At 40.3% G+C, this 117,439-nt stretch overlaps 4 protein-coding genes across 7 annotated transcripts; 1 reads left to right on the forward strand and 3 right to left on the reverse strand.

Annotated features, from left to right (window-relative positions):
- Positions 1-7,533: 7,533 nt before the first annotated feature.
- SNAP29 (synaptosome associated protein 29) lies at positions 7,534-10,923 on the reverse strand. Of its 2 annotated transcripts, none has more exons than XM_053470812.1 (6): positions 10,641-10,923; positions 10,150-10,422; positions 9,373-9,566; positions 8,815-8,900; positions 8,471-8,563; positions 7,534-8,015 (listed from the first exon to the last, which is right to left on the reverse strand). In XM_053470812.1, exons 2-6 carry the CDS (start codon positions 10,387-10,389, stop codon positions 7,855-7,857), a joined length of 774 nt encoding a protein of 257 aa, XP_053326787.1. In that variant the 5' UTR covers positions 10,390-10,422; positions 10,641-10,923; the 3' UTR covers positions 7,534-7,854. The 2 variants fall into 2 exon arrangements, with proteins under 2 accessions (XP_053326787.1, XP_053326795.1); XM_053470820.1 differs by lacking the exon at positions 10,641-10,923 and adding an exon at positions 10,575-10,630.
- A 53-nt stretch (positions 10,924-10,976) lies between these two features.
- On the forward strand, positions 10,977-57,341 carry PI4KA (phosphatidylinositol 4-kinase alpha). The gene is made up of 56 exons (XM_053470868.1): positions 10,977-11,101; positions 17,902-18,018; positions 18,284-18,377; positions 18,706-18,794; positions 19,337-19,409; positions 19,555-19,814; positions 20,227-20,293; positions 20,700-20,848; positions 21,511-21,576; positions 22,064-22,160; positions 22,530-22,721; positions 22,843-22,943; positions 23,220-23,349; positions 23,473-23,602; positions 24,038-24,133; positions 24,418-24,601; positions 25,093-25,196; positions 25,315-25,483; positions 29,723-29,773; positions 37,026-37,134; positions 39,012-39,148; positions 39,671-39,804; positions 40,000-40,082; positions 40,551-40,621; positions 40,932-41,056; positions 41,357-41,438; positions 41,530-41,613; positions 41,792-41,881; positions 42,177-42,296; positions 43,121-43,141; positions 44,034-44,126; positions 44,463-44,619; positions 44,719-44,846; positions 45,319-45,477; positions 45,778-45,929; positions 46,043-46,150; positions 46,550-46,677; positions 46,791-46,946; positions 47,261-47,340; positions 47,987-48,180; positions 48,749-48,839; positions 49,006-49,173; positions 49,346-49,399; positions 49,619-49,739; positions 50,651-50,780; positions 50,973-51,043; positions 51,631-51,703; positions 52,124-52,194; positions 52,587-52,693; positions 52,827-52,931; positions 53,755-53,880; positions 53,965-54,085; positions 54,551-54,710; positions 55,471-55,560; positions 55,643-55,726; positions 56,619-57,341. The coding sequence occupies exons 1-56, from the start codon at positions 10,997-10,999 to the stop codon at positions 56,668-56,670; spliced, it is 6,309 nt and encodes a 2,102-aa protein (XP_053326843.1). The 5' UTR covers positions 10,977-10,996; the 3' UTR covers positions 56,671-57,341.
- SERPIND1 (serpin family D member 1) lies at positions 31,283-35,943 on the reverse strand. Its single transcript, XM_053470856.1, has 5 exons — positions 35,868-35,943; positions 34,280-35,172; positions 33,148-33,421; positions 32,519-32,660; positions 31,283-32,060 (listed from the first exon to the last, which is right to left on the reverse strand). Exons 2-5 carry the CDS (start codon positions 35,127-35,129, stop codon positions 31,869-31,871), a joined length of 1,458 nt encoding a protein of 485 aa, XP_053326831.1. The 5' UTR covers positions 35,130-35,172; positions 35,868-35,943; the 3' UTR covers positions 31,283-31,868.
- HIC2 (HIC ZBTB transcriptional repressor 2) lies at positions 56,615-101,831 on the reverse strand. Of its 3 annotated transcripts, none has more exons than XR_008355037.1 (2): positions 101,717-101,822; positions 56,615-56,770 (listed from the first exon to the last, which is right to left on the reverse strand). XR_008355037.1 is itself a non-coding variant. In XM_053470832.1 (2 exons), the coding sequence occupies exon 2, from the start codon at positions 78,072-78,074 to the stop codon at positions 76,443-76,445; it is 1,632 nt and encodes a 543-aa protein (XP_053326807.1). In that variant the 5' UTR covers positions 78,075-78,102; positions 101,717-101,831; the 3' UTR covers positions 74,310-76,442. The 3 variants fall into 3 exon arrangements, 2 of the variants coding, with proteins under 2 accessions (XP_053326807.1, XP_053326816.1); XM_053470832.1 differs by lacking the exon at positions 56,615-56,770 and adding an exon at positions 74,310-78,102 and having other exon boundaries at positions 101,717-101,831; XM_053470841.1 differs by lacking the exons at positions 56,615-56,770; positions 101,717-101,822 and adding exons at positions 74,310-78,102; positions 79,908-80,150.
- Positions 101,832-117,439: the final 15,608 nt, after the last annotated feature.

A 117,439-nucleotide genomic window follows, 5' to 3' on the forward strand; every position in this document is an offset into this window, starting at 1 on the left:
GCCTACTTCTGTGTCATGTGCCAATTAAGTGTTTCCAGGAAACAAATACGAATGATGATAATTCTCACTTTTATATATAATAAAACAATATTTGTCATTTAGAATCAAACAGAAAGTGATATGGTGCGCGTAAAATCTTTTATAAAAACAAATATGCCTGGAGGAATCTCATACTACAAATCGAAACACGTTGCGTGGAAGAAGTTGTGACTTTTTATTATAGTCTTTTGGAGAGATCTGGGGTCTGGGATCTATTTAACCCTTAACCTGCTGGAGAGACCTGAGATCTATTATTTCAAGCTTAATAAGAGTGTTTCTGCACTCTATCTGAAATACTATACTACAATATATAACCAGGTAAAGTTGAATATTTGTATATTTTATTATTTTATTTTTAAGTGCGTTATATCACTTTCTGTTTGATTCCATGGTGAAATACATATGCAATTGAGGGAAGCACATATATATATATTTTTGTGATCTAGAACCAGGTTGGCATTAATAATATGGAAATTGTTTCATATTGCATATGTGGAACTGTGATTTATGACTTAATATTATTAGGTGTACAACTGTAAGTTGCCAACATCTGGGATGGTTTGATACAGTCCTTATGAGTAGAGTTACCACAAATGGAATCAAAAGCTAGCTGGTATTTGTTTTTGACAATGGTCCTCCACTTCATTCCACAATAAGAGTATTATTGCACCTCTAAACTTTCCCTATTTAGGAGCAACTACCCCTCTTGAGACCCAAGTCCCCCTGTCATTCTTATTCCCCTGATGCTCCTCTTTTATAGGGGCCCAGGATGTTTGCAGGGTAAGAGTGTATCACAGTGTTCTACAGTGCAAACATTTGACTAAAATACATTCTCTTCCTTGCAAATACCTTACATAAATACCTTTTAATTGGTCACAGACACATAAAAAAGTCTTGGTAAAGCCATGCCCCGAGCCGTGTCGAGGATTTAAGTGCCAGGGCTACTTCATCATCCCCACTCCAGCCCTGGGGTTGCCTCTCTGAGTCGCAATTCCTTTTGTCCCTCTTTCTTCCCTTTTCCTGGACCTCAAAATGTTTAGTGAGTACAGCTCGTTGTTCTACAATCCTAAAAATCCCATTAATGTATATAGAACACACATGATAGATGTTTATTACTACATTATATTTTATTTAGATAGTGCCAACAGAGTCTGTGTGTAGGCCACCAAAGAACAACCATCAAGAATGCACTCCAGGGTATACATTTAATATAAATACATTCTATAAATATTCAATCCCACCTCCCTCAGATCAAATTAACCCATCCTATCTACCCTTCAGGTCCAGCGCCTCTTGTATATAGATATCTAATTCTGAATCCCCAACTTTACCAACATGATAAGTATACATTTGTACAACTGAGTTGTTGTATTGCTACATAATGACAAACCCCACAACCGAACCATATGCAGTATTTTCAATATTCATGATAACATCTTGGTGAGCTGGATGATGTGCAAATTTACATATGGTGGTTATGTATAAATGCAATGAGCATGTTGCTGCTATTCACGTTATGAAGAAAGAAGGGCATCAGGCAAGCTAAAGACTACATTCAACAGAAGAACACAGACCAGACATCTCTCAGCACGTAGGAGGGTAGAATGATTTTGTGTCTCTGTTTGAATCATCTGTTTCTCATTTTCTCTGCACAATGCTAATAGACTTAACCTCGAAATGAATTAACATTTATTTGTATAATACAAGGTATGTAACCCTTGTATAAAGAGAAGCCTTTGTTGACTCATCCGTGCCTTCATCATACACAGGGCATTAGTAGCTGGTTGTAAGGAATGTGTGTGTAATATTTGCCTCATAAATAGTAACTTTATCATTTATTTCCTGATTTGGGAATTTCCTGGAATCCTCTCAGATTAAAGGGACAGTTTAATTTGGCTTTCGTGCCAGTGATTGGTTACTGGAAGCAGCCAATCAGTGGGAGGAGAGTGCTCCAATTAAACTTTATGGGAGCTTTTGCCATGCATGTGCACAAGGGTCTAAGAGCTGGGGTGTGAAGGAAGAGGCAAAAGGGGGATTCTACAGAATCTCCCATGCATTTTCAAAAGGGACACCATGCAAATCTAAAAGGTCCATATAGCTATCATAGGCATTAAAGTTCAAATGATGGCTAGAGTGACCGTTTAAGCATGCCGCTTAATTGCGTTAACATTTATGAGGCAAATGTTGTCAAACGTCCTTACTCGAGCCATGTAAAAACAGCAAAGTGCACCAGGAAAGGCAAACAATGGAATTACCACATACATATTACGCTGACAAAACAGGAACCAAGAAACACCCATACAAAACTCTTTGTAAGCTTTCCTGTACTCCTGCTTCAAGCAACAAAAACCTCCCTAGCACACATTGATAGGTACCATACGGACAATATGATTATGCCACATAAAGGGAAAAATAGGGGGGCTCATTCAGTATATTTTACCTCAGCTACATCGGAATGTCAAGTGTAGTTAGATGCATGGCTAGGGGGCATAGCTTTAAAGCTTTAAAGATCTTTAATGTGACTTTGTGGCCTATTGATATCTGTTTTTGCTCCCGTGTAAGATGCATGAACAAATATAAAGTACTAGAAAAATAATCTAATCACATTTATGTTTCTCACATCTGCTCTTAATCTCTATTTTTCTTCCCTCCTTTTTTCTCTGCCAGTCAACATTCCATAAACCCCAATAATATTTTCCACTTATCCTGACACTCCTCTTGCCCTCCTTTCAACATTGCCCTCTTGCTCATTCTATGTGTAATGATCAGCCATACACAATACTTTCACTTCTAGTTCCCTGCACCTTCTTGTTCGGAAACCTGTCCATCTTCATCTAACATTGCTTCCCTTTAACTCAAACTCCCAGACTTGTTGACAGAAAGGGTGGTCGTGTAAGCATCCTACTTTCGCCAACTTAAACTTTTCAATTTACTAATCCCGCCTGCTCACTCTGTTTTAACTCATTTGAGGTTCATGCTATTCGGCTATTAAATCTTATGTCATTAAGCATCACTGTTATATAACATTCCCCTAGAACTGCTAATACATTCCTTAATCACTTCTCAGCATGGTTTCCCCACTTCTTCTCCTCTGTCATCTCTTTTCTCATCCTTGGTGACTTCAGCATCCCAGTAGACAGACACCCTTTTGAGCTTCTATTACATCCTCCTTTGATCGCAAACAGCATACTAACTCCTCTACTCACAATGATGTACACATCCTAGACATAATTTTTTGTTGTGTGTGGTCAATCTCTAACTTCTCTAAAACTCCATATCAGTTTATTTGATTTTTTGAATAAAAAATAATTTGGGTGGGGATACAGAAGCCAAAAAGCATAAAGTCTGATGCAGCAGACCGTCAGCATGTAATAGACCACATCCAATACATCCACATCACCCAGTAAGTATTTAGGTATTTCAGAAAAACAATTATCAAAAGCAGATATAATATATATATAAAGCTGATATTATCTGAGTATTAGGATCTAGGTATAGGGTAAAGGGGGGTATAGGGGATAGTGTAGAAGGGTATGAAGGACTCTTGGTCCCAGATGAAGCTACCTTAAAATGAGCTGGCTCCATTTACTTAGGGGTCAGTATAGACTGAGTTTGAGGGTCAGCATTAAACTGAAGCCAGTAAAACCAGGTTCTATGGTACTTCTCCATCTGGCCCTCTGATTTCCTCCAGTTCCCGAGTGGTCTCCACCCTCAGCAACTATTTGTGAAAAGATGGAGGTGATATGCCTCCCCAGTGACGGGGGAACATTGCCTTAGTTCATCAAATAATAATAATGATAATTAATTTCTTGTACTGTGATTATGGCAGGGAGGAAATTTGTGAAGCGTGACGTGGATTTTAACCCAAAAGGGCATTATAGGTGGGCAGTTCCACTAAATGTCGAGAGTGGAACCTCCAACAGATGTTTGGAAGGTCTGGAAAGATCTTGTGGCGCCAAGAATGTGTATGATACAAGTTGGCGAGCAACAACTCCTACAAGACAACTTATGTGTGGTACAAATTTCCCACATCGACACCAAGAAGAGCAATAGGGAAAGCGGGCAGATGTCAGGAGTAGAGACAAACAGGGTGAACCAAGAAGCAAGAAAGAGGACAAATACCGGGTAACCTAAAGAAGAGGAGGGTAGAAATCGAAAAATACACAAGAACCAACGCTCTGGAACACTGGAGTACTGTGAAAGAAGCCTGGGTGTTTTTTATAGTGCTGCAGGTCTTCACTCATCCCCTCTACATAAGAGGAGGACACCTTAGCATGGGAGGTAAGGGCCATAGGGGCCTGACCCCTTCCTTACTTAGTGGTGGATCAAGTCTTCTTCCTTTTTTAATATTCGAGGTGTGATTGAGTCTTGAACCATACTTGGATGTGTTTGTTTGTCCGTGCCTGCCCTGCCGTAGCTCTAGGTCTCAGGGAACAATTTCCCTTTAAATATTTTTCTAATTTGAGGGAAATTCAGTGCCCTGTACCTGTATGTGTCTACCTGCCAGCGTCTACCCAGTTTACTACTACTGAAGCTGCTGGTTTATCACCTTCCAAGTGATCAATTCATCAAACTGGGATAAGTTCAGTCCCATAGCATGCTGCTGTATGTGACTATCCATTGGTGTAGTGTTGCTGTTGTTGGTGGTCCTGCAACAGAAAATCAAAGCCTTTGAATTTTGTCCAAACCGAATGGTCTGGAAATGAAATTCATTGTCTGACAACTAACGCATCACAAATGAAAGTAGAATTCATTTTATTTGCTGTGGACAAGTCTACTATGTAGTGTGCACTCCCTATAAAAAATAATTGATCACTGTTAGTTCCTTTTTTCACAAAAAATTTACATTACATATTTTGATGTTTGCGGTTTGTTGTCTATGGATGTTGTTTAATCATCACTAATTTGCATGTCAATAGCAAACGAGGCAAATGAATTGCTTTCGAACACTGCAAATCAGGGAGACGGTTATACGTTGTCTTTCACATTTAGTACTGAATGTTTTATACACTGTGTTCAATGCAAGCGGCCGCAGCTGCATCTTCATTTTGAGCAGGCCCAGGAAGGAAATGTTGGGGGAGGAGAGCTGATGGTGCCTGGGGTCTACAGCAGCTTCCTCTTGTCCTGGGCTTTCCATCATTCACTGAAGGTTTGTGTTTGAATGAAGGAATTCTGTTGTGCGTTCACTGGAATGTCTCACATTTCCTTTCAGGATAAGACCCTTAGGAGAAGCAGCAGTGGCTGTGTTTGAAGTGCAGCAGGATACAGGCCAGCTATTAGAGAGATTCTGGGATCCAGCAGTCACAGCTGCATTCCATTTGCAGTGAAAACAGCTGTTGCATTCCCTGCATTGAAAAGATCCATGCGATTCATTAAAAAAAAAGAAAACCAAAATAAATGTTTGATGTTTTAATGTGGAGTGGTTATTAACTAGTACATTTTACAAATGTAACCCAAAATTTATTACTGCATTATAGGGCAGATGTTTCAAAGCCATACATGTATTAGAAATCAAAAAACCTATGCAAAACCAGAAACCCTGGGAAAGAAATGGGATCATTAGATGCCGAACAGAACAATGCCTAAACCATGCGGTTAACAACACAAAGTCAACTGCTTCTGTACCGCAGCATTCTCAGATGGAAAGGTAACAGTCAGAGTATAAAGGGTTTATACACCTGTCCATCCCATTCCAAAACCATGGGCCTTAATTTAGAGCAGATGATGATGAGAAGTCCAGACTCCCAATCCATCTCAGAAGCGTTTGATGGAATTAAGATCAGGGCTCTGTGCAGGCCACTCGAGTTCCTCCACACCAAACGTGTGAAACCATCCCTTTATGAACTTTGCTTTGTTGAGCAGGAAAGGGCCTTGGCCAAACCGGGTCCAAGTTGGAAGCATACAATTGTCTATAACGTCTGCGTATGCTGTAGCATTAACATTACCCTTCACCAGAATTAACGAGCCTAGCCCAAACCCTATTGCCAATGTTTGCCTATGTGCTTGATTTTTTATGTTTGTTAGCAACATGTGCTGATGAAACGCTGAAACTTAATAATTAGGGGGGTATCCAGAAACCTTTGGTCATATCGTGTATTTCTGAAAAGTAGATGACCCAGGGTATTTCACTAGTGACTTGTCATGCAGTCACGTGCCCACCAATTTCTGCAAAAATCAGTTTTTATACTAATTCTTCACAAAATGTTGTTCCCAAACTTGCTCAGCTGTCCTGATTATGGACATGATGCATAGATTTTGATGGTATATTTTTCAATTGACAGGGCACAAACGCCCATTTTGAAATGTTTTGTTTCTTTGGATCTATGTCACATCTCGAATAGTTTAGCAGCCCAGGAATTAAAAAAACCCCCCACAAACGTACATATTTCTGGAAAGCAGACAACACAGGATATTCCCTTAGGAGCGCTGGGAAATTGAAACTCAACCATTTTGCAAATAATCTTTGCCAAAATTGTTTTAATGATTTTCTGCACCTTTGACTTCTTTGACAGGGTGTGCTGCTTGAAAATAAGCCTTGCCTTGAATCATCACAGATTCACTAATGCAGATAGTTTGGGGTATATGTTTCACAGAAACCTGCCAGGTTGTGGCCCAATGGGAGCATGTTGGAACCTTTTTACAGTAGTAGCCACTTTACTTGTATACCTAAACATGAAAAAACAGGAGAAATGTGTTGTCCTTAGAAATGATTTCAATCCATTGCTGCATGCCCAACAATCTAAAAACACCAATCTTTTTCTTATATGCCAGGGCCCTGGGGTCTTATAATAATCGTTTTCTTATTATTTATTTTATTTAATTTCTCATGCTCCTCCCAACACAACTGCTATGTGCGCTGAAATATCACATACATTACATTATCTTTTTATATAGCACAGACTATTCATAGCCTTATAACTGTCGGTCACATAGTTAAACAGTCAGAAAGCCAGGGCACTGTTATTGAAAAATAAAAAGATGATTATGCTAAATGTTGATGATAGCTTGCATTAAATTTTAATGGTTTTTGTAGAAAGAAAAAAAAAAGAAACATAACTTCTGTGGATACAATGGGTTAATATAGATGAAATAATATAAAAACCTAGAACAAGACATGGGACATATAGTATGTCATGCCTTTTAGGAAACAATGAGAAGAAAATTAACAATTTTGTTCAGTGTAATAAGTTCTGAGATGTATTGTTGCAACACTTTTTAAACCTCTTCAATAAACTCTTTTCAGGCAACCTGCACTGTATCGATAACACATTAATATTAACATTTTAAGAATGACCTTCAATTAACAAAACTTATTAGAAAGAAAAATCTAGAACTAAAAAAAAAAAAAACCTATTCACAGCTTGATTCGTAATTGGTCACATTCTACACATATTCAAAATAAAATCAATATTTTAAGAACATCGGGGGATAGCTTGTCAATTGAACGATTAAGAAAAATAAAAGAGTAATATGTGGTCATTGCAGAAAAGGCCATTGCACATGTATCAAGGAATTTATTTGTTCAACAGCTTGACCTTAAATCTATGTAAAATGTTTGCACACGTTTAAATCACTTTAAAACAGTACACATTAAGAGCATTTCTTAATTAAGGATAACACTGTGACATATTCATTTTTTTTAGCAAGGCAGCCTGTGAGGTTCAACCATCTACATTACTTCCTCGAAAGGATTGTTTTGAGTCCAAAGAATAAAAGAGGGTGAATTGATGATCTTGGCCTGTGTATAAACCTAAAGGAAATAAGACTAGATTTGGAGTGTATGGATCAATAGATATAGTGGTTTCAGATCGACTTTCACAGTTCTTTCCTTATCCGCTCGTCTGTGGTCTTGATGTTCAAGTCTAGATTTTCCACCTTTCCAGAAAGCCGTCCAATCACCTCATCCTGCTCATCAATCTCAGTCTGAAGCCCAAGGGCAAGGTTCTTAAGGCGACCTAAACCTAGCGACATATCATCTACAAGAGAACAAACATGAATACACAAATTATAAAAAAGTGTTTTCCAAAACTAAATGTACATTGTGGTGATACCCATTATATGTTACACAAGTCTTTGGTGTGCGCCAATCATTACACAGAACAGAATGGCACTTTTATCTATAATACTAAAAAAAAAAGGCAATACAAACAATATGATATAGATAGCAGGTTGGGGGATAAACTTGTATTAGAGCGCAGAAACTAAAATTCAGCAAAATAGGCTTCCACTAAAGCTTTTGCAGGTGAGAGCACAGGGAAAATAAAACGGATGGGTCGATGAACCAATGAACTCTAGGGCAGGGCAGTGTGGAGACTTAAAAAAAATATTGTTTTTGCACAGCCCATGGGTGAGCATGTTTACCTATAACTTGGTAAAGTGACAAAGGTTATGTATGTGTGCTGCTTCCCTCCAGTGAGTGAACAGTACTCACCTAAATTATTATCGATTTTTTGATGGTAATTTTTGAGAGCCTGGTTCTTGTGTTGGTATCCAGAGCTGGATGCACTCGGATTAGTACCGAGCTCTGTAATATAAACATAATACTGAAAATGACAATTTAACTTAAGCCAAGCGTGAAAAAGGAAACCATAAAAAAAAATACATTTCACAAAAACAATACTTGGTAATGTCATGAACAACGGCATGACAACTGAAACACGGAAACATATAACTTGACACCAAACGCGTCTTAATGGTCATAGGAAATAGTCTCCTTTAGACGTCCACACAGTATCTAATTTGACATCAGCCTGATGTGCACTTTTTTGAACTAACCTGCTGCTTCCCTCCTGAGTCGGTTGGGGTGAGTGGCTTGATATTTGTCTTCCTGTTCTTTGCTCATGGTCATGGCCTCTTGTAGCCTGAATGTTAAACGTAACAAGTTGAAAAAGAATATAACAGAAGACAAATGCGAAGTCATCACAAATGTGCAGCACTCAAACCATTTCTGCATTAACACAACACAACACACAAAACATCACAAATGGGAGCAAATGTGAAATTACGTATAATCGGGTGCGGCTGCCCCATGGGTTGCTCTGATTTAAATATTGGGCTAGTTGGATAGGATTGAACATGTTGTCCACCGGACTTAATGTTGTCAGCCCTCCCCTGCACAAAGTTATATAGGACTGCACTTATGGATAGATTACACATCACATTTATAATCAAACTATAGGGTTACTGAACAACAGCATGGTTTATTGTTATAAAGCCTGGCTTGGGGATTGAAAATACTAAATAGTGTATTCTTCTATTGAATGTGCCTATGCAGAAGTACTACGACAAAATTAAAGTAATGTACATTTATGACAAATGTCAGCATTTGTTTACTTGTTGCTAGCGCTGTAATCAGCAGCTCCGTTCTGCACAGGGACTTCTACAGGTTTAGCTCTGAAGTAGTTTGTGAAGCCACTGAACATGCTCTTAATGCTATTAATGTGTCTCTGGCTGGTCTTCATATCCTGTTCCATCTTATCCACCATCTTTTCTGTGCGTTTCAATGCTTCTCCCTGACGAATCAGCTCCTAAGGAGAAAACACATACTTTTATGAGGACTTGTTGAGAAGTAATAATAGTACAACTGAAAATACCCCCCCACACACACACAAACCCACCCAAACAGATTATTTAGTACACATTCTGGATATTTGTCCTTAACCAAAAGACCCATTAATACAAATGTAAAAAAAAAACTTCTATAGCATAAAAACCTTTTTTGGGTGTAAGCAACAGTCATTATGTGCAAATTTGCTCGAAATGCACATTCTCTGTCAATATAAAACTTTGTTTCTCCGGAATAAATTGTTCAAAGCCGTTTTTTGTGTATTTCAGGTGCTGTTTAATAGAAAATGCACTCGATCTAGGACTAGGGGATTAGGAATCCAGACTAAAGCATTAGCAAAAAGAAAATATATTTTTGTTTTTACAACTCATAATACACTCATATCAAAAAAACACTCTAAAGAAAGAGGGACTTTTGAGGACAAAGGGATTTGGACCCCAAAAAGGGACTGTCTCTCCTAATCGGGGATAGTTGGTAGGAACGCATCACCAGAAACTTCGGGGATAAAGACACATCCATCTCTAGTTCCCGTAAAAATGTCTCACCTGAGCGGTATCCACCCCAACCTGTTCGGACTCATAGAGGAGGGATAAAGACCTGTTGCTGCTGTCCACTGTTGACTGTGCCCTCCTCATGACTTCATGTTGCAAAGACATCTGTCTGTCAGCCTCCTCTCTCTTCCTCCTCTGTGCTGGGTCTTCATAGGGGTCTCCGCTATTGTTCCAATTGACGGTCTTGAAGTCATCGTCCTCATCTTCATCAAAAGGGTTGTAGCTTTTGGACATGGTGGAAATGAGATTTGTCCCAACTGGTTTAAACTACGACATGAAAATCAAACAGCTTGTTAGCTATTAACACCAATTCACTGTCATTTTACCTCAGATTACTACTGTGACAGGAAATCAAGTCTAAGGATGAAACGGATACATTATAAGAACTGAAAAACACATCATATTAACAGCGTTATTACCGCTAGAATAGCCCCAGATATAGCCGCAATGACACTGAAAATAACGAATTTTAGCAAATAACTCACTGCTCTATTGAAGAGAATCCACCGGTCACCTGACTGGGTATGACCACTACATCCGCCCCTCCTGCGACGTCATACGTCTTACTTCCGCCCGAATTATTGTCAGTTTAAACATAACCTAAATAAAGCAGGAAAATGTGTCACTTTAACTTCTATTATTCTATTTGTCCTCAAAACGTAGCTTGGCGCGATCCCCGCATCTAATTCTGCCAGCTTCGAACGCCCTAATTCTGAACGTAATTCCAGTTCCCAAGGCAACAGTGTCGGCTTCCACGTTTGGTCAACGTCACTTCTTCCGGAGGTCACGTGGCCGTTCACATCTGGGTCTGCTGACGTCATTTGACGGGTCCGGGTGAAACATGGCGTCCAAGGGGGGCGGCTGTAGCTCCCGGGGTTTCTATTTTAACACCGTGCTGTCGTTAGCCCGCTCCCTGGCCGTGCAGAGACCAGCGGCGCTGGAGAAGGTGAGCTGACGGGTTGTCAGGGGTCATTGTAAGCTTATTCAGGTATCTGCAGAACAAGTTAGCAATGCGTTCTCCGATTTACCATTCAGTGGCGATGTTTACCTGTCACTGCAGATGTGTTATTGGGCCTCAGTGCCGTGTTGGTCTTACAGACGAAGTCATTGCGTGTTTATAAAGAGAATTAGCTTGTGGTCATGGGAGTAGGTGGCTGTCTCTAGGGCTTGTCAATGGCAGGTAATGGCTGTCAACTTTGAGTGCTTTATGGTCAGTGACTAGTAACTAATGTTTGTGTTCGGTGAGTGCAGCGATGGTGATCAGAGGGAGTTATTGGCAGCTACTGAAAGCTGTCATCACAAGTCCATTCAGTTCAGTAGAGTTAACTTTTTGGAGGCTGTATAGAAAGCATAGTTGTGATGCAAATGTGGAGCAATCACCATAGCAACCAATAGGCTTCACTATACACCTGATCTGCTATTTATCTGTTACCCCCAACACATTTTAGGCTGTCTTTATTAATGTTTGGGTGTGATGCAAGATGATTTTTGTTTTTAGCTCCAATGCTGTTCACTCAAATATTTCTATATCCTAACCGCGAAGTAACGGCGACATAATAAAAACGGTATTAACGCCAATTATTCACTTGTGACTAAACCGTGCTATCTCTTACACGTGGAGAATAATTCAAAAAAGCCCACTTTTGTTTACATTAGAGGAGCAATGTTTACAAGTTACTGAGCATTATGAGAGCTGTATTCCACAACAGCTGCAGAGACTCTTATAAGCATGATGGGAGTCGTAGTCGTAGATGGGAGCTAAAACCTGTTGTTCCAAGTCAGCTGTGTCAATGACATGCAGTGCTAAACATACAAATTAAGAGAATAAATATATATAAATAAGTCATATATACTTTTGTGCTGGGCTGCTTAGTGGTATGTACTTTTACTGGTGACCGTAAAGGCCAAAAATCTTCAAATACCCTTAAAAGGTTCACTCCAAGTTGAGCAAATCATTCTTTACTCTTAAATGACCTGCTTATAGGCTTGTTCTAAAAAAAATAAAGGACACATGGACCGTTTCATGAAACACATACAGTTGTATAAGCTACAGAAATCACTATTACTTAGCATAACTTGGTTTATGATGTAATAGGGCTTGACCTTTGTCATTCTAGTCTAATCGCCAAAGGAATGCATGCAATTTACAAACTCTGTACTACATTCTGCTTTGTCCATCACATAACTAACACTAGCACTACCTGCCATTTAGCGCTAATCTTCCATGTAATAGAATCTTAGGGCCATGTTTGACTAATGTGTTTAATGCACGATGGCCTCATTGACAAGTTTGCGCTGGCCACATAAACTTTTCAAGTGCCGGCCGGCCTGAAGTGCCGCATTGCGGTATGTGGGACATAGTGTTGAATAATTGGTTCTTGCTCTCGCCTTTTACATCCCACTCACTGCCGGAGTGCACGTTACTAGTGAAAGGTATATGTGTCATGAAAGGATGGTAATAAAACATTGTTTTTGTGGAAAGTGCTTATAAGCGGTTAATTACCGAGGTTTGCTTGTATGTGAATGATTGTTTGTCTAGCTTTCCTGTATTGCAAGTGGGTTTCTGCTGTTCCTCAGCACTTTCCATTGCAAAACGGGCAGACCTCTCATTTCCTTAGTGTCTTCTACTTTTAGTTAGTGTTGGCTAATATTAACCCTTAACTCCTGCCTGTGTTTTCTTAATGTGATTTCAGTATCTCGGTCTTCTCTCTGTTTCTTGATTTTGCCACATTGTTTTCCACCATTCCATATATTGACAGTCTTGCCCACTCATCAGTCTCTTGGTCAAGTCTCTGTCCTTAAGGTTTTTTTTTTTTTTAACCACTTCAATATATCGGTTCTTTGTTTCGCCATCAGCTTCTCTGGATTAATTTCCTCCAACTCACATTTATTTCTTATAATAATTCCTATAGTCTAAAATACTTGACGTCGCTACTTGCGAACGGCCTTGTAAATTGCAAAGGTCTTCTCTTTCTCCTCATATTTTTTATTGTGACCCCTAACTTTGCCTCTCCTATTTACCCTGTAGGGGGTCATTTTCTCGTACTTCTGAGCTCTCACCCTTTGATCCCTGGTGTACTTCATTTTGGATTGGTGTATAGCGTGTAGTACCTTTGGGGATGTTCCTAAGCAAATGTAATTCAATCTGAGCACTCTTTTGTTTATTAAGCAAATCTGAGTATTTCCCTACCTTTGCTGGGGCTTTATGTATGCAAACCAAATGTCAAATCTTGAGGATCTGTGACACTCAGTAATAAAAAAGGTAAGATTTCAGACCGCTCTAGAAGGGTAAATATTTTCAAGATTTTGTAAATTGTGATTTCTTTTTTTAAACTATTTAGACAACTGTTTCTAAAGCCAGGAAAGCATCCATTCGCAAAGATGAATATATAGGATAAACTGCTATAACATTTTAGTAGCCACAGCTCCTGAGGTAAACATCCTCGTATCTTATTCCTAGAATGCAAACAGCAACAAGATCCTTTTGCGGAGTCGTTAAAGTAAATCTAATAAAGTGTCATAGCGCTCATGCTTGTAATCGGTGTTTATTTACATTGTGAAATCCATGATAACTTTGTATACACGATGTGGCGTAGGTATATATTCTGCGTTCCTTCAGTCTACAAAATGGAAATACTGCTTTATATTGTTACTCTTAAAAAGAGAGACTCGCTGATGAATACTGTAGATAGGCTAACAAATTAAGGTAAACAGTCCTATTCCTGCTTATCTATACGGCTTTTATACCTGTGTGGGGCAGGTCATGGTTTTTCTTACATATCACATAATATAAAAATCTGGTGGCCATTGGCAGGATCTACTGGGATTTTCACGCACAATCATCTCTAGGGTTTACAGAGAATGGTCTGAAAAAGAGATGCTATAGTCGAAAGGAGGGTCCTCGCTCATTGACCTATCGTGTCCTCCTGCAAAGTATGGAGGTAGTGGTGGTGGGAACATGAGGAGTTCGTCACCCACGGTTACACCAACTGGCTGATTTCTGGAGGCTTCTGGGTCCTCGGAGTCACCGGCCAGATGTTTTTTCTCAAACAGACAGCCATGTAGAAACACAAGCTGATGAGTGCCGTTATCTGCAGTACGCAAGCTCCACAGACTTTAGGGGTTTTGTCTGTGTTGGATACTGGCTTGCAGGCTGGTAGCACAAGTCCTGGGATACTAAGTAGTACCCCGCAAGCCACTTGGATCCCAAGTATTACGAACTACGCAAACTGACGGCTTTTCCTGCAGATGAAGCGTCTATCTGGATCCGACGGGTCTCCTGCCAATTCCCTCCTTCTTCTCTCTAGTATGGCAGTAAACTCTGCCATCACTAAACATACCAGCCCTATCCCAGCAAGTACCGGGCCGATCACCTTGTAGGTCTTACAGCTGTCAGACTGGCGTGGCTGGAACCCATAGGCAGAAAGTACAGATCTGCCGCACAAGAGCGCCCAGCCAAGTACATACAGCGTGAATGTCATTTTGCTTCTTGTGTGAGGGCTAGGAGTGCCAAAGCAAGTGCACTCCATGATGGCTGAAATGTGTACCTGTCAGGTGTCAGTCAAAAGTGGTCAGGTGATGAGACTCGCACCTATGTGCAGGGTATTGCATGCACACAAATGAAAGCCTTTTAATCTCTGCCTATTTTGTCTTTTCAAATCCAATTGAAAGCGCAATTTCACTCCCTGTAGTGGACAGGTAAATGTTATGCTCAGTACTGCTACTGTTCATAATCTGAACACAGCAGTATTTGACATCACAGTCAGGGCAGGCTTTACCACAGTGCAAGGGCCATATGGGTGTTCTGCCCTGGTTCCGAATATCCTCAGAGCCAATATACAGCTGCCTCTTTCACAAATTACAGTGTTTTATTCCACATGACTCAACCCCCTCTCCTTACACAAAGTGGTTTGTTCCAAAGAGACTTTCTGCAGTATCAAGAAGTAAGGGCTTCTTTGACATTGCTCATGCTTCACAGAAATACTTGTAGCTTGTTAATAGATGACAATGTTAAAGATGCTTGGACATGAGAAGAAGTTCACACTTAATAAAAGACAATTAACCCCTTAAGGACCAGACTGTTTATTTTTTTTTTCGGTACCCTTTTTGACCAAGGATGTTTTGACACTTTGGAGGTGCTCGTGTTAATCTGTAATTTTCTCCCCTCCCATTTAGTGTACCCACACATTTTTTTTTGATCTTGTCATCTAATTTCCTAAAAGGAAAAAAAAGAGTAAAAAGCACTTTTTCGGACTTATTGGAAAAATATTTTACTCATCTACAAAATCTAATGAAAAAACCTGCTAAATAGATTCTATAGTTTGTCTAGTTTAGAAATACCAAATTTTTCTATGTTTGTTTTTTTGCAAGTAATATGGTAAGTACAAGTACCATATTGCTATGTTGAAACCATTTTTTCCCCAGATCTGGCCATTCTGCCCCCATGTGCTATTTTGGACATATTTGAAGCTGGCTAATTTTTAAAAAATATTTTTTTAAAAAAAACACTAGATGCTGCTATTTGAACCTTTTCCATTCGTGAGATTCTGCCGCCAGCCATTGTCGTGTTTTTTTTTTTCTTCACGCAAGTTGTACTTCAGGTATGGATGTACAGCTCCCGGTATACGTCGCTGTAAAACAACAACCCATTATGTGTTCGGCAACATCTCCTGAGTACAGTTAATACTGCCCATGCATGGGTTTGTCAGGTTGTTTTTAGAGTTAAAGGCCACATTTGGGAAGAGCAAATTTTTAAACTTGCAACTTTGACATCTGGTCCTTCTGCCAATCAATCATAAGTAGAAAATCCTCTTTATTATCTAAAATATAAATAAAACCAAAGGCGCAGTATCCACAATCTCATAAAGTGCAAAAACATTTTGTCCCATAGTGGAATTAAAATGTCATTGCAGCAGAATACAGAATCCCACATGAGCTGAGCAAACAGGCCAAGTATCAAGCTTCGACTACCCGTTATACATCAGATAAGAACTTTTCAGAGTGGCATATCTGGGGGGCAGAGTGGGATATTGGGGGCACAGTGGCATATAGGTGGTATAAGGCATATTTGGAGTGCACAGTGGCATATCTGGGGGGCCTTCTGCTATATCTGGGGGGCAGAGTGGCATATCTGGGGGTATAAGGCATTTCAGAGGGCACAGTGGCATATAATCAACTCATTTGGCCTCCAGTATCATCTATATGCAGATGATACCCAAACCTACCAGTCTTCTCCTGATCTCTCTCCATCTCTCGTGTCCCGTTTTACCAATTGCTTGTCTGCTATTTCCTCATGGATGTCACAACGCTGCCTGAAACATAATCTTTCTAAAACTGAACTCATTATCTTCCCTCCCTCCATCGCCACTCCACTACCTGAATTCTCTATCACCATTAACAACACAACTATCTCTCCTACTAACCAGGCCCGATGCCTCAAACCTCTCCTTCATCCCTCACATTCAGTCCCTCGCCAGATCCTGCCACTTGCACCAAAAAAACATCTTTCGTATCCGCCTATTCCTCACCCAAGAATCCACAAAAACTCTGGTTCGTTCACTTATCATTTCCCGTCTTGACTACTGCAACACTCTTCTGATTGGCATTCCACTGTCTGTCCTAAATGCTGCTGCTAGGCTTATCTTCCTTGCACGTCGCTCCCCTTCTGCTTCCCCACTCTGTGAAACCCTCCACTGGCTCCCAATTACCTTTAGAATTACATTTAAAATCCTGGTACTAACATATAAGGCCCTTCATAACAATGCTACTCCATACATTTCTGCCCTCATAAGCAAACACTCGATCCCTACGTTCTTCCCATGGGCTAAGGCTCTCCTCACTTATCACCTCTTCCTTTTCCCGTCTACAAGATTTCACTCGAGCTGCCCCATATCTCTGGAATCTACTTCCAACAAACCTTTGGCATTCACCCTCCCAACATTCAAGAAACATTTCAAAACCTACTTCTTCAGAGAAGCCGCACCATCTTAGCTGCTAGAACTTCCCTGTCATTGATACAACCACCACACTACCTCTCACCCTTTCTCTATGCCTTATGTTTGTCACCCCATTCCCTCTAGATTGTAAGCTTGCGAGCAGGGCTCTCTCCACCGACTGTATCGGTTTATCTTAATCTGTCAATTCTTGTCTTGTCATACCCCTTGTATATATGTATTGTATTAAGCGCTGCGTAAACTGTTGGCGCTGTATAAATAAAAGATAATAATATCAGGGGGGTATAAGGCATATCCGGGGTATAAGGCATATCAGAGGACACTATGGCATATAGGGGATATAAGGCTTATCTGGGGGTGCAGAGGGGTATATGGCATATGGGTTGGCAGAGGGGTAATTCTGTGGGTATAAGGCATATCTGGGGAGGGTGGAGTGGCATATCAGGTGGTATAAGGCATATCAGGGGGCACAGGGGTATATCAGGGCGGTATAAGGCATATAGGGGTTATAAGGCATATCTAGGGGTATAAGGAATATCTGGGAGGCAATGTGGCAAGCCTGGGCTCAGATGTGCATAACTGGGGGGCAGGTTGGGAAATAAAAACATGAAATGCATTTTTCTCAGTTTTTTTATTCTCCTATTTGTTTTTAACATCCAGTAATTTTAAATAAACAAAAAATGTACATTTGTTTTGTATTTCACAATTGATTAATCGAAAATAATCATTAGTTGCAGCCCTAGACAAGTCTGTTTTGTATTCATCTTAAATGCCGCATTCTCCCTATATGTAGGTGCAGAAACTACTGTGTATGTGCCCTGTGGATTTCCATGGAGTATTCCAGCTGGATGAGCGGCGCAGAGATGCACTCATTGCTTTGGGTATATTTCTGGTGGAGTCAGATCTTCAGGTATACAGCAAGCACAGGTTTAATATAATTTAATAAACACTTGACAACAATTAGTGATCCAATGTTTGCATAATGGGTTATGCAGTGTGAGACATCGCACATATATCCCCTTTTCTTCCATGCATTCAGTATTGACACAAAGAACGTCTTTCGCGTTTGACTGAAAAAAAAAACAACTTTTTTTTCCAGTAGGAAAAGGCATTTCTAGTTATTTCTCCCATCTGGTTTTGGAATTAAACATCTTGATTTATATCCTGATTTTTAGCACAAAGACACTGTGGTTCCCTATCTCCTGAAGCTGGTAAAGGGACTTCCCAAAGTTCTGTGGATAGAAGAAAGCAATGCACGGAAGGGCAAAGGTAGAACTTTCTTCTTCATTGTCATATGCAGGCCCTCTATGCAGAAAATAGGATCGAATTATTGATGACCTTCAATAAAACCCTGTCCTTAATCAAACAGTACACCAATATACCACATTTATTAATAGTACCTATAAAATGCTATATCTTCACCGAGTCTTACTGCTAGTCCTTTCCCTGTTCTCAGGATCACACATTACATTGTACGGTGATCTGCAAGATACATTATTATCACTTGCTTTCAGTCACATAAAACTAGGATCCAGATCTTAAAGAGATTTCATTTTTATGTGCCATAAATAGCCATAAATATATTTTTTGGCAACAGGGACGCTTCCAGTGGCAGAGATCTTCAGCTTCTGTCTTGTGACTTTACTCTCAGATGTTGCTCACAGGGATCTGTCATTCAGGAGTCAGGTAAATGGGTTTTCTTGAATTGACATTTGCCTTTGCAAAATTTTGCATCATTTTGTTAAATGTCTACATCCAATCACTGATTGCAACTCAATTCCTAATATTTTGGCTGAGAAAGGAAAATGACTTTTTGGTGTTTAAGCCACATTGTGGTGGATACTGCAATCAGGAAAAATAAAAGCACATACATTGAACGTCAGATAATCCACCTAGTGTGGGATTCATGGCTAGTACAACAAGGCTCTGGTCTCCAACCATTTATGGAATTAAATGCACCTCATGTCTCCCCTCTTTCCTTACCCTTCTCCTATCGCAGTTCCACAGCAGGGCTACTTGATCGATAACATTTGATTTTGATGAAATGTAGAAATATTTAAGTGGTCTTAATTTAATAAAATCATCATGTATAACATACATCATTTCAGTAGAGAACGTTTTACGTTGGTGCTTTACTGGTAGTTGTCCAGCTCCCGCTGGTTTTCTGTAATTTGTCGTGAAAATATACGTCTGGTACATAAAGCTTGAATATGTTTTTTGTTTTGTAGATCTTAGAGACTGTTCTGGATGTCATGCAATGTTTACTGGGAATGTGCCAGTCACCACAATCCCATGATAAAGGTAAACTAGTTGAATACATGTTTTTGTTCAGGATAATCACTGTCAATATTTAAATATATATATTTTTTTACCTTTACTTGGGCAAGAATGGCAATCCTACATGTAGCAACACAGTTTAGTAAATCTGCCTTGTGTTGTATTGTAGAATACCTCTGTAAGTACGCAGTGCCATGTCTAATTGGCATTTCCCGGGCATTCGGACGTTACAGCAACACCGAAGAATCTCTTTTGTCCAAGCTGTTCCCGAAAGTCTCTCCCAAGTCTTTGAAAGCTCCAGATGAACTGGAAGGGGTTCGCAGACGTTCCTTCAATGATTTCCGATCCATCCTACCAAATTCCCTGCTGAATGTGTGTCAAGGTGACTCGCTGAAAAGAAAGACCAGCAGTGTGTCCAGTGGATCCCAGGTACACACACCTGTACTTTACCACCCCATGTAATGCTGTTTACAAGTTGAAATAAGCAATATATGTTTTATAACCCTCACCTTCATCATGGGAACAGCAAACAAGTTATTGATTACAGGCAAACTTTGTAAGGAGGGTTGAGGAGAAGAGGGAAACCTACAGGGGGAGAAAATTGATTAACAGTGGCAGGGCCAGCAATATCTAGACACTAACCTCAACTTCACTGCAGTGAACTTTTAACTAATTTTCTCCAAAATAATTACGCTGATTGAAAACCAAAATCCATAGATGATTATGGTAAAAAAATGAACAAAAAAGGCTGGTCCAGACCAAGTAACCTACTGTGCTGTTGCTGTATATATGTTTTGTGCGTCTTGTCACTGAGTCCTCACATGAACCTTGTGTTTTGCAGGTTAGCCCGGACCGTATTGTCCCACCCCCTGGTTCTCCTGCGGGATCCAACATCCAGTATTTTGAAGGTACTGTGGCTATGTGACTGTATAATTTAATTTTCATCACATTAATCCAGACCTAGGGAACATGTAAAATATGAGCCGGAGATACTTCTCCATGGGTAGTCCTTTCACAGACCCGGGGATATCTTTTGTAGCTTTGTTCATGGATATAAAGAATATGTTTTTGTTTATAACATTTGCTTTCCCAGGAACTAAAAAGAACTAATCACCTCTCTCTTTCCTGAATTGTTTACACTGTAGGACTGTTTAAAAAAAAAAAATGTTTGATACTTTTTTGTTGGTCTACTGACTTTTATTTTCTATTTCCCGATTAGTTTAAAATCACAAAAAAAATATTGAAGATGTTCTATTGAGCCATTTTCGTGCAACTTTCCAACATTCTTTTATATTGTCTCTTCTTCTCAACCAGGCTCCTACCTACCCGATGGGAGTGCAGTGGATCCTGACTATTATCTCACCACCATCAGCTCCAGCTTCTCAGTCTCTCCTCTGTTCACTGGCATTAGCATCAAGGAGTTGGATATCCCGCAGGACGTACTGCGTCAGCTGCTTTGCATGGTACAGTAGATACTTTAAGACTTTCTTTGTGATTTCTATAAGATGTTATGTTGTCCTTGGCATTGGAGCCCTTTTGCTTCTAGACTTGCAGGTCAATATTTGCAGAGAGCTAACACATGATGGCCAACCACGCTCATTTGCTAGTCAAAGGGAATCCACGCAAACATTTCCAAGAGAGGATAATAATGTTTTGCAGTTTCACAGGAAGTATAATTTTATGGGTAGTATTGGATTATAACTTGAAGCGGTACAGATGTTATAGTAAGGTTAGAAATTTTGGATTTTAATGGCGTATATTGGCATTTGGCAGTTGTGTGGAATGTGCATGAATGATTAGAAGCTGAATTTTGTGGTGCTAAAACATTTAATCCTACATCGTAACCTATGCATTATGAGCAATGCACTCTGCGTGTTTCTCCTGCAAGAATGGTTGGGTGGGTTGACGTATGATAATTAATTTAAATAATTAAATTAATGAATTATTTGGATGAAATTCAAGAAAATATAACCAAAGGTAATAGAGAACAATATGCTCCAGTCCAATTCATGCATATGGAGAAACTGCAAATGTTGTTGGTGTTTCACACAAATGAAATACTTGTACTAAAATTACGTGACTAGATCATCAAATATTGTATGAAAGGTTATGTGCTTTTTTTCAGGTGAAGCAGATTGTGGCAGATCCATTTCTGAATTCACTGGATGCCCTGATCACTGAAGTCATAGAGGTATTTTGTTCTTATTTCTTAGATAGAATCACTCCATTTGTCTTGTGCTTTGACATCGTCTGCTATAAAAGGAAAACTGGACAATGTCAATTGTCAATGACTGTTCTGCCTTCTTTGGATCTGGCATGTAAAGTCGGCATAAAATAGATATCCTTTTAGTAGAGTTACTCTGGATTCAAGCGTTCATATTGAATGTTGAGCAGCCACATGAAGTAGTTTATTTAGCTCCTACCTTTTACAGTTGTTGTACACGCAATATGGATTTAGCTTTTTAAAAGTGGAAGACGTTTTCTGAAAGTAAGTAATTTTACCAGTCTGTCCATGTTGAGCCACACCACCAAAATGCATTATGTTATTAGATTTCCTTCAGGGATATATACATCCTTAAGAACATCCTGGTAAAGTGGTAGTTAGCCTATAATTGATTAATGTATTCTCGTTATCTTGCAGCCTGAAAATAAATAATTTCTTTTATGCATGTTTTAAGGCAAATCCCAGTGCAGACCTTTACTACAAGACCTTTAGTGATCCACTTTATGTGGCAATGTTCAAAATGCTCAGAGACACGCTGTATCACATGAAAGGTAAGTAACTTATTCTTCTTGAGTTAATCAAATCTTGTCCAGTGAAAGCAGTGATTGTATAAACAGAATGCAATAAAATTAGGCTTCTCGATCCCAAACATGCTTTATGGGCGACGTTTTTCTCCTCTGTGTGCCATGAACTTGTTCCTTAATCACTTGCTTGAAATGTGTAGTCAATTGCAGCCATGTACCTTCTGTTCCTTGAACCTTTATTTTAATTTCAAGATTGTTCGGTTTCTATGTTCCACACGTTGTGTTCTTCCTTCTTTTGCAGTTCTTTTTTTTCCTCTCTTTGTCTTACTCCACACATCGTTCATACCTGTCAGAGTGAAGCGTTACCACAGTTTTAACAATGGCTCATCTGTTTAGACCTCCAGACATCATTTGTGAAGGAAATCCATGACTTTGTGCTCGAACAGTTCAACAGCAGCCAGTCTGAGCTGCAGAAAATACTGCACGATGTGGACAGATTACACAATGAGCTCAGCCCTTTAAAGCTAAGGTGTCAAGCAAATGCAGCCTGCGTGGACCTTATGGTATGGGCAGTTAAAGATGAACAAGGTACGTTATTTTAGTTGTTTCTTGCTCAGGCTTTGGGCGATAATATGCTTCACTTGCATTGTTTGCAAAATAGTTAGTCTGATGAGATTGAAACCTTGTTATATTTATTTTTTAAACAAAGGTGCAGAGAACTTGTGCATCAAACTGTCAGAGAAACTGCAGTCCAAGACCTCCAGCAAAGTCATCATAGCTCATATGCCCCTTCTGATATGCTGCTTGCAGGTGCCTTGTTGTTTTACTTGGGTTTGTTTAAATAATGTAGTAGAAAATATTGTTAATTTTGTATTTGTGATATACTATTGCACCCACGAACAGAGGATGGCAAACATGCATCCAGTGTTATAACTGACCATCGGTACTTATTCCATATTTTGCATATTCATGCAACAGCGACGTTTTTGAAAACAATTTAAAATGTGTGTAATAAGATTAAGTATGTATATATATATGTATATATAATAATAATAATTTGTATTACTTTTTTTTGTGTGCCCTCAGGGACTGGGGCGGCTGTGTGAACGATTTCCGGTGGTGGTACACTCAGTGACACCATCTCTTCGGGATTTTCTTGTGATTCCATCTCCAGTGCTGGTGAAACTTTATAAATACCACAGCCAGTACCAGACAGGTACACCGTCCAGACAACCCAGTTTCATTATGTGTTTTCAAATAGGGTACCATGGAAGTAAGTTGTGGCTGACTCCTCCTTTGTAATTATTTTGTAACATTGAATGTTTTCTCCTATTACCAGGTGCCAACGACATCAAGATCAGTGTAACCAACGAGCACTCCGAATCCACCATGAATGTCATATCTGGCAGGAAGAGTCAGACCTCCATGTATGAGCAGCTTCGGGACATTGCCATAGAAAACATCTGCAGGTATCATCTGTGACATATTCAATTTTAGTGCTGTCTTAGGCTTGACACAGGGCAGTGCTCCCAACCCAGTCTTCACAGCTGTCCTTACAGCTGAATGCCAGGACATAACATCATGTGCCATTATACAATATGTATAATGGGATTTAGCTACTGTAGCCTAAGCTAGAAGTAATCTAACATGCACTGTAATAGTTCCATTAAATGTTGTCCTGTTACTGCTTCATTTGAAACCTAAGGTTTTAGACTTCTGTATATATGTTTAGAAACTCAGACACACAAGGCTTAAACGGCTCATGTTTGGTGTTTTTAAATGTTTTTTCCTACGTAACCAAACAGCCAGACAGTCCTATTACAACGACCATGTGACTCAATCGTCTTAACGTCTATTAAGGCCATTAGATTACGTGTGTTGATACAATTTGCTTCTTGTTGCAGATGTTTAAAAGCTGGCCTGACAATAGATCCAGTTATCGTGGAAGCCTTCCTTGCCAGCTTGTCCAACCGCCTGTACATATCACAGGAAAATGAAAAGTATGCCATCGTTTTCTGCATCAGTTGCACTTTTAGCAGTGGGATGGGAAACTACAATTCTTCAAGATGAGTAGCTATCGTTAGCTATTTTAACTACCCTCTAACGTTCTTAAGTATATTGAGTTGTGGTAACTTAACCTATATATATATATATATATATATATATATATATATATATATATATATTATGAAGCATTTGTATTCATTAAGAGGTACTGGTAGCATGGTCATACTCCCCACCCCCCAAATAGGACTTATGTTTGATGTGAACCTTTTCTTTTAAGGGATGCCCACTTGATCCCCGACCACACAATTCGTGCCCTGGGGCACATTGCTGTGGCTTTGAGGGATACACCCAAGGTGATGGAGCCAATCCTTCAGATTCTGCAGCAGAAGTTCTGCCAGCCCCCATCTCAGCTGGATGTCCTCATTATAGACCAGCTTGGATGCATGGTCATCACTGGCAATGTAAGAAATGGGGTTGCTATTGAGTTCTAGACTGAAACACAGAAATCACTGTAAGCATTGACCGCGTAGGTTCGAAATTTGCATATTCTGAGATTGTAGTAGTGCCTTATCAGTAACATAACCAATTATCAATATTTGACACTGGAAATTATCCCAGTAATGTATGCACCTTCTTCAAGACAGGATAGTAACATGAGGCCAATTATTTTGCATCACTCCAAAAGCCAAACTGTTGGTTGGTATTATCAGTGCAGTATTAATAATGATTTTGTAGCTGTACTGATATTCCATTACGTTTATTTATATAGCCCTAGCAGGTTCCGTAGCTCTGTTACTATCAATGAAATAATTTTAAGTCACACACAATAACAATAAGTCACACACAAAACTCCAACTTCGTATTACTGTAATTCATTGTTCTTCTAGTAGTTAGAGAAGTAAGCTTTGTCCACCTCTCTGCCAGTCAGTAATTAGTAATGTATCGTTCCTAGCAATACATCTACCAGGAGGTGTGGAACCTGTTTCAGCAGATCAGCGTGAAGGCCAGCTCTGTGGTATACTCTGCTACCAAGGATTATAAGGATCATGGATACAGGTAAGGCCAAGCTGCTGCTTCATTACTGTTTTCAAACCATCCACAGTATCATCTATTGGGGCTTGTCGATTCTGAGTCGGTGTCCAGTGCTTCAACATATCATTACCTATCACAACAGGCACTGTTCCCTGGCCGTCATAAACGCCCTGGCCAACATTGCTGCCAACATCCAGGGAGAACAGCTGGTGGACGAGCTGCTGATGAACTTGCTGGAGCTGTTTGTGCAGCTGGGGTTGGAGGGGAAGAGAGCCAGTGAGAGAGCCAGTGAAAAGGGCCCAGCACTGAAGGTGAGCAGCATGTGCATGTCCGGGAATCCTTACTATTGGGACACTAATGCAATTTTGTTAAAAGCTGCTCTGTGGCACTGCCTACGAGTTAGCGCTGCATTAGTGCGAAACGTGTTTGTCGTTTGCTGTTCTCTTGAGGTGTTAGCTATAGACTCCAGCAATAAACCTTTTACCTTTGGGTTTAACTTTTTAGCTGTGGACTGCTATTTGTCATGCCTACATTCTTATTTTTTGTTGTAGTTTGTTGAAAACTGTAGCATTAAACACCCCTGTGCATGAACATCCATAAATATTTTTCAATGTCGGGCATATTCAAGGTTATATAAAAGATGGTGGGTAGGATATTGAGAATTAGCCTTTCTAATTAAAATTAAACCCAGTGCTTTGTTTTGGTTTGGTTCGAACTACGTCCGCTTACCCAGTAGCTGAATTCTGAAAAACAATTATTTATACCTCTTCCTCACTTTTCACTAATCTCAAAATTCCTTTGATCAATGTTATACGTATGGCAGATTATTAATTTATATAGCACCAACGCTGTACAATAGACATAAGTAGTGGGCCTTTAACATTTTCTACTTACACTAACAAAAACTAAGGAAGGACCTGCCCAAATTAATTTACAATCAATTTCCACACAGTTACAGATTTTAACTGTGACATATAAGTATAAGTGATAAATACAATTTGGACTGTTTATGTTCATATCGGGGAAGTGTAAGGGTTTAACTTTGAGCCCCCAGGTTTCAACCTAATTCATGGGGTGAATGATGTCTTAACTGAGCGTCTCAGTTGGTGCTTTTCTCGTTAGTATATCGCAGCTGAGATCCTTGCTTGAATACTGGAGACTTAGCTCAGAATATCTTTAGCTCCAGACAAGTCATGGTTTTCATTAGTACCATTATTAAAACCATTTTGGTTGCCACCATAAGTGAGTCACTACAATAGATGGGCTATTACAGGGTTAATCTTTGAAGAGTTTCAGGGTCAGAGAGTTTAGAATTGTCTAGTTATGTGTAATGATATAGCTGGTAAATACAGTTCAGTTAACATATATGCCTGCACATCGATGTCTGTCCTGTACGATGACAAAAAATCAGGAATAATTTGTATTTTCATTTTATTTTTTCACCAGCAACAAGCAGAAGTGCAATAAAACTGCTGTTGCTACCAGGGGAAGTAGGATGCAATATTTAGAATATAAGTCTTCTGGCTTGAAGATCTTCAAACTTTAATATGTAGCGTGCAATACAGAGCATAGATAGGATCCCATAAGAAAATGGAGGTCTTTACCTTGCAGAGCCTACAAGAAGTTTCCGAGACACATGGGCCTGACAAAGTTACTACTTTCAGAGTAAATACACTCATTGGCTTCAATGTCCATCCCCAAAGGTGTTCTGGAGATAATATGCAAGTCTCCTTACCCCAATCCTTCCAAAAACATTGCTTCTCACCACATGCTTGGCGCATCTCCTCCAGACAAATAGGTTAATATTGGTTGTAACTTCCCCAGATCTCCAGATTTAATTTCCATTAATTTGTCCAATTTACAAACGTAAACCCATGGAAAAATTCCATAATCTTAATCACCAAATATAATTCAAAACCCAGCAATATCTAACCCTAATTGCAAATACAGAATCTAACACTAAAATTCATTACCAAATGTAATCCTAAATGCAACAGTAATATAGAACCAGGCTACAAGATACAGCCCAAACAATTACAACCATAACTTTATCTAAAACTTTGTGGAGCTTACATTGACTATTAGAGAATAGCCTTGCAAGTAAATTAACACCTTTGCGCCCCTTAGGATGTGGCAGTATGTAAATTTATGGGGAGCCTAGTGATGTCACCATGATATCATTGGCATTCAAAATGTATAAGAGATATCCCAAAAAGGATCTCAATCCATACTGCACTGGAATAGTGCCAAAAAAGAATGAAAATAGTAAAAGAAAAAAAAGTGCCCAAAAATACTTTAACTGTATGACTACAAGTAAAAAAAGGAGTCTGGGCAGACAGCACAGCCACTTCGAGCCCGCCCCCAAGCCTGAGATCACTCCTACGGAGTGATCCTGTAGGCTGAAAACGCGGTTGCAGGAAAACCATCAATCGTGTTTTCAGCTGCCACAGGCAGCTTCAGGGAAGGGGGCATTTAGGGGTTAATTCCCGTTTTGTAAGGGGCTCTGCTGCTGGTCGTCTGCCCAGGCAGACCAGCAACAGCAAAAACGACCCCCCAAAAGCCCTTTGATTACTCCTGTAGGCATGGAAGCCTACAGCAGTCATCAAAGAGACTCCCCCTGCAATGGCTGGTCTATAGACTAGCAATTGCGTCCCAGCTGCCAGATGCAGCTTCAGGGACAGGGGAGAGGGTTCTTCGGTCTCCACATGAGTGTGGAGACCAGCCCCAACCCTCCCCTGCTGCCTGATCGCTCCATGAGAGCGACAGTGCAGCGTTAACCCCTTCAATGCCACAAATGTGTATGACACATTCGTGGCATTGCAGGGGTTAACATTTGTCCCCAAAAGCTTGTGGGGACTAAATATCAGTCAATGCTGTGCTCCAATGAAACATCAGCATTGAAAGAGTTAAAAAAAAAAAAAAAAAAATAATAATAAAAAAAAAAAACCAGCACTGACCTGGAAGTCCAGGGTGCTTCCAGGTCAAATGCTGTGAGTTTAGTAAGTGGGCTGATGATGATCAGATCACTCCTGACCAACTGTTAGTTTAAAAAAAATCCTGGCTCCTAACTTTTTTAGCTGGCGCCTAGTTTCACAACAAATTTGTCAAGCCCTGATTTAGGGTGATATGTAAAGTATGCATGTGACCCTCTTGGACATACAAAAATATGTATGTGGGATATGACTGTAATCAGGGCATGTTGACGAGCATAAATTGGGTCATTGTTCAGCTGTGCCACCTACTGTGTATGAGAAATTCTAGATTTGTCACTAATAATTATGTTTTTTGTATATATTTAAAAGAGATCATACTTGTCCTGAAGAAAATGTGTAATTTGTGTGGATATACCATGTTACAAGTCCCTAAGCTGAAATTAGTTACGATAGATATTTGGCCTGGCTCAGTGGATAAACCTTTTAAGAAGTCAACGATACCGACTCAACATAAGAGTTGTATAGGTTTGCCTGTGACAGGTTTTAATGGATGCTGCATTCAATAGATTATGGCTTTTTGGGCCCTAGTGTGACCGCATAGTAGTGTTAGATATGTGAAATGGTTAACAGATCCCTACATTCGTGTTATTTTTTAAATTTGTTCGACTGTTTTTTTACTTTTAATGTGGCAACTTTGTCAAGGTTTCCACCTACAATTCAGTGAAACAGACCAAAGTCCTGTGGTTGTAGAATGCCTCAACTCTTCACTGGATCATGATGTACATTGGCCAAGGTCCTGTTTGTCTATCTGTTGTACTTAGCACCGACAGGGCTTTGCCCTGCTAAAAACAGATACTATGTGAACTGTGACAATTCTCCTGCCCAGTAGCCATTGAAAATAAATAAAATGGAAGTTAATTATTATTTGTTAAACTTGTAATAAACTCAAAGAGGGACAACTATATACTTATAAGGGCCATAAGCAACATTACTTTGAGGGCATCTACCAACTTTCCTAATCTTACAATACATGTTCACATCTTTTTGTTTAAAATGGACAACCCCTGCTTGTTGTATACACACAGTGTGTGCTGACACTTTTGCAGCATATGTCCAAGGTTTGATTTACCTGCATTAGTAGTAAAAAAGGTACATGGGAGACCGTATCAGGTACTTATCCAATGTGCCACTCCGGGTCCCCTGTCCACTTGTAGGGACATCTAGGTCAACTGAATGGTCTCTTAAAACTTTTACTTTCATTAATGTGTGTGGTGTCTTATTCTGTTCTCTGCCTTACACAGTTTGCGTTCTATCTTTGTTAATGGACCAGGCATTTATTATACTTTTCCATTTTCCATTGGAAATCTACTCGATGAAAGCACTGCTGATCTTGCTGGTGGAGAAATAACTGGAGTCTAAAGCAGGCATTGTGAGGCTGGCAGTCTATCCACAATTTGTAGGATTCAATTTGGGTGGATTAGCATAAAGTGTAAACCTTGTTATTATCTGAACTTGCAGCTGGCATACGGAGGAGATGTTTTCATGTGAAGTGTTCTAATAATGGAATGTTGATGTTGTCCTCCTACCTAACCTTTTGATATAATGACTTTTTGCCAGGCCTCCAGCAGTGCGGGGAACTTGGGAGTCCTGATTCCTGTAATTGCCGTGGTGAGTATCGATAAATCCTATGTTTGTGTGTCAGTGTCGTGTGGGCTGCGTTGACCGCTTTACTTTCATTTACTTGTATTTTTTTTTCCTTGCTGATTCTTGACTAGATCATGGTATTTTGCCGTTGCAAACACATATTCTAGTGCCCCCCTAATAGGGACACCCACCCATGGGGTTAATCATGATGCTGCTCTAGTCACATTTTATTAGTGTGTTTTAATGCCATGGCTTGTTCTGTATGGATTACAAAGTTTGTCATGTTACTGCCCACCCACGTATCATGCAATCACATGTGCAAAGGATGCGTTCTGTTGAGAGAGGGCCCAAAGGTTTGAACACTGATGGGACTACCCTATCACTATGGAGTGTATGGCACCCCTCAAGTGTTTACTCTTTACAGCAATAGCTATACCTGGTGCTGTATTTGTTTATTATTTTGACTACATGCCCCACAGATATCGAATATCGATCTGTGGCCTTTTAAAATGTCTGATGACATTTACCATGTAACAGTGTAACAATTAGTGTTCTAAAGTATCGACTGTTTCACCTTAGTAGAATTGTTTCTTGCATTGCAGTAATGACTTTAATATTCATCCTACTATAGCTACCAGGGGCTTCCTTAGTGGTGGTTTATAAATAATTGGGGAACAATAATGCCACCGCTCCACATAATTTTGAATAAAAGAAACAAAAAAAAAAGATATAAATTAATAAAAATCCATTATTAAGTAATATATAAGTGACCTTTTGTGTACATTTACTGGATTTAGAATACAAATGTTGATGTATTTTTTCTCTTTTATGCTTCTCATATTAATGCTATAAGAAAGTTATGAAAATGTGAATATGGAATCTGCACCCGAGTAACTTTTAGAACAGATCCAAGCTGTAGTGCCTACACATTATCTTCTGCAGAAGTTAATAGTTATATTATTACTGAACAAGTGCAAATATTTATCAACCTTGTGTAAACCAGAGGCTCATGTGCTGCCAAACTTCCTCACTTTTCTTTTAGACTTGTCAGCCCTTGAATCCTCCATTTTATACCCTGCCAATGATTTAAAAGCATTTGACTTCAATGGAATCTAAGATTTGTGGCAAAGGGTGGCATCATTTTCTGTCTTAAAGTCCCCCCACCATTACAAAAGCTATTACCAATCAACTTCCTCCAGAGGGGGACATTAAGTTAATTGGCTGCTCTCTCGGTTTTAAAATTAATAATTAATATTATTATTATCTTTATATAGAGCCAACAATTTACGCAGGAACATATATATGTTCTTCTTCCTAATCTATAAATATTACGTTTCTTATTGTAGTGTACTGAACTGCAAGATGTCAGAAAGTGACAGATCCACTTTAAGTTGCATCATACCTCATAAAGTGTTTTAAGTGGGGAACAAAATCCAACATGCCATGTATGTAGACTTTTATTGTAAAACAGACATATTGCAACATACTACATATTACAGAAAGATTTATTAAAATATTTTCCAGCCAGCTACAGTAGGTTGATAAATGTATTTTGTTCCTGAGTAATAAAAATCTGAATGTTTGTTCTTTTGATGTGGAAGATTGAATTGGTGTTTGGAATGGGCTATATAATTAGGACCTTTCATTACAGGTTGATGGGGGTTTATTTACCAAACTGTGAGTTGCAATGATTGAAAGATTTAATCTCACAGACAGATCTATGCATTATGGATAGCCAGCCTCAGTAAGTTTTCCGTATGCAGGAAGTACATACTAATAAGATTTGCTGAGTTTTTTTCCTCCCCGCCATAAATGAGCAATGTGTAGGGTCAACTCATCACTGATGAAGGAGAAAGTTGGCAGGCCTGGCTTTTCATAACACATAGTTAATATGTTTCATCTTGCCGTAGCTCTTCTACAACACCCTACTTAGTACATAAACCCCATATACTGCATTTCTTCCGTGTTGGCGGTGGTCCCTGGCTGTTTACCGGTGGGTTTTTTCTCAGAACAATATTAACAGATTCATGTTGCATCATACCTGGTATGCACATTACCATAATGTGTTTGGATTAAAAATGCTAAACAAGTTATCACTTTCCAATTGGAATTGGATAATTTACAGCTTTGTGGGGTTGGCAACTCTTCCCATAAAAATCAGGCAGTTGGTGCGATGCTCGTAGATGAGGAAGAGGAAGGGCCGGTCTGCTACAAAACGCGTCTGTGTTGATAGAGGCATGAAGTACGCGGTGGTGACTGCTGCAGCTTCGGTTCCTTCTTCATTCACTGTGATTGTGCTTTGGTGCTGAAACTGCAAAGGGCAATATAATCAGACATTTTATTCTTTACCAAAACCGCACTGTTTGGATAAACTTTAAATACAGTGAGGAGAAGGTCCACTTTGACAATGCCTAAAAAATAATAAGATTTAGGATCGATGCCAGGAATTAACTTTAATAGATGACTTATGGATGATTTTGTTTGTTATATTTAAAGGTGGTCCCTGAGTCATGGGTAGTATGAATTGGTTTCTAAAACCGATATTTCATCCACAGGCTTTCTTTGACCCTTTGGTTGCTAAGACATGCAGTATCTTGCATATAGTTCTGCCAATCAGAATTTTAAATGGATATTACAGTGCTTATATTCATTTGGAATAAGAGAATCTTCCATTTACTCTAAGAAGGCCTTTAGCTCCTCTTGGAGGCTCTCCATAGCATTCCTGTAACTCATTTGTGTGGTTACATAAAATAGGGAGAGTTTACTGACCAGTCCAATGTTCATTTTCTCATCCGAAATCCCAGAGAAGTCTCCATTAGTGAACAGGTCCTTGACTCCCATGGTACTGAGGACATCCTTCAAGTCGTAGTTTTTGTACAGTTTAAACCGAGGTAGAAAAACCTCTCTTGTTCTGAAACAGAAATGCTAAATTAAATATTTCATCCAAAGGACAAGAATATCCCTGGAAATCACAGGGCCAGGTTGTTTTATAGCATCCTCAATATATGTTCTCTGAGGTCTTGAAAGCATATGTAACTCAATTTATTTGGTGATTATGCTGGCCCAATAAAAGGAGATTTCCTAGAACTCAAATGCTTAAGCTTAGCCGGCATGATTAATATAACCAGGAAAGACTGTTGTCTGCCCCCTATCAAAGCAGACATATGTTATCAGTCTTAAAGTATGTTATTGTGCTTGTTTAATAACAGATAAATAAACCAAGTGGCTTCTGTGCTGCAGATAAATGCTTAGGTTGTGATCCACTTCCCCCTGTCAATATTCAAATAAAGATCTTATTATATTTTCTGATTTCATAATAGGATCCAGGTTTGCAGCGTTTTTCTCTAAAATGTGCCTTCTGCCCCATAACTTTTTTTAACATTGTGTAATGTATGCACCTGTTTGTCATGATCTGCTGCCATCTTTCCACGACCAGTGGGGTGAGCTTCTTTTCCAGACTATTCATGCCGGAGAGTTTGTGTGGCAACACAATGAGCATGCTGATATTCCCCACGTACGGCAGCTGCAGGACATCACAGTCCAGCTCATGATCAGCTGCAACCAAAAAGTTTCCCTTGGTTTTCATCATGGGTACCTTCACCACTGACTTCTCATTCAGACGGAAAGCCGCGTTGTGTGTAAACTCCAGAGGAAACTTGTTCTCCCATGTTCCTAATATAGGGAGGAACGTTTTTAGAAATTAGAACCCAAATAAGCATATTGAGGAGCGAGGAAGAAGAACATTTCTAATGTTCTGTTTGAAATGTTCCCGAGTGTTAGTAACCAATGTTAGCCTCTTATTGGGGTGTTTTTTTTTATTTGGCCTTACTGGTACATTGTCTTAACTGACGGTCAGGCATTTTAGACTATAGGTTTCTCTCTTCTGAAACTCTAATGCATGCAAGTTATTTGTAAGTGCTATATGTGTATAGTTTGCTTACATTTTTTACATTTTACATTTTTTCTCACACTGATTTTACAAAGCAGTGCTTAGTAAGATAGATGTGTGATTAACTTGGAACATGGAAGTCTGACCTGATTTGTCTATTAATATTGAAAATTTGTGGTGATATTAACACTGCTCACTGTATATCAACTACAGCACCACATTGAGCTATATAAAGCAAACATAATACATAGTATAGATGTTGCCATTTATCTCCCTTGTAATGTCATCATGCAGTCTTATGAGCATATCAGTTAATGGCCATTATTGAAATTTGTTTTTCATTGAGGTACACATTTCCTAGCACAAGTAAGGCTTTTATTTTCTAATGTTTTACACATATAATGTAAAAAGTGTTTAGGTCTTTCTAAAGGGGAATTTTATTTTGACTTCAGCACCACAATTTTGACTCATTAACCCAGACCTGATGTCTGTTGTTTCTTTTTGGTTGATTTTAGTTCTGAACCTCTGTTTCACTGTGTCATATTGATTTGATCAGGCTTTTCACAATATCTAAAACAAGAGCTATTTGCACATTGCTTAAGATGATTGCACTGTGTTCTGGAGAAGCAAAACATATTTACCTTTAAAGTAGAGACAGTTAACGAGGAGCATCAGAAGAGATGGATCAACATTAGCCAGGGCCTCCTTCACTAGGCCTTTGGTTAACTTATAGATACGCTGGTTGGCCTGAGTAAGAAAAGCTTTGTCCCCAAAATCGGCACTCTGAACCTCCGCAAAATAAAAGTTTTTCAAGTGGTTCTTGAAGGCTTCTTGAATAGAGAAATCCTTCTTGATGTAGACGTCATTGACAGACCTCAATGTATAGCCAAAGTTTCTGCGGAATAGTCTGTGAGTCAGTTTACGGAAGACATTATGGAGGGTGGAAAGTTCGTACTTGGAACTAGCGTTGATGAAGTCTTTGAAGCCTAGAGTGGACAGAATTTGGTCTAGAGTCTCTTCTCTTGTACCCAGTGATATCGTGGCCATGGCAGTAGAAATTCCTGCTGGTGAGAGGAGAATGTTTTCGGATGCATTTGTGTTGTCCTTAAGGGTTCGGTAAAGGTTGAAGCCAAAATTGGCGTTGATTATATTGAGCCTTTGAACCCTTGTTTTCCCATGGAATAGCCTATAAAGGTTTCCTTTGTCTGTTTCTGTATCTTTTATTTCAGGAGCAGCATCAATGATGTCGATATCATATTCGCCTTCCAAAATTTTATCAAAGTCCAGATAGTCTTCATCCTCTTCTCCCTCAGGAATTAGATCATTAGTGACAGTGTCTTCTTGCAGATTTAAAGTATTTTCTGTTGCCTCACTTCTCTCCGTAGGATCTGCTCTGCTGGGGCCGTTATTGAAATGTTTGTGCAAGTCTTTGACACCACACAGTACTGATGAAGTCAGGAGTAAAAGTGTAGCAAGCTGTAGAAGTTTCATTGTAGAAAAGCGGTGAAAGTTGCCTTCAGCCGTTTGTAGTTTTCTAAAAACATATTGAATAATGTTTGTTTTGAACAGATTATAGGTTTACCATTTTAATATTACTTTATATTGGCTAACATGATGGGACAGCCCCAGGAAGCTTCTCTTGCAAAGAGCTTGGCTGGTCCTGCAAAATTCATTGTTTTGTCAGTAAGTATTCACGAACGTCTCTATACAGATTGAACTATGTTCTATGCAAGGCCAGCTCAGCTCTTCTTAAAGGAGAAACTTGGACTTGAGTGGCCCTTCTCCTTAAATTCACATAAACGTATTGCGACACTGAACAAACCCCAATGGCTTTCCGACAAATACATCACAGTGAGTGTATGTCCGACAATTTAAATATGTAGCATATAATATCTTCTACTAAACAAAGATTGAGGTAGAAAACATATATGCTACATATTTAAATAATTATCTTATGACGTGTATGATTTATCAGAGATGTCACTTGTATTGATTAAAAATTGGAGACAAAAGGTTTTTAAGATCCCCCCCACAGAGAACTTGATTCCATGACTAGAACAATGATATAGTATCAACCACCTGTACAAAACTGAAAATATTGCCTCACAAATGTCAGATGCCTGTCACAGAAAGAGATCAATGTTAAGTATGTAAAAGGGTTGCCATACACGGGAAATAATAAAACTAATTCCATGATTTGGTCAATTTTACGATGAGCTGTGTCCTTACCTGAGAGCTTCCAGTTACTGACCACTCTCCAGAGAGCAGTTCCAGGACTAATAAACAACCTTTGCCATGGGTCTCTGAATGTACCTCCTAGTGTAAACACAATCTAGATCAAACAGGGACAGAAATGCACGGTCAGCCAAATGCCCTCGTGTGCATAGAGGCCCCTAGTCCCTTCCCGTTTTCCCGAATTTCAGGATGACAAACTGCAGAAGGATTTAGTCAGCTTCATATCTATTCATGTCGTTGTGTGGTAGACTCGGAGCACTCAGAATCTGCATTTTTACAGTGTTATGGAATAAGTATGCCATAGAGCTATTTAGAAAATCCCCTCAAATAACATTGGCACTGCAGTAAAAATGTTGGGCTCTGAATGTAGTGATCAGGTTAGCCACCTGAGTATTTTTTGTGTGTGTAGGGGGGCATATAATGGCCTCTAGACTGTAAGCTCATTTGAGCAGGGCCCTCCTCACCTGTTGTCTCTGTTGGCATGTTACATACTACTTGTTATGTTCTGTCTACCCATTGTACAGCGCTACGGAATTTGATGGCGCTATATAAAACAATAAATAATAATAATAATTGTGTGCTATATATGGAGCACAGAATTCTATTTGAGAAGCAAGGACACACATAATAGTTAATGACTTTATAATGTAATGAATCTTTAAAGTGGCTTGTGTTGCTCTCAATATGCATACATACTACATACATTAGCCTCCCAGGGGAGAGTATCGAAACTTCCTGGGGTGCTAAGTGTAATAGGAGTAGATATGAGCCTGATAAATCAAAAGGTAACTCATCTGTTTCTGGTTTTCTGTGTTCTAAAATGCATGTTAAAAAGTGTAATTAATGGCTAATCATCTGGCTTTAATTAAATATCCTGAGTATCAGGGGCTAACATGTACCCTAGGAGAAAAGTATATATCTTGCTCCATATGGTCTGTGCAGAAATTCTAAAGAAGCATTTCTTAATTGAGACGAACCAAACAATTATGGGGCGCAGATACATATAAGGGAAAAAAAACAAAACCAATAGTGTAGAGTGTAAAACCAATAGTATGTGTGAATTAAATGTTGCACTCACAACTTAATTGAGATACTAATTCTCCACATAATTTGGTCTGTGTGAAAATTATATGCTTTATGCTCCATCTCTAGCTTACTCGGAGATTACCACCTATCAAGGAGGCAAAACCAAGGCTTCAGAAACTCTTCAGGGACTTCTGGCTGTATTCTGTTCTGATGGGATTTGCTGTGGAAGGATCAGGTAAAAGGCAGTGATGTTGTATACACATTGTACAGTGCTTTCTGCAGGGATCTCACTTTATCACAGTGCTCTTGTCCTTTGCAGGGGTCTATTCGCATCTCTACCAACCTGTGTCTGCTGCTCTCGCTGTGTATCACTGTGTGCCTGTACTCTGCAGTGTTCCTCTTGTAGAACCATCTCCCTGTACTATGCAAGGTTCCTCTTGTATCATTATTTCCGTACCCTTTAGGTTTCCTTTTATGTCACTATCTTTGGGCTTCTTTTGTATCAGTATCTCCTTGTACCCTGTAGATTTCATTTTGTGTGACTATCTGTGTGCTCTCTCCTTCTGTAACTTTAGAATTCCCCCCATGCCACCGTCACTTTGTAGTTCTTCTTGTGTGACAATTTGTTGAGCATAGGCTTCCTTTTTGTGTTGCCATCAATTTTCTCCTCTATTACTGTCTCTTAAGTCCTCTCAAGGTTCTTCTTGTATAAATACGCCTGTATGTTTTTTGTATCTCTTACTCTCTGCCATTGATACTTCACATACATTCTGTTCATGCTCTTTGAGGTTCAATCACAGTCCCTCTGCATTCATTGAATTGTAGTTACTAAACTGGGAGCTGTCAACCTTCCTGCAAGCTCTCAAGATCCTATTATCATTTTTTTTTTGTAGCTGTAGACACTAGGATTCCTTTTGTATCAACATCTGTCTGTCTTTGTTTATGTGACGGCTCTAGAGGTCCTTTTGTATAACTTCTGTTGTAACAGTTTCTTGCCTACCCTCATATGTGGCTTTCCCTTTATATTTGGGGACTGCACTGTGCCTGTCCCCAGTGGCCCTTTCCTTGTAACTGTAACTTGTTTGGCTATGCCGATTTTCCCCTCTATGGCAGTCTATATTTTTGAGGCTCTTCTATAATTTCACATTCATATTATTCCAGTCCGTATGGGTCTTTTATCCATGTTAAAAAACTCAAGTAACCATTTGCGTTGTTCCAATTCCTGTTTGTCAACATTTGGGTCAACCCTTGGACTATCTTTGAAGAAACCATAGCTTTCTTCACTATTGTCACCTTTGACTCATCTTTGACTTTCCATTACCACCTACATGTCTGTGATGTTCAGATATTCCCCTTGTTACCATGTTCTTCTCCATTATTTACTCTGTCTTCTTATACTGTTGCCTTTTCTAGATTCTCTTCTCTTTCCTGTGCCCTTGCTCATTGTGTGTCCCTGCCTCATGTGCTCTGTCTTGTATTTATTGTATTAGTATGTGTTTGTTGTGGTAGGGTTTCTCTATGTAGCGTTCTCTCTATCACTGTCTGTCTTTTCTGATCTCCCCACCTCCCAGGGCTCCATAGGCTCTCCATCTACCTTCTGTCTCTTCTAGGGCTTCTATTTTTTTTTTTTTTTTAAATTGTTCCCATGTGCCCTTTGAAAGGACGTTAACATTAAATATACTTCCTTGAAAGAACCTACATTTTTTTAGTTACCTTTCTGAAACCTATTGCTCCATCTTTTCATGTAGGCAGAGAATGAAGCTGGTAGATCAACAGGCGTTGGAGAGTCACATGTTGGAAACACCCCTCAGATAATTTTGTGGGATGTTTCACCATTGACCAGGGTCATTCTATTTCTGTAATAGCTCTAAACATACCGCAATCTGTCATATTCTTGTCAAGGTTTTTGTATTCCAAATTTCTCATGAAAGTGTCTCTGTTGAGGCACTGTCTTGAGAGCCATTTGAAATACTATGTCTTTGTATCCTTGTTTACTGTAGGATTCTCCTTGTTCCACTGTCTGTCTGTGTTGTACTGGACGCCCCTTTGTATTGTCGTCTCCCTATACACTGTAGGGCTCCCCTTGTACCACTGTCTCCCTCTCCACTGCAGGACTCTGGCCCGAGGAGTGGTATGAGGGAGTTTGTGAAATTGCTACAAAGTCTCCTCTGTTAACGTTCCCAAGCAAGGAGCCTCTACGTTCTGTCCTTCAGTACAACTCTGCCATGAAGAATGACACCGTGACACCAGTGAGAGTTTTTTATGGATTTTGTTTTATGTATACATATGTACATACACACACGGGCATAGAAAATATATTTGAAACGTGATGAAATATGAAAGTAATCGCTCCGAGTTAGCATCACTGAGTATAAGACTAGACAGCTGAAATTGTCTGTTGTATTGCTTTATTATTTTTATTGTCATGTACTTTTAAATACATAAATATCACTACACACCATACAGCCATTGTCATCTTAAGGCCATTTTCACAGTTGTGTATTTTTCCTGGAAAAAAATCTTGCTTTTACAGCCCATTACAATACCCGAGGGCTTGAGAAGTGTCACTTAATGGGAAAGAAATGCAGAATATAAACCACAATGTTTTAAAAGTGCAGTATATAGAATTCACTATTGTAATAGCTTTTGTGTTTTAAAAGGGCTCCTTGCAAGAAAACAAGCTTTGTGGCACGCACACAAATAAAAGTACGTTTTCTTGCTATTAAAGTGCGTTGTGAAAGACTGCTGTTGACATATTTTCTTTTTTGTAGGCAGAACTAAATGAGCTGCGAAGCACTATCATTAACCTGCTGGACCCTGCTCCAGAGGTGTCCGCGCTCATCAACAAATTAGATTTTGCGATGTCCACTTACCTGCTCTCTGTTTACCGCCTGGAACACATGAGGTAAGCTTTTCTTACTGGACTATGCTGTGGAAACAAATGTTCTTAATTTAGCGATGTGATGAAAGACCCCTTTATGCAGTTTTATCAATAAGCCATTTATTCATTTTAAGATCCAGTTCTCAAAAAGTGTTTTGGAGCGTATCTAATAAATGCCCTTTGCCAAGAATTCGCAAGATCCTATTGTTTTTCTTTCAGGGTCCTGCACTCCACTGATAAGGATCGATTCCAGGTCATGTTCTTTTACTTTGAAGACAAAGCTATCCAGAAAGATAAATCAGGTTTGTGGCAAACCTTAGTATTCATTACATCAGTGCTCATGTGTTTGACTCTAGCACTTTACATAGTCCTAGATCCAAACCAAAGTTGTCAACCCCTGCATTATTTATAAGATGTTGACAAATTGTCATGGTGCTATTACAATAGGGAAGTGAAAATTAACGATAACTTTCAAACTGACACTATACAATTTGACAGTAGCATTGACACACATAAGATATACTGTTACAGAAGAAGAGACCCGGCTTGATCGTACAATCTGTTAGGAGGTTGAGGGCAACTAATCCTCTTGTCCTACACAGTGCATGAGAAAATAACAAACTATTAAAATAGGTAATTGTTTTTATATTGTATTCAGAAGTTCTTACGCTTTGTTTTTCCTAAGCATTAATTTTTAAATGACCTGTAAGCCTATAGCCATGTCACTAAGCATTGAGAACGGGTCTTAGTGCATGTTCTTTCTCTGGCAGGGATGATGCAGTGCGTGGTTGCAGTAGCAGATAAAGTATTTGATGCTTTTTTGGCTGTGATGGCCGATAAGGTAAGAGCAAGATAACCGAACCTCAAGAAAACAAAATGCTAAACTAAAAATTCTTTCTTTTGTAAAATAAGTTCAACAAAAGTTTAGCAAGACATCGGCCTCCTAGTAAGTCTTGTTTTGGTTTCCTTTTAGATCTTCTAATATCTTTTTCTTGAATTATACAAATTCCTGTTTCGTTTGACTGACCTGAGAGCTGTCAAGTATTTATAAATAGTATTATATAAATAGTATTTATAAATTTTCTAAACAGTAGTGCGACATCCTAGTGCTAATTTTCCCAAAAAAAAATCCAAATTGTATTTATTTGTAGCCCAAGACTAAGGAGAACGAAGAGGAACTGGAACGCCACGCACAGTTCCTCTTGGTGAATTTCAATCACATCCACAAGCGTATCAGACGTGTGGCCGACAAGTACTTGTCAGGACTGGTGGACAAGTAAGTTAAGGAAAGGCCTAACTTTTATATAGTGCATGTCAGTGTTTACAAGGTTAACTTTGGTTGACACATATTTGCTTTAGGAAGTTCCTTTACCTACAGAATATTCCATAACTGTTAAAACACAAAATGTTCTCTGCTGATTAAACAATATTAGTATTAATGAAGACATTGATTCCACAACTGTCCGCTCAACATCATCTTCCGATAAAGGAGGATCACAAAGTAAAGCAAGTGCTAGCAACTGAATGCTGTAGGGACATTTTCCATTACTTCAGTAATCACTCATCTTTTACGCAGGTTTCCTCACTTGCTGTGGAGCGGGACTGTGTTGAGAACAATGCTGGACATCCTGCAGACCCTTTCCCTGTCACTCAGCGCAGTACGTTTATACAGTGTGGTGTGAGGGCCATGCATCAAAACAATATGATAATCTCGATCTCTGACATCTGTGATCTCTGTACTTATTTCAGGACATTCACAAGGACCAACCATACTACGACATTCCAGATGCGCCATACAGAATAACTGTTCCTGATACTTATGAGGCCAGAGAGGTAAGACAGAGAAGATCCTATTGACCCTACTAGATATTACATTATTTTTATTAGTATTATTTTGCTAACAGAGTTTTGCATTGTTGTTATCTGCTTTATAGAATAAAAAGGCATTTATAAGAGGTTACTGGCTTCTAGGTGACTTATGTAACATTTATAACCTTGTGATTCATTGCAGAGCATAGTGAAGGACTTTGCTGCTCGCTGTGGAATGATCCTGCAGGAAGCTATGAAGTGGGCACCTTCAGTGACCAAATCCCATTTACAGGTAGAAGTGCATTCTGAGATTCAGATTATGGTAAAATATCTGAATCATTGGAGTGTATATTCTCCACCATCTTCATAAATCTTCCATTATTTACAAGTGGTAAAACATCATCCACTTCTTACTTTTGAATTATGTATACGTTTCCTCATCCAGATCATACAAAGTAACATGATCAAGTTGCTATGTTTTTAGTGGCTCATGTGCTAAGATCCAACCTAAGAAGTACATGTTTGAGGTGAGGATCAGGCAAGCCTGTGAGATAGATGTTTCAGATGCTTTGCGCTTCGTATTTTAGGAATACCTGAACAAACACCAGAACTGGATGTCTGGCCTCTCTCAGCACACGGGACTCGCCATGGCTACTGAAAGTATTTTGCATTTTGCTGGTTACAACAGACACAACACAACTCTTGGGGTGAGTATGGAAGGACGTGTTATAGAGAGTAGTCCCAACAAGTGTAAATGGTCAATTAAACCAAGAAGGTTAGAACTGTATAACTGATTGCTTTTAGGGGAAAAGTATGTCATTGTAGCAGTATATTATTCTGTACATACAACTTTAGCCTGCCATTGACAATCCATATGAACATATAACATAAAAACATGTACTTTACTTAAAATAATGAAGGCACCTGTAAAACACCCAGAACTTATATAGAGTATCTTGCAGCCTTCATTTGGAAAGTGTACATCTCTGCTTTCCCAATTGATTTTTGAACTGTAAAAATAAAATATCTGATATTGTTTAGTTTGACCTATCGATGAGAGCTGCTGGCTTTGTGTTGACATGTCTTACGATGCACCCCATCTACCTCCTCCATGTTTGCATGTTCTTGTGGCTGTGCACCTCTCTGTTCTTCTTGTAAATGTATCCTGGCAGTGTGAAGTATTGATAGCCCTTCCTCTTCTAGAGATATTTAGAGAAGCATTGGGAATCCCCAGTGGCATGAAGGTTGAATTTGCCTTTGCATTAACCTTGTTCAGAGGCAGGAGGCCTAGTGTATGTAGCTGGCATAACTTGCGGAGTCTGTTGTATGTATCAGCATGTAGCTGTGTGGATGTGTGTTAGCATGGCTTCCTATTTCCACTTCTCTATATTGGTATTTTGGTCACCCACATGACAGCTCACAAGTTTAACACAAATGCTTTTTCTCCCATTTCTGCACTGATGGTGTGGTCTCATTTGACATGTGTTCCCGTTGCCCTTGCCCATGCATTATCTGTTGCCCTCCCTTCCAGTCTCCAGCTTCCTATGGCCAGGTTTGTTCTTAAATGCACATTACCATTTGCTGCTCGGCCTGTACTCTTATTGGTGTAGGAAGCATGGATTTTCCGCTTATTGATCTCTTCCAGCTCTCTTCTGCTGGTGTCCTAACATGGTGTCTCAGAGTGGTGAGAAGTGCTTTTCCTTGCGGCAGTATGACATCTACTGGGTCACACGTTGTCAGGCCTCTGCAGGGTGTGCTCTGTTTACATCATACCCCGTTTCCAGAAAGATGAGACCAGATGGTTCCTTTAACTAGAGACACTTGTGAAAACAAAAATGCATCTTTTAGGGTATTCATAATTTCAACACAACCCTATCGTGACCAAATCAGGACATTGGGGTCTCCGTAAGAATTCTGTGTGACAATGATATAGTCTAGTTACTTAACTGGAGCCCCATATTTGTTTTCTGAAAACCCTAAAGCCACCATCCCCTTTTTGTGTGAATACTGGTAGAAAGAGCTATCTTACTACCAAGCCTTGTACATTGAAATGAAATCATCTTTTTCTTAATATCCCTCTCAGCAGAGAATGATTTACTCCATAATGCTTACAGATATTTACATATGTATGCTTGGTTTAAATAAGAAATAAGAACCAACCAAAACATACTTTGTGCTATCAGCTGTAAGTGTCAATTTAACTCTTTGTATGCATCTCACTGAGATATTTTTGCACATCATGGACAAGGGAACAGTTACCTGGCAGAGGCTTTGTTGACTACACTTTGGGACCCGCAGTGCTGGATAACCCCTTTGATGCTTCTCTCTCGCCCTTATCTTTCTTACCTGCGTTGTTTTTTTTTTTTTTTGTATTTCTTGTTTTTTGTTTTTTTTCTTTCTGAAACCAAAATGCTGTTATTAAGCATAATACGTTCTCCTTCTAGGCTACTCAACTAACTGAGCGCCCAGCCTGTGTGAAGAAAGATTATTCCAACTTCATGGCTTCTCTGAACCTGCGCAATCGCTATGCTGGAGAGGTGAGCCTCACATGGTCCTAGATATCCTAGATTGCCCATCAAATCCATCTGGTTTTAGTATTTGCCAATCTAGGTACACAATTCTTTTTTTGTTTTGGTTTCTTAATACATTTTTAGTACTTATTTTTGTCTTTTTCCCATTTACTTATGAATAGAGGTACCTAATATGGTTACAATACAGGCAAAGAATGGCCAAAATGTGAGCAGAGGAACCGCTTTAAGCTATTGGCACAGGCTGGTTGTCATTTTTTACTGCCACGTGCGGTATGTGTCCCGGCACACAGTCTTGTCTAGTTGTATTTTTTGGTCCACTATATGTATATTTTGCAATGACAGGTTGCTGGCATGATTGAATTTTCCGACGCTACAGGCCAGACATCGGACCTGAACAAGCTGATGCTGAAACGCTTGAATTATGCTTTAGAATCAGGAAAACCGGAGGAATACACGCAGGTTATGTTCAAACTTACAGCCATGCTGATCAGTAGCAAGGGTAAGAGGCCTCCGCATAACCTTACGCGTTTTGTGCTGGAGATTCTTTATAACAATATTTAGTAATGAAAATATGATATGCGCTTTTTGTCCCCAGCAGAATGTGATCCGCAGCTTCTACACCATTTGTGCTGGGCTCCCTTGCGTATGTTCACTGATCATGGCATGGAGACGGCCATTGCCTGTTGGGAGTGGCTGCTGGCAGCTAAAAATGGAATTGAAGTACCGGTATGTTACAGGGCAGAATTTATCTAACTGTCTGTTTCTTAAACCATATTAGTCACAGGGAATCCATCAGATTCTTCAAATACACAAATCACAAGGCACATCATCAGTTTCTTAAAGCACTTTTTTTAGTACAATATGTGTTAAATTGGGCTTAACATTTTAATAAACAAATGTGGACATTTCTTATATGGTCAGAGGTCAGCTGCTCGACTGAAAACCAAGATGGCTTCTCCGAGCAAAGTATCTAGCTTTTAGTTGTCTTTAGTTGTCATTTTGTTCTGTTCTGTTTTTTTGATGATAAAGGTCCATTTTTAGATAACTTGTGTTTAATAACTTGTGGCTTGTGTTAGTACAGATATTAGACATACATTTATTATATGCAATATAGTGAAATTCTTTTAATGTTCTGATTGTTTTGGTATGGGTTTTTTTAAGCTTTGGCCCTGTGTAACTGCATATTATCTTTTGGCAGTTCATGCGAGAGATGGCTGGTGCATGGCAGATGACGGTAGAACAGAAGCTTGGACTTTTCTCAGTTGAGCAGAAGGAGGCAGATCCCCTGGCCGCCTCTGAGCAAAGCCAACCTCATCCCTGTCCCCCAGAAGTGATCCCACATTACATATGGATTGATGTAAGTGAGATATGTGTATATACATTGTTGGAATCAAGTGACATTTACCTTGCATTTTCTCTGTATCCAGTGATATCTGAAATGTGTTAATGCTATTGTATCTCACCTACCATATGAATAAACAATAAATGCAGATATCCAAAGGAACCTAAAGGAATGCCAGCAGTATATGATCTTGGAAAAGCTGTCTTGTTGATGCTCCCTCTTCTATCATTATTGTTTTGCAACATGTATAGTAGTCAAGAGTGGAAGTTCTACACATTGCTATTTCTCAACCAGTTTATATACATTCTGTTTTAGTTTCTAATGCAGAGGTTCGAAATTGCAAAATATTGTAGCTCAGATCAAGTGGAAATCTTCTCTAGCCTCCTCCAGCGCTCCCTTTCCTTGAACATTGGGGGGTCCAAGGGAAGCCTTAACCGGCATGTGGCTGCGATTGGACCAAGATTCAAGTAAGCTTCATAGTTTTCCATTGTTCTTTACCTATATGTTTCTTCTTGACACTAGAAAACAATTGCCTCCAATGCACATTTAAAATGTTACCACTCCCTTCACCATTCTGCAGACTGCTGACTCTTGGGCTGTCTCTGTTACATGCCGATGTTGTTCCAAACGCTACTATCCGCAATGTCCTCAGAGAGAAAATCTACTCCACAGCGTTTGACTACTTCAGGTTGGTAAAGTAGGATGTTCACTCTGCTGTGGTATATTGTCTTGTGAGTAAGCATCCCCTTTTCAGTATGGGTATAATGTTCCCAATGCTACTTTGGAGAGTTTGCTAGAGAATTGACTATACATTATTAAGGGCCTACCCCTAAGGTAGAAAGTGTTTGGTAAGCTCTTTATAAATCATTTCTTCTGTCTTCTTCATCCATGAAATTATAAGTTGTGCTGGGCCAGTTCAGCCCCTCTTGCTGGGGAAACTTGCCAGTGCTGGCCCTTCATAATGTATAGAAAAGTGAGGCAGTTGAAACCACAACCCCAGAAGGCCTTGCTTCATGATGAAATATGGTAGTTATACTGGTCTTGCCAATAACATAGTTTCAATATATGTTTTTTATATCCTGAACAGCTGTCCTCCTAAATGCCCAACACAGCCAGAGAAGCAGCTACGAGAGGACATCACCATTATGATAAGGTTCTGGACTGCTATGTTCTCTGACAAGAAGTATCTAACAGCCAATCAGCTGGTGCCCCCTGGTGAGCCTTTGTATGATTGTGATTAGTTCACATTATCATTCATTAATAATAATAAACTTTGAGAGGTCTAATCCAGAAATCAAATTGGATAAATGTTTTCTTGTATTGTGCAGATAATCTGGACCCCTCTGTAAACAGCTTGTCTGTAATGTCTGATGTCAACCGTAGCACTTTAGATGTAACAGTTGGGTCCCGTCAACAAACGGCCCAGGGTTGGATTAACACATATCCTCTGTCCAGTGGTATGTCTACGATCTCCAAGAAATCAGGTTTGTATGAGTTTTTGAACTGGATGCAATTTCTGGTTTTATTCAAGCTACTAGGACAGGCGCTTTATGGATGGATACCCTTGTTACATACACTGTATGTCCAAAAGTGTGTGGACAACTGCCCAGTCCACTAATTAGAAGAGATGTCCACATACGGGCATCTAGTAGAAAAGCCATGTTTTTAGTGCCAAGAACTAAGGCATGCATAGAAATCAATGTAAGATAGCTCAAAACAATAGGTGCTAGAAGTTGTAAATGTCAGCCATAGCTGCTGGAATTCATCCATCTTTGTTAACAGATATATTTCTCTACAGGTGTGACAAAGAAATCAAACAGAGGAACCCAGCTGCATAAATACTATATGAAGAGGAGGACACTGCTGCTCTCCCTTCTGGTAATATTAATCTGATTTCCCACCTGTACAAGGCGACCACTTCAAGGGCCAGCATGTGTTTCAGTTTCCATATATAGTAATGTTTAATTCTATAGGTGGGTCTGCTCCCTAAAGAATAAAGGGTATACATATCTACCCCTGAATAACTCATTCAGGGGTAGAAAAGACTCTCATGTATATTTCACCAGTGACTTCTTCAGGGTGACTGAAAGTGTACTGATTGCATTTCCGGAATCAAATAGTAATTATTAGCTGTGGAGGACCATCTCCTCAAACGTGTATATGATTTAATGTCTCTTCCTACCCATTCTATATCTGTACCTGGATATTTAATCATTACATACCCTGGATATGCATAGTACAGTGTTTCCCAACTCTTCTCCTTAATACCCTCTTATAGTTCAAGCTTTAAGGATATCCTGTCTAGAATGCAGTTTAGATGCTGACTGATTAACCAGTTTACTGACATCAGGAAGTGTGGGACATTTAAGATGCACCCAGGCCCTTTTAGCTGGAGTAAGCTCAAAATCCTGTCTTTTATCTGTCCATAGTTTTACCCTACCTATTTAGTGTAAAGCAGAAATTAAGTGAGGATGCATAGATGCCTGTTTACTCTCCCTAAAATACCGATTTCTTCTTCTTCCAGGCCACTGAAATTGAATGTCTGACCACTTGGTACAATCCATTGTCCTCCCCAGAGCTAGAACTGGATCAGACAGGAGAGAATAGTGTGGCCAACTGGAGATCCAAATATATGAGCCTGAGTGAGAAGCAATGGAAAGACAATGTGGACCTTGCATGGAGCATCTCGCCTCACCTGGCCGTTCAGCTGCCTGCAAGGCGAGTAACCAAATAGAACGAGCTCCTGAATGAGAAATTATATACAGTACTGTGCAAAGGCTTTAGGTACCCTTTGACAAAGTCAGAGATTTGTAGGCATATAGTTAGGTATATAATTAAACAATTATCCCAAACAGATACTGATGATCATCAATTTTAATATGTAAGTTGAAACACGATCATTGTCCTAGTTTTATTCCTCCTTCTGTTTCGTTTAAATTCACTAACAAAGTGAGGTTGCTGAAAACGGTTTCATGTCAAGTCATACACCATGACCAAGAGACAGCAACAAGAGACAAAGTAGTTATACTGCATGAGCAAGGTCTCTCCCAATCAGAAATTTCAAGGCAGACAGGGGTTTCCAGATGTTCTATCCAAGCTCTTTTGGAGACTCACAAGGAGCAAAGTTGAGGGCAATAGACCCAGAGAACTTCGCTGTTGGAAGATGTCCAGCAGTGCCGTTAGCTCAGCGTTGGCACACAACAGTGGGATATATATAAATATAATATTGATACACTTGTGACCTACCATAATCACCAGGCCTTTCTGTATGCCCTTGGTTTTTTAGGTTTAAAAATAATGAGGCTATTGGTGGGGAAGTGACCCGCCTGGTGAGGCTGGACCCTGGAGCTGTAAGTGATATACCAGAAGCAATCAAGGTAAGTCTGCAGCTTGCTGCATCGATAGCATAAGCAGCTGATGTAGCTTGAGTCACGTGTACAACTGAAAAGGACTAAGCAAATAATGGGGCATATCTGTTTAGAGACTGTGCCAAAATATTGTATTTAGTGGTTATCAGTTATGAATCGCATTTTTCTCCTGCAGTATCTGGTAACCTGGCATACGATAGATGCCGATGCTCCGGAGCTCAGTTACATCCTGTGTTGGGCTCCAACTGACCCACCCACTGGACTATCTTACTTCTCCAGCATGTACCCTCCACACCCTCTCACTGCCCAGTATGGAGTCAAAGTACTACGATCATTCCCACCGGTAATAATTCCAAGTTCCTTGTGATGCCAGTTCTTAACCATTATGGGTGACTCTATACCTGTTGAATTACTTTTTTGGTGCCCTTGTGGGTCCTTTACTTTCACTTTGCTTTCCCTTTCCACTTCTGATTTTGTTTTCTGTGGTTTCTCATGTTTGTATTTTCCATTTGTAGGATGCTATTCTTTTCTACATTCCCCAAATTGTGCAAGCACTGAGGTATGACAAGGTGAGTGCACAGCCTGTATTGTATGTATATCGCATTTGGAGCCACACAAACCAAGCAACTAGGGAATGCTACATCAGGTCATAGAAGGGACTTTGCACAATTGTAACACATAGGTTTTGGGAAGCAAAATTGTATTAAATAAAAGTAACAATATCCCTTTTAGTGTGTTGCGCTGTTTTGCATATAGTGAACAACCTTGTGTTTTGTATTCTTTCCCAGATGGGTTACGTACGGGAATACATTCTGTGGGCAGCTGCCAAGTCACAGCTTCTGGCTCACCAGTTTATTTGGAATATGAAGACCAACATTTTCCTGGATGACGAAGGACACCAAAAAGACCGTGAGTAGCCAGTACTGAGTGTTACACCGAATCTCGTCATGTGCAAAAGTAAATACATTTCCATTATAGGAAATAGACATAAAATAATGGTGCTTTCTTTTCTGCATAAGACATAGACATGAGACGTTTGGTCACTGAAGTTTTGCGGAAAGGTAAAACGCAGGTGCAGTCGGTACCAGATACCAAGTAGTTGAAGACTCACAAAATTAAAATCTTTAGGTTATCGGTTCCCAGTGTTGGCACCTTGCTTTCTGTTGCTAAGGAGGATTAATGCGTGTACTGTTTGGTTTTAGTGAATGTTGTCCAACTTTCATGTTGGAGCTTGAGGGAATTGGTTTTCAATATAGTCCTGGTCTCTGGGAGATTGCCATTGAAAAGAGAGGCAGGAAAGAAATAATGTAGTTACCGATGTTACTTTTTGTACAGCTGTGGGCTTACACTTCATCTGTCTAGCATAGATGGTAGTCCATTTTTGAGCTGCTGACAAGATCCCATTCTTTAGGATGGGATGTAGGGAGAATAGGAAGAAATAGCTTTTCTGATTCCTTTACAGAACTGGCTAACTAAGGAAGGTTCACAAATGAACCATTTTACTCGTATTACCACCTAGACTGAAGAATAAGGTAATAAAACATAGTTGATGCACCTAGTCTCAACACACAAGATGTTTATTTTAGCAGTTGGGTGCCTCAGATCCCTACCTAGACATACACACTTTTATAATGAGTAGTAGCTAGTACAAAAACTTCAGAGTGAGGAAGGAGTTTTGTTTAACCCCTTAATGAGAAAGCCAAAGGGTTTAGGGACCGCGCATTGTCCTTAAGGGGTTAACACATATAATGTTTTGGTTGCTAGATAGGCGAGTAGAAAATGTTATGGTTTGACAATTGTTTGACTTGTTTTCCCTTCAGCTGACATTGGGGATCTGCTAGAGCAGCTGGTGGAGGAGATCACTGGATCACTATCGGGACCAGCCAAAGAGTTCTATCAGAGAGAGTTTGATTTCTTCAACAAGATAACCAACGTATCTGCTATTATTAAGTAAGACCACAACATATTTCTTCTCATTCGTTTTTGCTTATATTAGATGTTAGTATGTGGTTTTATCACTAATGTACTTGGATCATGAAGTTGCTGAAGCCTGATGTAGCATGAATGTTCACCCTTAAGTCTAACTAGTTTTATAATCTTGGTTTGATGAGAACTTTCCTTCTGTTTCTTTTCTTCACCAAGGCCATTCCCTAAAGGTGATGAGAGGAAAAAAGCCTGTCTGCATGCCTTGTCCGAAGTGAAAGTGCAGCCAGGTGAGTCCAGCCTTCTCTTATATTCTCTAAATGCAATTTGCCAACATGCTGGCATTAGCCCGAGCCACAGTAGTGTTTTCCTTGGTTTTCTGATCTATACTTTCTATAGCACAGTGGTGGTTTGGGGTGTTCCTAGTCTATGCTAATAACATCCATCAGCTACAGGTCACATAATCAGAGGCCCCCCCACAACAGAAAATACTAGAAAAAGGAAATACCTGTTTCCCTTATTTCAAACCCCACATATTTTATCAACTACCTCTATAATGCCAGCGCACATTAAGCAGCTAACGGAGTCCTTATACCAAAAGTTTCTGAAGACTCCGATTAAGCTGTAATTGATTGCGTTATATTGGAAAGATATTGTCAGACACAGAAGATTAAATACAAAAAAAAGCCCATTGATAAGCTTATCAAAATTACACAATTACACAATCTTCCAGAGTTAAAGATTGAAAAACAAACAAGAAGTTGCATGTTTTTGTTTGTGTGTAGTGTTTTATATATATATATATGTGTGTGTGTGTGTGTGTGCGCGTGTATAGGTGTAAATGTGCCTTTTGCTGAATGTGTTTTCTCTCTGTCAGGATGTTATCTGCCAAGTAATCCAGAAGCAATTGTGTTAGATATCGATTACAAGTCTGGAACACCCATGCAGAGGTAATTTTCTGTCCTACTGTTGTTTCTATGTAGTTGCCAACATTCCTGCTGCGAGCATCTCAAAAGCAAACCGTTATTATGTCTGAACAAAACCTTTGAGATTTCACCATCTAAATGTGTGCTGTGTAGCTTAATGTACTTTTATATGGATCACTGACATTACTTTTTAGGCCACAACCAATCATTTCCACTTGATTCATTTAAAAGAACAGGACACACATTGAGCAGAAAATACATAAGAAACATCCTTTAGCAAATTAGACCATTATGACCTTACAGTGAAAGAACTCTGTGTATAATCACTCGCACCCCCCCCACACACACACACACCGGTTTCCTATTCTCCGTTGAGATTCTGACATGCTGTTGTTGCCCTCTCGCTTTTATCATTTGTAATTTGTAAAAACATTTTACTTCCAGTGCTGCGAAGGCCCCTTATTTGGCAAAGTTCAAAGTGAAGCGATGTGGAGTTAGCGAGCTGGAGAAGGAAGGTTAGTGCTTCTATTCCCTCCATTGCTAGCTATGTATTCTGGCTCGATGAGGAGAATTTAAAGAGACAATATGTTTTACATCAACCCTTGCTTTGTATGTAGAAATAAATTATTTTTAAGCATGATGTATAAAATTCAAGTTTATTGCAAAAAAATCTCAAAAGGTAGGGTATAACCGTTTAACGATTAGAAATTTCTACTGTTGTTGGCCAAATTGCTAATGATTTCAGTTAATTAGGACAGCATTGCAGCAAAAGTGGTGGACTTTAGCATCCTGAGGAAATTTAAGCATGCATTGGATTGACACAAGGCTATCCGGAATATAAGACAAAATATTAAACATATTTATCTGACAAGGGTCGATGAGCATTACCACTTAATTCATATCTCAGGTCTTCGCTGCCGGTCGGACTCTATCGACGAGAGTGAAGAAGAAGGGGGAGACAAAAAGATATGCTGGCAGGCGGCCATCTTTAAAGTGGGGGATGACTGTAGGCAGGTGAGTTGAAATCTTAACTATTCTTAATGTGGAGAACATTCGGTAAAGTTTGACAGTAGGTTGCACCGGGTGCTTCAATTACTACAACCACTCCTATAGTCATCCTTAACGATGTGCCCGATCTCTTTTACAGGACATGCTGGCTCTACAGATCATAGATCTGTTCAAAAATATTTTTCAACTTGTCGGGCTTGACCTCTTTGTCTTTCCATACAGAGTTGTGGCAACAGCTCCTGGAGTGAGTAAAAATAGCACGTCTTCTAATTTGTACATATCAACACGTTACCATAGGATGTGTCAAAGCCGCCTACGTTTCCCTTCTAAAACGTTCTGTAATTTTACCAACATTTGATAAAGTTGATTTATTTACTAACTAAATTGAATTACATTGTAAGATTTCAAGACTTGGTGCTCTTCTTTGGTAATATTATATTTTGGCAAGAGGACTAAGTAGTCCAACTCCATACCTTGATTTACTTTAAGTGTTATTCAGGTATAGGAAGTTATTTTGCCAGATGCAGTTCTATTATAATTGAAATTTTGTTCACTGATCTTCTTTGCATAGTTCACATTACTTTTTAATAGATTATGGTACATAGCTGTGCTCTCATGTTATTAGGCAGAGTTTTTAAAAGAGCCTAGTGAAGGAAAAGCCCAACGTTGGCCTCCATACTGTTCTTAGGCTTCAACATTCTCAGATGCACAGACCAATGGCAATTGAAGTTAAAGAGTCAACTAGAAGGGCATGTATTTGCCACATTTTGAGCTTTAAAGGATTTCTGGTCCCAAAATGTATGAGTTTCAACTGGATCGCAAGAAATGTCAAGGAACCAAGGCAGTCAGAGTAGTTGAGAACCCTTTGGCGTTGCAAGAAGCTCCTTACGTTGTGCTGTGTATGCTTTTGGCAACAAGGCTTCTGGTCAGGATTGTCTGAACTCTGCAAATTAGAATTGTTTTAGCCCACAGGGTTATGCAAAACAAATCACCTCAACAAGATTGACAGTGTTTTAAAAGCTATATAAAGAAGGAGGATTTTACTGTCTTGTCTTTGTCTACCACAGTGTGGGGTCATTGAGTGCATTCCAGACTGCACCTCTCGAGATCAGCTGGGTCGTCAGACCGACTTTGGCATGTATGACTACTTTACACGCCAGTATGGAGATGAGTCTACTCTTGCTTTCCAGAAGGTACTTTGTCTGTACCTTGAAGTTTCGTATATGTTGCCCTGTTTTCTATCCATTTTGTAAACCTTTTTTACCTTTTTATTTCAGGCTCGATATAACTTTATACGCAGCATGGCAGCCTACAGCCTGTTGCTTTTCCTGCTGCAGATTAAAGACCGACACAATGGCAACATCATGCTGGATAAGAAGGGTCATATCATCCACATTGGTTAGTTTCAGACCATGCCCTGTCCTCTGCTCCCCTAAACTTGATGCGGTGTTTGTCCTTGCTCACAACTGCATTTCTTCTCTCACACAACCACTTTCACTCCTTCCACAATTTTCCTTTTCACTCCGTTCCACCCCACAAACCACAGCGACTGTTAATGTTCGCATTTCCCAGTCCATATCATCTCCAACTTAGAGTAACTAAAGTACAGAGGCTCTCAATTTGTTATGTAACATTGACAAACAGGAATATTGTACTAAAATGACATCCAAGAAACAAAAAGACTGAGACTAGCTTAGCGCACCGACACTTTTTCTTTTCCCTGTTTGCACTAAAATGACATCCTTCAGGATAATTTTTTGCTTAGGAATGAATTTGTCATGTACAAAGAACAAAAGGATAAAATGATGGATGCCTAACAAATGTATATTTTGGTTTGACAGAATTATGTTTACTTGTTTACAGATTTTGGCTTCATGTTCGAAAGTTCTCCTGGTGGTAATCTTGGTTGGGAGCCAGACATCAAGCTGACTGATGAAATGGTGATGATTATGGGTGGCAAGATGGAAGCCACACCATTCAAATGGTTCATGGAGATGTGTGTGCGGGGTTACCTGGCTGTGAGGTAAGGAAGAAGCTTTTATTGCATCAGAAGCTGTTGTGCTCCTTTTCAAAATAGATCAGGTGTCCAATCCAACAACTTTCTATAAGTTACCTAGCTCTGCCTCCCTGTTAGTCTAATGTCCCTAACACCACCTGTAAACAAGAATGCATACTAAAGTACTATGTGAGTACTTTAATATACATTTTGCCAAAATAAAATAGAATAAGTAAAATTAAAGCACTTGCCTTGTGAACCATTCTTGTCACTGTTTGGCTGCATGAAGCAGTTAGTCATTGGCAGGAAAGAGTTCTATTTGAATCAATGGCAGCACTTTCCACACATGCCCACTGGGGTCTGAACAGACCCCTGCTGTCAGCTTTCCTTGAGACCGTGCTGGAGCTGACTGGAGGTAAGTATATCAAGTCCAGGGAGGTGTTTGGGTGAATACATCTCCAGCAAGGCATTTAGTTGGGGGGGGGGGTTGCTTTTTTTAATTTGCATATGAGAGTAGAGATATAGGGTGCGTAGTTATCAAGGGCTTTATAGATCAGGACTTTGAATTTAATTATGGAATGTATAGGGAGCCGGTGACGTGATTGGAAAAGATAAAGCAGATAAAGAGCGACTGGTAGCAGTGAAAGGCTGGGAGATGAAGACCAGTTAGTAGAGGGTTTCAATAATCCAGACACTATATCACAAGAAAGTAGGTTGGTATCTCCAGATATCACGGGGTTAGTTTTAAGAAAGTACAACCACTGTGCTTGTATCTCTTGTATCCCAGACCATACATGGATGCGGTGGTGTCCCTGGTCACGCTCATGCTGGACACTGGATTGCCTTGCTTCCGTGGGCAGACTATCAAGCAGCTGAAGTGAGTTTATCGCAGTCGGAGCATTTAAGTTTTTACGCTCCATCCATACCCTGAACTCATGCTTTATATCCCTCTTCAACAGGCACCGGTTCAGCGCCAACATGACTGAGAGAGAAGCAGCAAGTTTCATTGTGAAAATCATTCAAAACTGCTTCCTCAGCAACAGGTCTGGACCTGCCTTCTTCTTTGTTTCAGATGTTGTCTGGGGAAATGTTTCTCTTTATAAATATCTGTTCTCCGGTTCATAAAAAGATTTGGGGAAAATGGTGTTGATGAATCATAAGGATGAACTTGTCATGTTTTGTTCCCCAAAGAGGGGACATCTGCTTGAGGGAATTTGATTACCATATTACTTTTATATTGTGTAATAAGTCAGTACAATCTTTAAAATCTCATATGTTAATATTTACGTAACATCTCTTAGTGGTCCTGTCACAATGGATAATTACATTGATAAGAAACACCTTACCCCAAGGCTTACCTCCAGGGATGCTAGGGGCTAGTCTACTTCTCACGCCAGAATTGCTTGTTGCCTTTAAGACTGTTCGTAATATAACTAATAAGTATGCCCCACAAGTAACGATACTTTCCTCAGAATGTACACCATTAACTACAACCTTCTGCCTCACATAGCCATTGCATTGTCCATTCGACTGCCTCCCTGGTGTATTATTGTAGTTACCCAGTCAAAAAAGTATATTATGATAGATTCCCTGCGGTAAATTCATGCTTCTTTTTGATTTTACAAACCATTTACATTTAGATATTTAACACTCCTTTCCTTGAGACCGGAAGTGGTGCTACAATTGCCAACTTCCAGTTGAACAACTCCTGTGAATAGTCACTGGTTAAATAATCTTTGTTAATGGTTTTGTCAAAATGCTCCAAAGCTATTTTAATAACTGTGGTGTATCCCTTGTGGTCCCATTGATTTGTCTCCCCTATTGAGCTTTTGCCATATAACCAGAAAATATGTGCTTGACTTTTCCCTATTGTAAAAAATCAGCTTGTATCTTGTTCTGGGTTGAGCTACCTCTTATTTTAATTTTGTTCCACAGGAGCAAAGCTTATGACATGATCCAGTACTATCAGAATGACATCCCATACTAAGGTTCTTGGAAACCTATGCACCCTTTTCCAGTCCGGCTTTAGTCCTTCCGTCTGTGTAGCTGCTGTGTTTCGTCTTCCGCTTGAAGATCCATGAAGATGCCTGCAGTAAAGTGAAGAAAGGTGGAGGCATGTGGACCATCAGCTACAGAGATTCAATTGCATTTCCTGTAAAGCTGCCCCAAGCTGAAATTCTGCACACTGAGACTCGGTTTATTTTATTGGTGGGTACAGACACTGTATTGTACAAACCCATTTGTATTTATGAGTTGGAGCCCTGTCCTTTTTGCACTTTATGTTGTGGTATATATTTTCTTCTTGTTTCCTCTACATAAAGGCAGGATGCTAATTATTCAGAACTTTATTCTTGGGGTTCCTGCTTGGACTTTGCACTGCACCCTGAATACGATGGACTTGCTTCACACAGTATAGATGAAGAAAGTGGCTTCCCTTTAGTGTGTACAAACTCTGTTGAAAATGTATTTAATCTGTGAAATGTAATTAAACAAATCAATGATATTTTCAGAGCGTGAGACTTGTATGACAAAGAAAATAAATAGAAATCTGTAATGGGAGAGCTTCAGAGGATGTTACATGTCTTGCATTTCTCTGGTTTTATCTTACTTGTGAGATGTTTTTATCTGTTCATAAGGATTAAATGTATATTATGATTACATGTTGTTTCTATAGTACTAACGGTTTATGCGGCGGTTCTTACAATTCATATATTCAAGGAGTTTATGACCAACTTTAAATTGGCTGATGACGGTTTGTGTTTCCAAAAGTTAGGTGCTTTTTCCGGACTCTGTCTAGTTGAAGGGAGCTCTGATAAATTGAAAGCTTGCGCAAGTTCAACTTGTTCTCTTATTATTATTATTTATTGTTTACTGTAATTTGACTTGCAGAACAGGTGAGGAGGGCCCTGCCCAACGAGGTTACAATCTCGAGTGAGTTAAGATATATTACACAATAAGTAACATTTCTCAATATGTTGATTCACCACAAAGAAACAAAAATTACTAAACATATGATGTCACTACCTGGTGCCTGAGAGGTATGCTGGCTGCGGCTCGTCTGCCCCAGCTTTTTATTATAAGGGGTGGATCATGTTAAAAGGACCCATTTTGCAATTATTTTTCTATGAAATCCTGATTTGTAGAGATGTCTGCGCGTTCACCATGTAAATGTTAGGCACCAGAGGGGTTGATTCAACAAAGTACCTTTTAGAATATGCCAATATATTTAACCATTCAAATACTGGCCAAACATTCTGTTTGACTCAGGGGAGAATACCTGATGTGTCGTTATTAATTTATAATTGTATCATTTAACAGTAGAAGGAGAATATTAATATATGGCATATTGCTGTTAATACGGGTGATGGCTATTATATTTTCACAGCAAAGGCATAATATTTGTTTTTAAGGTTCCCCCTTATATCAGTTAATGGTTAAACAGTAAATAAATGAAAATGATAAGGGGGGGGTAGCTCCTACATTTTTTTTTTTTTGACTGGCTCCTAGATCCTAAACAAATCTATCGACCCCCCCCTGCTCTATATCAACCCCTAAAATGAGAAGCATTTCATTGATTCATATGGTGATGACCACTATGTTCTCTGGGGCCTATACATAAGTACATTTTTAACTTATATAATTCCAATAATCAACCACAAGGATCAGTATTCAATAAAACAACAAAATAATGTCTAAATATCAACACTGCAACAAAGTTCCTCATATCATGCTGTATTTCTAAAAGAAATCTCTCCAAACCAGTTAAGTTGACTGGCACACAAACTAGTTATAGGTTGTTTAATACATTTTCTGATACCTGCTCCCCTTCTAGTAACTCCAGCTGCTGCTTATCTTCCGTTGGTGTAGTTGTGTAGTCAGTAGGGTATCTGGTAATGTGTACATGGTAGATAGGTGTTAGGTGAAGCAGTGTGCTCAAAAACGTACCTGAAGTTTTCCATGTATGTCTCCTGACTCATTTGTCAGGATGCTGTCTTCTTCACAGCGCTCCAGGGTCACCTCTCCCATTAGCACTTCAGACTAAACCAAGTGGCACTATCTTCATCTTATGTCAAAACCTCATGGGTGAAGCTGCATATTGCTGAAAATAAGTACCCGCTTTGCAGCCTTATCGGCAGTATGTGGTTTCCATATGTAACGTTAGACATGGTCTGCAGTATCCATATGTTTGGGATAACTTTGCATGCAATGTTCTGAGCTCCAAGGGGCTTCCAGGTTGTAAGAGAGGAGGTAGGAGAGTACTAGCATTTAAGTAAAATATTTTAAGGATTAATTATTATTATTAGTATTATTAAAGGGCAGGGTGGCAGGAGTTCCCCTTTAAGAGTGCTTTTATTTTTGTCTTGTCCACTACAGCTTCCAGGTGAATTTTGGCACCCTTAAAAAAAAAAAAAAAAAAAAAAAAAAAAAAATGTATTCTATATTTATTTTTAACTAGAGCTTCTAAAAGCCTGTGTAGTAGCAGCTCTGTTTGATTCCTCTTCAGAAGAGATCCTAGAAATATACATTGGTTGTCGTGGGGGGGGGGGGATAGTTGGAATTACTTTCTGACCACTAGATGTCATTGTGCTACAATTCAGTATGTGGAAATATATTCAGATACTGCACACACACACATGTTTGCCAGTCTCCACTCCACACACCTATCACATGCTCCTCAAATTCGTTCCACATGCCTCATATGTTCCCCACAATCCCCTCCACAAATCTTTTATACAGAGAAGTTTCAGATGTCAAGCCCTAGTAAATCAGATAGAAATCAGTATTAAAGTACATGACCTTTCATTGCAGCTTTTCCAATTACTCGTTACGAACCCCAATGCCTGCTGGTACTACAGAACTCTTTAAAACTCTTTAAAGAAGCGTTTCTTTGCAGCACTCTAGTTGGATATCTGTTAATTTAGAGATTATACAATAAACATGATTGGCTTATACAGAATATTAACATTAAATGGGAAATGAAAAACGTTTGGTTCCACTATTAAACACAATGAACATCAATCCTAAGAAATCTCCAATGATTCTGTCTCACAGATATATATTTTATAGGGGCATCTCAATATCTCATACAAAAAAAAAAAAAAATAATAATAATCCTGCTTGAAATAATTTATTTTTTAATCTAGTTTTAATTCAAGTTTAGAAACCCTTTATAAGTCAATAGTAGTGTTACGATATGTGTAGTATTTTAAAACTACCAAACCCGTAACCCCTGATACATTATATCACTCCCCATATTTTGTTTCATTATAGAATGAACCCCACTTCCAGTGGGTACTAATTCACCTAAACAGATAGTCAGCCTGACGTCAGGTAGTTAGCATTCTAGCAGACCCAGGCTAGTACCATCTATTTAGACATAGGAGACAAATGCTGGATTAAAGCTGTCTTCTTTCCTTATAATACAAATAAACCTGGCGTGCGGTTCGCTGCCGTCACATCTTCATCAGAGGAAACCTGGAAATGTATCCCCCGCTACTGTATGAGTAAGTGCCATTGCTCTGTGTGTGGTGTAATGAATGTATCTGGTGAACTGGATCGCAGCAAAGCGCGTTACTATAGATTCCAGATTATAGATTAGAAAAATATATGCTGTATATTGCTGTTTATCTCCTACAAAAATGGAGCCTTTAGTTGAAGTCGATGCCTGTTATTGGGCCAACATAGAAAAAACTGTAAAGTTACATAAGCTTCTGAGACCTCATACATCTCTTTTTCAGAGTGAATAATATGTATTACAAACAGGTCATGGCTGCTGTGGTTTATACATTAAGTGTCACGTGATGAGCAGCTGCAGCATTTTGAAGATACTGCACGTAGGTTGTAACGTTGGTGTTACATGACGCAGGGGACGTATGTTTGTAGACCGTATGACAATGAACACAAGGCCCGCTGCTATTTTCCCCCTTCTCTTAGCTTTGTTAAAGAGCTGCAAGGGGTAACACTGACTTTCATACGCTGTTTTTAGAAGGTCAGGTAAACGTGGGAGTTGGAAGAGAAGAAGGGATAAAAGATCAGAGATGAGAAAGGGCATGTCTTGTCCTGCAGAAGAAAATAGACCCCCCCCTCCCAACCTACACACCCAGTGCCCTGGAGGAATCACAGATAAAACACAGGCTCACTGGGGCACACCATAATATATTAAATGGGATACTGGCTCTGTTAATGGCAGGCAACAGGCTAATTAACCCAATTAACCCTCCCTCCCCCATCTGTCCTGGCAACTGCTACAATGTTACCGGGCCGGCTGGCATCCCTCAGGCTGAGCAGGGAGTGTCTTTAGTGACACCAGCTTACTTGGATGGGCCATTCCCCAAGGTACATACGCCTGATTAAATAGAAGTAGGAATCGGGGGAAGGTGCAGCCCTGCAGTCAAAAAGTGTTGTCCCTGGAAGGGGAAGACCAGTCTAAACCGCTCTCCCTTAGTCATTTGAAGAAGATAAAATCGTGGACAAGAAATACAGTCTGCAGAGTGAGGAGCACATCAAGCGTTATAGTCAATAGCAATGATAGAATTAACTAAACAAATGCAATACGTTGATTGCATTTATTCATTCTGGATCCCTTTTTGTCTTTAATTCAGAACAGAGTCACTTTGACGGTGTCCATGGAGCTTGGGAAGAGTTGGCAATAGTGTGTTAGCATCTGCTGAGCTGAGATACGCAGCAAGTGCCACGCGCAGCCTGACACCTCACACCACCCTCCCTGTTCATGTAAGCATGCAGCCAGGCTCCCTGCCAGGGACAGCTTTATGCAGGGCCTCCCTGGCTGGCAGGGTGCCTGTGCTCATACACACACGTGTCTGATCATAGAGGAGGGGGGCAGAGAAGTGGCAGCTGGAGTTACTAGAGAGGGTGGCATACACCCCCCCCTTCAACCACCACTAATGCTGCGTGCTGGCCCATTATGCATTGTACACCTCAAACCCTTGACCCCTCGCCTGTCCCCTGCTGCAGTCGTTATTGTGATGCAACGTGCTTCCCTTTTGCATTGCAGCTGTTAGTGTAACGGGTTTACATGAGCAAATGTTACAGCACGGTGGTCAAAGTGTACAAAGGGGCCGAGCATTTTGCCAGCGTAATATTCTACGCAGAACGCCACAGCATACATTTCTGTTTTATTAAAATTGTGAAACAGATTGTCATGAGAGTGAATTGAATCCTGAAGCATACTGACAACAAGTGAAGTGGTTACCAGAGAGGAGAGGTGTCAGTATTGCAGTGGGTAAGGAAGATAAGTCTGGCAGCAGGATTCAATATGTTTTGCAAAGTGGCAAAACAAGAGACCAACTAAAACAGAGTTAAAGTAGTCAAGATGGGAGATAATGAGTCTGCACCTTGTGTTATTAGCAAGGGTTGGTGAGGTCAAGGGGGGGATTTTTCAGGATGAGAGTTGTGGTTAGTGTAGGGCAGCGTGTATAAGAGAGACCATCAGGTAAGGTGAGAAGAAATAGGTTTGAGGGGAAATGTGGTTGGATGCCAGGTAAGGAGAAGAGCAGAAATTCCATCTTCAGTGACCAGAGAGAACTGGAGGAAGGCGAGTGTATGTGAAAGAGCAGAGTCAGAGATGGGGTGAGAGCAGGGGAGACACATAGATATTTCTCTTCTGATTGGTTCAGTTTCATCAGTTTAAAATACCAAAGAGGGCATTTAGGATTGTGAGACAAAGAGGGAATAAGAGAGATGAAGAAGGTTCTTAGTGAGGGTGAGAATTTCTAGTACAGAGAATGAGATTTCTGCCAGCTGTTTTCAGCAGTACCAGAAGAGCGATTAGTGGTTGAGGCTATGTCTTCAAAAGCAGATGCGAGGGTGGAGTTGTAGAGAAAGTTAGCAAGGTTAGGGCATAACATGTTCTAGAGAGGAGTAGATTCCTTGAGAATTGCTGGAAATTAAGAGAAGGTTTTTGGGAAAATTCTGAGAGCAGCAGGCAAAGTGAAAGAGCATGATAAAAGGTGTTGTCAGAGAGGAGAAAAGTGGAGTTTGAAAAGTTAGTGAGTATCAGAAAGTATCAGTATACTGTGTGAGATCAAAGGGTGAGGTAATAGAAAGTGATTTAGAGGCCACTGGTCTACAGGGATGCTGAAGACACCAAGGATGAGAGACAGGACAGAGGAGAGAAAGTAGGGAAACCAAGACGAGAAGTGGTCAGGATTGATATTAGCAGCACCGGGGGGATGGTTTACCACAGATGTATGTAAAGATATAGGCTCGGGTAGCCAGAGAGCATGTACCTCAAAGGTGGAAAAAGAAAGTGATGGAGAAGAAAGAGAATAGGTTGAAAAGTTCAAATAGGAATACAAATAGTAGGAAGCCTACTCCACCAGATTTTTTGTCAGGTCTGGGAGTGCGAGGCAGAGGCCACCATAGGAGAGAGCGGTGTTCGATGAGGCGGGCCAGGTTTCGGAATAATAAGATGCAGAGAACTAGAGGTGAAGGGATTGTATATGGCTACTTAGTACACATAGAAGAGGCATTCCAGAGGGCAAAGCTAATAGTTATTTGTGTCCAGTAAGAAGTTGAAAAAGGATTTCAAAGTAGGTGGCGATGAGGCAGTGGCTCGTACTTTACATGCCCACAAAACAGTGTAAAGCAATAATATTCATTGACACTATGCTAATACAGAATATATATATATCTCTGTTGGAAGGAACTCATGTATCCCAGATGCTTCTTGGCTTGGCTGAGATGGGAAATACATTTTACTTAATAATCAATTTAAATGAGCATAATTACTAACATAATTATAGGAAACAGGCCACTATCTAATTAAGAGCTGCGTGCCAGCACAGATGGGTGGGCATGGACAAATATTCTTGTGAATTCCTGTACAATCTACCCTTTTATATGAGATCACCACCTGAGCACCATCTGCAGCTTGACAATACAGGACTGGTAAAGGGTAGAAATACATACTCTCCCTCCCCCATTTCCTTTGGAGTTTTTTCTTTCCTGTCCCTCTCCTAGAAGGCTGGGTTGGTGGATGGTCCACGCGTGTCGCGGGGAGGTGGAGTACGAGTTATTTTGTTATTCATGCTTATACCTCTCTCATCTTGCATTCTGTACCCGCCTGAACATGAAGCTGCGTAACCACAGCAACCAGGCAGCTGGGATTGAAAGATGGGGGAGAGTAGGGAGTGGGAGTGGAAGTGGAAGAGAGATGGCATTCACCCCTTCACTGCCAGCCTACGGGAAGGGTGATAGGAATGAACAACCGTGCTGCTCAAGAAGAGCTGGTGTTAATGTTAGCATTTTTGTTGGACCCCATCTTTTCATGAAGGTCATAGAGAGTGTAGGGCCATACGGCCAATCATGGCTGCAAGATACGCGGGGAAGTAAATAAATAAAATTTGACAGCAAAAGAGGGTTTAACGTGGAGGGGACAGTAGCCAATGTTTTTGGCAAGAGGATTCGTGTTTGTGGTTACACTACCACCGAAACTGTTTTTATAAGCATTTCAAAGAATAATAAAAGCTTTCAGTTGTAAAAATAATTGTACAAATTATTTGTTGTTATGTACAATGTACACGCTTATTTTCTTAATTTGCGTTAAAATAAATGGCGAAAGCCAGTGACGCACGACTGAATAACAAAGCATTGGTTTCCTGTGGGCCTTACAGTTTTGCAGATTAGGGGCAGACTATCACAAGCCCACTTTTTAAGATATCGCTGTAAGTGCATTTTCCAGGTGACACTTGACTAAGTTTAAAGTAAAGTCTGTAATATGCTGTTTTGGTTACAAACTATTTAAGTTTAGTTTGTTTCATTTGAAGGAAAGTAGAGGTTTCTGAGCTATTTGTAACTTCTTAGTCTAAGACTTTGCTTAAAGACGCACAATCTTCTCCCAGCGTTGTAACTATTGAGTGAAGGGTACAGGCGATAGATGAAATGATTTCATATGCCAGCCCCAGCTGAGGGCTGCAAGTATTGCTTCTCTCCCTTCACCCCCTCCTTCTGATCCTTCCACTCTCCACCCCCCTGTGCCCTAATCACCCCTCCCCCACCCTGCCCTCTGCTGTGGGTGACTAAGAGCATGGATATTGCTGACATCATTCTAAATCAGGTCAAGAGTTCAAGCCAAAAGACACTAACAGGACTTGGAGACAGAAGCCATCATAAAGGCTGGAAATATAACTATTAAGTAGATTTCTAGTGCAAAATATAATTAAAAATGGAGATATTTCTAAATGGAATAAACCTAAAACTAGCGATCCAAAATCATGTTGGAACAGCCACTCCATCTTAAGTGTTTGTTTCTATAAAGAATCTATCCTTCTGTCCTCCGCAGTATTGTATAGATATCCCAGAATGAATAAGTTAGCTTGTATCCGCCATTCCTCCATCAAAAACCATGACATCTATCATCTTCTCATATACATCACCATGCCCAGTTTTAAGGTACATGTTTATTAGATTTTTGGGGTGTCCTTTGTCTTTCTGACATATCCCCAATCTCTATTCGATAATCTAGTCACCGTTTCTTACTCTGAACCGTGAAACCTAAAGTCTTACTTTAGCCATTACTTTCTTCTCTGTCCACCTTTTCGTAAACGCACCCCTACTCTCCCTGCGACATTTGCCCTCATTGTTCCTCTTCCTTACATCAATAACCATACAGCTGCCTGGGTTGGGATGGGAGAGTCAATCATAAAATCCGCAATTTACTCCGTACAGGGCCCTGTGTGACATAGCTTAAGAAGGCAATCGTACTTTCATCGTATTTTCTCTGTGACCTATCTTAAAATAATCTGTTCGCTTGGTATGTGCTTTATTACAGAAGATGCTGTGGATTTTCCCCATCTACTCTTTGGGGTCTTATTTACTATTTTCTCTTAATAAGGTATCCTAAAGATTGGAAGCTGTTTGGCGTGCTGGGATTCCTTTTCTTTATTTACTAAACGGTTGAGGGGGTTTCAACTCCCTCAACAGTACTAATAAGTTTCTCCTGCAAGAAGGGCTGAGGTGGTCCTGTATAATTCAATGGGTGAAGAAGATTTGACTATACATTTTACAGTGCCAGCCAAGTTCTTTGTGCTGCTGAAGCTCAGCGGTAAGTGAAGTCAAGGAGTTGAAATTGCAATTCTCTTTAGTGAATAAGCCTGTTTGCCTGCGTTCTCCCCCCTTCACAAGACAAAGATGAATATTGACTCTGTTGTGTGGCTTTGCATCTTTTGATCTACAGATCCAGTCATGCAGTGATGTTTTATTAGTTCTGCTATAGCATCTCAACTGTAGATGCGCCACTTGCTGTTCTAAGCCACCTAATATTTCACCTTTCAAATAGCAAAAGAGGACACTTCTACAAATTCCTACACCTCCTATAAAAATGACATGTTATAAATAAGCAAGGGATTAGCTTTTTATTTCACATAAATAGGTCTAGCACCAGCGCCATAACTAAATTAATTAAGGAAGCCATGATGTGTGTCACCGAGTGGCAGGGTCAGCATTATCTAATCAAATTACTATCCTGATGTTTTCACCCCACACACAAAGGCCACCTCAACCAGAGGAACAGCAATGAGCAACCTAACAATAGGACAGAGATAATATAAAAGGGAGGTATAATTAACCTGTTCCTAAGAAAAGGAATTAAGATCTCACATTTAAAGTCATTGTTTTAAGACTGTTAAACGTAAGGTTTGGGAGTAAATGACAGCTTGATGTGCGCTGTTGCCCTTGATGTTTATTAGCAGGACAGTCTCACCCAACGCTTAACGCAGGGCTGTACAAACCTCGGGCGCCAGGTCAGCAAGGCGACTAGATACCACTTTTGGCTCCCATGGCTGCCATCATGAATCCAGAGTTTCTAAAGGCTACAGATTGTACCGACCCCTTGTCACTGGATGTGCCTTAAAGGAGGCATTTAAACAGATCCAAGAAACCAGCTAAACAAGTCTGAGCAGTGCCAGAAAGGCAGAAGCAAGCAGTTACTAAGACATTTAAACCAATTGTCCATTAATCTCACCAGAGAAAACACATCAACCCAACAAATGCGGCACCGCCCTTCGCTAGAATATAGCTGATAATTCTGAGTTAAATGTGAAGCAAGCGCTCTGCAACAAAACAGAACGGCTTGCTCTCATTCTGCGAGTTTCATAAAACAGATTAGATATCGTAAGCGGTAGTTACACTGGTGTAGGGACGTCACTTTTGTTGCTCCCTGTTAAGCAACCATATACAACATCCTGGGGTTGAGAATTCTTGACTACAACATAGCCCAGCAAGGAGGTTCTTGTATAAGGAACTTACTAAGAGATATTATGGCTGCATTTGCGTGGAGTTTGGCTTTGTGGCTGAGACGTGCAGCTCTGCCACTTCTCTTCGTAACCTTGTCCATATTATGCAGCTATCAGAAGGTGTGTCCAGCTTGAAGGTTTTACCACAACGCGTGATCAGCTTCCCACATCGTCGCAGCCTCTCCCCGCTGCTTGGCAGTGATGTGATGTCATACGGGCCATGCCAGCACCTCACACCCACCTCTGTTGTATTTGTCATAAAAGTCACGCAAGGGAACACCTGCAATTCTCCAAACATACAAGGCCTCCCAGCCACACACACACATACACTAAAAAAAGAAAGAAGGGTTTTTTATTTTAATGATAAATGAAACAAAACACCCTTCACAGATAATTCCTACTAGCATTGTTAAAATTTAATAGGTCATGACACAGAGTGTCACCTTTACTAATTCCCATTTGTCTTGGATTTTTCCAGATTTTCGCTTTACTGCTTATTTGTTGTAAGCGGTTACTACGCAAGACATTTTCCTAATTCTTTAGATCAAGAGAAAATGTGCATATGGTTGTTCTACTAGCATGTAAACCTTAGCATGTCTGCCATTTTATTCTCTCTTCTAAAGCTTAATCATATCAACACATCACAAGCTTTAAACAAGCTTTTTCGGTTTCTATGGCAACAATCAGCGTCTGCTTTTGTGGTAGCATAAATTACGTTTAAATACAATGGGGTAGGTGGGACAGCGCCCTTAAACATACGTGTCCTTAGTTTGCGGAATTGGTAAAAGTTTATATGTAACCACTAGCAAGTGTATATACAGGCAGATATTCTTATCTATATTTTGAATATTTAAAGCACAATAGCTGTGGTACTGATGGCAGACTCATAAAAAAAGAAAATACACATTACTGTTCATAAAACCAGCACATGAGCAGTAACTCCCTCGGTATGTCGGAAACAAACTTTTGTCATAAACTTGATGTTGATTAGCAAAGTGCATAGATCAGGTTATGTGGTCTTTATATAATTTTAGCACTAAAATCAAGGTGGCATTCAATGCAGTGTTCACCTAAACGCTCAATAAGACAATGTTCAGGGAAACACCAGTGCTAAACTATTCTATAAACCATGGCCGTAGGCCAGAATGAAACTCATCACAATATCACAGTAAGTTACATACGGGCAAGTTATCCAAAATGTGTTAACTTGATTAGAATCCAAACCGAAAGTAAAGGACCATTTGGCGGGTTATGATTAGCTGCCAACTTGGCTCCAGCGTACCAGCTCAGGAATAGAAGATGCAGCCGTCTACAGTTTATTGATACAAAATCACTGCATGTAGAAACTTGTGTTCATTCTATGTGAAACCCATTTCTACTCCTACCTCGGAAGCAACAAGGGTTTAAATGGGTGAGGAGCCAATTTCTTAAGGGTATCAGAGACAATCAGGTTTTCTGGCAAGCTGCCATATCGTTCGCTCACGCTCGATGTTAACTGTGTGATTGCTGGTCATTCAGAGAAAATGCCCAGAAATAATTATAGCCCCTAAACATCAGGTTTGCACACAAAAATGGTCTGTTTGTGAGGGAGTTGAAGACAATCTTTTATGTCACTATACAAAAGTGCGCTAACCTTTAATGTTAAAAGCAAGGCCAAGCCGCCCACGTATAATTCAGTTGAAGTTAAATAGGTTCATATGGGTAGATTATTCACTATGATGGGCAGTTTTATCAGGGTGTAATCCTTCTGCAAACTCCCTACTTAGCCAATATATTCCTAGGGGTCATTCTATCACACAAAACATTCATTGAACCCAATTAATGGGATTTTCTATTCTAACACCATAATGCAGGTGTCCTCTGAATCACACGCAACCTTACCAGTAGCACTTACAACCGTGACCTTAATGTTCTAGATTCCCACAACTCCATTCTACACCGACTAGAACCAGATTCCAAAAAGGAAGACTATGGGAAGAAATACCATGTAAATAACAGGATATGCATGTAAAATAGCCGTTTACACACACACACATATGTATGTATGTATGTATGTATGTATGTATATATATATATACATATACGCTACCAATCAAAAGTTTGGGGTCACTTAGAAATGTCCTTGTTTTTGAAAGAAAAGCACATTTTGTCCATTGAAGTAATATGAAATGGATCAGAACACAGTGCAGATGGTTTTAATGTTGAAACTGACTTTTGTAGCTGGAAACGGTTGGTCAATGGAATATCTTCAAAGGCGTACAGAGACCCTTTTGTCAGCAGTCATCACTCCTGTGTTTTAATGGCGCGTTGTGTTCGCTAATCCAAGTTTACATTTCAAAGGCTAATTGATAATTAGAAAATCCTTTTGCAGTTATGTTACACAACTAAAAATGTAGTTTTCCATGAAAACAGCTAAGTGACCCCAAACTTTTGAATGGTAGTGTATACGTTGGTTATTTGTATCTTAAGCAAATTCAATAGACTAGTATATGCGCAAGCTTACTCTAAAAATACAACTAGAACGGATTGAATATGGTTTATAGATATAAAATCACATTGGTTCTTAAACTAAGCTTAACTTAATTTTAGTTAAACACATGAGCATAAGAAGAAAGTGTTTGAATCAAGCTTTTAATGAAAAGATCATAAAATAACAGTTTTGTTTTTTTTAAATCACTGTACATTAAGACTGAAAGTTTCTCGAATGTTCAGATCACCAGAATCTTCTGTATCCTCTTCCTTATGACACTTGAGTATGAGCTGCTCAGAAGAGCACTCTGACCTGAATAGATAGTCCATGAGGAGAACATATTATGAACTTGGGAAGCATGAGGTAGGATTGGTTCAAGTAGAGAAGGGCCCAGGTAAACATCGCATCCAGTTCTACGTAATTTATGGAAATCTAACGCCTCATATCCATTACATTCAGTTAAGAGCGGATAGGGCTAGAATCAAGCTTTCAATACCGGTTATTAAAACATGGGGGTTAACAGTGTTCCATACACCCAGATAAATGTTACGGAGGCAATGTCATAAGACGTAAAGTATTTGATTTGTTACTTACGCCTAATTAATTCTATTTTAATACGGCACACCATTTTTTAATCTGGGGTTCGTGATTCATGATCCATCACCAGACCTGACTCTTATGCAATAAGAGGGCACCTCCCTGGCAGAATTCTTAGAAATACGACAGGTGTAATCCACCTTCCTTTCCAGGAACCACATACACGAAACGAGCTCAGACATTACAAAAGCGCCTGAGAAGCACTAAATCCAGTTTCTGTAAAAGACTGCCAACAGAGTTCCCTTTGTAGACTTACGAAATATCTGGCACCTGCTAACCATATCAGAGTTAGAATATCAAGGCACTCCTAACTCCTTTGGCAAAATGTGTTTTAATACAGGTAAAGAGAAAAAAAACTTATTCGTAATGAAAGAGTTTTTGTATTTTTAAACTCTTAACTCTTACACAGGAGCCTGTCTGCAGTTTGGGAAGACCCGGCTGTGTAAATAAATGCATGGCCCTGACACGATGGCTAGTAAATCATTTTAAAACCCAGAAAGGAAGCTATCTTTAGCCTAGATTTTTTTTCCAGATCAAAACGTGCGTCTGAAAGAAAGATTCGAACACCGCCCAACCCTTAAGATTTGGGATACTTCCACTAGAGACTTCCCAATAAATCTTTAACATGGAAACCGGTCTCGTCTCCTCTTAATCCTAAACTACCTCCTGCTTCTCAATGTAAGGGAATAAACCACAACATCCTGCAAACAGATAACAGGCAAAAAAAATTACACAGGAGGGATAAAAACACTTAGAAACGGATGGCATTGTAACATTAAATAAAAACAAAAAATACAAAAGAGTTACAGAAGATATTCAGTATGAAAAAGAAGAGCTACAGAAAGACCTGTTTGGTGATTTATGGCTATTTTGTTTTTTTGAGTCTCTGAGGATTGTTAGTTTTTTCCCATTACATTTTTTTCTGAAGTCCTGTAGTTTTACCCTGCCAGAGGCACGTCGCAATGTGCTGCGGGGCCGTGTGGTACAAAAGGGTTGCAAAACAGCCGTACAAAGAGCTCCGTAACCCCATCTCCAGTATAAGGGTTAAACTGTTGCTACACTTTTACCACCCTCTTCTGGTTGCACGCAGGGTCTGTGAAATAAATACATTCAGAACTGCACATACATAGTGAAACAATACAAACACTGCAAAAAATCTGCACCATCTTTGATAAATTCTTTTAGGCCAGGCAAAATTAACACTTCATTTTTCCCATGGGAAGCTATTTTGGTTATTTCTGTTCTGTATATGATGGCTAAGCTCAGGAGTACTTTGTCGCTTACCGTCATACGGTCGAAGGGCTTTGGGATGCAATTTGTCAATATTGCGCATAGACATGGCTTAACTGTTGGCACAACAGATCACTAGTGTCCTTAAACGAGTACAAAGGTTTCCCTACAATCACAACGTAGAGGTTCAAGAAAAATCCAGTACATGCTATAATCTCCCACCAGCGAATAAAGTATACACTAGCTGTGCACCAGGGCGTGGGCAATCCATAACTTCATGGTACATGTACGTTCGTAGCATTAACAGAGTTTTTGGAATATTGGCTTTTACCTTTCTGTACCACATACTGCAGCCCTGCCGCTTAAACCAGTGACAATTTAAGAAAGGTCTTCCTTTGGTGTATATAGCCATAAATGTGAATTTGGAATAAGGAAATAGCTGGTGGCTCGTAAAATAATATTTAAAGCCACAACAAGGGGGTTCATCATTTTTACAACTCCGGTTCTGTCTTACCCGAAAATTGAAACTTTTCAAGCAGAGCTCATTTCGCAAGAGACCTCTTCCATACAGTCAAGAGCCCCCCCCCACCCCCAAGATTTTTGTTTTTCAAAAAAGTTCAATATAAATCATTTTATGTCCATCGGAAATAAGGATTAATTTTGCCTGGTCTTTTATTGAGGTCTGAAACTGCAAATATTTATGTAAACATTGATATATAAATAGTCCATTTGTATTTTTTTTTTCTGAGCCCAGTTGGTTTCTTCAAAATGTGCTTTGGTTTAAAAAATAGTTTATGGATTTGGGTACAAGCTTTATTTTTTGTATTTTTTTTTGTTTTTTTCTGGTTTTATAATACATCCTTGTTTATTATACATTTTAAAAATGGTTGTTTCCTGTTACTCCGAAAAAAAAAAAAATAGTAATATTTCAGGAACTGAATATGCGTTTTTCATTGCCCACTTTGTTGAACTGAGAATTTTCTACATTTCATATTTAACAGCAGGTTTTGAGTACGCATAATATAACCCCATCCCCTCCCAACCCCTCCACCCAGGTCCCAAATCTTTTATTTTTATTTTTTTTAATATGAAACTAGTGTTTTGCTTTTCTCATAAAATACAGAAAAATGTTTGATACAATACTATGTCATAGAAATGTGGCTGAAAGTTTGGTGCCCAGAGGTAGCCAGTCCCTGAAGTTTGAGAAATATTGTTATTATTAATGTCACAGTTTGGAAATGTTTGTTTCCGTAATATTCATTCAATAGAACACAAACCACGAACCTACTTAACTAGCTTAAAGGAAAAAAAAAATACTAAGCTCTCCATTTGTACAATACTCAACTATACACAGACATTGTGTCGATATTAAGTGCTGAGAAAAAGAAAAAAACGCATACAAAAAAAATAAAATAAAAAAAAAAGTAAAGTATTCTGGGAGTTAAGTTTAAGATTCTACGATGAGGAAGGTGCCGTTGCTAGCTGGAAGAGGGTGCAATGGGTAAACTCCTACATTAATTGTGGAAGCAATGAGTTAGTTTTGGTGAGATGCATCACTTTTTTTTGGCTTTAAACAATATGGATGCCAACCACAATGTTGGAGAATAATCCCACAAAACAGCAAGCACAGATTACATAACAAGACTCTAGTGTCTGGAAGCAAACAGATTAGATTACACAGTTATGGGGTTCACTTATTATATAATACCAAGGCTCTGTAAAATTACGATAACAAGAAGATTATTTTTATTGGTGTATATATATATAGGGACAAATCACAATGCTCTATAGACGCCCAAGCTTTGATCTTCCACAGTCTGATAAATCCTGACCATTCTGGCAGCTACGTTATTCCCTCCGGCATGCTACCTCCACTACATGGATAAAATGTTAGGATCTACAGTCTCACTTTGGCAAAGTTTTTTTTTTTCTTTATGGCCTTCAGCATATCTATCACAGATCTGTGGATGTTACTTGTTCAAAGTCACAAAATTCTCAAGCATTATGTCCCACCAACCCCCTGTAGAGCCTGATTTGGGATTTAATGTATTTAATAATTCCCATAATGAAAGTACAAAAAAACAAAACAAAAAACTTGTTAAAGGGAAACCCCAGGGGAATACTTTATATTTCATGGAAAAGCAGGAAGCCACTTGATGTGTTCTTTTGTGGTTACCCACAATTTCTTTGATGTAAATGTGCAGATTCAAATATCTACATTCAAGAGCGCTTAAAATGGAATTGTAAATCATAACTCCATTTTTCTTTGGACTCTGCACTCTGAATTATATATTACAGTAATATCGGGTAGGATATTCTGCAAGGATACAAAATATATATTTTTTTTATTGGTAAAAATTCACATCATGGTTTCCTTTTAATCAGCCTCTTCACAACTCATTGCTTCCAGATCACTGCATTTATATATGACTCTAGTAATCTCATTAGTTGACATAAAATATCATGCTCACATAGGACTTAGCTTTTAACACCCAAAAACCATACCGGGGGGAGAAGAAAGAAAGGAAAAAAAAAAAAAACAAAAAAAAAAAACAAACCTCCCAACACATTAACAGCGACATCAGGCGGAGTATATCCTGCATGTCACTATATTGGCCTCTTATGTCTTTAGTATTTAAGTTTTTGGTCATTTAAAAAATTATATAGATTAATATTTGTACGCAGGTAAAAGTAAACTATTTTTTGTACCACCAACCCCAACCTGCTCACAGCATTCAGCTGGAAGGGGGAGCCCATAGGAAAGCCCCAAAGTTTGACGCTCACCATTATTTGCAAAGGATGAGAATGGTAAATGTGTTCCACATTCAGTAATTTGAGGTTTACAGGTTTTTAATCTTTCTGAAAGATTTGCTATGGCAGGTAAGCCCCACAGAGAGACTTCAGATTTCAGAACTCCCCTGAACAAGGACGACCACTTCTACTGACAAGGGGGCCAACGACCCATTATACGCTAAATGAGTTTTTATGGTTTACATAATTAAACTAGAATGCAGCAATTTTTCACCCTGGCATCTGCCTACAGGTAAAAAGAAAAAGTAAAGAAGTATTGTCAACCATCCTTTACAGATGTATACTTTTTTATAATTTTTAGTATAAAAACAGAACACTAATTGGACTGTTATTTTCTCTGAATATGACGGGTCATGCTCATCTGATGAAGAAACATAGCAAGATTATCTTTAATCCTACAATTTGTACAAATGCTTTCAAAAGTAACTTATTTACCACACTAAGATGAACTTCGGTTTACTATAAACTGGAGAAAAAAAAACAATCAATAACCATAAATGCGCTCGACACAAAAAAGTGGTTCAAATAAAGTACTGTATAATCAAAAGAATGATTTTGGAAGATAAAACTTCAGTTATATGATGTTGTAGCCCTGCATGTGCCTTAGGGTGAAGCTGCATTTCCCTTGAATGGAATGGGTTATGAAAGTGGAGGTGTAAGCCGTATGCCCTCTAGAAGAGCATCTAGAATACCCAAGCTAAACAAGAGGGGCCCTTAGTCACCACCTAGAGGGGCAAAGGGCTTTATTTTGGTTTGCTTCTAATTTGATTTCTTTGGCCTATCTTTGGCAGGCATGGGCTGGGAGAGGGTGGTCATTTTCTTAGAACGTCGGCTTTTCATTTTTTTATGTTTCCCATTTAATTTAAATGTCCAAAATTTACATATTTACTTACATGAAGAAAAAAAAGTGAAAAATATCTACTTGAAAAACCTGCTTACTAAAAAGCATCCCATTTATCAAGATTTTAAGAGGTAGCAACAAAAAAAATGTACTAGTTCATAGCATCCCATTCAGCGTACAGCTCTCTGCACAGAAAACGGGACCGGCTGACACATGCACTCACACACACAGAAAGGGGAGCAACTTGTGGGGCCATCAAAAAGAGCTTGTCCTGAATGACTATTTGGTTCATTACCCTTTGCTACCAGACTGGACAGTATTGGTCATCCTTGCAAAAAAAAAATTGCTTTCTTTGTGACATTGAGCAATTTGCCTGTGTCCTGACACTGTATTCAGGGCCACATAGAAGAAGCACTATATTCTCTGATGTGGCACTCTGAGCATTTAACAGAACATGTGGTATGTATGTACCCACTCCTCATCAGAACCCCAACAATGCATACATACGATGAGAAAAGCAAAAATCCAAACCTAACCCCCACCAAGAGATAACCCCTCCCCCTCAAAATCTTCCAGTTTAAAATTCACAGATTCAAGAGTAAATCAAACAAGTCTCCAATAACTTAGAGACAGGTACCTATAACGCACAGGAAAACAAAACACAGAAGTGTGGCTAAACAAAAACAGACTCCCCTCCCACTGGTTCACGTGGGTGCACCTGTTGAACACAAAGTTTCCAGTCAATGATGAAAGGGTGTTAAGGTTACCGAGAAGAAAAAAAATACTAGGGAACATGCAAAAAATTCACAGCCATGAACCACTGAGAGCCTCAGGAAAGTACCAGCCAGCCTCAACTACCTAGTCATTGGTGTGAAAAAGAGGTACGTGGCATGGTCCAGCCTTGGAACCCTCTGTGGTAACCAGGGGAGGGAGTTGTGAGGTTGCCTTGGTTTTCATACACTGATCAACACAGAAGGCCAGCATCTTTTAAGGCTGGACATTTGTAAGCGTGCCAAGATGCGGAAAGGAGGTGGACAAGAGGGTACAGGATAACATGCCACACATTAATTTGCCATTATTTGCCCTGTCCCAAATTTACCCCACATCCCTTGAACACACGACCATAGGACTGACTGCAAAAAATGATGCTTCCCTGCATTTGAGAACGAATGACAGTGCCCCTGCCAGCATCATGCAGGTATAGTGCAGCCTATTTCTTATTAATAGGGGCCATAAAGTCTTTGTGTAGGAGCTTGGGGGTTGGAAAGTAAAATGGGGCGACAAGGATTTCATGCCAAAACTCGTCTGAGTTTCATGGAGGGAAGCTGAGGTGCAACATTGACTTCCTACGTACCATAAGTTGAGAAGTCATCTTACGTTATATGTTAAAGCTCAGGTGAGGCTTTACACCCCCTCTCTACCATCTCTGATACGACCTAACTGGAAAACAGGGTACCCTTAAAGCAGCAAGTCATCAGGAAGGTAAATTGGTTTGTGTGTGTGAGTTTGTGTGCACAAGAGAAGCACATTCTTAGGATGTCTTGTGAGTCTTTGGTTTATGATGGGGAGGTGTGCATACGCAAGTGACTGATCAAGTTGCGCTGCTGGGTGAATTTACCCCCGCAAAGCTGACATTCATAGGGCTTTTCCCCTGAGTGGACACGCATGTGCTCGGTCAGTCGATATTGCCTTGTAAAGCGCATCCCGCACTCTTCACAGGCAAAGGGCTTGAGCCCTAGGTGGCTCCTCATATGACGGGTCATTGTGCCCCGCTGGGTAAACATCTTACCACAGATGTTACAGGGGAAGGGACGGGTCAGCCAGTGTGTCTTCTCATGCTGTCGCAAGGTGGCTGGATCCTTGTAACTCCTCTCACACACTGAACACTTGAATGGCCGCGATTCATTAGGAAAGGTGGTGTTGGGAGTAGACAGATCCTCTGCTTCGTCTTTACTATAGGAATCTTCCTCTTTGATATACAGCTCTTCTTCGGTGTGTGTTTCCACATGAGCATTCAGTTGCTCAGAGTTGGGAAAGCCTTTCCCACATGGTATACAGACATATAGGTTATCCCCGAATGGCACAGTCTCAAAACCTTCCTGCCGATAGACGTAATTGGCATTTGGATGCTCGTTGCACTCATTGTCACTATGCCCACTTTCTTCACTGTTGTCCTTGCCATTTTCCATCTCCTCCTTGCAATGGAAGGTTTGGTCGGAGCCATAGACTCCCCCAGAATTTCTTTCCTTTGACAAAGGCCCCACAATCACTCCGTTGGGTATGGTCCCTCCTTCTTCTACAGACTTCTCGTCTTCTTTTCTGTCCCACTCCTTTTTACGGGAGGTAAGGCGGAGGTTTTTCTTTGGCCCCGCTTCAGAATGGTTTTCTTCCAATTCCATTGGTTCATTCATTTCTCTATTCTGGAGGGCGGATTCTTCATATGAGGCACTGTTGGTTACAGATGCTGAGGCAGATTGGGGAGAGCCTGCACGGCTGTCTGAATGCGCAACTTCATCTTGTGCAGGTAAAGGGCTTTTTTTTGAAAGGTCAAGGCCTAGTTCCTGGTCACTCCCATTAGTGCTGTTATTGAGGCTGTTGTTGCTTCCTGCTCCTCTTTTCAAAGGGTGGTTGTTTTCCTGCTTGGATGTCCCTACAAAGATCTCATCTTCTGGCCCTGAAACTTTGGATAATTCATTTGAGTGTGATTCCTTGGAGTCATCTACAGACCCAGAGAACCGCATGTGGGAAAGTTGAGGAGCAGAGAGCCTATGACTCCTTCCAACCCTGCCTATGCTAGGCACTCCCAGCTTACCAACAAATGGCTTTCCACCACGCTTCAGTTTCTTACGGCAGAGAGCTGCCAAGTCATGGAGTTGGAGGTAGCTTGCAGCAGTGAGTAGAGCATTGAAGTTTTGCTCTCCTGGTTGCTCAGATGGTAAAAGTTTACCAGTGTAGATAAAGTCCAGAATTTGTCGGAAAACTGCTGGATTCACCATGTCCGTATCCAAATTAATTAGGTTGTCATGGAGAACAAGGGACTTAAAGTACATGCTGCTGGCGGCCAAAATATTCTTGTGTGCCCGGAACAGGGCATTTTCTACTACAATGATGACATCGCAAAGGAAGCCTTTGGCTCTTTGCTGGTTCAGCTGAAGCAGCAGTTGTTTGGCATGGTTTGGCAGATCCATTTCCACCGTGTTCTTTAATGTGCTCAGCCTGTGCAAGAAAAAGAAAAAAAAAAAAATTTAGAAGTTATGTCACACATCTTTGCCAAAAGGAAAATAACTGTGGAAGGCACTCTTAAGTGGGCCTCAACACAAACTACTGATACTCAGAAGTTTGAAAAAAAAAAAAAAAAAAATATGTTACCTGTGTTTTTTTTCTGTATTTTACCCCAATACACTAAACACACTAAGTAATTAACCCGTTGACAACACTAGCAACACTAATGCTTTTCACATTGAATTTCTAAACCATGGTTTCAGTAAGTGTGTGCGCGTATTATATATATTGCATTAATTTGCAGCAGCATAAACTAGACTATTTCTTACTTTGCAATGCATATCACACAAACCCCACACATTTGAAAAATGTAAACCTCAAAAACACTGACCACTTCTGCATTGTGTTTTGAACAAGCGCTTTTCTGCAGTACATACAAAAAAACGTGACCAGATGCTTCTCCGCAGATGACCAGATTAATTCAGGCACATGCGTCTCTTGCTGGAACTGCGGTAACCGGCCCTAATTTCACCAAGCTGCCCCACTACTTGGCCAACCTATACAATTGGCTAGGGGTAGGGGAACACCATGAATAGGAGGGTCCAAAACAAAACTGGAGGGCCAGTTGTGAAATACAACACAATCTAAATGTTAAGCACGTTTAAAATAAAACACACACCTTATAGGGAACCAATCAATTCCCTATAAAAGTTGCAGTTATTTCCCTCTAAACACAACTTCGCTATCTAGAACTTGCCTATTTTTACGACATTTTCTTGTTGTGTTTACATATGGTCAAACACACACGTTGCTCGGCTGCCTGACTGCAATGTGTTCTACATTAAAAAATACTTCTCAAAAAAAGAAAAAAGAAAAAAAAAAAAAGTGAATCAGCCAGTAGAAAAACAAAACCCAGCAATTCGTAGAGGAAAATGAGGCCGCGGGACACACAAGCCAGGAATGTATGAACATAACCCAAGCTAGAGCAAAAACTAACCAGAGTCAAGCAGAGTTCAGCAGTAAAAGGTTCTCAGTCAATTTAAACCATATGCAAAGGCCTGCCCGCGGGGCCCACAGAAGAGAGGCAGAGGAGAGGGGAAATAAAGAACAGGGTAGAGGAAAAGAGCAAAAGGAACAGGACATAAGTTGAGCACATTAATGGGGGTTGCAAAATGTGGACCGAGATCAAGAAGCATGAAGGAAGAAGATACGTACAAACATGTGGAACAGGGTGGGGAAAGAGCCCTGCATAACACAGGGAGTGTTAGTGAAGTCAGGAATTAGGGAAACGCAGAAACACACAAAGAGTGACTGAGAAATGGAAAGAGTAACTGTTGCTACTGTAGGCAGCGTCTACATACCAGCAAACATACAGCCAGGTATTGTGGATTTATGGGGAGGGAACCCTCTGCTCACCAAACAGGTCCGCCATTTACAAGCCTCAAAGCAAACCAATGCACAAACAGCCCCATGGAAGACTGTCTTGCAGAGGCAATGGGAAGGCGCAAAACGCATGTAAAAGCACTCATTATGCTTAGTTTTGACCAAACCAAAAAAACCGTACTAATGCCGAAAAGTTGGAAGGTGTATACTGACTGTAGAATCTCTTTTACGGATAGAGTACTGTTTCGCTCTAACAGATACAGATTTCCCTAGACACCAAGTGCGTTAATCCACTGAAAAGACAGAACTCTATGGATGAGGAGAACTAATGAAGCCACCTTGCTGGTTAAGAGCTTGAGCCTCACTCCAGCAATCAGTGGGTTAAGTGACCCTATAAACCCAAAATGCCTGCTTACTTCAGATCCTTGGACTCTTCTCAGAAATTCAAGTCCTGATGACAAACTGGAGCTACAGCGACTAGTAACGATATAGAAGCAATGTAATCTTCTACACCTGGATGCAGCACCAAGTACACAGGATGAGTGGACTTCATCAAAAATCCAGGAAGCACAACAGAAATCTAGGAAAAGTATTAATATAGCACACAGTGTCCTTGTTTAAAGTCGTTCACAAGTACCTCCTATTTATGCAATATAATCAACCCCTCAGCTAATAAAGCCCAATGAGCACGCTCTACCATATGCTCCATTGTTACAATATTCTTATTCAAGAGCTGCCTCGTATTTGGTTTTGATGGGGCATAGGAGCAAGTGCCCCCGCCACCCCCACCCCCTACTCTTATCCACTCTCCTGGTTTTTCTATCTCAAGTGGGTGGAAAAGTGAAAGAGGGGGAGAAGGGGGGAAAAAAAGTATTTCAAATAAAATAGCCAATTCGTAAAAAGGAATTAAGAAAAAAATAAAAGCGTGTGCTGACACCTGAAGGAGGGGGGAGAGGACATTCTGTCCCCCAAACAGCAGCTGGCACAGGCGGGCACTGCAAAGCATGTAAGCTGGACAAAAGAGACCACACAGACTCTGCAAAATGTGTTTGTGAGTGTATGTGCAGGCTGCCAGGCCCAGCAGGACACCGAGGACTGATCCTATAACAGGGCAGAAAGAGGGACTCTGTTGTACCAAAGTGCAGTTCTGTAAGGCTTCCCAAAAAGCTCCTCAATATACAGAAACAGATGTACCAAGATGAGAACTGAAACATTTGGTACATCATTTTGAGACTTCTAGATAATGAACATTTCCTGTATAATGAGCATTTCTTGCTTAAAGTGCCTCCTAACTGCAAAAAAAGAAAGAAAAACCCTCAAGGGATAACAGTATCAAAATTGGTGGTCTGCTAGGAGGCATGTGTGGAGACAGAGTATACAGCAGACCGCTGTGTTTCCTATAACATTTTCTATACACTCTTTAGGGATGTCAGTAGAAAAGTTTGAGGCAAGCGGTGCCTCAAGTTACCATTAATGCTCATCTTATTTCATGAGCTGTCCCCAATGTGTCATCCAGTCCGAGAGGCAGTAGATTGCAATTACGGTGGCTAAAAGACACTTCCCATTGTGATGGCCCACGCGCTGCATGCGCTGTCTGACAGCGGCCTTAGATTTCCCATTTCAAAGGCTGGATTTCATGGTTACCGAACCCTCACTCCTCTACAACAAATACTTCATCTAGTCATCACAACTCACTGATCAGGAGAACGATTCTACTTAAAAAATTAAGGGACACTGCTCAGCACACTGTTTTGAGCGCCTACATAATTAGCAGGGAGCGGTAGAGAAACAAAATCCAAGTAAATAACGCTTCAATATTACAGCCGTCCATAAACCGTCTTTCCGTGTTCAGTTACGTTGAATCAGTAGGGTAATATACAAGCATATAAGTCTATTTATAATGTAGCCATAGAAATATTATTTGATCGAACATATGAACTTTCTTTGGCCCATCTAGGTCTGTTAATTTTTCCTCCTGTAAAAGACATTAATCCTAATTTAGTTATTTGTCTGGTTTTACATTAATGATATCCCATCCCTTGTATCTTTATAAGACCATGGCCCACAAGTTTTAAATGTACCTCTTGCTCAAACATTTCTCCTTCTTTGAAAAATGCCCCCCCCCGTACTTGGTTTTCAGCAGTAATATGGTTAAAGGGATTCAAAAATTAACAGGTTTAAGGAAAATGCTATTCAATTTGTTAACTTTTTCTGTACATTGTACAAAGTATGTTTTTTTTTTATTCTTTTTTCATAAATAACAGTCTATTCCATAATGACAATTTAAGGGAAGTTGTGAAACTCACGGATTTTACAATAAGCGCATTCAATTTTGAGCAGTGTTTAAGCAATAGTTGAGTTAAAAAGGGACCTTCCTTACGAACGCTGCCCGAATCAGTCATCTTAAATAAAGTACGTTTCTAATACATAAGATGCTTATTTAAATCTTAACTATTAACATTTGCATATTAATTCGAGGTGACATTTCCCATTTTGAGTCACAGAAACTTTATTAAAACTGTATCTCTTGGGGTCTTTTGCCAATCAATATAATAGTTATGAAGATATTCTAATATCTGTATATCTATTTGCCTTCTCTATGTTGCATATGTATACTGTCAGTACGGTACTTAGCAAGGTGTGCCAAGAAGGTTTTTGTTACTCTTCTAGGCAGGAAACCATGCAACGTTATTCATGGGTGCTCATTGGTTTGCTACGGTTGCGCATAGACTTTCATAACCAGACTTCAGACAAGGACTAGCCTAAGCCGACACATTATTGCTATTTTTGTGACAATTTGTGGCTTGCATAAGGCACCAATATTTTTTCGGCGATTATGGCGCACTCTGTGTCACGTGCGGGGCAAGCAGTGGACCGTGTATGCATTAGGAAAAAGGCGATTCCGGCACCTGCCAGAACAATCTGAAAACATATTGAACTACGATAAACACACAAAATGAAAGTGGATTATGATAAAAATATTTGTGCCGTGTTCATGGTTTTAGCTTCATTAATGCCTGAGGAAGGGACCTAACAACTTGGTCTTGAAAGCTTGCATCATTTTAACTATACTTTTCTCTTCATTAACTATGCAAATTAATTAAAGTTTTTACAAGAGGCAAATAGAACTGTTAAATTATGGAAGGCAGGACCCAACATAATAAGCAACTCGCGATTTGTTCCAATGTCTGTTTCGATGCAAAACCACATGTGCAAAAAGGGGGGGGCATCTAAACAGCACAACACCATCCACATTGGTCAACAATGCCTTGTGGCCTAGGACAATGGGTAGGTATCCTGGAGGACTTCTACTTGCTGCCTGGTTCTAAGTATTTGTCCCTTAGCAGATTAAGGCCATTTTTATTTCAGAAGCTAATTATACCGCAGAAGAAGAAAGGATCAGAAATCTGTGGGATCCCGTTATTAAGCCATATAACTCTCCATGGGTCCAGTGGATGTCAGGAGGGAAGGGGTGGCAGAGCAGGCATCACAAAGCTACCCAACCCAAGGGATAGTCTCTCGCGGAAGGGGTGTGCGTGTCAGAACTTTCTTACAGTAAGATAGTAGGAATAGTTCAGGTGCGTGTGTCAGAATAGGGGGAGGGGAACTGTTTGACAGAGGATTTTTATGAAAGCAAACATTTGTTGCTAGAAGGGGACTGCGAATTTAGTTACTGAAATGCAAGAGAACACCTGCCCAGGTGGGGTGGGGCAGAGGCAGCCTGAAGCATTACAGGTAATGTGGGAGAGTGGCACCCAACCCACAGCTATAATACCTTCATGTCTGCTAATAACTGCAGCGTGTATGTGATAAAGGTTAGTATTCATGGACTAACTCGACCATTGCGTAATTAAATATTGTGTATATATATATATATATATACATACATATATATATATATATATATATATATATATATATATATATATATATATATATATATATATACACATACATACATACATACATACACACCAAAGGGAGCGGCTGCACACTCAGAAATACTGTTAGTATACACAGGCTTTTATTTGCCCGGGTGCTCCAAAAATAGCCAGATATATATAACCAAAGAGAAATGGGCAGTCACGGGTGTTTGTAGTAAAGTGCGTTTAACACCAATTTATTTGAATCGGCACGGCCAACGTTTCGGAGCACCTCCGGGTCTTGAGAAAGGAATATATATATTGTAACCAAAGAAAAATGGTCACCGGTGTTAATCGCACTTTACTACAAAGACCCGTGAGTGACCATTTTTCTTTGGTTTCTATATTATAAATATATATATATATATATATATATATATATATATATATATATATATATATATTCTAATGAAAATATGTATTGGCATAGATATTTATATAATGGATGTAGAGCTGAAACAACGAATCGATAAAATCGATAATAATCGATAACGGAAATCATCGATAACGATTTCCGTTATCGATTAATCGAGTGATCAATTCGTTGTTGGAGCACTCGGCTCCTTTTACTTACCTCCGCGAGCGTTCCCCGCTTCTGCTACACGCTCTGCAGTCTCCGCCTTCTTTTAGCTACGTGACGGATGTGACGCGTTCCGGAGGTAAGTATTCTTCATGTCTATGTGCACGGATCGCACAGAGCGAATCGCTCTGTGCGAATGGAGCCACTCGCACAGAGCGGTTCGCTCTGTGCGAGTGGCTCCATTCGCACAGAGCGGTTCGCTCTGTGCGAGTGGCTCCATTCGCACAGAGCGGTTCGCTCTGTGCGAGTGGCTCCATTCGCACAGAGCGGTTCGCTCTGTGCGAGTGGCTCCATTCGCACAGAGCGGTTCGCTCTGTGCGAGTGGCTCCATTCGCACAGAGCGGTTCGCTCTGTGCGAGTGGCTCCATTCGCACAGAGCGGTTCGTGAGTGTGGGTGCAGGGCAGAGTGGGGGTGGGGGTGCAGGGCAGAGTGGGGGTGGGGGGTGCAGGGCAGGAGACTGGGTGCAGGGCAGAGTGGGGGTGGGGATGCAGGGTGTGAGTGTGGGTGCAGAGCAGAGTGGGAGACTGGGTGCAGGGCAGAGTGGGGGTGGGGATGCAGGGCAGGGTGTGAGTGTGGGTGCAGGGCAGAGTGGGTGCAGGGCAGAGTGTGAGTGTGGGGGCAGGGCAGAATGTGGGGGCAGGGCTGGGTGCAGGGCAGAGTTAGAGACTGGGTGCAGGGGCACAGTGCAAAGTGCTGGGTGCAAAGTGCCAGTGCTGGGTGCAAAGTGCCAGGGCTGGGTGCAAAGTGCTGGGTGCAAAGTGCCAGGGCTGGGTGCAAAGTGCAAAGTGCTGGTGCAAAGTGCTGAATGCTGGGTGCAAAGTGCTGGATGCAAAGTGCCAGGGCTGGGGCAAAGTGCTGGGTGCAAAGTGCTGGGTGCAAAGTGCCAGGGCTGGGTGCAAAGTGCTGGGTGCAAAGTGCTGGGTGCAAAGTGCTGGGTGCAAAGTGCTGGGTGCAAAGTGCAAAGTGCTGGGGCAAAGTTTCTTGAACAGTAATAGTCCACCTCTTTTCAGAATGTTTGGGGTTATTTTGTTTCATAAATATTGTGTTTGGGTTCTTGTACTTTGAAAATATTGTTTTTTATTACATCATAACAAAATAAGAATGTTAATGTAAATTTTAAGTTGTTTTTTAACATCCAGTTCATTAAATTCTTTTAAATAAACGAAAAATTTGCATATTGTTTTTTTTTATCCGATTAATCGATTAATCGAAAAAATAATCGGCCGATTAATCGATTATTAAAATAATCGTTAGTTGCAGCCCTAAATGGATGGTAAAGCAGTAATAATTTCCATGGCTTTAAACCATAATCTAAGATCATAGTCTGCCACAATGTAAAACAAGAAATCAGATCCAAAATAGTGACCCAATTGAAGTAAGCATTGATATGTGGAGGCAGTGTGAAAGACTGTATACTATTAGATATAAATAATTATTAAATGAACTGCACATCACGGATTTATAATGTAGAGCTAACAAAGTTGTTTACACGTGACATGTGGAAACATGTTCCAGGGCATCACTGAAATTCTACTGAAGAATGCTTATAACATCACAAGTCCCTGTATTGTGAACAACTAACAGTGCGCTGGTAGTTAGCGGTCACTTCATTAAATTGGATCATTCCCTCTAACTTCATATTGCACAAACATGCGATTGTTGCAAACCAGGACTGCTTGATGATACTCTTACATGTTAACATGGAGAAGCACGGCAGAGATTAAAGAGAGGACAAGTATGTCCACAGCAAGGCTGGCCGAGCGATGGGACGCTCGAGCCCTGGAGGGCTATTAACGGGCTAAAATGAAAAAAAAAAAACAAAAAAAAAAAAAACACACACACACACACTGATCGGCGCAGCTTTGATTAACCAGGAATGTTTTTACATTTTTTGCATAGTCTGGGGTAGACTAAAGAATAGAAATAAACAAATTTCACATAAAAAAAAAAAAAAAAAAAAGCTTTCTACTAGACATATATATATATATATATATATGTTCATGTTATCCATTTAGGAAATCCCTAAAATAAATGTAAGTATTTCCCCAAATGTATACAGCATTGTTATACTTTTTAAACAACATTAACAATGCTAGAAAACATACAGACCACAAGTCAATGCACTTTTAGCAATAAATTCCAGGCACACCCTGGCAGAGAAACACTCACGCCCTGGTTGACTGAATAAAAACGTCATATTTTGAAAGAAATATATGTCGGGGTTTACCTATTAGGGGGAGGTTTGCTATAAGTGGGGATCTCTCCTCAGTTCGGCAGAGGTTACGTTTCCAGCCCAATAGTCTCGTATCAGGGCTAAGCGTGGCACACCCAGGAGCACGGATCCATATCTGCCATGGGTACTCTGATCTTTGGACAGTCACTTCTGCAAACAAACAGCACAGACTGTACCTGAAATGCATTACCATGCAGGGTACAGGTCTCCCTTTAATGCATATGGATGTTTTTGGACCGGGAGGGTTTATTCCCCTTCCTTTTAAGTCTAATCATGCTTGTGTCTGTGATCAGACTTGAAAGAGCATGAAACATGTTACAGACACAATAAATGTGTTGCCAGATTTGCATTTCCAGGAGTGCTGGGTGCCTGTGTTTCTATAAGTGAATGTGCTCCAAAAGGAGTGGTCCCATAGAGCCCAAACACAAAAGGTGTCCAGGTGGGTATCTAGGTGCTTTGTTACGCATCTACCGTGCAAACCCATCCCCCAGCCACCTCTCACCCTCCAACTTGCCCAGCAGGCGTCTCAAGCTCTGTGGAATGCAGATCAGCCCCAGGCACCAGCTCAGGACCTTCCCAAAGCAACTGTTTGCCAACTCTGTATGCCTTTTACACGCAGGCTTTGTGAATAACAAATGGGGAGGGGGTGAAGTGGGGTAGAGAAGATACAGTTTCCGTGTATACATTTATCTGCAAATGCACACATTGTGCCAATACATTAGCATAAAATGCACCAAACTATATATTTGGGCAACAACAATGAAAATGTATTCAAAACAAACAAAAAACCACAGATTTAAAAATACCAACTAGATTGCTATTTGCTGGGTTCCTAGCTGGGTTTTCTTGCCAAAGTGTCTCTCAAGATCTGCATATATTTCTCAAGTCTTCCTGTGTTAGCGAAAGGTGGCTGGCTACAATTAGGAGACACCAACACCCACAGATGCTATTGCTACACACATAGGTGATGATTACGTCATATTAATATGCATGTGATGCCAATGGGCAGGACCCATAAAGGTAGTTTACTTTTAGTATATATATATATATATATATATATATATATATATATATATATATATATATATACACATACACATATACATATATACATATACACACACTAGACCTAATCCTTGATATGCAAATATTTAGTATTAACAACATTGTACACGTTTCCCTTCAAATATGTATTTGTCCAATACAGAAGACACTTAATTCCAGATAACCAGGGCTTAGAACCTAGTTAAAATACTAATTGGCAATCTAAATCATTATACTTCAATTAGGGCATTAAGTATATCTAGATCCCGGGACTTTGATTCATGATTCCATTAATACGGGGAACACAAGCTTGTATTCTTTATCCAAGTAACATGAATGTGTAATGATGTTATTGCAGCAAAGCAGCTGCATCGAGAGACTGCTTCTCTTTCACATGTGGCAGCGAGCTATTACCAATGCTCCTCGATGGTTAATATATTACAAATTACCTACTGAAACAGACACCTCAGCTACAAGCCCCTGCGGTCTGGTGTAGGCAAGAGCAGTATCAGAACATCTATTCATAATAATTGTCCCGGACCCTTCACACGGTCTTACAAAAGTGTTTCATCTGCTAAAAATCGGTTGTATAGGAGTTCTAGTCGTTCATTACAGAAATAACTATAAATCATAAACACAGCCAAACCGGCACTTGGTACAAAGGATACCCAGAGGGAAGACCCCCTCTGCACAGTGAAAGCGGCAGATGAAATAAACCCCAAAAGACTAGAATTAAGTTATTTTACCTGTGTAAATCAGTAATAGTTAAAACTAAGTGAAGGTTGATTTTATTGTAACTATATTCTTTCAGACTGTTGCTGCAGAAAATACAGATCACTTTTTATTTGTACCTGTGTACATAGCAATGCCTTAAAGGTGCAACTTGGTGAAGTACACAAAATATTCAGCTTTGTTGTTGCAGAGCACACCTACATTTTAACTTTACTCGGGCAGTGACCCATTCATACATTTGAAAGGAATCCAAGGTTAAACAAAGCTGATCCGGGGTTGCTCCACGCTCTGTCCATCATTAAATATACTATGTGAACTATGCCAGGTGATGACCTTTGTCATGTTCCTGCCTGCTCTGCTCCTGCTTTATGTATCGTGCTAATAAATGCATAGTTTTATGTAACAGCCATATAAAGTGGACTCTGACCATGTACTGCTAATAGATAACTGGGATATGCCCTATGGAGCAGCGTCATGCCTGCAGAGTCCAGTGGGCACCCCATTACACAACGAACATCTCTAACACAACAGAGGAGTTTTTATTAACAAAAACCGCTTTCTGGAATATCAGAGGAAATGGTCTAGTGGCCATCACTGAGCTTTCAAGTGCCACCGAGTTTGTCTGAAAACTATCCCAGGAACAGACATAAACTAATCAAATTCAGCTCCAAATGTTTCAGGCTAGTGTCAACACCAGACATGGCACAAAGTGGCACCCGGGACCGTGCGGATGTTCTCTTTTAGCCCAGTGAAACTGGCAGTGGTTAACCCAAGGTCCCTGGGAGTAACACACGGTGATGCAACTGGATGGGAGACCAGCCATTAGTTGGCAACTTGGAGCTCCCATAGCCAGGTTTCGGAATCCATTGCAGTGCGTGGTGAGGAATGAAATTAGTAGGAGTGGTGTGATCTGTTAGTTCAGTTACTTTATAAATCAAAATGGCTCACCATGATTACGTTAACACTTTTAGTACATGAGTACCACACGATTACCCAGCTACTGCAAATACTGGCATTAAATTGCCCATTATTACATTAAAAGGGACATTCCTGCACATATTTCAATATTAGCTCAGTCAGTGTACAAAGCAAAAGCTACTAACACTTAGTGAATCTGTCACTATCACAAAATCTACAATTTAGTAGCCCAACTAAACCTAAAGAAATATTAATGTCAGATCCACTTGATTTGTATGATTGTTTTTATTTTATTTTTCTTTCTTTCCTCCTTCAGCCAGTCCTCTTTTTGGTCACCAGCCTATTTTGGTTGAAACATTTCAGGCACTGTGATGGGTCTGCATAGTGAAATCCAGTAAAAGAAAATGGTGCGAATCAAAAGTACCCTCCCCATGCATATGCTAATATGCGGTTTGGAACAGGTACAGCCACAATTAGCTTCCTGCATCCAAAAACTATAGCGGCTGATCGAGTTTCACACCAATCTGGCAGAGCACCTACATCAGTTGCGTTTTGTGGTCAGTCCAAAACAATAAAACAAACTTCCCATTAATGGCTTTTGTGCACAGATGCCCTTTCTGCTGCAAGGTAAGCCAGCCTTTCATCATCCCCAACCCCCCGCCCACCCAGGAAGGTGCCAGTAATTTGTTTAAAAGGCTGCAGGCAAAACAATACCCAGAGAACATGCGGTTAGCAAGCATTCCTAGAAGGCCAGGTATGGAATATAACCCTTTCCGTTCCGCAGCGTAGATCCATCCACTTTCTGCATTCTATAAACAGGTACATATGGACTGAACCATGCATCGTGTAGAAGAAAGCAATATGAAAAATATTTCCGTAAGACAATCTCGGAGGCGTCCTATTACATTGCATTTGAGGTGTTTGGAATAGCACGTCCAACAGAAGAAGAAAAAAAGATATATCCAAGGTGCAGACCTTGATTAGGATCTGCCGGTTATAAGTGAACTGGGTGCCCTCTGGTAAAGCTGGAAGCCTTATGTCGGATTATCTCTAAGGATTCTTTGTAACCATGGAGGCCGAGTACAATAAACAGTGGCACTTCGTGAGACTTGCAATGTTTGCACCTACCAACCAATATTTATAGAAATGATAAAGATACAGAGACCATATACAATAAAGGCTGATCAGGAGACTACAGGACATTAGACTTCCCCAGATGTTATAGAGGCTGCCATCTGGAATCTTGGTAAATCTATATGATGGAAGCACGGGGTGTACCAGGCTATCCTTTCAATGGCTGGCATAGCCTAGCAGCACTTGAAGAGTTACCGGTTGGTCTGAGTGTGGGGTGCATATTATTTTTGGATTGCACTAACAAAGAAAGTAACCGCTGATTCCATTCAAGGGCAGTGAACGGCCTGGCATTTAAATAAAGGAGGTACTCCTGAAGCAGCAGATGATGCACCATTAGATTTGACACAAGAGCTAGATGGAGAGAGAAACGGAGCCCCTGGCCTCTTGCAGCTGGGACGTAATTAAGGTCTGAAAGTGGTAAGACCAAGAAAGGGGACGCTCGCTGGAGGGGGCAGGGTAAAGTGATACAATAATATAGGAAGCAGCCTTACAAGCCAAGGCTGTACGCTCACAGCACATTCTGTAGTGACTCTTTAGTGTTGGAAGATCCAAATGCTGATCCCAACAGAGAAAGACACAATGTAAAACCACTTTGAAATGTCAGAAGGAAAGAAGGATGAAGAATAAAGAAAGGGCCACCATCAGTCCAGCCACTGCCCCCCCTCATTTTATTGTACTGTCCTGCTGTCTCGGGTCAAACTGACAGATGCACCTTGCAAAGACCCTAAAGCAGACAGACAATTACTGAATCATACAGCCAAAAAGAAAAGCCCCCTTTTCACCCCTTTAGCGCTAAGAATTTAATCAGTTTAAAAAGGACAGAGCAAGCCTTCCATGCATTTTAACTAAAGCAAGCTTGGAAATGAATGATAAACTGGACTCACCAAAAGCCCGACTACACTCTCTACCAGACACTTAAATGATTAACATAATAATGACTAAGATGACAGGTTGGATTTTTGTTTAATTTACCATGCAATTTTATGTTTTGAAAAGGATTATGCTTTATAATGCTGAATTACATTAGTATTCTCTCTATCATGAGCCCTTGAAGCAGACCTGTTGCTTTTCCCAAAAATATAGCATTTTGCAGCTCGGTACACAGCCTACTGATTTATGTTACATATTATGTTTACATATGCAAACGCACCACCATAACTTCCTGTTCTATTTTTATGATGACACCCCCCCCCCAACAACTAATTGGTTATCGCTTACTTTGGGGAAATGGAAAAAAAAAAAAAAAAAAAAAAAGATCAGGACAGAAAATGAATTAATCTGCTAAATTCTGCCACCTATAGCCACAGATCTCAGTTTACATGACAGCTGAATCTCCCTTCATTAATGAATTTACAATACGCTAGTCATATATATCATTAATAAAAACAATCACGCATCTAAATTTACTACTGTACACGATGCCGGCGTCTAAACATTACATCACCGGAGTCTCCAAGATCTGGTTTTCTCAAATAGCTGGCAGAGCTATTGTTTATTTATGCAATATGCAAACATGTTGCAAAATTTATAAAAAAAAATAAAAAACAAACAATAGGAGATGGTACTTGTTCTAAAACACCCTCCTTTGGAGAAAAGCAATTTTCACCTCCACTACTCCATGATTTATTACTTATTCCTCAGTGTTCACTAAACAAAATAAAATAAAAAAAAGTCAGATATGGCAGAACTGCATCCAAGATTTTAGGGTTTCTTCCCCACAGATACATATCAGGATATTATAAGCACTTTAACATTAATAGGTCCACTTATCTTGAAATAATAATAATAATAATATTATTATTATACACATGATTGAATGATATCTCTGAAGGAAGTAAAGCAGGAAATCAGTTAATTGCCCTGAATAGACAAAGCTGCATCCCAAGCAAGTTACAGGAGCACTACTGTAACAGCCCCGTAATAATTAGGCATGAATTATTAAATTGGTTGCCGTCACTGGACGAGTCCCTGGAGCCCATCTATTCACCTCCTCACCCCGAGGTACGCCCTCTAGTGCAGAAGGTCACATGACGTGGAGCCCTCTTTGGATGGATAATGAGGCCTTTTTCATATGCACAAAGGGTCTCCTCTCAGCCCTCCCTCCGCTATATATCTCTGCCCTCATGAGAGGTCTGAGGACCTTTGTCAGAAATCACCCTGCTGCAAGGCTGGAATACCAGATTAATGAACAGAAACAAAACAAACACAGATCACAGCCAAAGAATAAACACTTAAGGGAGGGGGTGTTGGAGACTGGAGCACGCTTCATATACGGACTAAAAATAGTAGTGTACAGTAGCCGATGTACGATGAATTCCCAATATAAGCATTTTGTGGGAAGACATTGTTTAATCTAATACACTTCCCACAATAATTGGAAGATGTATGAGAATCATGAGACAATATATTTAGCGCAATACATGTTCACCCTCACAGACCAGTAAGAGTCAGAGGAATGGTCTTTCACTTGCGTCAAAAAAAAAAAAAGTGAATGCTTAACAAGCCTGAAAACGTTACAAAAATTGCTCCCTGCTATACCTTTCCAGAGCACCGCAGATATGGTAGTACAGCATATGTGACATTAACGTGTTAAAAGAAAACGAGCTGGAAGCTGATAAATAAATACGCCCATCAGGAACGCTGCCAGTTTGCCAACGCAAGCCTGTTTTGCTTTCAGCGTGCGAATGACCTGGAGCGAAGGAAATGCTTTTCCAGGAATTTCTGACACTCTGCGCCATTCACGCTATGCAAGCTGGCATCTGCCCATGTAACCCAAGAGGGCAGCCAGAAACCATAGACAATGGATCTCGTGCCGAAGAAGCAGCTGCCTGCTCGGTGTCTGGGGGCCCCTGACACTGCCCTTTACTGCAAAGAAAAGACAGAGGGCAAGAAGTTTACAATTTATCTTGAAATTGCTCCAGCACAATGCAAAATATTGAGAAGCCTCTTCCAATGAAACGCTGCTCATCTCTAGAGCATGCCTACGGTGCAGCTAAGCACATATTGTAGCCTTAAAATCATTGTGCATTTTGTGTAGGTTTCCCCAGCTTTCTGTACCGACCCAATATACAGGTCTGGATAAATGAAGATTGTAAGCTTGCAAGGAGGGCCCTCTCTACTTAATCTGTCGGTTTGTCTTAGTCTGTCAAGCCCTTGAATATATGTATTGTAAATTGTTGGAGCTAAATAAAAAATGTGCTAACAGTGATTTTTTTTTTTTTTTTTTTTTTTTAAGTAACTTAAACTTAACTCGTGTAAACGTGGACCTGGATTTCATACACACATCAAAAAAAACCAGGACTGGAAAATACTAGGCTGTAAAACCAATATACACATTTTCCTGTCATCCATACACAGATCTCCATCTCAAGCCTACAACTAACCAGTAATCAACTCAGAAATCCTACCGACCATATATTCTGTGGCACGTACACTAGAACGGCACAAAAACCCGGGATGCATATGAAATGACGGGCAATCTCTGGCATTCTAACATCCAGCAGAGGATATTACAAGATATACAACACATGTAATGCTCAATGGTCCCCTGCCCTACCGTACGCAAACCGGCTTCTCCCGCTGAGTTCCCTCAGTCTGGATTACAGCCAGCGCTATTAAAAGGCCCTGCAGTTTGGAATGCTTTCAATGCACTTCCTCTACACAGGCTGATTCATGCTTTACAAGACTGACCTACGTGTAACAGTCACACGGATGCAGGACAGCCACCTCCTTTCAGATACGGTCAGCGTACTGCCCTGGTCTCCTAAACGGCAGTGCACGAAAAAACCGTTAGATCCAGGACAGTGCCCGTTAACCCTTTAGGCACTGGAGGAAAAATGGGTGGCATTTCCACGAACGCGCTCAACATAATCAAATAATATATAACTATTTGTCATTTTATAAATGTGTGCCAGCAATGATATCTGGGATTAAGTCATCAGCGATTACACTACAAAGTTACAATGGCAATTCCTTTAGGGAGAAAAGAAAAGAAACCGTATTTGCTCGATTATAAGACAACCCCCCCAAAAAAAGTAATTTAGGAAAAAAAAGAAATAGCCTGAATATAAGACTACCCTATAAGAAATTTTTTTTTACTAGGAAATACGAATTCACATGTAAACTATTTTTTCATATTTAATAAAAACTATGATTGCCAACCTGCCCCCAGTTATGCAAATCTGCCCCCCAGATATGCCTTATTCCCCCTTTATATGCCACTCTGCCCCCCCAGAAATGCCTTATACCACCTATTTGCGACTCTCCCCCCATAAATGCCTTATACCCCCTATGTGCCACTCTGCCCCCCAGATATGCCCTTTAACCCCCCTATGTGCCACTGTGCCCACCAGAAAGCCCTTATACCCCCCCATACGCCACTCTTACCCTCCCCTGACTTACAAGTGCATCCCTAGACTTGTCCCCCGTGCTTCAGATTCCTTGGTGTCTAGTGGGGCAGCCGGTGGAGGTCTGTGCAATGCACGTAGACAACCTCCGCTGCTGCTGCTGCTGATGCCCGTACTTCCCGCGGAGCTTCTGTGAATTAGTACCGGAAGGTCATGTGATGCCGGCGCTAGTCAAAGAAGCCCCAGAGGAAGTGCTGACAGCAGCGGAGGTTGTCTGCTCGCCTCGCAGACCTCCACCAGCTCGCAGAGAGGAGGATCCAGATCCCCTGCAGTGCTGTGGGGGATCTGGATCTTAGTCTTGTAGTCAGACCTCTATTTGAGGTTTGATTAGAAGACGGCCTTGAATATAAGACAATGGATATTTTCTTATAATTGAGCAAATACGGTACATAAGCAAGGTTTCTTATATAATTCAGTCACCTATACGCTGTCATTTCTTATGGCTGATTCAATTATTTTCGCAGGAGACGTTTGTCAAGGCCGATTCACTACAATAAATCCAGATTGTAAGCTTGCTTGAGCAGGACTTTACCACCCTTTTGTTTCTATAAGTGCAAATTGTTATGTGATGCACAACTGGTAATGTCCTGTTTGCTCACTGTACAGCGCCGACACAAAATCGATGGCAAATAATAGCAATTATTTTAATAGAACTGAGTTTTCAACATGTATTTATGTTGTGTAAACGGGATGGAATTGAATCCGATGGCACAGTTATTTGACCCGGGACAAAATCTGCTCCAGTTGGTGCAACAAAATACTTGCACTAGTGACGTGATCTAAACTCACACGGTACATGGCAAAAAAAAATCATGTGAACAGGAAAAACTAGACACTCCAGGAACCACACTGAGATATAAATATAATACGCCCCGAACATGTACCAATGACGAATATCGTAATGGATGTTATTAGGGCAAAGAAAGGGCAATCGGTTAAAGCAATTAAATAACCATTTGGTCCTTTTTCCCCTTCAAGGAAGTTATCTATAACCCAGGCCCCGCAAGTACCTTCAGGGGATCGCTCAAAAGGATGCTGGACACTTAGCACGCTGAGTGTTTCCGCTGCATGATGCATTATAGGAATAAAGGAAAGGGGGCAAAATGCCCCTGAGTAATGGAGAAGCTTTCAGGAAGATGTGGAACGGCCCTCAATCAGTAGCGTAGCAGGAGCGAGAGGACAGAGAGATACGGGCTTATGTATTATTCACAGCAAACCCAGAGAATACCCAGGACAGGAACCGCTAACAGGGCAAAAGGAGAGCTGCTTACAGAGCACATCATTATTACACAACACATTAATTAGGGGCATATTTTATGCGTGTGTATGTGGATCTATATTCATATAGAATTGTCTGTTTTATTAGTACAGGCTTGCTTCTGAAATGAAGGGGCCCCTGCAGCAAGAAGCTTTAACTGTAGCATTCAAGAAAAGGAAAATGGCTGCTTCCAGCCACTATATGAAGATTGTACTATACAATGGGCCAAAGAATTTAGGATGGAGGCAGCTCTTCTTTCTAGAGGGAGGAATTTAGTTTCAAAGTAACTTGCATTTTCAATGACGGTAAAGCTCACATCATAGATTATGCCAAAGCGAAGTAGAATTAATGCCATGTGAGAACACGCCAGCCAATGATGCTTAACAGGGAAATAAGGGTTGGCCAGGTGGTCTCCACATCTGAAGAGTGATAACGTTGGTTTATTTATCAATAGACCAGAAGTCACATCATGCAGTTTCTAGCTTCACACGTCCATCTAGATGTCCTCATTTACATTACTTTTAAAATACTACCATGGAACAGAAGAGTAAGAAAACTGAAAATGTTGCACCCTGGGTAGGATTCTTAACATCTCACCCTTTTGGCTTGGGTAAATATTAAACGCATGACTTGATGAAAGACTTGAAGACATAGATTGATATGCTTGGATATTCACCAGGACGTAAAAAAGACATACATCACATAAAGTCAATATCACTACCACAACGTCCTTCATGTCACAGGCAACACCTCCAGTGACGTATGATACAACAAAAACATGTTTATCTGCAGTATTTATGCATAGATTTCCTATACGAAGGCCCCGGTGCTAACCGTATCGCTGTTGGAGTGTATAGGCTGGGCATTTCGGCTAAGCCTACTTTAATAACAAAAGACATTCTAGTAATTAAGGAAACATGTGGCTGTGGACTACGGTTATGAACTACTAGCACAGGGGTATGTGGTGCAGCAGAACATTCACTTGTAGTATAAAGTATATTCTAGGAATCTCATTTTTTCGTAGATAATCAACCTTGTTACTCTTTAAAAGGACAATTAACTTATTTTCTTTTTAAATCATATCAACCTCCATCATCCCATCTCATATACAATTGGGTCTATTCACTAAAGGACGAGTTGTCAGGAGACTGGTGCAGGTCCAATTCCCCTTTGAACTTCTACTGCAGGAAGATCTTAGCTCACCCTATATAATGCATTTTTTAAATCAGCATGTTTTCTTCATAGTTCCCTAATCCACTGAATTATGCATTACACAAGGTCCTTCTTGCTGAAGAAACTTGATAGCCTTGAGCCTTCCAAATGAATGCTGACCAAGGTTGCCGGAACCATAACTTTCCTGCAAACTCTACTGTTAATTCCACCTTCAGTGACTAAACCCAATCATGTTGCTGCTAGGTCTCTTCTCAAACTTGCACCCACCACCCAAGCATGAGGCATCAAGAGAGTTTGTAGACAAGTACAGATAACCCTTGGCTTTTAGAAATAAAACTTCCAATGTCTCGAGGAAGCTTAAGTAACCAAGCAGTCTTTCATATTGGTTCTTATTGACACAATGACATTGAAACAAGCATGGCGTTCCCCGATGATCATCGAATAAAAATAATCCATGAATGGAACTACAGAAGTCCCACTATCCAGTAGGTTTGCACTTCTTATTAACCTAGTTGGCCCACATTACACTCCTTTAGAACATAAGCTCTATACAGTAATGGTCTCACCATGTCACAAATGCGTATACTTTCTCTACTGCGTGAAAATACAGAAATATACATATCACAAACAAAACTTGTTTTTCAGTAATCACGTAATATGAAGAACAGATTGGCCCATTGCACAAAATAGTTAAGAATCACATTATGCCGTGAGCACTAATCCCGGCTGGTGGTTTGGCTGGGACAGGTTCCAGGAGCAGTCATACCTCACACTTACTGAAAAACAGGTAGGGCAACCGTGAGACCTTTTATCTGTGCTGTGTCTGCATTTATCTTGGCAACAGATCAAACCCTCTCTTCATTGTACTTATTATTACTGAAGAGAGACTTTTCAGGAATTGCATGCGACTACCATTAACCCGATATGCAGAAAGGAAAGCATAATGCGCAAAATTGCACATTAGGCATAAAAAGACAGGTATTACGTAGAAGAACCATATAAACACTAAAAGAAAACAAAAAAAATGTATCGGGTTTATAGACAACATAATAGAAACACAGCAGGTGGGCAAAAAACATTCTGTAGCCCCTTGTTTACTGTATTCTAGCCAGACAGGTTTTGCAACATTTTACTCAATATGTTGTAACATGCTGCCAGGTTAGAGGTCTGACACAGCAAATCAGGGCTAAAAACCCCTTTATGTATCCAATCCTTTTATTTTGTACTTTTACTGAGGGTGGGGGGTGTTACATGGGATGGGAGAGGGAGTCCCCTTTTTATTACAAAAAAAAAATTAAACTTAATTCAAAAAACCATGAACACCGATATTTTTTTCCAAGGCATGGTTAAGCAGCATATTAAAGCTGATTTTGCCTCTTGGTTGGATAGGGAGGTTGATTTATAGAAAGGCAGAGGTTAAACATACTGAAAACAGATCAAAATATATTTTTTTCATTTTTAGGTAGTATCATATGTTAAACGTCAAATACTGTTCCAAGTAAGCCAATAAAGGCTTGTCTGAGGAAACCTGTTTATCCATAACAAATCTATATGTATGACGTTTTCAGTAAGTCAGAAAAGGAGTGGCTTTAAAGAAACAGGAAAAAAAAAATATATAACTCTCCTTTTGCATTAAACTCCTAAAATTAAGACATGGCATCTTAATGTTGAAAACAGAGAAAAATGCCACAAAAGGCATTATTGGAGTTCCTGCCGCAGCTAATTAGCACATTTGGGTAACAGGGGGTTAATCCTTAGCCGCTACAGTAGAAAGAGCTCTGAAGCTAATTTCAGCAACAAAATCTGTATTACAAAGCAAGGACAAGGTTTAAGAATCATGGCTCTTTGCATCATCCCAAGCGCATGTCTGATGCAGCAAGGGACCTACCTCTGAATAATAAAAGGGCAGTTCGTGCTGACCCAGTAGGGTCAAACTGATTTAAATAATTAAACCTGAAACTGTCAGCCACCCCTGTAAATAATAGCCCCGAAGACATCAGGATCAGATAGCTGGTGAAAAGCCGGCCACTTGCAGGGCTGCAATTTATCTCCCTTTTCTCCACTCCTTTGTGCTTAAGAGGCACCAGGAAATGTGCCATCCAAGAGGTCTTCCCCCAACGCTGCCCTACAACGCTTTGCATAGCGAGATAAACAAGATACAGTGACTCAGGAAAAAAAACAAAACACACAAATGAAAAGAAAACAGCCAGCAAGACGTGCAAAGAAAAAAAAAAGAAAAAGCCAAACGCCCTCTGCTTTTAGGGGGCAGTGTCCTGAAGGTGGTCTTCGATCCTTTTTTGGATCAAGATCTTTATTAATAAATAGACATTGACAGATGTAGTTTGGGAGATTGTGCTTCAGCAATTAGTGAAAACCTGTTAAGGAACAACTTGCTTGGCACAGCGTACAGGCGGCTTTATATAGAAATGACTCCGTACCAACCTATTAAGCCTTCTACAACCACCAGCATTTTAAAAATGGCACTTTTCGTTCGTTTGGGAGTTAAGTTCCACTAATTTCTGCATTTATATGTTTTTTTTAAATTTTTTTGGAAAGGAAGAAAAATGCTTAGCGTCATAAACCATATAAATTTTAAGCAGGTTTGCACCTTCTAGCAGGGCCAGGGGCATGAAGTAGAGAGAACATCGGTTCCCGGCACGTTACATTCCAGGTGTGCGCCTAAGTCAGTCGCTACCAAAAATATCAAAGGTTTCGTCAACGTTCCTTCTCCCGAAACCATTAGTCTGATACATACACGAGGTGTGCAGCTGATCCTTTCATCAGTAAAGGGGGTGGAAAGTTCAATAAGTGCCTTACAAAAAGCCTACACATTAGAGGGACGATACATATTATTAATTACGTAAAAATAAGCCTTTTCAGCCCAATACCATTCCGCCGTCACGATGATAACGTCTTTCGTACCTTAAGGAATAAACTAATTCCAGTAACGTAAAGAACGCCAAAGAGCTAGCAATCAGACGCAGCAATAAATGGTTTTCAGAATAGGTAGACAGCTCTTTGAAGATGCCTTAAAAGGGCAACAAGAACCACCTCACGGGGCAACTGCTTAGCACATCAAAGCATTTTAATTGTAATGTTACGTCACCTAACTTACCACGTCGGCGTATTTTCCCTGCACGTATAATGCAATATAAACGCGACCACAACCCGTCAAACACAAGGAAACGTCGATATTAAAATATAATCATACGTTTCGTTGTCACTGCCCACATCAAATATATTTTGAAGAATAGCAACGACCCCCCACAACCCATCCATCCATCAAATGGGAATCTTCAGAAGCGTTTCGGCATAATTGATCGGACAGAGAATATGCCAAATACAAGATCGCTACCTGGAACTGAGGGATAAGGTGAGAGAAACCATGTTTAATACATACACCCCCTCCCCCCATATGCCCCCTCCTGTTTGTATTTACCATAACCTACAGTGGAAGTGAATATCTCCTATTCCTTTCAAAGATATTCAGTAACCCTAGTAAGAAAAAAGACTGTAAACGTAATATCGGCGGCTGAGAATTAAACGTGTAATGATTTTAACACGCGTGGTTAACTTCAACTGCCAATTCTCCACCACCTATGGCAACGAAACATGCCATAATACGCTGTGCTTATTCACCTTAATGCCAGAGCAGGTTCCCATCCATGTAACACACATGCGTGAGAAGCATGAAGATTGCATACGTAGCCAACGCTCAAAAAATTAACTCTTTAGAAGGCGTGGAAGCCAACAAAGTTAGTGCCAGATCAGCACACTGGGCTCGGTTTGCAAAGAATCCTACGAAAGCACAATGATTCTACGGTCGCCTTTCTTACGCTTTATATAAAAAAAAAAACCAAAAGCCGAATACTGTCATCACAAGTAAGCCGCAATGGCAGGGAGATAAATAATGAACCCGTGTTGACTTCCTCGAGTGACCCTCAATAGACTTGAAAGGGTTAATTCATACGTACTACACTGCCTCTTTTTTTGCCAGGGTTAGACTAATGTTGTTACCGGGTCCGATACGCACTTAACGCAAAGCAGATGCTATTGTATGGGCAAGCGAATAAGTTAGGATAACCCCTTTGTTGCCAGAAGCAAAGCAAGCAATCACCTATACACAGCATAGAACCGTGCGGTATATGTATACACACACGCCCTAGAAATAATACGCACAGTAAATGCGAGTACCCACAGGAAGTATGTGCCACTCGCGCAATGTACTGGGGTTCACACTAGCAGCAGAAACCGATTAGGGTGTAATCAGCTTCCTTCTCCACACCCACCTACTATAGTATCTACACATTACCGCTACCCTCCCCCTTATCTAACCCCATGCCCCCCCTCCTTGCCCACCCATTCTATGCGCACCCACTGTTGACACAGCCCAATATGGCACACACCACCCCCGTGCAGGCACGCTTATTGCCTCTATGACCCCCCCCCCAACGTGCACAAAGCCCCCACCCCCCTCTCGTATATGTATATTTGCCCCTAGCAATAAACGCACGTAATGGAGCCCCACACAGCCCGGGTTTATGTTGCAATACACCCACCTTTAATGCATGCACGCTCCCTGCACCCACGATGCAGCCGCAAACTCCATTACTTGTATATGTGTGTGCAGGTAACGCTCGCCCTCCGCACCCAACTCACATACTGCATCTCCACGCATTTCCACGCACCCCTCTCCCCGTGTACTATGTACCCTCAACTTACACAACACTGCACCCCGCGCAATTCCTGCCTACCCCGGCGCCCCGCGGATGCCATCTCTGCCCTGCGCTGCCTCTAGCCTGCCACATGTACAAGCCGCTTACCTTACTGCATGTGAGCGGCTCTGTCAGCAGCACAGCCCCGAGCTCCTCATCTCACAGCCGCCCGGCCGCCATCTTCCAGCGTGACGTGGGGGACTCACCCCTGACCTGCAATATGAACAGGAGCCAGGGAGAGATGGTGAGAGGGAGGAGGGCACAGGGGAAAACTAGTGACAGAGATAGGGAGGAGAAAAAGGACACGGGAGGGAGGAGAGAGGCCGGAGGAGGGCACACGATAGAGAAAATAGAGAGGCAGGGCGGGCACAAGAAGGAGGAGAGAGTGGCACAAGAAGGGAGGAGTGGAGAGAGGGGGCAAGAGTAGAGGGGCAAGGTAATGTATGGAGGGGAGGGCGGGGGGAGGAATGTCACGGCGCATGGGGAGAAACATCTGTACCTGACATCATGGAGCTTATCTCTGGTCTACACATGGCGACGACGTTTGCGAATTCGTGGGGCTTTTTCTAAAGAATTTCCATTTCGAACCTGGGGGAGAAATCTAATTGAGGCGTAAAGATGCCATCCACCTATAAAGTGGCCATTTGTTGATATGTATATTGCCTGCCCACCAATACACATACATATACTATGAGATCTCCTACGGTGTATGTATGTATGTATATATATATATATATATATATATATATATATATATATATATATATATATATATATATATATATATATACAGTATATACACACACATATACATACACACACACATATATACACATACATATACTATGAGATCTCCTACGGTGTATGTATGTATATATATATATATATATATATATATATATACAGTATATACACACACACATATACATACACACACATATATACATATATATATATATACACATACATATATATATATATATATAAACGTCATAGGGGCTATCATGGTTCAGTGCGCTGTAACATATTCTTCAGAACCCAATTTTATATTCCAACCCGCAGATCCCCTTTTTGCATGCAGCAGCTGGGGCCCAGTTGCGTTGTATTTGCATATGAGATACATACATATTGTGACCCTGTGGCAGGGTGGGGGTAGTGTGTGTGTCCTTGTGAGCAGGGATGGTCTGGCATCAGTGCATAATCAGTACAGGAATGATGGGCCACTACAAAGAGTAACCCCCACCCCTAACCCACAATGGGCAAGTCTGTGCTTCTCCTGCACTGCAGATCAGATGTCAGGGGTATAAACACACACAGCCTGCTGGGGCAGAAATTGTACACCCCTGCCTGCCATGAGCAAGGCCCTGAACGTCCTTTATATTTGGAGTTACAGTTCTCCGAGTGTTTTACCCCTTTCCAGATAAAGGATAACACCAGTCATCTCCATGTCAATGAGTATATTTTATATGGAGCGAGTGAGACATCTCTGTATATTATCCCTTTATATCTCAACTTCCTCAACACTGTAATCCTGCTTAAAAAAAGGTAACAATAAATCAGGTCTACAGCTGTATTCACAGACACTAATATCCCGTGAACACCCTTCCCACGTGAAAATATACTGGTATTGTCTAGTAAAGGGTATTAACATCCTATTCTAGATTTCAAGCTTGTGAGCTTTACCTAATGTATCGGTTTGTCTTATTCTGTCAATTCAATTTTCTCATACCCCTAGAATGTATGTATTGTAACAAAGCGCTGCGTACATTTTTGACGCTCTATAAATAAAAAGATAATAATAATATATGGATATTTATGATATGGGTATGTATGTCAGCACCAGAAAGCAATTCCCCTGCATGTTGAAAATGATAGAGAAATTATAAGATATCTGATTAAAAAAAAAAGAAGCAAATTCCACTATCTTTCTTACAGCCCCGCAAAAAATCATCACTTGGATCAACTGCTTGAGTGCGTGGCATTAACACTATTGGTGCCGGCCACGGCTTTAAATATCCTGTTTTAAACGAAAGATTTGGGATCGGCTCTGCATGCGCGCTATTGTCTAACTATTCTCCCCCTGGGGAAAAGCATTTGTACTTTGCATTCCCTAAAACCATCACACTTCAGTCCCAGATGTTACTGCTGCAAACAAACTGAAATGCCATCTGTTCTGCACCAAAGGCAAAAGTAGTTTTTTGGGGAGGGGGGGGATCCTTTAGAGGGCAAAAGTGCTTCTTAGTGCTGGGCCATTTTACTTTGACTTGTGCAGGCAATGAAGGGGTTAATCACATGGAATAGCTTGTCATCAGTATCGCTGGGTACTCTCCGCTGTATTTAGCAGAGAGAAAACACCGAGGTATAATCGTTCTAATTATGTAAAGCAGAGCTTTGGCTTTCAAGAACAAAATCAAATAATCATAAAATGAGTAACTTCCTTGTACACACGCTGCGGCTTCGATTCTTAGAACGCAGACACATTAAAGGTGCAGTGCCAATTAAAGCGACTGACTCAATCTCTCAGAGAGCCAACACAGATATCAAGTCACAGGGAGGGTAGTGTTTGGTTTTAAGAAGCATCGCTCGTTTAACTGTGTTTGTTTTCATCCCAAAGAAGATTTAATTACCAACATTGCGAGGCAGCACTCCCTAAGGCAGAGACGAGGAGAACAATTCGGAACTATATTTGGCACGTGATGAATTTTGTAATCTATTCATCCTTAATAAGCTGCTCGTATGCCTCGTAAATTACCTTCTTTTCAAATAAAGACACAAAGTGCTGTCTGAAAGAAAAGTCTTTTACTCACACTTCCTCACATTGGCCCTTTCTTTCTTACCTTTTTCCTATCTTTCTCTATATCTCACTTATTTTAATTTCTTTCTTTCTTTCTCTCTCTCTTTCTTTTTTTCGTGGTTCTGGAGTTACTACAATACAAGGCCAGCATGCGCAGCACATAGAGCAAGCTTTTCTTGCATTTCCCTGTTCTAAAGATTATTATTATTATTATTTTTATGGTTTTTTTTTAAACAAGTAGTGTGTAACAAAACACTTTCATGAAACACAAGCAAGAGGTAGGAGGCTGGAACTTTGAGTCTCTGTTATGATACCAACTAAACCAATGATTATGTTATGATACCAACTGTCCTGATGAAAGTCTGTAATAAACAAGACTGAAACGTTGACTTGAAAACCGAAGTTGTTTGTGTGGTTATTTGGAAAGTCCCTGGAGTGCCGGTAACTATTTTTGGACTTATATATATATATATATATATATATATATATATATATATATATATATTGTGTGTAACATTGAAATTAGAATTCAGGTTCTCTTGGGCAAAGGTGTGTGCAGCCAATTACCAAAGAAAATATGTCACCCTTCTGGCTAGGGCTGATTTTTAGAGCTTTGCATGGTTGACCTCTAATCCTACCAACATTTTGAAAATTATAAGTAAAGTACACAAATTAAATATTACTGTTTTTTCTTTAAAAAACGACAGCATTTTTGCTTCTGCTTGCCCGGGGCAGCCTTTAGGTGCATCTTCTCTAGAAGTCTATCTGGCATTGGAGATCCCCCTGTAAGTGCTGGGCAAATTCCCGCATTGCATTTTAGATAAAGTAGCTTGACCTTTTCCTCTAACAAGGCTTTTGAATGATCAGCATATTTTTTAAGTCAACATAGTGTTTTCTTTATTTGGAAATTAACAGTTTAAGTCATATTTTGATATGATACAAAGTATTTCTTTAAAAGTTTATTTTCTACATGAATGCGTTTAGAGACCAGTCTACTGTATATCACTAGAATCAGAAGAAAAATTGTGCTTGTAATTACTGTGTTCTATTAAATAAATGTATGCATGTGGAAATATCCACCATATTTTTGATTTATAGGCCATTGAGAAGGTGATGAGAGGTGCAGGAGTACCATAGCTGGAACTTAACTCAAAAGAGCAGGTGTATACACATTGTAGGAAAGTGCAATAGCTAGTAATGGATGTCAAGATAGTCCTTTACAACTTCATCTGTTTACTTATGATGACACTGATGAGATAACTTTGGATGAATGAACATCACTGTTGGTCATTGTGGTGTATTTCAGTGTATTGGTTTCTACAGTCTATCATTGTGATATATTTCAATGTATTAGGTTGTAGAGCTGGTATCTGGTTGTATGGCTGATCGCTTGGTCAAATTTCAGTGTATGGGACTGTAGATCTGATCAGTGTGATGTGTTTTAGTATGTTGTAGCGTATAGATTAGAGTATGTGCAAGGAAGGGAATATGAATGTTTATAGTTGTCACTGCATTAATGGGTGCTAGAAAGGCAGAACCTCTGCCACTATGTTTAGGGGGCCACCATATTACAATTTGCACATGGATGATATGTGTGTGAATAGGAAGTAGGCTTGTGTATATTAAAAAGAGCTTTGGAGAAATGGACAGTGTACGCAAGAGCTTTTCTATAGTACAATATGCAAGATAGATTTGCTGTACCTATGTTTTTAAGAAACGATTGCTGTTTATTGCAGAATGCTAAAAAAAAGCTCCTTATGTATATTAATGAAGGACTGGGTATATTAGATTGGTTGTGTGAACTAATATCTATGTATTTTAATACATACTAGGGGTATGAGCAGGTACGTATAACATTGTTTTGTGTGTATATATGTGATGATTGTTCATCATATAAGAGTTTAAAGAGTTATGTGTGACAGAGAGAGGGTGTGTACATGGCCAGTGTTCTAGGGAGAGATTGGTTTTATATGTGTGAATAATTGGAGAAGACAGTATCGGTTGAAGCCCAATGCAGGTTCCACAAAAATAGAAGATTGTGAGTTTGATCTGGTCCAGCTGAAATGCCGCGACCAGTGCCTGGGATCTGCCGTAACCTCTGGCTCTTGCTACCCAAGGCTAGCTCACCCACCTTTGCATGCATGTGAGAGGAGATTTGGACAGGAAAGAGGCGTTTTAGTGAAAGAATAAGGGCAGGTATGATCTGTGTGACCTAGACCCATTGTACAGCGCTATGGAATTTGATGGCGCTGTATAAAACAATGCATAATAATAATTAGCGATATTCCTAGCGCTGCTAGTGCATTTGTTCTACAAGTGATAAACTTGCGAAGTTCCCTAAAAACCTATTATCTTATTTGTAAGCCATAGTGTTTAATATCGACATAATGTGGTTTTTAAACAGTCCTGTCTTCTTAAGATATCTTTTTCACCTGTCACTTGTGCTTAGAATATTATACCACTTTCTGTCATTCTGTATCTCTATAAATTCTGTAACCTGTGCTGAAAAAGGGCAGAATGATGAAGAGTTTAGATGCATGATATAATACATGGCACAAATATTAATGTAGTAAACAACAGTAAAAACAACCAAATAATTTAACACAACATAAAGGCAGTTTTTATTATTTTAATTATATGATCACTCTAAGGTTTATTTTGGTGACAAGTCATCTTAACGGCATGAGAACACTGTTGAATCTACTTAATGATTATAGTACGGACGTATGCCCATTCATCTGTCCATGGCTCCAGTGCACTTCTCTGGTTTTTGGGAATTGTACAAGCCTACATCAACACACTAACAGTAGTATAAGCTGGGACAGGCTGACCCGGGATGGTGGGGAGACTTCCTCCCCTGGAATGGTCCAAAATTCTTCAAATGGGTCAAACTGACTTGGACCGGCCCACCCTTGGAGGCAGAAGTAGAGTGGGATAATATAATGTGCCACTACATGAGCCACGTTAAAATTGCAGCTGCTCATACAGTGTGCGTGCAGCTATAAGGAAAGCCTCTGGCAATCTAAGGGTGTGAGAGAGTGAGGTGTAATTGAAAGAGTAGGGTAAGATGGAGTGAGTATGTTTTAAAGTAAGCGCGTGTGTGAGTGATTGTGTATATATGTGTGTTACAGTCTGTGTATATGTTATAGTGTGTGTGTGTGCTGGTGTGTAAGGGGCCAGGGGTCTACTCAGCTGTACCTGGGCCAGAAGATGCCAGCCCTCCCCGGAGTGTAAACTATGCAGAAGGAGAGGGTTAAGCTTTAGTGCTCCCTTTTTAGTTAATGCTCAAACTGGAGTTCCATGGGGTCTAACAAGACTCCCTGCACACATGTGTAGAAAGTGTTCCCATTGATTTCAAAGACAGCAAGAACTTAATGAGGATGGCTCATGGAAAATGACTATAGACTATGCGAACCCAAGTTACTAAATTATAGCCCATGCATTAAACAAGATCAGACTATCAACTCCATGTGTTGTTTATGTTAATGAGATACAGAATGGATTATATTGTTCAGAGCACAATATGCACCATAAACACCTCCCATTGAACCATTTTTCCATCATCTTTGACCCTTGGGCTGGCAGGTAGATGATTATTTTGATAACACCAGCCAGGGGAATATGATGTCATATCCTCACACTGTCACTGATATTTCAAGGGCCCTATCTCCTGCTGGACACTAAGGACTGTGCCCTGAGTAACTGCAGTATAGATAACAAAAGTGGATTACTTAATCCTTAAACCTTAAACAGTATTTACAGTGAGTAAAGCACATCTAAAGTTACCTGTACATGAGAACAAAAATGGCAAGGAAATGCATAGATGAAGAGAAAGTTTGGTTTTCACTGGGTACCCTATTTTGACATCATTATGAGACACCATATATTTGCTAATAAAATACTGCAATCATGAATAGTTAGTATGTATATGGTGCCACATGACCACGTCACAAATTACTTTTTTCTCTTGATTTTGGAAGTGGTACAAAATTTTGCATGTTTTCTATCCCCTACATTCACCCTGTTGGGCGACTGACTCCTTTAAATCAATAGGCTAAGACAATAGCTCAAGCTTTGAAGAATCATTGCTGTGACTTCTGGTCTGTTAATTGTTGAGTGGGGGTATACTGGTATACTCCTCTTCCCCTTCCAGCCTTCCATTTATCCCGGGACTGATCCCTTAACAGCCCACACCTGCCCTACCCACCACTGTAAACAGATGGGTGAAGCCCAGTGAGAGCTATTGTTAGGTTAAATGTTTTGTAGCATGAGAAGACTAGATACGGAAAGTGTTTCTAGTGGGAGTACAAGCAACAGTATATAACTACGGTATATTCTGGTAATAGAGTGATGAACACAGAAAATAATGACATTATATAAGCTCATCTTCAAATGGATTTCATCTTCTGGGGTCCCAAAACATTTTTAACTTTTCATCTTGTTCTGTTTTGAAGTTATAAACTTCATCTAAAAGCAATATTTTCTCTTGGTCTAATACGGCAATCTCCATTTTTCTTATGTAATGGTACAAATATAGAATTCCATCTTAAAACATATTTTTCCAGAACACTAAGCAAACATTATCTCTGGCACCCACTTCTTGTATCCAGTTGCTTGCAAAATTAGGAAAACACCTCATGGTGGTGCCCCCTACCTGCCCTGTGCCTTAAGTGGCCACCTCGGTTGTGTACATGATAGGGTTGATTTTTGGTGATACGATCTAATTTAAACATAATGAAATCCTACAATAACTGAAAATCTGGGGAAGAAAGAGCGATAGAGGGGGTCGTAACCACAAAGCAAGTTAGCCAAATGCCACAGGGTCCTAGAAATAGGTTGATCACTTTGGTCATTTACTCAGTGACACATATACAGTTTGCATGTTGATGACCGACACATGAAAAGTGCTGTGCTGCGTTACGTCAGATGTATCATTTATAGTTACATTACACAATACACGATACATAATCAAATGTGTAAAGTTTGAAATAACTTAGTCGCATGCAATTTGCTTTGACACGAGTAGTAGATATGCTTCTCTGGAATTGTGGCATTTACATCGCAAGTATGTAGGTTGTGCCTGGCTGCCACCATTTTGTTGAAAATCAGGTTAACCCTACTCAAAATGGTAGTTGACCTGACATTGCTAAAGCACATTCTGATGATGCCCACAGAAATTGCAGATGGTGATCATGTGACCAGGCCTGGTGGAAGAGGAATGTTGCCTGTAGCCAGACCAGAATTCTTCAGAGCAGAAAGGAGCAGCTCTCACACCTGAAACTCTAGAAGGAGATCCATGCCCGACTAGGCTAATCCCTTACAACCAGAGAGAAGCACATTTAGGGGCAAAATGATATATAATATGTAGTTATATCTTTAGTTTAATTGATTTAGTGGTTTATTAATTAACTTATTGGACTATTTACACATATAAACACATCTTTAATTTAGCCAACATTATAAAAAAAGTCTACATTAAATTATAGTTGTAGAATTTATCATGAATATATCTTTCTTATCAAGAAGTAATTATACTGTCATTATACCCAGCAGTTTGCTAAATTTAAAATTGGTCATTTAAACATATGAAGTGCTCCCAACGGCGGTTTGTAGGTGTGTACATTTAGTAAATTGTGCATTTTGGAACCAAAGAGGTTAATTTACATTTGTGATTTGTTAGGTAAACTCACTGCTTTGCACCCTGTGAAGAGAATTCTGGTCAAAGCATTAATAATCTCTGCAGAAATATTGTGACATCTAGTGGTGAATGTGAACACTGCATGTTTTGCCCCACGAAGATACCAGAAATCAAAAACAGTTTGTGTAATATGTACCATGTCAAAACTCTATTGATGCCTCACGTATGACATTACCATATTGAAAAAGGAAACTATGTGTCTGCCCATCTGGTGGAAATATATATATATATATATATATATATATATATATATATATATATATATATATATATATATATATATATACGGAGAGAGAGATATGACCAGCATTTACATGACAGCAGAGGCCAAGGATGTAACTTCCATGGAACAAGAAGGGCAACTACCCCAGGCACCACAGGCTGAGGTGCGAGCTTGTGCCACCCAGCGACAATGCCCCTATACCCCTTGTGCTTCCAGAATTGGATGGCACCAGTGTGCCCCGCTCTAATTATGACTTGCCCCGCTCTAATCTTGCCCCGACCATGGTCATATGCGGGCCACAGGCGGTGTGTTCTTCACCTCACAAACACACAAACAATCATTGTAATGACCAGTGTGATTGTTGGAGTGGTCTGTGTTTGTGTACAATTATAGTCCTGAACCATATGGCGAACCCGTCCTCAGGGCAAATGCAATGAGCCTGCCCAACAGGTAGCTCTTCATCTTGGGAAAATGTGGTCATAGAACACATGGCGAGCAATCTGCTAACGACTCCTCAAGAGTTTTTAGGCTTATTGCATCTGGCAAAGATTAGTGAAAAAAAGGGGAGAGAAACAAACGGGGAAGGAGAGATCATGTACCTAGAACGAGGAGCCGGGCTAATCCGTTGCATCGGCTAGGGCTTGATATAACCTAAATACATCATTTACAGCTCAGTATATGTATATAATAATAACGTTGCTCGCAGTAGACCTTTCATTCGCTCGCTGCAGACTGGAATGCTCTGATACACCTTTAAAACATGGGATGGTCTGTGCATTAAAAGCTGCCATTAAACAAAATCTCAAACCAGTTTGTTTCTGTTGGTTTAAGCAACTGGCAGAGGGATTAACATGTGAATAAAATGGGATGGGGTGGGGAGCAGAGAAAGAAGTTTGTAGAGGCTGGGTTGGGTGGGTGGCAGTCTCATTCAAGCAATGTGTCACAGGAGTTTGAGGCTACTGCCCTTAGACTATTAACCCATGAATGCAACAATTGCTAAAGTATCAAAAACTTTAAACCTGCTTGTTGAGTTTTTTTAGGGGGGTTCTAGGGGTTATGGTGTAGAAGTGCAGTTTTTGAATTTTTCAGCAGACAAATATTCTATAGTTAATCATTTCGGTTATTCAAAAAAAATTAGCATAGGCACATTAACTGTTTGTTGTCCTGTATGGGTTCTGCTTTTATGCCATTATGATTTCCTAATTCAACATTTAAGGTAATGTCAAATTGTTAGGCTCACAAAAGAAAACAGAGTAACCAAATATTGTTTAATTTAAAAGAAATATAATAAAACACCCAAATAAAATTAAATAAAATAGTAGTAATACAATCCAGTTTTTACATTATACTAATAATAATAGAAATTGTTTTGATCTATTTGCATTATGTAAAGCAAAAGAAGTAGCTAACAGAATAGGTAATGGGATGACGCAATTAAATTATCTTAGCATGCGCTGGTGACAAGTATATAGATCATGTTAACTCGTTTCATGCCAAATAGAATTTTGAAAGCCATAACAGAGATTCAGATATGCTTAGTTATCCTTTCTAACATTGGCAAATTCTGTTTGTTTGCGCAGCATTATGTTTGACAAAGAAATTATATAATGCTAAACATGAACGTATACACACACAGAAAAGATTTCCATTCTGCTTGTATATCCAGCTGCCCTGAGTGTATCGCAGACATTATCCAAACAAATCCAGGAGCAACAGTTCTGCCGTATACACAGAGCTTAGAGAGAGCCGGACAAAGAAGACAATTCCATTTTCAATTTAAGAATAAAGGCAGAGGAACAATGCAGGATTTGCACATAGTACAAGTTATATTCTGACATTTTAAACATGAATGGATAATACAAACTTCGGAACACGTCACCCACGTTTATGCCTGAGGCATCTGTTGTTTGCTAATGCTCTTCGTACGTGCTTGTTTACCCTTTCAGTGCCAGAGGGGCAAGTTAATCACTAGAAAGCACACCCACAGGGTTACATTAAATTCCTTCTCTGAATCAAATTAATATAAAATAACGTCTTGGATTTTGGGGAATATTATAAGGATTTGTGTGTATGGTATGTTTTTTACATACTCGTATTGTTGAGAATAGATATGTTAGTCCAGCGGTGTAAATGCAAAATAATGGTGTTGAGTTTTGTTATTGGACGAAAGGTGAGGAGGTAATACCACAAGTTAGAATAATAATTATATATATATACCGTATTGGCTCGGATATAGGCCGCCCCCGTATATAGGCCGCACCCTAAAAGTTTGGTGCTTTTTTAAAGAAAAAGTTTTTTTTCTTTAAAAAAAGCACCAAAAAAAACATGCTGCCACTCTGTCTCCCCCCCCCCGAGATACGCTGCCGCTGTCCTCCCTCCCCGCGATACGCTGCCGCTGTCCTCCCTCCCCGCGATCCGCTGCCGCTGTCCTCCCTCCCCGCGATCCGCTGCCGCTGTCCTCCCTCCCCGCGATCCGCTGCCGCTGTCCTCCTCTGCCCCCCCCCCTCGACTTACCGGAGCGGACTCCCGGGTGTCTTGCGGGGCCGGCGAGGGACATCTACGCAATACGCGTATGCAATTTCCGGTACCGGAAGTTGCATGCGCGTATTGCGTAAATGTCTCCCGCCGGCCCCGCAAGACACCCGGGAGTCTGCTCCGGTAAGTCGGGGGTGGGCAGAGGTAAAACGCTTAGATAACCTCCCGTGCCGGCACCCCCCCCCCCGTGGGAAGTGCTGGCAGGGAAGGCTGTCTGAGCGTATCGGGGAGAAGGATGCAGGTACCCTGCACCGCTGCGGGGGATCTGTATCTTAACCCCGCTGCCTGCCCGGCGCCCGGGACTGCATGTCCCGGGCGTCGGGCGCTAGAGCCCGAATATAGGCCGCACCCCCACTTTAAAAACTTAAAGTGGGGGAAAAAAGTGCGGCCTATATTCGAGCCAATACGGTATATATATATATATATATGTATATATATAGTATAAAGAAGTACAAGAGTGAAAGCAGATCTGTCACGTGTCCCATATTTTACAGCTAGACCCAGCTAGAACATCTTTAAACTTTTTTTTTTTTAATTCTGGATAGGCTACAAAGTTTTCGAATTCTCTGACTTTTGCGAGACCTGATGATTAATGGTTTGGGTGGGAACACAACTTTTTGGAAACGGGTGGTTTGGAGTCATAAGTACACATTTAGAAATGGTATTTGGGTGGCATGATACCATTTTAGCCAATTATAGTTAAGATATAAATACCTGATTTTCTCTTTATAATTTACCAAACTGTACCGCCACCTCTAAAAGTAACCTATAATTTGATTTTCTTTAAATCATAATTTAAAAATAAATTAATCATTCCCAGTTCTCCAGTCGATGTGTATTGCATGAGAGTCTGCAAGCTGTGAGAGAGAGCTATATTCATGTATACATTAACAGACTTTTCCTGATATATTAATAAGATAATAGTAGTGGAGCATCAGGACAGGTGATGGAGGATACTGGTATATAGGACATGGAAGGGCCTGGACAGTAGGTAATTAGTATTAGTCCCCTTGGGCTTAGTACATGTTGTTTGGCTAAGGCTGGTCTGGTTAGACCGGCTGGGTATGTTAGGGGGAGGCAGATGTAGATCTGCAGGCTGAAAGGAGGTGGAAAATACAGGGTGGGGCAGACAACGGGCACCAATTTGCCAAGACTACGCATGCAATGCAATTCTGTGTGTTTTGTAAATCTTTGTTTTAATGCAAAGGTGCCTAAAAATGAGCAAGGCTTACCTTACCTGTTAAGGTTAAATATAAATCTATACATAAGGTATATATAATGTATATGTACATGATTTATGGCTACATTCTCAAAGGTGTGTGTGTGTGGGGGGGGGGGGGGGGTGAGTAAAGACACACTCCTGAGCACTGAGGGGCACTGAAAGGAAGGGCTTGGTGCATGGTCAATACCTGACCCTGTATAAAATTTTACCTTTTAGGATATCTATTTCTAGGAAAGAAAATTGATGTTCTCTAGGTTTTAGTTTAAGCTTGTGTGCTGTACTAGATATAGTGACAATTGTGTGTGCGTGTAAGCAACAAAATCTGATGGAAATCAAACTTTGGACTCTATGTTGTTAGTCTTTTCCTCTACTAGATCGTCACCTTGACTTCCTTGCTTGACCCCAGCTCTATTACACATCACTCTACAGCCTTATTCATTTATCCTAACTATTTACACAGGTCATGTATCTTCAGCAGCTTATAAAACCCCATTCCTTTCATGCTCCAGCTACCCTGTAGGGATTGCTGTTGCCTGCCGTTCAGTTTATGGTGCCTTGTGCACTGACCTGGCTAGCATCACCATTATGAAATGCCCCTGTCTGCGGCTTGCTATTCATGCTAATGACTTGTGCGCAGCTATCCAGTCTTTATGCTGCTGACTTGGCTTGTAAGACCATCCTATACATTATGTTACATGTTGGCCTGGGCTTGTTTCTCACTCTGCTTTTAACCCTTTCATGAACACAGCAACCTGGTAGCTCGACACAGAGGAAAGAGCTGCTGCTATTGGCTGTTCATTGATAACTCTGGCCACTGGATGTATCTCTGCTGGTACCCAGGGCCGGCCTTTGGGGTGTGCGACCTGTGAGTCCTCCTCCGCCGCCACCGCCGTGGGGTCCGCTGCCGCCCACTCTGCACCTAAATGAAAACATTGTTGTTGTTTTTTGTTGTTTTTTTTTTTTACTTTATTTAACATCCTCCATGTTAAATAAAGTTTTTTTTAACTTTATTTAACATGGAGGATGTTAAATAAAGTTAAAAAAAACAACAACAAAAAAAAACAACAATGTTTTCATTTATGTCCCGGGCAGGGGCGCCGAGCGGTTGCTCGTGAAGTTCTCAGCAACCACTCGACGCCCCTTACTCTCCCCGTGACTCCGACGCGGTGCCGGGATCTCATGTTGAGCGCCGGACTAGTTTGAAGGGGCAGAGGGGGGGTAGTTTGAAGGGGCAGAGGGGGGTAGTTTGAAGGGGCAGAGGGGGGTAGTTTGAAGGGGCAGAGGAGTAGTTCGCACAGGGCGCCGGAACACCTAAGGCTGGCTCTGCTGGTACCCCAGGGCCAACTTTGCCCCTGAAACAGCCTGCCTGGGGCAACTTTGCCTCTGAAACAGCCTGTCTGTGCCAACTCTGCCCTTTAGCACCCTGCCTGTGCTTTTTCTGCCTACCCGAATTAGCCTGCCTGTGCCACCTCCACCCCCTAATCAGCCTGCCTATGCCACCTCTGCCCCAACCAGCCTCTGTGCCACCTCTGCCCCAATCAGCCTGCCTATGCCACCTCTGCTCCCCCTAATCATCCTGCCTGTGCCACCTCTGCCCCCTAATCATCCTGCCTGTGCCACATCTGCCCCCCAGCCAGCCTGGCTGTGCCACCTCTGCTCCCCCTAATCAGCCTACCTGTGCCATTTCTGCCCCTAAACAAAAAACTTACTCACTACTAACTTACTAAAATTAATTTAATCACTGACTAACACTTATTCACCCACTTGCCCTCCTGCACCCCTTACCTCTCTAACAGATTTCACTGGTCCGGGGGCGTCCACACATCTATGCGGCCTGATGCCCTCCTAACGCGGCTTACTGGTTTGGGGCCTGTGCACTGTATGAGGAAACTCTATTCCCAGCCATGTTCCTGGTCCCCCTGCGCGGGAAAATAATTTCCTCATACAGTGCGCGGGCACTACAGCAGTAAGCTGCGGGCTTGCGTTAGGCATGTGTGTATATGTACAGTACGTATGTATGTATGTATGTGTGTGGGCATCAACAGAATGGCAATTTATGTAAGAGCCTCTCGTTACCTACATGTGAACTTTGGTAGATACTGTGGCATAGGGTTATAAAGAAGAATATAAACCAATCGAAGATGACCACTATCACCCCGTCTCCAGGATTTCATAAAATCCCCAATGCTGCTGACCCAGATGAAAGGAGGCCACTTTTTTTCTGGATAAAAGGGTTCTGGCCAAAGCATTGCCTCCAGAGTTATATATTTTGGCTATGAACTATGCTTTTTACTGGCCTGTTCATTAGATCATACACTAACTTATTATAGTCTTATAGCCTGAAGCAGAAGTTAGTGTTCTTAATCATTGACTGTGTGTTTTGAAATCTTGAAACGTTTGGAACCCTATAAATTATCCAGCCCCGGAGGAACCTGGGAAAGTTGGGTATGTACCTAACATCCGACAGGAGCCTCATCTGACATCCACCAATGAAGGACAGCTGCCTTTCATTGGTTGATGCCAGATGAGCCTCCTGCCGGCGACCAATAGAGTCGCTCTTATGGACTTTTAACTCCTGGAGCTAAAGCCACCGCTCTGAGCAACTTTGGAGGAACGGGAATTTGAGTCCCCCCCCCCCCGGGGAAACTTTCTAAAAGTTTGTTAAGCCTTGTGATAAGTTTGCAATAATTCCCTTTATTTTGTTAATGAAGTCTTTTTCAAGTTCAACTTGAAAAAGACTTCATTGTAAGGTCGAAACCTTGTTATTTTGTCTCAATAAATCTGCCTGCCATTGGAACTCTTGAGTGCCTGGAGCCTTTATTTATCTAATGTAATTAGAACATGGGATATGATGTCATATTATGGCAATCTGCACATAAACATTATGCAGTGGACCGCATGTTGAGTTACTTTTGTCTATCCTGATAACTTTTACCTTCCAAACAATTCACCATTTTAGTCGCCTTGCTCTGAACACTCTCCAGTATGTCAATATCTTACTGGAGATGTGGTGTGCAGAACTGTGCACAATACTCAAGGTGAGACCTGACCAGATTTCTGTTAAGTGGCAAAACCACCTTCCTCTTCCTGCAACTAGTGCCCCTAACTGTACAACCCAGCACCCTTTTTGCTTTTTTTCTCCAAACATCTCATTATCATTCTAGCTATGAGGCTTGTTTGTTATTATACTTTGCAGTTCCCATATGGTATTTAACACATGCTACAAAGTTTGCCCAGTGCTGATCTATCCTATTTGTAGATTACTCTGATTATCTAGTCACGTTAGCAAATATCAGAATAATGTAGCAGTGGCATCGCCCGTGTTTCGTGTTACAGTTTGGAAGACATAGGAACGCAAT

The sequence above is a fragment of the Spea bombifrons genome, chromosome 1 (genome assembly GCF_027358695.1).
Source record: "Spea bombifrons isolate aSpeBom1 chromosome 1, aSpeBom1.2.pri, whole genome shotgun sequence".
In the NCBI taxonomy this organism is placed as follows: Eukaryota; Metazoa; Chordata; class Amphibia; order Anura; family Pelobatidae; genus Spea; species Spea bombifrons.

What these genes read in the sequence shown, in the direction of transcription:
- SNAP29 (XM_053470812.1), bottom strand. Translation starts at nt 10,389, where the DNA reads ATGTCCAAAAGCTACAACCCTTTTGATGAAGATGAGGACGATGACTTC. An exon ending in TTGGGGTGGATACCGCTCAG is followed by an intron (nt 9,567 to 10,149) that starts GTGAGACATTTT and finishes TTTTCTCCTTAG; the next exon opens with GAGCTGATTCGTCAGGGAGA. An exon ending in ACTCAGGAGGGAAGCAGCAG is followed by an intron (nt 8,564 to 8,814) that starts GTTAGTTCAAAA and finishes TTTATATTACAG; the next exon opens with AGCTCGGTACTAATCCGAGT.
- SERPIND1 (XM_053470856.1), bottom strand. Translation starts at nt 35,129, where the DNA reads ATGAAACTTCTACAGCTTGCTACACTTTTACTCCTGACTTCATCAGTA. An exon ending in CAGCAGATCATGACAAACAG is followed by an intron (nt 32,661 to 33,147) that starts GTGCATACATTA and finishes TTTCTGTTTCAG; the next exon opens with AACAAGAGAGGTTTTTCTAC. An exon ending in AGAAAATGAACATTGGACTG is followed by an intron (nt 32,061 to 32,518) that starts GTCAGTAAACTC and finishes TGCCCTTTGCAG; the next exon opens with TTTCAGCACCAAAGCACAAT.
- HIC2 (XM_053470832.1), bottom strand. Translation starts at nt 78,074, where the DNA reads ATGGATCTGCCAAACCATGCCAAACAACTGCTGCTTCAGCTGAACCAG.
- PI4KA (XM_053470868.1), top strand. Translation starts at nt 10,997, where the DNA reads ATGGCGTCCAAGGGGGGCGGCTGTAGCTCCCGGGGTTTCTATTTTAAC. An exon ending in TACCGCCTGGAACACATGAG is followed by an intron (nt 39,805 to 39,999) that starts GTAAGCTTTTCT and finishes TTTTTCTTTCAG; the next exon opens with GGTCCTGCACTCCACTGATA. An exon ending in GCAATCGCTATGCTGGAGAG is followed by an intron (nt 44,127 to 44,462) that starts GTGAGCCTCACA and finishes TTGCAATGACAG; the next exon opens with GTTGCTGGCATGATTGAATT.